The sequence below is a fragment of the Argiope bruennichi genome, chromosome 8, assembly GCF_947563725.1.
Source record: "Argiope bruennichi chromosome 8, qqArgBrue1.1, whole genome shotgun sequence".
Lineage (NCBI taxonomy): Eukaryota > Metazoa > Arthropoda > Arachnida > Araneae > Araneidae > Argiope > Argiope bruennichi.
Genome location: NC_079158.1, coordinates 127,986,615 through 128,102,549, shown reverse-complemented (window position 1 = coordinate 128,102,549; position 115,935 = coordinate 127,986,615). Strand labels below are relative to the sequence as shown.

The 115,935-nt window shown below is 31.5% G+C and overlaps 2 protein-coding genes and 1 pseudogene across 2 annotated transcripts; 2 read left to right on the top strand and 1 right to left on the bottom strand.

The window, feature by feature from the left end:
- The first annotated feature begins 4,301 nt into the window (after nt 1-4,301).
- Nucleotides 4,302-34,270, top strand: LOC129980774 (cytochrome P450 4V2-like; annotated as a pseudogene).
- A 6,982-nt stretch (nt 34,271-41,252) lies between these two features.
- Nucleotides 41,253-42,152, bottom strand: LOC129980773 (uncharacterized). The gene has a single exon (XM_056091158.1). The coding sequence runs from the start codon at nt 42,150-42,152 to the stop codon at nt 41,253-41,255; it is 900 nt and encodes a 299-aa protein (XP_055947133.1).
- Nucleotides 42,153-79,558: 37,406 nt separating this feature from the next.
- Nucleotides 79,559-87,678, top strand: LOC129981794 (uncharacterized). The gene is made up of 3 exons (XM_056092811.1): nt 79,559-79,640; nt 79,735-79,858; nt 86,197-87,678. Exon 3 carries the CDS (start codon nt 86,383-86,385, stop codon nt 87,562-87,564), a length of 1,182 nt encoding a protein of 393 aa, XP_055948786.1. The 5' UTR covers nt 79,559-79,640; nt 79,735-79,858; nt 86,197-86,382; the 3' UTR covers nt 87,565-87,678.
- The last annotated feature ends 28,257 nt before the right edge of the window (nt 87,679-115,935 follow it).

Sequence of the window (115,935 nt, the reverse complement as noted above, 5' to 3'; positions counted from 1 at the left end):
TTCCTGTCAACACCGCTCTAATTTCTATTGAAAGAAGTGTGAGGATTCGTAACATAACGGGGTTTAAAAAGTGGCATGCAGTCTGATTTTAGTGGGGTTGGTGTGAAAAGTCCGTACAAAATTTTCTGCAATGCTGACCATTGCACCTGTATGAAAAAATGGGTTTTCAGAATTTAATTTAAATTTTTCATTAAAAATTAATCGAAATGTTAAAGAATTTTTCCATGAACTTATTGCAGTATAATAAATTTAACGCCATTTTGAAATTCGAAAAGAAAATTTTATAAAACATATCATTTAAATTCCGAAATGAAAAGCTAAAAAAAGATCGGTTTTATTTCTACACAATTTATTTCTTTTATTTTGATAAATCTTTAAAAGAAAACATTTAATATAAACTGGTGGGAAGAGAGAACACACAGAAGAAATTAATTTAAAGAAGTTCCAACGCCAAAAAGAAATAAATTTAAATAAATTAGATTTAGGCAAAACATATCTCAGGTAACATATTTATTTAATTAGAGTTCCCGGGTCACAGGTTAAATTTTGATGCAGAAGAGATTCCAAATATGAAATGGTGGCTCATTAATAACTGCTACTAGTAAGATTCTAATTCGCTTATCGTGAAATTTGGATATATATCATCTGTCAAACGAAAGACATCATTTATAAACACGCTTCTCAAATTTATTTTATTTTCCACAAGTCCTTGGTATTGGAATTTTATTTTTTCCGCCAGTATATTTTATTAAAATAGCGTTGCTAATAATCTAGCTACTGGTTATATCATCACCTGTATGGAATCCATATTAAATACATTTTTGTTTGGATATCACTATGGGTATTGTTACAAATAAATTAAAAATTTAGAAAACTTTGTAAATAAAATTAGCAGTTATAAATAACACTGATACAAATATAAATACAAACTAATTAGACCTAAAACACAATTCATTTCTTTCGGACCTGAGAGTGGAATCCTTTTTAAAAAAATTCCGTTTTGTGTTGACGGTTCTTTTGTGCTGTCTGCTCTTCTAACTTTTTACAAAATGATGACTGTCGAAAAATAATGGTTCTATTGCCATTCATAAGAAATTCAGAAACCTTTCATTATCTTTTCACAGCACTTTCTACTATTTAAAAAATAAACTCACACGATAACAGTTTGCTTTTCCCAGGTATTCGATTTTGGAGTCTAGAAACTTACCAGTTATAAAGTTATCAAGTTATCAGTGGAATGTGGCGGAGAGTGTGGTATGTAGTGGCGAAAGTTGAAAACAAAATTTGCGCAACCTCCGCTGAACTTGAATAATTCATTTTCTGCTGTTAATCAGCAGAGAACTTCATCGTGAAGTTGGACATTTAGAATGCGATAAGTCTTTAACAGACTAGAAATTGAATGAAAAGCCTTGAAATCTCAATCTCTCTGGATCCAATAAATGCAAAAAGAAGTGGTGATGGGTGTCGGGGGGGGGGGGTTATTTCTTTTAAATCATTTAACATTAATGACTTTAGCAATGCTTATTCGAAGTGCTTCCCTTTACAAATTATTTTATGGCTTTATATAATCTTTTTTCATTCTTGTTCGCTACTCATTTGATTATGCAGAGTAGTACAAAATCATTCCTCTTAGTTACAGTCGACGATTCTTTGCTCTTCATCAGTGCTCTCGAGCTGAGATCTTTTATATCCAACACAATGAATGGTCTGAAGGTAGCGCATGACCACTTTACTGAAATTAAACCTAAACCTTCACTTTTCATGCAGTATTTTGTTTCCCTCGAATATTGGCATCGAGACTGCATAAATTATTCTTGTCTGTGTTAATAAAAATCTATACTATTCTGTAAATTGAGAATGAAACGTAAATGGAAATAAAAGTTAATAACTTTATCTTGTTGTCATAGTATAGGACAAAGAAAAACTGCTCATGTCATAAAATGAATAATTTATTGTTTCTCGGTAGTACAATGTGTACATGTTCTTGTCATATTCTAACATAACACACTGTGTTCGAACACACAGTTTGTCTAAAGTGTTGTAGCATAAAATATTGGACATTTTTCGATTTAAGACGCAAAAAAAATAAAAAAATATTACCAATATAATTTTTTTTTTTAAATTTCAGTTTAAGAACTCTGATTTTATGGAAAAAATTACCATGTAAATTGAAATTAAGTCTACATTATAAGGATCTTTCAGGCATAAAGGAATATATCAAAAATAAATTTAATAAAATATATAATAAATTAAAAATTTGCAATCATTCTAATAAAATTTTAAAATGTAGTCAATCCAATGAAAACTGAAAATGATATTATGTAAATTAGACAAAGACTGATAATTACAAAGAAACTATAAACTCATTTTTAACTCTTATATAAGATCAATAATTGCATTATGGAAGAAAATATAAAGAAATAACGATATATCAATTGAAACTCGGGAAAATTGTTTCTGTCGTTATAAGGACCCGTGATGCGAAGCGAAGAAATTTCAAAATTCAATTGGAAATTTACGCTGATATTGCAAGCATGAACTGAATTTTTCATTTTTTCGTTTTAAAACGAACTAAATGTTTAACATATGATAAGCGAATATAGCTATAGTAAAATTAGGAAGAATAGACAAATACTGAATTTCTCTTTATTTTTCTTGGAAATCTGCGAATAATTAGTTCCAGATTATAAGATGGAACACGTTCAAAGAAATAGCAGTTCATTTAAGACTAATACAACATCTCCTATCTTATGAGAATATATTTCTATCACAGTTACTGCTAATAGCTCTAGAAATACTTAAAATATTTAATTCCTTTGGGTAAATTGGAAGGCAAAGGTATCATTTATATCCATTATCATCTATACTATTGTTTTCAAATTTATCCGATCGATATACAGAAACGATGAAATATTGCATAATGAAGAAATCATAGATATTGATTATATTGCTGTCATATAATTCAGTATTTATAGCAAAATAAATAAAATTAAAATAACAAATTTCAAAATAACGTAAAAACAAGCTTGCTTATTACAAAGTTTATATCATTGAAAAGTTTTTGAAGTCTTTAAGCAAATATCAAAAAAAAAAAAAAAAAAAATTGCATCAAACAGCAGGAGCTAAACATTTATCATCTCCGTTTTAAATATATTTGAAGAAATTAACCAACGTATGGAATTATTCTTCTTTCAAAAATATACAGAGAATATTGTTTTATAATATAAGACAAGAATTTAACGTTTGATTTTTCAGTTATATTGGAGAAGGGAAAACGACTGTTTTTCTTATTTAATATTAGAAATATAATCTTGTATATGGCGCTTTTTAATATTTCAACTACAAGTATTAATTGAAATAAGGGGGAGTATATCATCATTTGAGAAATATATACTTCGCTACTTGCATATTAATTGCACACCATCACAGAAATATCTGTGTCAACCGCATGGCATTGACAAATATAATCAATAGATTAATATCATATCTTTAGCGAATAATCGCGGATTTGAATAAAAAAAACACTTTCGGCGATTAATCGCTGTCCTCGGTTTAATGCCAAGGACTCATACTTGTGCTAAAGCTATAACTGTTGTCTTTTATTTATTGTAGTATATACTCTCCATGATGCAACATACATCAAACCAAGGACCACCAATTAACAAAACACCGGAACGTCAACGTTCATTTAAAAAAAGCCTTTAAATAACAAACTTTATGTTTGACGCACAAAATATACAAAATTATACAAAAAATTATTCTGTATATAATGAATATTGTAAAATATAATTTAAAATTTGAGAAGCATTTATCATTTTTTTAACATTATTTTACAGTTTGGCAAGGTAACTGGCATCCGTTTAGTAAATTAGTTGGTCACTATAAAAGTAATTTCACAATGAGTGTTTACGTTGGAGAACAAAATATAAATTAAACATTTAAGACAAAATTTAATCATACAAGGGGTGTTCAAATGAAAAGGTACGAAACGTCGTAACAACGTACGTAACTGTTAACATATTTGCCTATGCCACTATGGGAGAAAGTACCGAGACATCTAGAGATGCGATTGGAGTCTCCGGCGTAGAGCAGAGGCTTTTATAAAGAGCGCCATCCAAGGTCCGCTACTTGTTAAATTCCTCGAACAGAAGAACCATTAACTCTGATGTGTACTGTGAGACACTCCGAAGACTATGTAAATCCCTCAAGAACAAAAAAAAAAAAAAAATAAACAGTGATACTCATGGAGGTTGGGTTTCTGCTCCAAGATAACGCATGTCCACATATCTCCAGGGTCACACATGCGGAACTGGCCTAAGTTCAAGTGGGAGCAGCTCGACCATCCGCCCTACTGTCCGGGCATGTCGCCCTACGATTTTCATGTGTTTGGTCCCCTGGAAAAACATATGAAAGGAAGCGCTTCAACTCGGACGGTGAACTCAATGACGCTGTGAAGGACAGGGTCTCGTCCCGGCTACAGGAATTCTGGGAATAAAGAATCCTTTGGCTCGTTAATCAATGGGATCGTTGTGCTCAGGCCCATGGTGTATACTTTGAATATGGTCTTCATTTATAACCACAGTGTCGCTTCGTACTTTTCATTTGAACACCCACTGTATTTAAAGACGAGAAACTCGCTGTCCAAGAACGCGAACTCCTCATAAATTTCGAGTGCATTCTTAATGGTTATGGAGATTCCACGATCAGTTAAATGAGTGAGCAAATAGTATTTCAGTTTTGTGCATATTTTTAGAGAAAAAGTGCAATTTTAGAAACGAATTTTTTTATTTTAAAGGAAGAAGTATAACAAACAAGCTCACTCTCTCACGTCCAAGGGTCCTTGGTGGCCTGGTGGTAAGGTCTAGGTTCTGTAACCGGAGGATTCAAACTCGAGGCCCGATTCCACCGAAGAACCGTCGTGTAAGCGGGGATGGGACACGCTAAGTCTGTCGGAGCCGAATGTACTCCCGCTTGTTGATGTGGAAGTTTAGAGATGGGGTGAAAGCTCAAATGTCGTCCTCATCATCGGACCGTGGTTCAAAATTACTAGGCCTGTCCCCAAATAGCCCTAGTGTTACTTTGAAACGCGACGTTAATAGAACTAAACTAAACTCAAACTCTTACATCCAAGAAAAGAACTGCAATAAAATACATTCAAAATTACTATAACGAGCGCAACTTCCGGAAATTTTTAAGCCCGTCATTTTTACATAATGCTGTCTTTGCCTTTACCTCCGTCTTTATTTAATTAGTCTTATTCAAGCTGTTAAATTCACAAACATTAAAAAAAATTTTTAAGTATAAATATGAAATAAAGGTAGAAGTTTTATTTCATTTTTTTTTCTCAAAAGTTGGCAATATAAACGTTTCATGATAAAAACAATCAAAACGAGTGTCTGAAAACCACTTTTTAGTCATTAACATCTAAGAAATTTCAACTATAGTGTCTAAATTTTAGTGAAAAAATTGCACGTCGTAGTGAGGCCAAGATTTTGCCGTTTGATTTATTCTTGTATCTTCAATCTTTAAATTGCAAGAAAAAAAGAATTCACTGGCCCTTTACTCCCTTTACTTCCTTCCCTTCCTCACTTCCTTTGAGACAGATAAACTATCTACGAATTCATCCATAGGTTTTATATTCCTTACAATATATTCTAAACCGCTTCAAATCCAAACAAAATTACTCTAGTTAGCATGTTAACACACACAAACATATATTTGGGATGATTTTGGGTTGTGTTAACTATGATTGGTGAAAATTTGCCGAAATTTTTAGAAGCCGAGTCCTGAGAACTATAGCAATTGGTTGTCTTCCTAAAAGGAATCTACTTAAAAATAGAGCGAAATTATTCAGATTTATGGTCGAAGTTCATTTTTTGGAATCACGGTGAAACTTCGATTTCTTTCTAATGCTATCAGGCAAAGGAGATTATTGTATAAAAACAAAGGAGATATTTAACAATTGAGATTGATAACACTGATTATACCATTATCACTATCTGAATCACATTTGAATGCTCTTTAATCCCAATTGCTTTATTATCATTTACGTTTCTATTGATGCTTATCGTTTAATATCTTGAGGATGCTTTCTAAGATTCTGTAATCTTTTATCCAGTTTCACTCAATAAAAAAGAATTACTACACTATAAATAATTTTTTTTTCTTTTCAACAAGATTATGCCATTTAAGTTTAGGAATAATTGAAATCTTTATGCACCTCCTGAGATCCTTAAAAACAGCATCAAGTGTAAAAATTACTTTTATTTTAAATTAAGTTACTAGATAAGTAATTAATGCATAACATTTTTTTAAAATGTATCTATTTTCCGTCGTGTTTGCGTTGCTCATTATTTTTATTGCGTCGAAAATCATCCAACTCACCATTTGGAGGCACAAATGCGCTCGGAAAATGCCGAACAGTCCGAATTTATTCAACCCGTTAGGAGACATCCGGCATCTAATTACTCTAGAACGGCATTCTGTTCATTTCAGTGAGTATATGATATATTTTCAACCATTTGTGCATATTGTACTTTTACGCTACATTGGTAAATAAAACAATTTTGTTTCTTACACGGAGTGGGCAATAAGCTCCTACGCTTTTTTAAAAATAATTACTTTTGAAAAAAAAATACATTACATTTTTCTTCATATTGATTTATTAACAAAGAAATAACGATTATTTACTAAGAAAAAAATCTAAAACTCTAAAAGTTTGTTTTAGAAATATAAATAAGTAGTGTTATTTTTTTCGATGAACAGAATGGTAGTAAGGTCTTGAGCAAATTGGAGATCATACGGTGGTAAATATCCTTTTTTTTTCTCTGTTATCTTTGTAAAATGGAAACTTGGGGGTCTTTATCATGCGCAAAGAATCCAAATGATGAAGACTTATTTAAAAATCAGATGTCATTTTTTATGAAACCATTTCGCTTGTATTAAGAATTTTCAAACATTTATCTGTATGGGCTGAATATTCAATTATTATGGAAACCCAAATGGCCATTTAGCTAGAAGACGTTCACTAAGAAGTTCTCTTTATGAAAATTAAAAATCAAGCTACATAAAGACTGTTTCTACTTTGTATTGTTTGCCATGATAAGGTACAAATACGCTGTTTCATACAAAATTATCAGTCGTTTAAAAAAAAAAAAAAAAAAAAAAAAAAAAGAGCTTTTTATACATAAAACATTTCTAAAATTCCAATTCTCTAATTTTTTAAATGCAGGGAAACGAAATTTACTATGTTAAGAGCTTCTGGCCTATAAATTTAACAAAAAACGTTATTGATCATTTCATAATTAGAATATACAAATATTTATTAGACATTTCTTTGTTATAATTTATGTATTTTGAGCATTATTGTTATCATTTATAACAAGATATAGATCCTTTTGAATTGTTTTCAAACAATTTTATTTGGAATGAAAAAAATTGTAAAAATTGTTAAAAATTGTAAATAAATTTATTAACCCGTTTTGCACGAATCACTTAATGTGCTGAAGTTTCGCAATTGTGTGTAGTTGTGAGTTTTTATGATAATGCACAACTTTAATATATTCAGAGTTTGATAAGAGTTGATTCAAAAATTTCATGAAATCTTTCTTGTGAATTACAATTAATTTCGTGAATTCATGAAGTTTATAAAAATGAATTATAATTTAAGGACTAAAAATCGCGCAATTATAAAGATTAAAAAATTACTTTTAGTATGTTTTTAAAAGTGGGTATAAAAGCTGCTTTTTAAATCTATTTTTCATGGGATTCTTCCTTCATATCAATTTACGATGATTTTTTTTGGCGATGTGTTGCATTACAGCTGAAGTAAATGAGTAAATTGTAAGCAATAAATATAAAGTAATGAGTTATAAATATCTGAAACAGGAATCTATTTTTTCTTCAGAAACATATGGATATTTTATGCCTAAAATCGTGTCATTAATCTTCGAGCATTCTTCAGGAAGATAAAAGAGAGGTTTGAAGAAATGAAACAGTATCCTCTGTTTTGTTTATGGGTATTTTATATGCCGTTCGTAATGCTTATTAAAGCGGACGCTGTGAAGGTAAGTGCAAACGTTGTGCGAATTTTGTTTAAAGAAAGAAAAAAAATGATTCATGTATTCGCACTTAATTTAGCATATAAAATTGTAATTAGCTATAAAAAATCTAAAGTCTTGATGAGTACATAGTCGCTAACCATATATCCCAAAATTTTATACATCTATTATAGTGTATTTGTTTTTGCATATCAACTAGTATCATAAGGATAATTTGTTCTTCCGGAATACATTTTTGAGGTAATTAATTGTTTTTTTGTGTTAAGTTTTATTGTAATTACTTTCTATCAAATTTCTTAGGGGTAAAAGTGTGTTCATTCTTCCTTCAAGAAACTACGATAAAAACGTCAAAATCACGTTCATATTTTAATTAAATCAAATTTAAATTTTTTTAAATGCTGCTTTGAGGTGCACATTTCAACCATTTAAGAATATTACTTCAAAATTCGGTAGCTATAAGTCAAGTGGTATGAGCTGAGGAGAATATATAACTCAAACACACAGACCTATACACTCACAAATTCTTTGTTTTTCCTCTCTTATTATGGATAGAGATAAAAAAAAATTTAGATTTAATTTAAAATACAAAGAGATTTGATTTTGAATAATTTTATTTCTTTTTATTTCTATTCCTTTCTTAATATGACAAATTACTAGGATGTTTACATGTAAGAATTTTACTAACTGTAATGAATGTATTGAATATCAATATAATCAACAGAAATAAATAAAGAAATTAGATAATTAGCATATTAAACAGGATAAAAAAGCATTAGAAAATGTTATAACATTTTGAATGAAGAAGAATTGAACAAAAGATAATTTTGATTAGAACTCGCTATTATTTTGATTACATGGTTCACTTTTGGTTACACTTTTATTTATCTTTTAAATAACTGAGATTTGAATGAAATCTTCTTCTATATCATCTGCTTCTTTCAAATGATAAAGAAAATAAAAATAAAATTTAGATATAAAAATCGAAATTTCATTTTTAAGCTTTTACTGTTTTGCTTGCTGCAAATCAGGGTGAGTGTTTAAAAGTCATTTCTGTTTGATGTGATGTACAGAATATGTTATCCTCGATAGACTGGCAGTGAAAATATCCTTTCACTTATTTTGCATCTGAAAAATAATTTAATGAAATGCCATTTGGGGCGCCATGATTTGATTATTTTAATACTTTGATTCACTGCTGCGATTTCTCAGCATGTATTTTTTTTTTTTCTATCTATTCCTTAAAGGTAACGACAAGAACTATTAAAAGACAGGATTAAGATTCAATTATAAGTTTTTTTTTATCAAGTAATTCTAGAAAAGCCACTTTAAAGCGAACTACTTAGTAAAATATTTTTTATTACTGTAAAATATGTTTAGATATATCTATACTACTTGTAACAAATGTTTAGATGCCCTCAATTGGCTTAAATTGATTAATAAGGCATGTACTCAATAACGTAAAGAAGAATCTTTAAAATTTATTCTTAATTTTACAATCAATTTTTTCTGGCCTAATGAAAATGGACGAAAATATCACTGTACTGGAGAGTAATTTTGCACTGATCATGTTCAATTATGATGAAATTGACTAAGAGGCACTGAATTCTTTTTTTAGTTTAAAAAGTCTTATCCAATAAACTTATAAGATATCAGATTTTAGATTCATAATTGAATTAAACAAAAATATGTCCGAATATAATATTAATACATATGCATGCATTTTAGGATCTTTTATTTAGGAATTATTGAAAGGAATGAGAACTAATGAAAAAAGTTGGGTTTATATCTTTTTTGATCCTATCTTTGGCGAAGGCCTTCTGACAAGGTATTCTTTTATCTAATAACAATTTTCGGCAAAAAATTAGATTTTATAAATTTCACACATTTCTGTATTTTTATTTAATTTAAATCATATTTTATGCTTTAGGTTCCAAGCTATGCAAAAATTTAATTTTTTTTTCTTAAAACTAGCATTTTGTTCCAGAAAAAAAAGAAAATGGTTTCGCTCTTTCCAAGTAAAAAATATATATGTGATCCCTTTCTAATATAGCCTCTACTCGCCTTTCTTTCCTAACAATACATTTATTGATTATACATGAGATTAAAATATCTGGACTAGAAAATTAAAATTACAGCTAGAAAGTTAATTATTAATTAAATTTAATGATATTTAGGTATTCTAACGATTTAATGCATCTTAACTTAAAATGGAAAAAACATTGATTTAGTACTATAACAGTGACACTAGTGCGATTGCGAAGGTAAAGTTTCTATTGTTAAAATATATGTATTTACTGTAAAGAAAGGTTTGACTCCCTCGTACTAATTAACTAACTTTATTTCCTAGTTCGTACTTTTAAGTGTCCGCTATAAGCGTATACAGGGTGATTCAAAAGTTATTGTTTAAATTTCGTGGGGAGGTAGGGAATACGTCAGGAAACTGATTTCACATAGGAAAGTATGTCCGCAAACGTAATCTGCATGGATAAAATAAAGTGATCACAAGGAAATAGTACAGTTAAGTGGAACGAAAGTGAGTTCCAGCAAGATAAAGTACAGGCTCATTGAAGGTGCTCAACATTGGGACTATTTATATGAACACAGTGCCGTTGTATTTACCGCCGAACATTTTCAAAAAATGCCTGACATATCACGAACAATGCTTCCGGCGGCCAATATTCGTGCAACGAGGCCCATTTCATTGACGACGAACCATTTTACTGACGTCTCGAATACTTGGTCTCTCATGCCTCACACAAAAAGGAATCCATGGGCGATAAATCAGGTGACCTGGGTGCCCAAGCGATCGGTCCCCCTCTGCCGATCCATCAGGCTATGAATGTTCTGTTCAGATAATCACACCCAGCAATTGCTCATTGGGCTGGAGCAATCGTTATTTTGATACCACATATCTTGGCGGATGGGCACAAGATCAGCTCCCAGAAAAGTTGGTAACATTGTCTCTAAAAGATTAAGTATTTCCGCCTGGCAAATCGGGGTGGTAACAAGTAAGATCTCAACAAACAATCACCAGTGATTCCAGCCAACACATTCATTGCAAAACGAAGATGCGCAGCGCGACTTCTCGTAACAGTCTGTACTTACAGGCTGTAATTCGAGCGACTGGTTGGGTACACGTAACGCCTTCAACATACGCATGCGTACATTTGCGAAATGCTTTCCTATGTGAAATCGGTTATCTGGCGTATTCCCTATCTTTCCACGAAATTTGAACAATAACTTTTGAATCACCCTGTAGATTTAGAGATGTTGATTGACATTTTTGAATTTCGGTTGTAAAATAAATAATACAACTTTATACTTGCAAATTATATCTACTCAGGCATGCTAAAGATATTGAGAAATATCCATACAATATTCTGTTTAATATTCTGAATATCTTGCAATATCATAAAGATATTAGAATAATATAGTTAGACAATAGGTTGTGCAAATAGGTCTGAAATAGCTTTATTCCTAATGATTGTCGAAAACACTATTATTTAGCTCACATTTTCATTGCAGCGGAGGAGAAAAATGGAAAACACGAAGAAAACTGTTAACACATTGTTTTCATAATGATATTTTGAGGGATTTCCAAGAAACCTTCAATGAACACTGCCAGAAACTTGCGGATTTTTTTCAAGGTGAAACCAACAAGAACTTTACTTATATTGACAATTATATAAAGCTTGCATCCTTAGATATGATTTGCGGTGAGTAAAAATATGTTTTTACGTAATTTTATTTTCTCAAGATATTGTGCTTTGAATTGTCATTATATCTAGACCTTGACCAATTGTTCTTATTCGGGAATATTTTACAAAAGATTTTCTGCAAATAGTAGGAAATAAAAGGAGATTCATAAGCGAAACTAAGTCAGGTGCCTGAGATGCCTAGATATCCCTAGGGCATCCCCGCTTTCTCTAGAGAAGCCTTTTTCTTTTCTTTAAAGGAAAATCGGACTTTTTTTATTTTGAGGTACCTGAAAACGAATGAATTTATAAATGCGAGAGTAAAATTAAAGGAATACAGAAGAAAAATGTTCAAAATACTTCAATTTCTAAAAGGTGATTATCGCATTATCAGAATGTCTGTGGTATAACACTTTTGGATTTTTCTTAAAAAAAGTTATAATTATCTATTGAAACTTGATACAACACACATACATATACAGACATGTCCACATTTTCATATTTGTTGGATTTTTGTCATCACTATCACCTTTTTCTAAAATATATATGCAGATAATTTTTTTAAGTTTATTATATCATTCTTAAAATCATATAAGGTAGAATATACTTCAGTTATATCATTGTATAAATATGACAGATTTTTACTCTATACTTTCTATGTAAATGATAAAGAAAACTTTTTTTTAAAATCTGCTTCAACGTTAATTGGCTTATAAAGAGATACTTAACAAGAAATGCTTGATTGAAAGATTTTTTTTTACACTTTTAATCATCTTCAGTTGGATATGACAAAAACTTTTGAAATTTTATTTATAAATAAAGAATTATTTTCTATTTGATATTTTCAAATATTTTAAAAAATAAAAATGATTCGATGCGTACTTTCGAAACAGAAATGAGGCTTTGTATGTTAGAAGTGATACACTCGAACCTTGATAAATCAATTGCAACAAATCCTTAAATGTATAAAACAAGGCATTTCACAGAATAAGAAATATATGAAGCATTTTTCGCTTCATCTCTAGATATAACTGCCTTAATGGAAACTTAAACTTTGTTTTAATAAATAGTTTGAATTTAATTTTAAATGTTATTTTAGCTTTTTGGAAACACTAAAATCTTTTAAATTTGCACAATTAAAAAATTTCGGGTTAGAGCAGCTAAAAATCCACACCGTTTTCAGTTTTTTATTTAAACTTACTCACAGTAACAGTGGTTTTAAAACAGTTATATAATGATCCTGACTTCAGTCAAAGTACATAACATTTTAAAAGCGAATCCCAGAGTTTTTCTTTTTCTGTTTGCAAATATGAAATATTGTGCCTTCATTCTCTGCTAAATGAAATTCTTTGTTTTTAGATCCATTTCAGTGGAAACATTCTTTTTAATATTTTTTTAGGGAATGATTTAATTCCATGCCACTTATGTTTAATTATTTTGTCACCATTATAATCTGATATTAAATAAGGATAATCAATAACAGAAATCATTATATTTCAGAAACCATGTTTGGTGTCGCTGTGAAAGCTTTTGAGAATGAAGATTCTCAATACGCCAAAGCAGGCTTAAAGTATGTAGCAGTAAAATAAAAAAAATGATTTATTTTGCAATATTTATTGTAACATTCATATGCTATAAAAAATAATTTCTATGCATATTATTGTACTTGATGAAGCGTGTGTTTAAGAAGATGAAGCGTGTATCACGAAGCGTGTGTTTTTGAATGAGAAAAGGCACACTTTGTTTTTATCCATTTTAGTTTTTATATTACAGCCTGTACTACTACTGTGTATATGATTTACTTTTCAACGTAATTTCCATTATTAAATATAAATTTGTCTTTCTTTTAACCAGTTTCTGAATTCTATCATCATAGAAATACTGCTACTTGATTTGGAAACCCTTGCAACTCATTCGCTTTGAAGTCATCATCATCATCACATTCTTCCGTCAAAAATGCTACTTTTAAATGTGGGTTAGTGATAACTGCTGATCTCTAAATGGAGATTTTAAAGAGAATGATCATGTTGTTTCCAGCTAAATGAGGCGATGAGATCTTAGGCATCATTAACCGCTCGAGGATGGGTTTTGTTATGAAACAATTCCTTCTTCTGCCTGTCATTCCTTTTTTTTCGGACTATAAGGAGTAGTTTAGTTAAGATTAATGTTTTACAACAGGTCTCAGAGTTTACTATATCACCATTAGGCAGAACCCAATCCAGCAAACCTCCTTTCTTATCCCGTGTCACATTACAAATTATTTTTGACGGGCTGAAAGGGATTGCTTGAATTTCACTTTCCTTGGATATTTGTGTCAAATCCATCGTTACATAAACCACCCATGTTACATCGCCTGGGACAATTTGGCTTAAATTCATCCCCAAAAGGTTAACCAAATCATCTGTTAGACGTTTGATTTTATGCACCTCAGTAAATATACGGGATACCCAATATGAGCATAGCTTAGGTTAATTTAAATAGTCTGCATCAATTCCATAAAGAGAATTTTAGAAACTTGATGAAGCCACTTCGATTGAAGTGAAATTATAAAGCATATCTGACATTTCTTTCAGTTTTTTTTATTTATTTTTTATAATAAGTTCTTTATAATAACAGAATGTCGCCTGCTTCATTCCTCGTCATGCACATTTGGGCGGTCATTTTTAAATGCTTTCACCTATTTTCTTACTATTATGTCATTCGTAGTATTTTCTCCTTACATCTCATTAATCTATCAATAAATTTCGGCAATTGATTTTTGAATTCAAAAAATGACATTCACGGTCGACCGGAATTTTAATTAACGGATGCATTTGGAATTCACACAAACAGCTACAAGAACTGTTGAATTATTTTATAATTGCATAATGACATGACCACCGACTCATGCAGGTACTTCAAACGGCATGGTAGCCACTGCATTGCAGCGGTGGAATTTCAAAATGATGCTTACTTTTAAAAATCATGTTTTCTTTAACACTAGCTGGTACCCGGCGCATTGCTACCGCAGAAGAAATAATTTTGGAAATATCGTTTGAAATTTGAAATAGCTATCTTGTTTAATTAGGAATGATAGAAAAAATGATATTTATTTCCTTCACATTCTTTCAATGAATACATTCATTGAAATTGAATGATATATAAAAGAGAAGTATAAATAATATATTTTTTTTACTTTATTATTCAAGAATAGAATGGACAAAACTTTTTGTTTTTCCGTCTTCAGCAATAACAATTAAATTTCTTTGATTTTCGACTCTGGAGCATCCAACATACAGCTGGCCATGTGACAAACATTGTTTTCTGGGTTCAAAGCAGTAAGTTGGCAAAGTTTTATCGTCATCGGATGAATTGATCGGCAGCACATAAAATACGAACAAACAAAAATTCATTTTTATACATTAAATTAATCTTGATTTCTAAACTAAATCTTCTTTCATAATTTTTTATACTAATATTTCAAAATACATAAAATTCTATACTAATATTTCAAGATACATAATTCTAATACATAAAATTCTAAAAATCAAAAAAAAAAAATTGAGCTCAAACTACCTTGGATTTTCTAAAAGACTCAGCTTTTGCCAAAAGAATAGCCGAACGCTTGATTTCTCTGCACGTGTATGCTTGATTGATCGATAACGCTAATATAAATTTTGCCGATGTCTGGTTTTCACAACAGAGCAGCTATATTTGTACGATTGAACCAGGAAAGTTTGATAACACCTGTTGTCAATTTCCCAATATATGCAAGAATCAAACTGATACTTTACACATTACGAATACAGGGGACATTTCCCTAAAGAAGTCTTTTTGCATTGTTCGTGAGCACATACCTTCTTCTTCTTTCGTACAACCGACCACCCCGCCACCACTGAACGTAACAGTATCGACAGGATTTGTTGTGGCCGATTGCTATCTTGAGCATTGTCCATCCTTGCATTGACCGATTTGTCAAACTGACATTCTCCTCGAGATAATTGGCCACAAAGTGGTCAATTACTGTCCTGCTACCTTATCTACAAACTCTCAAATAGTAGGTAAAAAACTGACAATTTTTGACATCAAGTCCTTCAGAGTTTTAAGATTACCTGGTACCATCAGTACTGTACTTAAGTCATTATTTATAATTTTCAGATTTTTTCTTAACTCCTAAATTTCAATACATTCCTTTAAATAGTGGTAAACAGTGCCGATTCCTCCACAAATGCATTTATTTTCCTGCCTTCTTCCAAATCTTGGAAATATGCAGGAAATCTCCCATGTCCTGATGTAATTTGAATTATCAGTGGATGGTGTCTTCTTATTTTTATTTCTGGATTAGGAATAAAATCGAAAGTTACTCTTCCGTTTTTGAACATATACCATCTGTCAAACCATTGCAGCTTTATTTCTTAACTTAATTCCCATTTTAAGACACCATTTGATTTGGGGACAACCATATCAACACCCTCTTTCTGTGCCGCCAACTTTGCATATTGATCCGCCTTTTCATTACCATATATCTCAATATGGGCCTTAACCCAATTCAACTCTATCCACTCGTTAGTTTTTACACTTTTTATCTTTTCTTTTATCGTCCATATTTCCTTATTACAATTGTGAGACGATTGTATGTCTTGTAGAACTGAGAGAGAATCTGAAAAAATTGAGCACTTCTGTCCGTCCTCCACCCTTTCACAATATTCAATGGCCATCTTTAAAGCTTGCACTTCTGCCTGGAAACTTGTGGCATGGTTCGATAATTTCACAAGACTTTTATCGATCTCTTTCCCATAGTAGTATACTACTATTGCAGCTCCTACTTTATTTTCATCTTTTGAAGCACCTGTAAAATTTCTATTCCATCCATATCTAGGATTTTAATTTGAAAACAATGAATAAACCATTCTGCGGGATATTGTTCGAATTTGTCAAAATACATCTCATAATCTTTTTTGCTGAAGCATTTGTTTCCTATTTTAACTTTATTACTAGAAGTTCTTATTTGAAATTTAGTGAAAATTTCCGTTGCTCTGAGGTCCATTGGCAAAATTCCCGTTATAACTTGAAGGGCTTCTGTAGAAATGGTTCTATATGCCCCAGACATAATGATGAGAGGGCGCCGTTGGATTGATTTTAATATTTCTCTGATTTTCTTTAGATTTAGCCTATGTCCCCATGCTCCATGACCGAAAAGAACAAATGGCTCAATGGCCCCAGTGTAGATTCTTCTTAGATGGTATTTCCTTTTTCCATAAAATTATCCGCAACTGTCACTAGTTTATATGTTAATACATCCACTTTTTTCTTGACCTTATTAAAATGTGACATAAATGTTAATTTACTGTCCTATGTAACTCCCAAGTATTTAAATTGATTTGACACATTTATATTGTTATTGCCCATTTTTATGTTAGGCGGATCTGTTAATTTTAAACTTTCTCCAAATGTAATAGGCATTTGAATTGTTTTCATTAAACTCAAGTTTATGAATTTTGCCCCATTTTACTAGCCTATGAATTATTTGTTTTCCTTTAATTTCCAGTTCATCTTTTATTCTTCCCGAGATTATTAGTAGCACATCATCGGCATACGCCTGTATAAAGCAGTTCACTGGAAGATTGATTTTAAATGCAGAATTCATAACCAAGTTCTAGAATAATGGTTCGCTGCACGAGCCCTGTGGCACTCCTCCATCCATTATAAATTCCCAATTATTCTCTCCATCTTGGTAAATACACTTCCTTTCATTTAAGTAATCTTTAATCAATTCAAAAAGATTGCTCGGGAAATTCCTTTTTATAAGGGCATATAAAATGCTTTTCCTCCATACTGAATCAAATGCTCCAGCTACATGCAAAGATAAAACTGTTGTTTTTAGTTTTTGATTCGTCGCACTTTTTATTTTACTCCATAGTGCATTTTGGGCTGTTTCACAAGAGTGGTTATATCTAAAACCATGTTGATCATGATGCAATCTATTTTGTGCCGTTAATAAGTGCTGTATTTGACTTATCAGTTTATCCAAGATTTTACTTGCTGTTGTTAGCAAACAAATTGGTCTATAGGATTTAGGATCCTCTAGATCTCTATTAGTTTTAGGAATTAAAATCAGGTTTGCTACCTTCCACTGATTAGGGAACGCACCTAATTTTGGGCACTTGTTGTATAACTCTAAAAGTATGAATGGATTCTTTCTGTTAATTTCAGCAAGCATCTCCATTGGGATGTTGTCTAATCCAGGTGTTTTCTTTTTAGCCATTTTAATAATCGTTGTTCTTATTTCATTTATTGTGAATATTTTATCTTTTTCTTTTGTTTTATATAACTCAATACATTTCCTCATTTCCTTCTGCTTTTTACTTTCTTGTTGGGATTGTTCCTCTTTGAAAAGGCATCTCACAATAGTTTCAATAGTTTCTTTTGTATTTTTGGTTTTTGTACCATCCTGTTGTTTGACACAGTGCAAAACTGTTTTCCTTTTCATTTTATCTGCCGCTAATTTATAAGGTAGCTCAAAAGGGTTCATTCTCGTTATTTCGTTACATAACTTTTCAAAGCATTCGATACTTTTCTTTCTTAACATCTCTCTGTATATTGATTCATTCTTTTTATAAATTTGTCTTCTCTTCATTCTCTCTTCAGTGTTTTTTTTTTTTCATCTTTGGTATCTATGCCGCAAGGCTCTTGTCAGTTTTCTTTGTTTCTCCAGTTCAGTGTCCCACCAGGGGACCTTGATATGATTTGTCTCTTAACTGTTTGATCTTTGGCTAATTCCTTGAATGAATTCTGTAAACTCTATTACCCATACTTCTAAATCTTTTTTAGTTTTTATCCTTTGCATTCTTTCTCTTATATCGGCATATTTTTCAACCACTTGAGAGCTAATTTTCCACTTGCTTAATTTAAATCTTTCTGCTGAAACAACTTTGCCACCCATATTAATTTGAAAATCCAAAAAGCCATGATCACTCAGAGAACTTTGAATTACCTTCCAGCTCATTATTCTGTCATGCAGGTCTTGAGTTGATAAGGTTACATCAATCCAACTTCTTCCACGTACAGTTGAAACTTTAGCAGTGAGTTTGGATCATTCCAAATAACAAGGTTCTTCTTAAAAATGAATTCTATAAACGATCCGGCTTCATCTTGTGGTCTATGATCGGGAATTTCATTTCCCCACAGACGACTATGAAGATTGAAATCTCCTCCAATAAGTATGGATGATGTCCCCAACTGTTCAAACAGATTTCCAAGTTCTCTGCAGATTTCTTCTTTATTGTGAGTCGGTGGGAAGTATGCCGATACCATAGTTATTTCACTATTTCCCACTGATAAATTGGCTGCTACTATGTTTTCGCTAGTAAATCTTGTCAAAACAGAAATATCTTGGTTTCTTACTGCTATAATCGCCTTCCCGTAAGGGTGAGAAATTATTCTCCATCCTAGGGGAAGTCCTATTATTTTTCCTTTCATTGTATATGGTTCTTGTAACAAGTAAACATCTGGAATATTGTCTCCAAACAAATTTGGAAGTTTCTTTGTCGCATATTTACCCCGACCTATATTACGTTGAATAACACGCCAAGAATTATCATTGAAAGGCTTATTATTCATAATTCGTCTGTTTAATCAACTGATCTCTCTCCCTGATAAATACAGGGCAATGCTCCGATGTTGCAATATGATCCGTTCGAATCATAATTATTGTTCTTTTGCCATACTCTTTACAGTTTCTGCATTCTGGATTTTGCTTTGTACAATTTTTATATTTATGCATTTCCAAGCACTTGGAGCAGATATCTACTTTTTGCATACATTTAGATCGAACATGCCAAATTTGAGCCAAATTATCTAAGGGGTTCCACAAATTCTCTAAATCTATACGATCCGAAACCACACTGTAATCTTGCTTTATCTTTAATTATTCGAAACGCTTTCGGGTCCAAACTTATAACCCAGTGAGACGACCTGCCTCTTCCTTTTTTCCTAAATAGAACCCGCATATTCCCTACTATGCCATTGCTTAGCTTGATTTGATTGAGAAAATCCAATACCTCCTCCTCCCTGGGTCTCTCACTCTTTTCCAAATCATATATAATGATTTGAGGCATTCTTATCTGTGGAGTAGTAGCCTTGCATACATTTTGCAAATTTGTATGACTATTAATAGCATCTTTTAACTTTGTTACCATTTTCGGTGTTTCAACTTGAACCAGAACACCATTTCCCATAATTTTAATTTCCATTCCCTTTGGGCTGATATTCGCTTATAATGTCTTTCTCATTTTAATAGATGAGTCTATTGTCTCTGTAATTGGTCTAACCACCAGTGTAGGCAGGTTTGCTTTAGGTCTTAGCAATGGTATTGTTTTATTATCGTTTTCATTCGCGTTAATTATTTTTTGTTGAATTTGATTCCTTTCTTCTCCCAACAGCTTTTTAGAGGCTTGGGTCCTTCTAATAAACGTTAAATCTGGTTTCAATGGAATTTTCTTTTCCACTATACCATCACTGTTAAGATTTTTCACCACATTTGCGTATGTTGGTTCATGATTATCATCTGTTGAATTCATTTTTGTTGCTGTAGAATTTGACAAAACATTCAAAAATAAGTCTCTCAATTCTTCAGCCGCGTTACCTTCAATCCTATATTTATTGATAATATTTTCAAATGTTTCCAATATTCCCAATGGTCCAAAGGGTTGCTTATTTTCTTCTGGTATTTCGTTTTCACTTGCATCTACATTCTTTGCCTTTTTAGCATTTGCAATACCATCATTTCTTTCTTTCTCTTTGCCTTTACGAGGAATGCACGGTTTTTTATCTTTAGGAAGATTTTCCCCTGTTTTCATTTTTACATTTTTCTTTTTCCGTTTTTTGGCCATTTGTATTTTGCTGTCCGCCTGCATTGACGGTTCAATTATCTCATTTGAATCAGAATCCGATGATTTCTTAAAGTCTTTATATGTCTATCCTTTAAATCCTTTAATTGGAGTTGGTGTAGCGGGGATTATCATTCCCGCTCCTTTTGGTGAGTAAAATAAATTCTAATCATCAGTTAGAATATCGCTATCATCAGCAAAGTGTTCTCTATCTGTCTTGTTTATTTCTGATTCCATATTTTTTTCCCCACAAAGTCTAAATTTCTAGTGCAACAGAGAGTAAAGCTTAAGCAAGCTTTTAACGAAATGTTTGTAAAGCTTTCCCAATTTTAAATTTGAATTATTAGAAACGCATGTAAAAAACTGTCCAAATAAAATCTCTATTTTTTTAGCACTAAAAAACTATCAAATGTGTAACAAGAATTTCTTCTAATTAGATGCACTAAAGAGAACTGATATTTTCCAAACAATTTTGTTGTCATCTCATTTATGGACACTTTCCATAAATTAGAATTTAAAATTGGTAAAAAATCACAAAATAAGAGTCTGCACAATAAAGAAATCTCTGGATACAGTAGGACAATATCCGAGTCCTGCAAATAGTTCATGCACTGAACGCAGATATCGATAGCAGTTTCTAAAATGGTAAACAAACAACAAAATGGCTCCCAAACAAGTGGACGTTTCTGCCGCAACTACACTTCAGAAATTCAAACACTTTTAAGATGCTAAAGAATTTTGAAATAAAATTCAAAAAACCTGTTACTCCAGGGTTTCAGCTACACTTGATCATCACATTCAACAGAAATTATCCATCATTTTTCATTTTAAAGCCATATTTTGAAGAGCAAAAGAAATTATCAACCACGCCGATCACTGCGGATCCGAATCCTCCGTGAGCACATACCCTGTGCTCCTGTTTGCAAAATATAGAAGATTCTACTCAAGAGAAATCAGAAAAAAGTTGTTGTTTTTTTGGTTCGTCATCTATTTATTCACACCGAGACACATTTTATTTTTCTACAATTTTTGATAAACAATTCCATATCACAGTTACGAATATTTCTTAAAGACAATAAAAATTATTTTCTTAATAAACTACTAATTTCATGAGAAACTTACTGAGTTTCCTCGAAATCATTAAAATAAATTTGTTCTACTTTTCTTGTCGAGCTACTGATCTTTCACACTCCATGTGAACGTCTACTTTTCTTGACTGCCAAGTAAACAAGAAATCTTTTTTATATAGCTTTCAAGACAAAGGAAATGTGCTGTCATCTGGGGTTAGGAAGGGAACTAATCCCGACAACACAAATCTGTGAAGTAGTATGAATATTTAATCTCTCCTTCTCGATATGAAATTCCATCCAATCGTGACTGCTTTTTTAAATATATACTGAAAATTTCTACATAAACTTCATACCTTCAAAGGTATCTTCAAGATATTGTTAGCATTTTTCAAAAATGATTGGTCATGTTCATCTACTCCGCACAACCGTCTAATGTTAGCTTTATGTTACAATTCATGAATGTAGCTTGGAACAATTCTTGTATTTTTTATGCATGTTGTTATTACGAAAATATACATTGCTTACACATTTTTATATCTCACATTTTATAGACATTAATTTATGGTAATAAAGTGAAAGACTGGGCGTGTAATAAATTTCATGTTAATCTTCCTAGGAAAATTCTCAAATGAGTTGAAATATTATATATTTAATTCTTATAATTTGCAACGATAATTTACTACGTATCCTAATTATTTTACTATAATTAATTTATAATGATGTGGACACTTTTTAATTTGTAAATTAAGAATCATAAATTCGGAGTTTTTTTTTTTTCAATTTCATATTATTAAATACAACTTTAATCAGAAGATACAATGATTGTAGTTTATTCATATAGTTAATTAAAAATTAAACAATTTTCGTTCAATTGTACTTTATATTAATCTTCTTACAATTTGAATCACCCAGTTAAATGTCTGTCAAGTGAAATAGTTCATTTAAAATTTCTAGCATATTATTCAATTTTTGTCCTTATTCGCAGGATTGGAGAAATATTTATGACTCGAGTATATAACTTCTTTTTGTGGCCAGACTTCATTTTCAAACGCACAAAAACTGGGAAAGATTTTTTTTTATCATCTAAAAGTAATACAAGACTTCACAAGATCAGTAAGTAATTTTTAATTTTCATCAAATTCATTTTTTTCTCTTAATCCAAGAGCATTACATTCATTTTTGCAGCATATTTTTTTCATTAGGTATTCATTAACTATTAGATTCATTGTTCATGCTAGTTCAAAGACATATTTGTTATTTTATTTCATTTTATTAGGATTCGTACAAATATTTAATCTCATTTTAAAATTGCGTCAATTTTTCAAAACATTTTTATTCTAGCAATCGTTTTAAAAATTATTAACTGAGTAACTTAGACATCAGGAATGTTAAATACAATGGGTATTTGCTCAAAGCAATTGGCAATTTTTACGTCTTTATATTTGATAATTTGGCCTATTATTTATTCATTTCATCAATAGTAATTTTTTTCAGAAAAATATTAGATTATTAACTGCTATTTGATTTTCTTGCACATGATGGTAGTACGAAATCCAAAAATGCAGTACTGATTTCATCACGCGGAAAGCTTCGACTAACATTTTTTTATACAAACTTAAAAGTCGTACTAATTAATAATTTGCGTTTTTATTTTAATTTACCAAGGTCGTTCAGTAAAACTATACCGATAATAGGTAATTACGAAATATTCAACTGATATCCAATAAAAATATTTATTTTGAATTGTTAGGTGATCCGAGAGAAAAAATCTCGTTATTTAAAAAATGGAGAAGAGGGTGACAAAAGAAAGCGCAAAGGACTGATGGACATGCTTCTGGAGAGACACATGCAATTTCAAGACATGACCGAAGAAGACATCAGAGAAGAAGTCGATACCTTCATCATGGAGGTAATATTAAGTAATTAAAGACAGACTGATTTGATCGTCCAAATGCTCCAAAATGAATCGGTTTTCCAATAAAGCAATCCCTTCGTGCATATTAGAAGGTGTTAGCTGGTCTAAATTAATATAATTTATCATTATTTTGATCAAAAATGTAGGATGGTGAACGTTTGATATAGATATGACGACTTTAATAAATACTTTGGCGAAGATTCGGTTGCATAGAAGAAGTTAAATTTAAAATGCTTGTCAAACCGTGAAAGGCTTGCTTCTCTATACTGAACTTTTAAAGCTCCGATTTGTGCTTCGGCAACATTATTACGTATTGCCAAATAAACATAGTTTGGAAGCCATATCTATATTCAATTGCTTTCTCATTCCCGTCATACTGCTAGCTAAAATCTATGAGAATACAATCAACTTCTTGGACTTTAAACATAAAAAGTTTTGAGTATCTAGTAAAATACCATTTGATTCTTAGAAATAATACATTATCCACCTGAAATAAGAATTCCTAATTTTCTATCAATAACAGTCTTTTATTTCGAACAGATTTTCTCATATTTTGGGGCGCATAACAAAAGTTTTATTTACGATTGAAGAGCAATAAAAAAAAAAGTTTCTCTTCTTATTTCATTATGAGTTGATAAAATTGCTGAATATTCCTTCTTTGATTGCAACCCAGTATATAGCAATATAATTAATATTACTGGTAGTGTGATGGTAGAAATATCGTTACGAAAACAAAAATTACATACTTATTGAATATTCTAGGTTAAAATAATTCATCAAATAAATAATATCGGATTATTTAGAAAATTCTTCCTGTAAGGGAACAAACTTACGTGCATATGCCGGTATTGCTAATGTATTAGTGGCAATCATACAGCTTGAAATGTTTCTAGTCCCTATGTGCAGTCATCAACTAGGTCTATATTTCCTTTTCAGTGACATGTAAATTTTAGAATGTTTGAATCAGTACCTGTTCTATAAATCGGTTGGATGGAACAATCTGTCGATCTCAGGTACAATTCATCAGCAACGGGTGACTGATTTGTTAGCTAGCTAGAATTTCAAGCCTAATGAAGCCATATCTGTCAACGTTTCAACAATCAGAAAGAAAGAAATTTCAATTTGTCATTCAAAATCTTTAAAATAAAGCAGATAATTTTATTTGATCCTCTAGAAAGACGTCAAGAACTGAGATCCCACAACCGCTGATTTACTTAGAAACATATAAAATATTATTACCAATTATTCAATATTATTTTTTTCTGCGTCAGGAATTACACAACTCAAAATTTGTGATTTATTACGTATGCTAACTGCATTTTCTTATCAGGGGCACGACACTATTGCTATTTCCATCATCTGGACCTTGTTCCTCCTCGAGCATCATCCAGAAGTTCAAACAAAGCTTCATGAAGAATTAGACAGGACATTAGGAAAAGACGTGGGGATGCCTGTTTCAGTAGACGACCTTAATAACCTCACTTACTTGGAATGTATTATAAAAGTAATGCTTTTCTTTGCTACATTGTACAACATATACATTTAAATTACAGCTGTTTATAATCGACATTTCAATCAAATCAGTACTGATGTCAATACTGTTAGCTACGCGACGATAGCCTCTGCATATGGTCAGAACCTAAAAGGTTTTCTTTTAAAGTTTATATGTAACTATAGGATATCTTAAGAAAATAAAGAGAAAATCTTAAATTTCTTACCTTTTTTTTTTTTTTTTTTTTTAGATTGAATTGTTTGGTAAATAGATGTCTTCCAAACAGGCTCGCAATACTCCGTTGGAGCGTTTTTGGAATTATACCAAAATTTTGATCACAAATTGTTTACAATGTAATTTACAGACGGCGTCCTGGCCTGGGGGTAGCGCTTCTTCCCCGTGATCTGGACGTCTCGGGTTCTAGTCCTAGTTCGAGCGTGGTTGCTCTTCACCCTCTGTTCTATCTAGGCGGTGTGGGGAAGAGCCCTCAGTAAAAAGGGGTTCTGCAAACGAATGTATGAGAGCTATCTTTATATAAGCTAGAAGTCAGACTTCTGTCTTCGGGTGCTCAGGGGTCTTTACCTTCAGACGCTACTGCGCCCCTTTATGTGGTAACGCGGACACGACATGACATGTAGTTTACAGAATTATAGATAAAGAAATGGAAATAACATTGATCGGAAATAATCATTAGAGGAAGGTTTGGAAACATTTACTTTCAACAAAAATAAAAAGTCGATTTTGAAAAACACTTGAATTTTGACAATTTCACAGCTAAATATTTTTTTAATGAGCTTTTTTCGAACGGTGCACAAAAATTTCCTTAAAAACTAGGGAAATTTTAATCGTATTTGAAAATGCCTTCTTTTAATATAAAATTATTAAATATCACTAAATTTACTATTAATACTAATAGAGAAAAGCAGAAATAAAAATTGTAATGTGTTTTATTAATAGAAAATAGCATTCAAATATTTAATCCGCTGTAGTGAAAAAACTTTTAAAAAGTAAAAAACATCAGATCTAATAATTAATTTATAGAATATCGATAATCCTAATCTATTGCTGACAAATTTTCCAAACGAGGTCTTAACTATCACAAGAATAAATATCGCATTCTACACTGGACTACTTTTGCGTTTATAAATTCCAAACAAAGCATCTTCTAAAATGCTCTCAAGAAATTTTCCATTTCGTCAGAGCCTGAGATATTTGTTTCAGAAATGTCTAGTATGTAAGAATAAAATACTAAATGAGCATGGGAATCCTCATCTGATTTTTCTTGAAGTATTTTTTCCTCTTGTTCTCTTTGATTATTGGTTCAGATATTTGTTTCAGGTTGAAAAATATGATATACTATAACACATTTTCCAACTTAATATTATTCTATATTTATCATATGATAGAAATTTTCTTTTGAAAATGATAATATCGAACCAGGACGCGATAATAAATAACAAATTATATCTTATTAGTCTACAAAAATATCATAAGTTAAGAATTAGATTTAGATATTAAAATAATAATGAAAAAGGAATTAAATGTTTAAATTTGCCATTTAAAAATTAAATGTTTTTAATGTTTTCATTGAAAAGATTAAAGTAATTTTATCTTACCAAAAAACATTCAAATGATTATTGAAATTAAGAAACTTATTACAGTAAACAAGAGCTTATTGATTTTATTTAAACTTTTAACAGAAAGATGGAAACTGAATAAAACACTAACAGAAGCATTCGAAACACTTGAATACATGCGTGCGTGCGCGTGTGTGTGTGTACCATGGCACATCCGTACTGGTTGATATAAACAAAAATAGCAAGAAAACTTTATACATTTTATGTATTTTTATTTCACTCTTCCTGACTTTCGTGACCAGTTGGTTCACCAAGAATAATGGTCTCAAATATGTTTTAATTAAATATTTATTGTAATATGTAAAAATGTAAATGTAAGGTAGTTTGTAATTAACTAAATGCAATGTAAATATGAAACTTGGTCTTAATGGCTTCCACAGCTAAATAATTTTAAGCTTCAAATTTTCATAATCATTTAACTCGTGCAATTGTAGAAGCTTTACATTATCCTGTTCATAGTAATACATTCCCAAATTTCCCTAAAATCTTGATTTTATTTTTAATCGGAATTAATTGAATTTCAACTAATACAAAATCTTTCGCTGAGACAAAATATGTTTTCTATAAATATGAGCGTAGAAATTAAAATTGTTCAGCACAGAAGTCTTTATTTACTTATTCTCCCTTTTCGATTTATGTCAGAGGAAAGGAATAATACCTTCATTAGAGGGTAGCCGTGAAAGTGTAGGTGAGATCACTCCAGATTTTTCTTCACTTTCCTTACATTTTTATATCGCTAATGATGGCAATATATATGTATATTAAAATAAATTAAAATGTGAAAATAACTATTTAATATTGTATTAAAAATCGTCCATTTTTCTAAATATTGATTTTTTTATAATATTTTGCTGCACAGTTATATCAGAATATTATCGCTTATTAGCATTATCGGGATATGTTTATCGTTTTGCAATGATAATACATATTTTAACGAGAAAATAATTTTGTTCTTAAAGCTTTAGGTTGAAGATCTCAGAGATAATAATTACCTTAACATGTTATTATGCTCATGATAATAATTACTTGAGAAACAAAGAGTAAAGCATGATTCTATACAACATTTCGAATTTTTACCAAACATTTTTATTATTATTATTAATGAATAATTGTTCCCGGCATACATTGCAACGCCTCTTATTCCTTTTAAGTAGATACACGTATACAAACGTTTTTCTTATTTTTAGTAGAAAACGGATAAACGTTTTTTTTTTTGTTATTTTATTTTTTACATGTATTTTAAGTAGAAACATATACTATTTTTTTTAAATGAATGGATAGCTTTGCCCTGCATATTTGGCAATACCTCTTTTTCCTTTTCAACAGAAACACAATGAATTTTTTTCGCTTTAAGTTAAACTTGAAGAAAATTATTCAAGTGCTTTGGAATATGGAACGTTTTTGTTCTTTATATCTGCTGCAAATACAAAAAAAAAAAAAAAAAAAAAAATAGCTATCCAACTTGTGTGAAAGCAGCATATCTCGTATTGATTCGCCGTTACATACCTTGGGCACGTTTAAGAAGAGCTCAAAACTTTTGCTTATTATGAACAAAACAAAGGATTTATTCACCATTTTTCATTTTATTATTTTTTTTTCTTGCTCAAAGTACTTAGCATCCTTAAAAAAATAGTCAAAATCCAACCATATCTGAGAAAAATTAATACATGTAGTCTTTAACTATTATCTGAGTTTGAATATTGGTTAGGTCATCTTTTCAGGACTTTTTCACTATTAAACTTTATTTTTGGAGTATTAGTGTAAAAAATCAAAATTCCGTAAAGGCAAATTATATTAAAAATTATGTGTCATTTTTTTTAAGTTTATAAAAATCAAATAAAAAGAAATGCTTTTATCCACGTTATTTTTTTTAATCCACATTTTTTTTCACTTTATTGTATACGAAGTCTATAGAGAGGAAAGAAATCAAATCTTTCACGAATCTTCTGGCTTGAGATATTCATGAGTCTGAAAGACACATTTTTCGAATATAACTCTGAAACATTGGGGGCTATAAACAATAGGATATACAGACTTTATATTACATACTATTACTTTATATTATATATTAGCAAGACAACTATAAAGAAGGCACCTAGAAAATTTGCTACACATATTTAATATCAAACTTCCATCAAATTGTAAACAAAATCTGTCGAGGATTCTAAAAGTGATTTAAATATATGAAATTTGAAATATGACTTTGTAACTGCAATTGTAGTTCTGTAGCAATTTTTGGTTTAATCTAAAAAAGGTATCTAAAATATACATTCGGTTAACCACATCTCAGCGATTACTCGCTAAAATAATCCTTAAAGGTCTCATGTTAATAGGCTAATTCGTAATTATTGTTCGCTCTTGGTATACGGTTAATAAGTACATTTTTTACTGAGTATACAAGAAAATTTCAAGACTTCGTTAGGAAGCCGACAAGCGCTGGATTTTTTTAGTTCGCTCCAAATTCAAAAATGATATAGGAAAAAAGAGGGAACGCTTCTTTGTAATTTTATTGGAAAACTGGCAGTTATTTAAGATCGTTGCCAAATGGATCCCTCAACACCAGAGGCCGGTCATGCCAACATGCAATGCTGGTATTTATGCCACTGGATTGTTGTGTGTGAAACAAATGTGTTCTACTGAATTTGTGCAATACATTTTAATTAGTGTATCCTTTTCTTTTAGTTGATTCACTGACTGAGATCATTTTAGCCCCACTCCTGTTGTACCATTAAAAAATGACCAATATTTATACATCATTCATTCTTTAAATTTATCAACTACTTTCAGAACAGCCCGTATTATATGTCTGATTGTATCTAAGCTTTCTTAATTCTGATATCCCAGGAATCAAACAGGATTTATACCGTTGTCCCGATCTTCGGAAGGCAGGTCAATGAAGACATTGATATATGTAAGTTATTCCCTGTTTTATTTCTACTCATACGTATAATCAAATACACATGTATCGGAATATAATTTTAGTTTGTTGATGAATATATGAAATTTCAATGAGCATTTTAAAAATAAAATCATTAAATTGCTGGTTAAAAACAATTACAAAACTATTAAAAAAATATTAAATCCTTATTAAACGTCTTAATAAGATGAATATCAACACTTTGTGTATGTTATATAGTTTGAACATGGAGGACCTCCATTAGACTCTTGTAGTCCTAAGGATACAAAAATACCATATATATGTGTGTAAGTAGCCTCTGAATGAAAACTTACACCTTTACATTAGTTGTACCCTAGATTACTTATTCACTGACCATAGGCATTTTAATTTTTTTTTTTCTTTTAAAATGTGAGTTTGGGGATCTGAGCTCAGGACACGCGATTTCATTTCTAGTTGGAAGGACTGAAGAGAAATGCAGCCGAATCTGTAACATTTATAATTATTTCTGTTTTAAAAGAAAAATGACAAGATTGTGAAAATTATTGATAGAAAAATAAACTGACAACGAATGGATTAAAAAAAGAAGATAAAGAAGTTATTGGCAAATAATTAGTCGGGGAAAAAATTAGAGAATCTCTAATTTCTCTTCATTAACCAAATGCGGAATTAGACTCAAACAATTATCAGTGTGCAAGAGATTCATGGAGTGCCTCAACTCGAATATTATAAACTCTGGATATTGCTATTGTTGAAAAGAAGTGGCACAGCAAAGCGAGTACTTCATAAATTTGAAAGTGCTTTTAAGAATATAAATAGGTAGTGTAAAGTATTCAAAGGATGGAAATTGATTTAAATGCAAAATTCAACTCATATTTTCATATAAATATGAAAATTATGATAAAGAAAAAAAATTAAAAACTTTTATATATATAAAAGAACCAAGGTAAAATATGACAACACATGTTCACAATTCAGAAAAAGCTAAACTCGAATTGTGGCCTTAAAGTTTTTTGAAATTGCTTATCGATAAACTGGAAATATCAGTTATTTAAGCAACATTTATATTCAGTCGACTGCAGACAAATTTGAATAGCAAAAAGATGCTCAATTCACAATTAGAGAGAAAAGTGCTCGTCCGTCACTCCTTTCCCTTTTAACAAATTCACCGAAAAATATATTAATTATTTTATTTAATCACTTTATATTTTATTAACAGCATTTTCGCACAATAAATATCATCTATTGAATGAAGAAAAGAAAAAGATTCTATTAAACAGAAAAGAATAAAATTTACGTGGACCAATGAATACCGGTTAGAATCTCCATATAATAAATGTAAAGCACGAGCCTTGATTTGTTCAGATTTATCAAATCATACGAAGTTATATCTAAAATCATTCCTATGTCAAAGAATATCAAATCCTTGTGCTTTGACTTTGAAAAAAGTTTGGGGTTGCAGTGGCCTGGTGGAAAGGAGTCAGCTTCGGGGGATTTCAAGCTCGAGATCCGATCCCACCGAAGAACCGTCTTGTAAGCGGGCCTGGTGCTGTATAAACTCTTAAGGGGCCAAACATGCTCCCGCTGGTGTGGTATGGAAGTTTGGATAGGGGAGTGTCAGCTCAGGTGTCGCTCTCGTCATCTGATGGAGGTTCAAAATTACGAGGTCCGTCCCAAAATAGCCTTAGCTCTGCTTTAATATAAACGTTAATATGACTGAACTAAACTTGAAAAAAATGACATTGTCATTTCTACTGAGCATATGTTCAACTAATAATCATTATGCGAATCATGTTGCTTTCTTCCTAAATACAGAGAATATTTTAGGTGGATACACTATTCCAAAAGGGTCTTCATGTTTGGCATTATCATACTATCTGCACAGAGACGAATCCGTATTTCCTGATCCAGAAAGATTCGACCCAGATCGATTTTTACCGGAGAATGCGGCCAATATTCCCGAGTATGGTTTCATCCCTTTTTCTGCTGGGCTGAGAAATTGCATAGGTAAGAGAAATTAATTATTTGCAAACTTTTCTTAACTACCTTCAAAGTAATCAAACGTAAAAATTAAAACAAATCAACAATTTTAAATTAAACAATTTGTTACAAGTCAGAAGTACACGTTCATTAATTTAAATTCGGAATGATCCGTGCAAGGGAAGCAAGAGTCTGTATGTTTTCGGGTACATTTCACACAAAACAAAAAGACAACACATTAACATACGCACAACTAACAGAACAGCATCTCATCTCATTATAATTACAATCGTAGTGCACTATGGGATGAGTGCCTAAATATCTATTATCCAAAAAAGAAGATAGAGTAATGCATTTGCTACAAAATCGGAATTTTATAAACATAGTGGCAATAAAACAACAAGGACAGTGTACAGTAAAATCATTTATCATCCATTTAATACATGCACTATAAACAGAAAAACAAAATTTAGAGAAAACAGAAAAGCAAAGAGATATTGGATGAAGATAATTTTGGAGCCATTTAGTCTCAGAGCTATCAATTATTGTTTAAAACTATGCAAAATATGGACAAATATACCACCCAAAAGTAATATGGAGTTTATGAGCATGTGATTGTTTAGAGTAAAAATACAGGTTGATCGACAAAATCCATTTAAGCCATTTAAAAAATTCAAAAAGTCTTCTAATATAGCGAGGGAAGTAAACTGAATATGCTTAATGAATTGAGACAGATCACAGCACCCCAATGGCAAAATGAAAAAATTAAGTAATAAAATTTAATAAATGTATTATTTCACCTCACATTCACATACACCGAGTGCGTTTTTCAAATTTCTTAATTATTATTTTTGTTTACATATTTCGATGCTTACATTTCTCTTCGTCTTTGCCTAACTTGGAAAGACTCTATGATGATACCAGAGAATACATTTTTCAAATTTAGACGAACCTTTTTTCAAATCAATGAGAGTTCATAATTTTAATCACAAGTATCGACATCAGTTTTACAGATCATTCCATTAAATTTTTTGTTTGTGTTTTTAATATGGCTGTGTACATTTACTGTGTACATTATGGCTGTGTACGTTTTTGTTATGGCTGTATGCAGCCCTTTATGGTTCTTTGTACATTTTTCTAATTCCACGTTCTGGTGTATATACTTCACTTTTTTTCCTTTTTGTAACTTCTTTATTTCCCCACTAGAGGAGTTGTAATCATTCTCGAATTCAGCATAATCGCTTTACTATTGGTACACGTTACTATCCAGGAAAAAGAAACACTGTTTTGAATTAAAAGGGCTTAAAAGAACGCACCATGTATATTGCTCTCGTTCATATGTGGTTTGATTTTTTAACGCCAGCTACACAAGCGTCAACTTTCCTTAGCATTCATTGGTGCAATAAATGAGCAATACATTGCTTCTTCTGAGGGATAAAAATAAATACACTAAAGCAGAGAAATGTTTGCTCCTCTAATTAAATTTTCCTCTTAAATAATTCAAAAAGAACGATTGTGTGAATCTGATTTTTCTTAAATTTTATTTTTGAAAACGTAATGACTCGCAATAAAGTATAGTTATATTATGGTTCCATTTTGAAGCACACGATGATTAATCTATGACGAATCTTATCATGTTGAGCTGCAGTGAGCTGGTTTCCCACTTATAAAATTTTCCTCCTACGTCAGTGAAGAAAACGCTTCACACCACTGAAAAACGCACGCATCCGATCCTTGCAGACTGCAAATAGTTTGTGTAATCAAGTCTCAAACCTCGGTCATCTTTCGATTTCTGTACGCCAAACTCTCTCTATCACCAATTCAATATTAAGGAAAACATAGGGAAATTTACATTTCATCATTTTATCAAACTGATAATATTACGAGAGTTATTTTCATATGCATCTCATTTTTGCTATTACGTGATTTTTTTTTTTTTTTTTTTTGTAATTTAACTAGCAACAATTACTAAATGAGTGATGTCCACGCGACATTGCACAACGCCAAACTTGGCGAGCTTAAAATTACAGCAACGCTTTTAAGCGTATTACCGCATCGTGTCTGTCAGAGATTCATTAGAACGTTAACCACATCGGCTTAACAGCCACCACAGAAGCTGTAAAAGGCTTCAATTTGTTAGACTTAACAAAGCCACCACAATGTTATACCGCACCTGCCATGTATTAATTACTTCACTTATATATGAACTGTTCGTCACAAAAAGATTGTAAACAAAGAAGTTAAGATCAAGTATAGACCACTGCTCACTTCGAATCAACAACTGGTGTAAAACAAATATTGCACATAGTTATTTTATAAAAGCTTTTTATTATTGTTTGCTATGCTTCAGGTAAAGTGTATGCTATGATGGAAATGAAAACGATCCTCTGTCATATCTTCAGAAGATTCACTGTAACCTCCCTGGATGGAAAGGACAAGGTTCTGCCAGTAATGCACGTCACTCTGAATAATTCGATTCCTGTTCGTATTCGATTCAGACCTAGAGGCAGTGGCAGCACAAAGGAAATCTGAGCGCGTTTTTGCAACTTCTATAGAAAACTTCAACACATTTCCTCTAAATACAGAGGAGAACTAACACGATTCATTGTTAAAAGCGATCACAGCCTAATAGCCAGAACAGAGAAACATTACGTAATATAAAGCCCATTATCGTTATATTCTGATTTAATTTTTATCATGTTAATTATTAATTCTTCGGTTCATATTAATTACAAATTGTTGATTATACTAATTACAAATTGTAATCGGTAAAAAATTGCAATGCATGCTACTAGTTCTCTCATACATAACATGCCGGATTATTGTATTTATGATAAAATGCTGGAATATAAAAAAGTTATCCTTTTTTATAAGGGAGTTCTTTTTCTTTTTAGTAAACTCATAAATTGCTAAAGACGACTTTCAGTGTACTCATTATCGCGCTGTTTTTGTTTTTTACCATTACGATTATTATTAAGAAATATACACTAAGTAACTCATGTAATATGTAACTTCATGTGCAGACATATCTTTTAGCAAATGGCAAAATGCATGAATGCGATTTTAAACATTTCCTTAAGCATATATCAATTTTATTTCTAAGTAATAAAATTTACTTTCATTTTTGTATTTACTTTTCAATTGTCGGCTTTTTCTGTATTTCAACATATAAAGAAAAATTTGGGGCATTCCACTATTATTTGATTACGGATTATACTATAATGTTAGATTACGCTTTGCTAGCATATAGCACAGCGTTTAGCTTATTGCCAGTAAAGAGATCAGACTGTCCGATTTTCTTTTAGATAGAAATAGCATGTCCGATTTCCTTTTAGATAGACAAGGACGTTGGGCCGAAGAAAGCCGCAAGCAAACTATCTACCCAATAAGTTAATTTATAAAAATAGAAATCTTATGAATTTTAAGACTTACTAGTAATATTGTCAAATATAACTGATTAGATTCCTATTTGTTTTATTACGTTCATAGAATAATGTCAGCCTTTAAGAACACCAAATGTTTGCTTAAAAATATTGTGACTAATGTGGACACCGTGTAGTCTTGAATCATAATAAATCAAGAAAGACCCCTCTCTACTAAACCAAAACCTCTTTTCTTTATTTTATTTATCAATACTTTATGCCATATATTAAAATTTTTAGAATATCTTATTTATTGATATTTTAAAATTGTTTAGGCTTAGCATTCTATATCAACAATGTTCTCTTACAAAAGGATTCAGGTACTTTTTTCAATGTAGGAACTAGACATTGGTGTAGTGGAAATTCATTACTCCAAAATACAATCAGAATGGCAGTATTCTCAGTTATTCTTTTAAATTCCAACCTTTTATTTTCTCCCTCCATATTATCGGTTTTTATTTAGTTTTTAATGACATACATACTGACCAACGTATTATTTTCAAAACTTCCTTTTTCAAACTATACTACAATGTCAAATCGGTATAAAAATTGTTTCTTATGCTTGAAACAAAGGGTTTGTCCATTTAATAAATTACAATGGTTTCGTACATTGGAATTATTTCGAAAATTTGTTCGTTCAAATCTAGATTATTGTAACCTTGTTTAGGATCCATGAAATGAAAATAGTTGTAAAAATCTTGAACATGTTCAAAATAAATTAATACTTTATTTTTTTTTTCACCTTTGAATAATCATATATATATATATATATTGCTCACTAAAAAGCTGCAATACTCGTAGTTTGAAGTCCCATAGAGATATTTGCTGTATAATTGTGTGATTAATTGCTCTGAAATACTCAACTTTATACAACGTCTCATGAGGGTCAAATATTTGAAAGAGGGTAGATTATATCAAAACGTCTTTATAAAATTTAATTACATTAACAGTTCTTATTATACAAATTTTTTAAACATTACAAGACTTATTCAGATGATCGTAATGTTTTCTATGTATCTTATAATGTTCTAAGATAAATGCATTCATTTGTTTTACAAAGAGTTGATTAATATGTATTCTTTTATTCATTGCTTATATTTTTCTGTAAAGAGTTAAAACACAAATATTTTTAGTATACATATATGCTATTTGTATGTATTTTTTTCTATGTATGTTTTGTGCAATAAAGTTTATTTGCGTTTTTGTTCTTTTGTCATGTAACTTGATTTCTCATACAGTGATCTTTCTCAAATCCAGACACAATTATGTTGGCCAGGAAATAATCAGATACTTTATCGCTCTTCTTTTTATGGTCGAGTTATTATTCTTGTCATGGCAGCAATGAACTTATCCACACACACATAAATAACTGAACAGAAGAAGAGAATAAAAAGTCAACGGAATTCACGCTAGAGAGAAATGATTTTACACGTTGGAATTCATTTTCATGTAACTTTTGCCTTTATTTTTTCAAAAATTCAGAGGAACACTTAAAATAATCCTTTTAATTAAAGGAACTACAGTTTTGAAAAATGTATGAAAATAAGTTTCTATAAAACTGATGCATTCAAGATATGTAATAAGCACCGCAATGTCTCATCATTAGATACAACATGCAGGAAACAGTATTAGCTTATTCAGAGTGGGTTTAGAAAGATTTCTGTCATTGTAATTTCCCCTATGTCAAAAAGCACCTTTGGGTGGAGGCGAAAATACCACTTTTGGAGGGGACGTGGCTTTCTTCGAATTTAATAGGAAAACTACAATAATAAAAGATCAAAATCTCTGGATCTCTATGAACAGTGAAAGATGAATAATGAGTTTCATTTAAAATGTGAGATTCATTTAAATGAATACATTTATATTTATAAGATATAAATGCATTTCATATAATTAATACAAGATAATAAACCTCTTCAAAAGACAATCAGGGCATTCCTCTTGTGAATCTAAAAAAAATATCATTATGATTGCTATTGGATGTTGAAGTACTAAATTCAGAAGTTAACGTGTATCGATTTTCTCTTTTAAAATTTATTTGCAATTTAGAAGTGAGCTAAGAATACTTAAGAAATCGAAATTTTCAAGATAAAGTCATCAAAGATAAAGATCATAGGTGGATGCTTTCATTAAATATTGACGTATTGATTTTATTGTTTGCATAGAAAATGAAGAAAATTTTGATTTTTGTGATCGCACCAAAACTAAAGTTGCTTCATTGTTTCCATGGCAATACGTTTGTTATGTTAGATTATAAGGCGGCTCGTTGTTGGGTTACTGTGATCATAACGAATCGGTATGTTTGGATTGGATTGGATGTGATAATTCTCTGGCGAAAGATCCTTTTCTAGGATATTCTGCACTGAAAACAGAGTTCACTTATCGAGTTTCCATTTAATTACATAAGATCCATCGTAAAAAAACTGGTAAAACAGTAGGTAAAAGTACTATAATAGTAAATTTAAATTTCACTAAAAATTCCGATTTTCTTCAAGAACGGGAATAAATTTTATGGGGTCTTTCTCCTATAAGGAAAGACAAGTTAAAATGAGAGGAGCTAAAAAAGTTGATACGGTCTCTGTAAAAATCAGAGCACTCAATTAAAATATGACGTATAGTCAGTGGAACATTGCATGAACCGCACACAGGTAGAGATTCACCGAATAGTAAGTGTCTGTGTGTGATACGTGAATGGCCGATACGCAGTCGAGGTAAAATAACATCAAATTTCCTGTTGAAAGATGAAGTCCATGTAGTAATATAGGGTTTTACTCCGTTTGAGTTTATTATTCACTTTTTGATTTCAGTCATTTTGCCAAGTTTTCAGCATCCATTTACGTAGTGCGCTCTTGATATCTGTATAATGAAGAGGATGAGAACGATACGTAGTAGCACATTTAGCTGCAGTGTCTGCCTGTTCACTACCAGTTATGCCGACATGCGCTGGTATCCATTAAAACAAAATTCTAAAGTTCCTCTTATGCAGGTACGATTGCAAACGCTTGATTTCTCGTGTAAGATCATGGGAATCCTTACCACCATTCAAGGATTCCAAAGCACTTAAAGAATCAGAGTAAATAATAGCTTTTACTGGATGTTTTTCTGAAAGATATTTTAGTGCTATATACAATGCTGTCAATTCAGAGGTAAAAACAGTGGTAAAATCATGAAGTCGATAACTTATAATGTCGTTCTCACAAACAGTGGCGCAACCAAATATTCGTTATCAGATTTAGAACCATCTGTATAAATGGGTAGATAATCATGAAATATTTGTCTGTGGGAAACGAAAATAGATTTGAAAATAGAGCTACAAATCTGTGCTTTGTGTATATTCTTAAAAGGATTCAAGTAGGTAATGTTATTGCAGATCCAAGGGGGGTTTACAAGTGAATTACTATTGCTGACATCGAGAGTCTCAAATTCATCTGGAAGTAATTGGCGAATTCGTAGTCCCAAAGGAAGAATACGCGAAGACCGGTTATTGAATAGCCTGTACGTGCTGTGATCCAAAAATAGTTTCCTCAAAGGGTTATTTTCGGATGATAAAACTAGAAAGAAAAAACAAAAGGATAGTATATGTAATATACGAGTCAAAGATGGCTCAAAATTTTCCACATACAAACTCATAACTGGAGAGGTGCGGAAAGAGCCTGAGCATAGCCTTAAAGCCTGATGGCGGATATAATTAAGTCGTGAAAGATATGAAAGTCGCGTGGATCCATAAAAATTGCACCCATAATCCAGTTTTGAACGTATGACGCTTCCATATACGCGTAGTACGCAAGTGCTATCAGCACCCCAAGCAGTGTTTGAGAGAACTTGTAAAATATTTAAAGACTTGAGACAAGTCTTCCTCAAATATGTGATATGGGGAAGGAAAGTCAATTTTTTGTCAAAAATTACACCAAGGAATTTGCATTCATTCTGTATGATTAAAGGTGTGTCTTGAATAAATAATTCCGGATCTGGGTGTAACAATCTTCTACAGAAATGCACCAAGAGTTTTTTGAGCTGAAAATGTAAAACCATTTTTATTTGTCCAAGCTATCATATTATTGATTACTGTTTGCAGCTGTCTTTCAATAAATCTCATATCTCTACCAGAACAAGAGATCTGAAGATCGTCCACATGAAGTGATCTTTGTATGCAAAAATGTAAAACTGATAAAATATTGTTAATTTTTAAAATAAATAGGGTTTCACTTAAAACTGAGCCCTGAGGAACGCCCTCTTCTTGGCAGTAAACTCAGAATAAGTATTTCCCAGTCTTACTCTAAAATAACGATGTTCTAAAAACTTTTGTATAAACATAGGCAAATGTTCACAAAAATCTAGTTCAAAAAGGTCTTTCAAAATCCCATATCGCCATGCTCTATCATAAGCCTTCTCGATGTCGAGAAAAATTGAGACCAGAAGGTGGCGTCTGAGAAAGGCTGTACGGATGGCACTTTCTAATAAAATCAGGGTATCTGTTGTACATCGGCCTTTACAGAAACCACTCTGAAATGGTGAAATACATCCGTTTTTTCCCCAAGATATAGGTTAAACGCGCATTTACAATCTTTTCAAGGAGTTTGCACATGCATCTGGTCAATGCAATTGGACGGTAATTGAGAGGATCTAAAGGATCTTTATTAGGCTTCAATATGGGAATGACGGTGGCATATTTCCATTTTGATCGAAAATAATGCTTATTCCATATAAACATGTATAGAATATTACCAAGAGAGTCATCTGACAGATGCGAGATCATAGAATATGTGATGCCATCAGGACCTGGTGAAGTTTGCTTAGTTGTGGACAATGATTCAGGTAATTCTTCTATGGTTAGATCGATGTTATATGTGAGAATCTTTTTTGTGCGAAATCGAAGGGGAATTTTTGTTCTGTTTTGTTTTTATATGACAGAAATGGTTCTGTATAGTTTTGTGCTGCGCATACAGATGCAAATGTTTCTGCTAAAATATTAGTCATTTCCTGTAAGTCACAAATTTCCTGATCATTCACTTTTAAGTATGATACAGGATATTTCAAATAAATTCCATACATCTTTTTACTAGATTCCACATTTTTGTCACTGATAAAGAAGGATTAATATTGGTTGTAAGTTTAATCCAAGAGTTCCGTTGGGCTTGGCACCGAGTACGTTTAGCTATAGCTTTAGCTTTTTGAAATAAAATAAACTTTTTCATAGATGGCCGTCTTCGGAACTTATTCCATGCAATTTGTTGATTCTGTGCATTGTTTATTCCACCTGTTAACTGTTTCATCTGCTGCTCTGGATATTGAAGAAGTCACATTATCGACAACAACATCAAGGTCTGGATGTTCCACCATATCCTTTGATATTTTGGCTCTGCTAGTGAAACTCGTCCAATCAGCTTTATCAAAAATATAACGTTTAGGACGTTGCGGTACTATGACAGGTATATTAATTTGAGTGAGGAAAATTGGGAAATGATCACTTTCACGTAAGTCGTTCCCCACTCGAAAAGTGAAATAGGGGCTGAACAGAGAGCAAGATCTAAACAATGGAAAGTTTTACTACCCAAATGAAAGTGGGTATGGTCACCATTATTCAAAAGACAAAGAGAGTGATCAAAAATAAATTCCTCAATTTGTCTCCCTCGATGATTCGTGCTGTTACTACCCCAAAAAGAACTATGAGCGTTAAAATCCCCTATTATTATGAACGGTGCTGGCAATTCAGAAACAAATCTATCAAGTTCATGTTTATCAATGGCGGAATTAGGAGGCAAGTAAAGAGAACAAACTGTAATTAAGCGCAGTTGTGTGTGAAGTGGGATTACAGATGTGGGGTGGTCATGAGAGACGAGGAGAGCAACACCTCCCGATACTCTATCAGAGTTACCATCTCTTCGGATCAAATTATAACGTTTTATTTTCGATGGGTCGCTTGGTTTTAAGTATGTTTCTTGAAATGCCATGAAAAGAGGGTGAAAATTATTAATGAAGTTCTTGATTTGGTGCAATTTATTGCGAAAGCCAAGACAGTTCCATGAAATAAGTGTGGCCATAAAATCAGCGTTTACGTTGAGATTTTTCTTAACTTTGCCTGCAGTAACATCATCGAGCTGCGTAGAAGGTTCCATATCCATTTCAGATAGGTCTGAATAGGATGGGTTAATAGATAAAAGTTCTTCAGACAGAAGCAGATTGCTGACACCAAAAGATTTTAATTTTTTCCGAAGTTCTTACGTCGGTTTGTTATTAATGCATGCTTCAGGGTCTGTATGTACAGCAACAGCTGCAACAGGTGAATTACAACTGGAACTAGTATCTTCAGGCGTTGCAAGTTTAGATGCATAATAGTCAGCTCTAATTGGAAGTTTTTTCGTTTGTGTTATATTGGCTTTAAAAGGTTGTAATTTTTTGAAGGGAGGGCAAACAATTTTCGTCAATAATTCTTCGGTTTGAGTTGAACCGACATTAGTGTTTTCTGGTTTTGATTTCAAAAGAGAGGAATACGATACACCGGACTTAGGCATTTTATCATTGACTATTTGGCGGGCTTCTTTAAAGGATATGTTGTTTTTAATTTTAATGGCTAGGATTTCTTTCTCCATTTGCCATTTAGGGCAAAATTTAGAAGATACTGCATGAGCGCATGCGCATTTAGGGCATTTCAATATTTCTGAATCGCATGTGTTAGTTTCATGATCCGATGAAGAACATTTACCACATACCATTTTACCACGACATGATTGCCGGGAGTGACCATACCTCTGACACTGGTAACCTCTCAGAGGATTAGGTATGTATGGACGAATGTTACACCGAAAATATCCAGGACGTATGAATTTTGGTAGAACAGGTGTTTCAAATGTAAGAACAGCATGCGTTGTGGGAATTAATCGTCCATCACGTCGAACATGAATGCGACGAGCGGCGCAGACTCCCTGGGATCGTAATTCTTCCATTAATTTTGTGTCAGAGTGCTGTACAAGAGATTGTTCCGAGACAACCTCCCATGAGAAATTCAATGTCTTGTGAAGATATACTTTTATTGGCCATGAACCTAAGGTAATTAGTTTACTCAAAGTATCTGCCTGCTTTTTGGATTTCGTTTCAATAAGTAGATCGCCAGAAAGCATTTTCTTAATATCTGATACTTCACCAAAGGTAGATAGAATCAATTTATGTACACGGAATGGAGAAAGCGCATGAAAAGTTTCATCTGCATGCATAATAAAATAACGAGATTTTGATGTTGCTTCAGTGACGTTTGAGAAAAAGTCTATACAAGGAGGAATTCAAATTCGGGAACCGATGGCACCGCCCACCACGGAACCCAACAAGGGAAGGCAATTGCTGGCTCTGGGAATTCCCAGCCTCAGTATCCGCCCTGGCGTTAGCCGGAGCCTATACGCTAAGGAGTCTACCACCTTTAAGGCAGAGCCCCAGAAGGTGACCCCTTCGCTTGATCCCTAGCAGACTAACCACTCTGATGGCTAGCTACCGACAGAACTGATACACTGGGGACCTACAGTGCACCACCCGTCTAATGGGTTGCCACGCACGGTCAACACGTGGGGTTTTTGGCTGTCCATGAGAAGCAAGAAGCAAACAGAGTAACGACAGCTTCTCATGAAGAGCTCCCTCGCTTGCCGTCGAGGGATAGAAGGACCAAGCAGACAGCAGAAGGCGTAGGGGAGAATGAATTGAAAGGGAGTAAAGATCCCTGGGTACCTCGAGATTGGGACACCCGTACTCACCTAAAGAAAGTGGGCCCGTGAGGTACAGTATATTTGGAATTCACTCTTTTTATACAGGATATTTAAAAAAAATTACAAATGTTCTAAATATAATCTTCTGCAGCAGACTCGAATAACCTTCACTTTTTAATTATGACAATGGAAACGAATATACAGATTATCCCTATGAAGATGCTGAGCATTAAAATACTTCCAGGTATTTCTCTCACGAGGGAATTTAAATCCATAGCCGTTTGCTTTTATATAATTGGAATAAAGTTAAAATGTTTTCCCAATATCCAAAAAGTGACTATGCCCAATAAAAGTGAAAGATTCCTTAAAAGTTACTATATGAAATGTTTTTTTCTATATTTCCAGATTTTATCATATTTTTAGTTTTTATTTTTAAAATATTAATGGAAATTTTTCCCATAATGATTATAAGAGACTGAAGAATTGTATTTGTTGAGTTTTCTGTCATTGTATTAAATATGACTTTGTATTTGTCAATATACAAAAAGCGTCAAAAAATGCTACATGTGATGACAATGTTAATAATATTTCTTGCAGGATACAAGTTGGTCCTTAACACACAGAAATCTTTCGAAACTGACGTATTCTTACTTTTCTCAGTCATTCTTCATTTGTAATTCTTGATATCAGGCTCTTTTACCAAAGAGAGGGCAAAGAAAATCCGAGTAATAATTCTTCGGAGTGAAAAAATAACTTATAATAGAATCATATGAAGATTTCTAGTTTCGATTATTTTCATCAACAGGAAAGTAGTCTTAGTTTATGGAAAATCTATCCTTTAAACAGATCATTTATAATCTTAAGCTTTACTGCGCTATTGACATATGGAATTTTGTTAGGTACTCTGGGAATATAGGTCCAAGACAGGAGCAATTTAGGACGATGTTTGCTTCAAAGTAAATATTTTCTAGGAAAACAACGCACACTTTCGATGTAGCCTAAGGCACCTGTCATAAACCAGGCCGACGACAAGGCCAGCGATTTTGAGCCGAGTTTTAGCGACTCTTGTTTCAGGTCGCCATCTAGGGCCAGGAGCTACTTAGCTATCTTGCATCACAGCCCTTTTTACGAGGTGGACTTCATTCACACATTTCATTTACTCATCCACAGAGCATTATTAAGACCTGAATCAGAGAGCGATCATCTCTGATCCAGTGCATTGTATTGTCTCGCTTGGAGAGCTACGACAGATTTATGCACACACTAGCCGCCATGTGCGAGGAAGATTTTCTGACACTGGGGTTCGAGCTCGTAGCCCAGCGGATGCGAGCCCAACATCCTACCAGCCGGACTATCCTGGCTCCCAAGATTATTCTTATTTTACCAATAGAAATAAATTTTGAAGGTGAAATTGCTAGTCTTTCCTCTGTAAACAGTCACTGTGGCGAATTTTATTTCATTCAATTTTAATTCCCTTGTCTATTCATTTTCAAGAAATACTCAACTAAGCTTTCAATTCATAGTCATCAAAATTTTTATAATAAACCGCTGAATAAAATTTCATTTAGTGGATTTTATGTAAGAGAATATGTAAAATTATTAAAAATGCGTTCTAATAATTTGGATTTTTCTGTAATTGTTTTGAATCCCGTAACCGAATATGTTGTATAATTTAATTAAAATTCAATGCAATTAATTTAATTCAAATTCAATTTAATTGATTTAATTCTTCTTACGATGATGCATTTTTTAAGTGAATTCTAACTTATAATTAATTTTGATGCGTTTCTAAATAATTCTAAAATTGGCCACGAATTAAAAAAATTCTAATCCTCTGCGCTTATTCCTTACTTTCAGAGAAAAAAAATTTTCGAATTCTTCCTCACTCCAAATTTTATAGCTTCAGGTTTCAATTGCTTCTTCGTAACAGGTTTATTATCATTTCTTCATTTATGAGGTCGGGGAAAATTTCACACTCCTTTTATTTTTGTCTATAAATTATAGAAGTATATCAGTGTTAACAATTTCTTGCTAACAAATTGTTCACAATACCCAACAACAATTTATATCACACCTGATGTCAAAAATGATTAAGGTCGATGCTCACATCTTAGAAAATATTTCAACAGGAGATCCCATCAGACCATTTTTCGAGGAAGCATTCTTAGAGTGTTCTCCTTTCTATTTTTCAGTATACAAAGTACAGAGAAAATATTGGAATCTCCAAAAAGAAATTTGAACTTAGTATATTTTTCTCCACGCTTCAAATGTCCCTGACTTCGAAAAATACATTTTTTGCTTCGTGTCTATCTGAAAGTGATAACTCATTAACGCTTTGAGCTAGATGAATAAAGTATGGTATACGGACTTTAGATTGAATTGTAAATTTCTGTTGAAGTTTGAAAGAAATCTATTCTTAGGTAAGCTAGTCTGTTTGTGCTTGATAACCACAAAACGTGAAAAGATAGAGAAATACAATTTGGTACACAAGTTTAGCAACTAAAACGTAGATTCGTAGCAAATTTTGAGCCAAATCTTTCGAAAAGTTGACCATTTGTCGCTCTATACTTTCATATACATATAAAAGCAATGAAATTCGGCATGCGATCTTGCGACCACAACTGTAGTGTCGGGTCAAATTTTGTTTTCGATTCGCTGAAAAACAAGCAACAGAAATGCATATTTGCATGATAGATTCAGAAAAAGATGCCAAAAATTATATTTCAATTATTCGCCAAAACTAAGTAAGACCTTCAGGGTCATGCTTCATGTCATCATTTCATGCGCCAAGCAGGGTTTTGTGTTCTTATTGTTTGGAGATGAAGTGTAGGAGAGGCCACTCCCGGATAAGGCGTTTAGAATCGATTTTACTGGGACTCCTAAGCGTTTAGAATATACGTTCATAAGGAAAATCTTCTGCATGCATTTTATGGTCCATTATTTTACTTGGATTCATTATAATCGTCTGGCAATTTGGGCATATCACTGTAAGAAAATATGTATCTATGTATTTCAAATTTTGGTAAAGTGTAAGAAATAAACGTTCCTCAACACTTGATATATTGTTCATCTGAATAACATCATTATTATATCTATCATTTACTTTCTATTATTTCTCGTTTGTTCTAGAATGTTCTTATAATTTCTGTATCTTATATATATATATATATATATATATATATATATATATATATGTAATTAAATACAGCATAAATTAAATGGAGCTTTAGAGTACAAATATCAAAGATATATGTTTATATGAGAAATGCATTCGGAAATGAACTATATAATGAGAGGAAACATTTTTCATTGACAAAAGTAATTCATATAAAATCAGAAAAACTATGTATCAACTCACTAGTATAAAAAAAATGTTTTCCTTAAAGGAAAAATGCGAAAAGAAAATGCATACATACATTTAGTAACGCATAATAAAAGACAAAACGAATTGTGACAACAAGCATGTAGAAAAATTAACCGAAATGTGCAATTACACAATAAATTATAAATATTCATTTAACAACCATTCGAGTTTAGTAATTCAGTAAAATTGAATTATGAAATTTCTTCGCAGAAATTTTACTCTATATGATACTAGATACGAAGGTCTACAAAAAACCAGATAAACATGAACGGAGATTAAAGAGATCAATTTTCGTTGATATTTTCTATTTAAGATATTCAACAGAACCAGAAAATCACCAAGGGATTCTTTGAAAATCTGGATATCAAGAATTCTCATTAACATCTTTATTCCAATCGCATGAGAGGAACATTGAGCGAAATGGATTGAAATCCCCTGCGCACTGAGTGCACAATAACTGTCAAAATGAAAAATCAAATATTCGCGTTCGGATCAATGAGGTGCAAACTCCCGAGCATATAACAAAAATGTTAACTTCAAAAACAGAAATCGTTAATACGAATTTCTGATCTCGATCGATCATCGAGCCGGGAAAAAGAACACTTTATCCTTTAACTGCGTCTGATTTTTTCTTACCCGTACACGTGGGTTGCAGCATCAGACTATATCATGTTAATATTCAATGAATATTTATCGTCATTTTACTATGTAAATTGGATTCGCTCTTATATAAATGGACTCGGCCAGGATTTGATTTTTCGCATTCTAAACCACTTCTAATCATTTCTCTAAACCACTGAAGCACAATAATAGCTTATTAACTTTTAAAAAATAGACGATATAAATAGTTTAAAGTCAGATTAAGTCATTAATTTTGAAAAACAAAGAATCCATCAAAATGTAAAGAATTGAAAATTTAGAAAGTCGACTGTACACAGAGAAAAAATTAACTTCTTTTTATTATATGAGGGGAGAATTTTCAATAACCATTTTTGTCTTTGACGCTGATCATGTGGGAGATTTTGTATCTTTATTCGGGAGGGGGGGGGGGGGAAAGAAACAGCAAAAGGCATGTAGGGATGTGAATCTGAGACATTTCACGCCCAAAGCGAGAATCATATTTCTAGATTACTGAGCAGCGAAAGATAAGGGTTGATCTTTCGATCTCTTCAGATTAGAAATTCTTTTAAATGAAAAAAAAACTTCTTTCCTTAACTGAAAAACTAGTCTTTTCTTAATTGACAAATTTGAAAACTGCATTAAATAAATAAAGTAAATTTATATATTTTTATTAGTATTATTTATCCAAATGTCCAAAATTTAAAAAAAAAAAACTTTTTTAAAAGTATAAACAACTGATCAAACATACGAAGCAAAATCATGCAGACATGTAACGCTCACAGCAAAGCTATTGGAATATGAACCATTATGAATATCATTCTATTAAAAATTCTTAGGTATTCATTAAAAATTAACAATACATTATAAACGTGATAGAAAATAGTTGCTTATGCAAAACTTTTTTACAAAGATTTCAAAAAACAATTTGATAATAATATATTTCATAAAAATAAAATATTTCCTGTCTTTCTGTGTATACTAATAAAAACATATATATTTTTTAATTTATTGTATTTTTACTATTCATTGTATTTTGAAACGATTTATTGTGAAAATGAAATATTATCTACTTCTGCTTTGCATCCTAAGTTAATTTCCTTATTTTTGAGAAGATTAGAGGAATGAAACTGTCAATCTTTTAAAGTTATCCTTCCGTTATAAGTTAATTGAAATCTTGGTAAATATACTTAAAAACAAAAACTTAATGCTTGAAAACAAAAACGAAATATACTTAAAAACAAAAACTTAATGCTTGAAAACAAAAACGAAATATACTTAAAAACAACAACTCTATTAATTAATTAAAGAGGATCAATTGAGAACATAAAGTAGACAAAAGAAGTTGCTACAAATAAGATTAAGATCCTTTCAGTATACCAAAATTTATGAAAAAATATCAATAACATTTATTTATATGACAGACTATAAGACAGGGACGCCCGCTATGTTTATGGAATATGGATTTCAATCATCTAAAGCAAACACACAGAGAAAACACACTTCTAGCTTTCAGATTTTCTTCCAAGAAAATGCTTGTTATCTATTCTAAAATATAATATTTAAGATTCAAATTAGGATTCCTACAGTTCACTTCGCGTTTTCGTTAACAAAAATAAGTTCCATATGTTTTCTTATACATATTTTTAAAGAGCAGCAAAAATTTAATCACCATATATATTTTCATTCGTACATTTTAATCTATTCTATAATTCAAAATTTGTAAATAACTACTCTAGCATCTTATTCGAGAAAGTCATTACAGAAAATATTACATTTCGCCATTCAAAAAATTCATTTCGATGTTTGGCAAATGCAGATGATATTAGCATCTACTGTACTCAAAACCTGATCACAAAAAATGTTCTATCCTATTTTCGTATGAATGAATTCGATTTTCTCTTCTTTCCGTTCTATTTAATAAATATCGATGTTACTGAAATTTCTACAATCCGAAATAGAAATCCAAATTAATTTGATCGAAATCATCTGAAAAAACAAAAAGAAAATTACATCAAGTTTCAGACTTGCCATATTTTTGTTCTTTTCATATTGATAGTACTCATAGAAATATTCTATCTGTTTTTTGCAAAAATGTAAATATGATTGTAGTTTGTGTGTCACGGCCATATTATACATGATTTTGTATCTAGCAATTTACCAAAAACGTCTAGAATTGTTTCAGATGACTAAAAATCTTAGTCAAGAATTCGAAATGTTTTCCAAAAACAAACTTTAAAAAATCAAATACCCATACATTATTTTTTTAGGTTTTCGTACAGATTATTAGTTATGAGCATAGTTTTGCGTTAATTCATAATTACCCTTAAATGAATTTGTTTTGAGATTTTATCAGTTCAATTAGAAAATCATGCGATATCATTTATTATTTTGAGTCTACAAGAACTGAAATCGGTATTCGATTTCGTAACAAAAATTATTTCTTGCATTTTTATATCTTATTATTTTTTAATTTGCAATTGCATCCGAATACTTTTTCAGCGACATTTACTTTGCTTCACAAAGACATTTCTCTTAAAACGTTTCAAGATTTATTGAATAAAAATGAAGTTGTTTGGGAATTAATGATTGAATTTTTTTTAGAATTAATGAAGGATAAATGATTAGATCATTTATCCTTCCAGTCTTTATTACAATTCTTATCGCCATAGTAACCTTATTTCGAGCGGGATATAATCTGGTTTTCCGCGAGACAGCATCTGTATCAGGAAACTGCTACTTTTTTAGTTTGCAATTGTCTTCTTTTCTTATAATTCATCTTTAATGATATCAGTCCTTTTTAACGAGTGAAATAGTAAAGAAATGAAAAGGAAAGTTTCGAAGTGCATTTAAAAAACTTCTCAAAGAATTATTTGAAAAACTGCAATTTACAACATTTTTACATTCCAAAAATCAGTTTGATGGTTTGGAAAACTATTCACTAGACAGATCACTTTACATCTCAGGTTTTGTTACGGGAGTTTACTGGGCACTCTGTGAAAATGAACTTATTTTTCTTCTAAAGCAAACTTAAAATTTTAACGGGGCAGTTTAACCATTTGAATATCACAAATATATTTAATTTTATAATTAAAAGTTAGCCGGGAATCTGATTGTCCATTTTTATTAAGATCAATTTACCATTTATCATTTTATAGTCCATTAATCATTTTAGAGAATTCATTCATATTTTGGAACTGAAATGGATGACGGTCGTGAAACAAAAAAGGTTTGTTTCTAATTTAAAATCCTTTTATAGTTAATGAATAAAAAAAATTAGAAAGATGTGAATGAAACGATGTTTCATAGTTGACTATGAAAAGGTGTCATTTGAAAAGGTTTAAAATTTTCTTAAAAAATTTCGAATTAAAAATTTCGTAAGGGACCTTCCAGATATTAAAATGAGAGCAAACTTCAACATTTCCTATATAGCAACATCCGATTTTCTCCAAACGTTTTAAAACAACATCAAAAGTTACTCCCGGAAAACCAAATTACATTAGTTTAGGCCTATTTATTTCGAAATTATGTGCTAACGAATTTTTGACATTCTAATGTTAAAATTAAATTTTTAATTTTTATTCAGATCTTTAACATTTATAAAGTTATTGACCTAAACTCTTTTTTTAAGAAAATATAAAATTCTTATGCATTTTCCATATATATTTAAATGAAAAAAAATACAATATTAGTGTTAAAAAATTTTTAAATTCCAACAAATCGAAGGATTTGACCATTTATATAAATATGTAAAATTTCAGCTCATTCCTAAGAAGAGTAGTTGTCCAGTTACATTAAGTTTTCTGTATTGCTCCTAAATCGATGCATTTTGGAGCGCGTTCAGAAATATCAAAGTATCGACATGTTTTGACTTACATTGAAATGCTGCCGATTATGCATTCCTTGAAACATATATCGTTTCCTGCATTGTCGTTATATATATATATATATATATATATATATATATATATATATATATATATATATATATATATATATATATATATCACTTAAAGAATATAGCAAATTCTACAAACATTGTGACGAATTATTTGTCTTAGTAATGTATGAATAACGAACTCTATACTTTTTAACAACAACGGGTCATTTGTCATTGTTTGAATTTGTTGTTGTTTGTTTAAGTGTCCAATATATCTTTCATAAGAGTAAAATATTTTAATATCAATCTGCCGTAATTATAATTATTGCTTTATTGTATATAATCACAAATAAAATAGAAAAAATTCAGGCATCAAAAAATTATTTGTTAAGCATTTAGTACTGGTATTACAATTTGTAACTCTTTTAATTGATTTTATTAATCCATTTGATACATTTTATAGATAAATAAAAAATTTAATAAAATTATTTTTGTTTTATTTAAGCAAATAGGTTCAAATATAAATTTTTGATTATTAAACTTTTCTTAAAAATATCCAAATGAAACGTTACTCTTATGATTACCTATTTATAATAATTATTCATACAGTTATACCTAATAATAATATTATAATTATATATACGGATTTTTATAACTATATATTCTATCAAATTTCTAATCTTATAAGATATGTGATGAATTATAGCTTAAAAATTGCTACAACAATGGAAATTAAAGATATGAATGAACATTTAGAGTTATGTTATGCAACTTGCTTTTCACGACTGTAACATGCATATATCCTGTTTACATAACTTCATTCAATGAAATCTCTGGCAATCAAAAAGCATTTACATAAACACTTAGTTGCCAGTAAAATATGGAAGAAAACTGACTTACATTTTTCAGTGAATGAAAAACACAATTTTTTTGTATGTATCATTTCATATCTAATTATCAGTAGTAAGCAGTGATGATAAAAATAGTATATACTGATAATTGAAATGCAGGAATAAAGCGCAAAAGACTAAAAGGCAGTTTCATTTTTTTCTCTCTCTCTCAGAATCAGGAAGATAGTAATTTTAACATTAAAATTGATGTTTCTTTTAACTAGTAAAAAACTATATTTCATTTTACATTTTTTGCTTATATCACAAAGCTTTCCATTAGAATTCTTTCACCGAAATAGGAAATTAGACACAGGTACAATTTAGACGAAGCTTTCAATATTCTTGAATATTTCTTTGCAGAAAAAAAAAAATCGAAATTCTCCCAAAAGCTTTCACTAGAAATATTTTTCCTTGAATGTCGTTGCAATCGATTTTAATATGTAGATTGTAGCTTTACAGATGCTTTTAGAAAAATGACACAAAAATTAAAAAAATGCCATGTTCTGAGAAAATCGAAATATTATACATCTAAAATATGGAAAGAGCCCCTTAACAGAAATGGTCAAATATATCCTAACGTAATCATAATATATTAACTAAAAGTTGTTAAGAGTTTTTTTGGTCCATGCGGAATCCATTTATAAAATAAAGAAAGGTGTTGCCATAGAATATTTCAAAGTTTGTCCAATTTTAAATATGCAGACAACCCTCTATGAAAAATTTAGTCAGAACAACTTTTAGTATTCCTTACTACCTCAAAGTGATACTTTTAGTTTTCACATGCTATGATTGATTGCAAAATAAAACTTGGTGGCTTTTTTCCCCGCGACTGTACATACAATAGCTCGTCAAGAACCACTTCAACTAACACACGATTCACAGTTTCCCTGGCTTGGAGTATTTCTCTCACGCTTTTACGATACTGTTCACTCAAGTACATCTGATAAAATGTTTTCGCCTTTTATTATGATGATAAAAGAAATTTTTTTAAATCTTGCACCGTTTTTAATATGCATTATATATTTTAAAATAGTTTATACAAAAAGCAAAAAAGTACCCTGATTCTTTTGTACAAAGCAATTAAGTGCTTGAATTGTGAGGAAATGGCTGTAAAACCATCCATCATGTATAGCAACAAACCTTTTTATTCAATAAAATGATATTTGAAAGTCTATCAAAATTGTAGAAGATGGGAAAAGAATAAAGAGGTTCTATTATGTAGTTAAAACCCATTCACTGATACCATAAAGAAAATAAGAAAATCTATCGTTTCAAAATAGAAGTCCATTACAAAAATTAAATTTTGTGGAAGAATAACTTTTAGTTCCAATGAAAAGAAACTTTAACGAATATCGAACGGGTGCGCCTATTTGTTACTGCGTGAGATGTTGACATCAGTTAAACTGCGGACATAAGCTTCTCATATCCTTTTGTCAGATATTTCTATCGATTAGAACGCTTCTCATTTTTAAAGAAATCTCATAGGATTCAAATTAAAAATCTTATGATTCACTTTCACTTTCAATATTAGATATATATCTCCATAGCTTATAAAAGGTAAAGATGTATTTATATGTTTAAATATTCGATTTAAGTTTCTTTAAGTAAATGATCAAAATGTGGCAAAAACAGCATATTCAGTGCATTTTTGTTCCTAAAATCTTCAATATTCTTCATAAGTCTGAAGAAGGAACTCTGAGATAAATGTCATTACTGTAAACAGAGAAAATTGCGCTCGTCGAGAAATATGCGAAATATAATAAATGCAGAAAATTCTAAAATGTGCCCCACGCAAACTGTGACCTCAAAGACGGTTTTTTCATATAGGTCTCTTATGAGCGAATGCAATTTTATCTTCATTCCGTTCCACTTATTAGGGATGAAAATAATTCAACTTCCTGAAATTCAAAGTAGGAATCCAAAAGATAACTGTCGAAAACACCAGAAAAATCAAACTTCGAAATTTCGCATCAATTGTCCCACTCTCTTTAGTTTTGTCTTTTTCATACTGATAGCATTCTTAGGAATTTGTCATATATCATTTGTAGGAGATTGGAGGTATGAAAGCACTTCGTATATTGTGATTACATTACGTCTGGTGTTATATTTATCAATTTACCAAAGACGCCGAGAAATGTATCGGATGACAAATAATCTGAATCGAGTATTTGAAATGTTACCCAAAAACAATCTGAGAAAAATTAAGCACAAATGCATCATTTTCTCAGTTATTGCGCAGATGATCACAATTATTTTCTTCGCTTTGACTTGCTTCAACATTGTCCAAAGATACATATTTTTTTCGGCCTTAGAAAAGGGATTAGAAAGTCCTCTTATGTCTTACATTTTCGGGAGTATTAAAGGAATAGAAGCGGTGTTTAACCTGGTAACAAAATTCAGTTCTTGTCTTTTTGTATCTTATTATATTTTAACTTGCGACTGCATTCGAATTCTTTTCCAGCAACATTTGCTTCACCATCTCCACAAAGACATTTCCTTTGACACTTTTCAAAATTTATTACGAATTCATGAAATCATTTTAAATTTCATGAACTATATGGATGATCACTTTTCCTTTCCCGTCTTTATTACAATTCTAAGCACTATGATAACTTTATTTCGATCAGGATACAAACTTGCTTTCCGAATGCCATTATTAACACAAGAATATGTTTTCTCTTTTCAGGCGATAATTATCTCGTTATCTCTTCAATCGGCACTCATCATATCAGGGTGTCTCGCAAATGAAATGGCAGAGAAAGCAAAAAGAATGTTGCGAAATTCATTTAATAGTGTCTCAAAGAAAAACCGCACTTTACAGTCTTTTTACATTCCAAAAGGCAGCTTGACGGTTTTTAAAATCTATTCACTTAACAGATCACTTTACATTTCATGTTTTGCTACTTTGTTGACGTACGGAATTTTATTGGGCACTCTGGGAAAATGAGTTTAAATTTTCTTTTACTAATAAAAAACTTCTCAGAGTTTTTTATTACCAATCATCATAAATATTTCTTTATTTTAAATAAAATCTTAGCAATTCACGGCAATTTTTAAATGAATCGGAATTAAGTTCTTTATTCTTTATCATTAATAAGCAAATAAAAGGATAAAAAAGTGACATTATAATAATAGAACTAGTTATATTTCGAGAATAAATCAAAATATTTTATTTTACTTTAAGATGAAAGACGGTTTCATAAAATATTTCAGATAAGTAGTTTTTTTTCCAAAAGATTTTAGCATCTTCACGTTAAGGAATTCAATGGTTAGCATTTATCGAAATTTCAACGCCATTAAAATTCATATTTAAAGTTTACATGCTTATAGATCTCTATATTCATTCAGCCCAACCAGTGCTAATAACGGAAAGAAGTATTTGCCACTGATGCAACAATATCATTGTTTAGCTTCCGAAAAGTCTGTATTTTCTTTCCTAGCAAAAAAAATGCTTTTTTCAAGGATTTTAACAAATATCTCTTTCATGTTCGTTGAATTTCAATTCTTCATATTCGCTTTATTTTTCCTGGAAATTTTTATCCACCTCTATTTTTAACCTGAGGTTTGCAAATTTGTACCAAATTATTGAGTAACCCTTTATTTTGTACAACTGCTCAGAATCAATGTGTTTTCATTGGTTTCTGTGTGAAATCTACAATCCTAAATGAATCATGTAAACTACATTTCTTCACATATTCCTGAGTAAGAATTAAAATAAATTTCTAAGGTAGGACTAAGTAGAACTAAATATATTAAATTAAATTTCTATGACAAGATATGTATAACACAATAATTTGTTATACATATCCTACTTATTTAATATATGCACATAAAAATCGTTTTACTACAACTTTTCACCATTAGACTATTAAAGGGTTAATGCCATAAATAATTTAGCAACTAATCGAAAGGACACAAATAATTGTCCCCTGTCCCACTTAGAGCTGTTTGTTTTTTTGTGATGTTACCATGTTCTTAGCTATTGAATATTTATATCTTACATGTTTCTGTTGGACTATAGATTTCCCCTATAATTATTATGTAAAAGTCAAATTGTGACTGTTTCTGCGATTTTTTTCTGAAGTAATAGAAACTCATGACTGTAGAAATAAAACAAAAATGTTTGAAAAATATTTACGTTCCTACAAATAATTGTGTATTGCAATTATCTCAAATTTCACGCAATTACTCTCAATAATAAAAGGGAATGTGTGTGTGCGTGCGTGACAAAGAGATGCGAGATGATCTGCCGGCGCTGTGAAAGGCAAACTGCTTTATCTATAATTCCATATTTGTAATAAATAATTTCTGAAATATGGAAATACTCACCTCAGCACAATTTTTTAAGAAATATTAATAGAATTCAAACTCATAAAAATAAAATTGAATTTGGGTGTTTGTTAGAGATAACTTTAGAAAATATTACAGTATAATTAATTTTTATGCTATCTCAAACTGAAAAATTATCAATAATTATTACCTTTGCCATGACATCAATTTTTCTGTCATCTAAACTTTTCCTTAATTTTAACAAATTTTTAAAATTTTTTAATGTATTTTTCTGTTTAATTTCCTATAATGCTTTTCATTATTGTATTAATATTCAAAGTATTTTCAATGTTTATGTAAATTTTTAACTGAGAATAGTTTCTTTTTACTTTTCGAAAGGTTAGAAACGAATATTCTTTTCTCATATTTTTCGGTGTTTTAATGCATTTTAATTAATTTTTACTCCATTCATTTTTTTAATGAAAAATAAGGTGGTAAATATATTAAGTAATATATATTATAAGTTGAATGATTGTGATTGCTACTTTGTAATCATTTCTTTCTATTGGCATGCTTTAATTCCGCTATGGATAGAATGTATTGCTTGCACCATCTTCTCTGTACGATATTTGAAGACTGTAAATGCATAAAATTTAGTTTTATAAGTGCTGAATTACACTCACATTTTGCATTTTTTTATTGTAATGAAATAATGGCTTTCAAAATAAATGTAATATTTAACTATTTTCTATAGTAAATAGCCTATTGTTTATTTTATTGTGGATTTGTATTTTCTCATATATGAAATGTACAAAGAGAAATTATTGTAATTCGATCAAAGATTTGGATGAAGCCTCATGTCTTAGGATTCTCTGAATCTGAAAAACACATTTTGTAATTATATCGTAATGTATAAAAGGATTTTTGTAATCATATCGATATATCGGCGAATACAGTAGTTCAAAAATTAAATAAACTTGAAAGTTGAAATTTAATATGTAATCTTTACAGCAGAATTGTAGATTTTTATCAAATTTTGACAGCTATTAATGAAAAGAAGGTCTTCTGATTTAGTGTGCCACATGCATGTGATCACAGTCATTTGAAAAATAACAAAAAAATGCTGGAATTTAGAGAGGTAACCCGTTTCAATATTTTTCTAGCATTATACAAAACATTATACAAAATGAAAGTGTAATAGTTGGTTCAAACTATACATAAACAAGAAGAACACAAACAGGAAAAATTGTTTCTTGAAAATGATTTTAAATGATTAAAAGTCATTTATCATATAGTCCTAAAATCACATTATCATTTATGCCCTACGAAGTAAACAAATTTATAATAATTCGTTTCCCGTTCTTTAACAAACAATTTCATAATAAATAAAAAATAATTGTTCAAAATAATATCATTTACGATAACTTTTATTTAAGTTTTCTATTCAATTTTTCTATTTCTTTCTATTTAATCACTTTACTACGTTATGTTTAGCACGGAATCAAAATCTTCAAAGACACAGGCACCACTTACAAAATGTTCTTTAAGGATGATTTGAGATAAGAAAATATCTTTGATAGTTGCAATTAAATATTGCACAAGAGGTAAAATAGGTGATAATAATCGTTCAAAATAAATCGATTTGGTGCAATTTTGTTTTATTGGAAACACTTAATTTATCGTTAAATACCCTTTTGTTTAAGACACTAACTTCATGTTATTTTGATTATCTTTGTTTGTCGTTAAATTTTAACAGTTTGCGTTCATTTGTTCCTCATGTTTTCTGAAAAAAGATAAGTATAATTAAATGTACGCACACAGATATATCATGTCTGAATTAGTGACTATTTAAATTCTTATTGATTTAAAAAATTTCACATTTCTGTATCATTTTTACTCCAGTTTTAATTTTATTGCACCCCATGATAACGCTGCATGTATGAAGGCTTAATTGATTCCGCGGTCTCTGAAAATATTCACACGCCTTATCTTACTTGGAAAAAAGAAGAAAGAATTGTCTGTCTTATCGCCATAACTAAATATTTTAAGACAATGTTTGAAATAAATGACTCAATATTGAGGAATAAAAAAAAACAATTCCAGGACTTATTTTGTTTTGTAATAAATTATAGTAAATTACAAAATATAATGAGTTGTTTTACATATTGAAGAAAAGAACGTAGCTTTACGACATTAGATATGTATCTGCTTGCTATAAAGTATTTTTCATTTAGTGATATTTGTTTCTCTGAGAAAAACTAGAGTGAGAATCAAAATAATAACCCCGAAATTAATTAGTTGTTAGTTTTACGGTCACTTTTGATTAATTAATATTTTATAAATTTGTCTTCTTCGCGAAAATACAAAAATATCCCTATTCATAAAACAATCGGCAAACCTTTAGATTATCATTCATTCTTTCATCGTGCAATGCAAATTTGGATCCTCGTTTGAATTTCATATTGCATACGTTGGAGCATAGAGGCTGACATTTGGCATAAACGTTTCTAATGCATCGTTTAAGGTCATGCAACTTTTGTGGAGGAGTCGATGCACCTGATGTTTCGGGTATGCCTACAGGAAAACGTACAGTGAAGTCAGATTAGGCGAATGTGGTGGCCAATCTTCGAAATCTCAGTGCCTAACTATTTGATAGCGAATTCCTTGACGAGATACTGCTTCATTGGAGATGCCCTGTGAGAAAGCGCGCTTTCATGTTGAAGTCATAGATTCCCAAGATTAAACAGCAGGATCTGCACAAATCAGGTATTACGTTTTGTAACAGTTGTAAATATCGCGTACCGTTAAGATGCCATCATGAAATATTGGGGCGATTAACTTTTTATTACTAATTGCAAACCAAAAATTTAATAGCAAACCGTATTTGATGTCGGAAGTCGGTAAAACATATGGGATTTTACAGCTACCAGTGAAAAGCATGTCTCATTTGTACTCACTATATCGGAATGTTGACTAAATCTATATCTGATTCATGGCAAAGTTGCACCATGCATAGCAGAGCTTGGCATTCCTGTCCAGTAAAACCTGTTGAGGGATTGGTCAGTATGAATGAGCACCAAATTCACTTAGGAGCTTCTTAAATTAACTTTTTCAGAGACCACAGTGCTCACTAATCTCTCCTGTGCTGCTTTTCGGATATACAAGACTAATAATCTGGTTGAAGTTGCCGTCCTATCTCAGCTAGTCTGTCAGTTCGAGCTCGACTAGCCAAGCAGTCTGTCTCCTTTAAACGTTTTGCAACAGTTGTTGAGAAGGATACAAGCCTGCAGGGAAACAAGCAGAACATTGCTGCTTGCTGATCGTGCCTTGTGTTGAGACTCTACCTGAATTTCATTTCATTCAGTCGTTTCTCCGCTAATAAGATTCAAAGATTGGGATCGTAATGTGAAATAATCCACTCGTTATTAATCCGACTCCATTTTATTATCTATCTAAATTACAATTCTATTTACATGCTATATTTATATTTAGTTGCCATATACAAAAACATACATTGGTTTCGCGCGCAGTTAATTCTGATTTTAGAGTTGTAAAAGCAAGTTATAGCTCTAGTATGATTAAAGTTAAAATTAGTTTTTAGCCAAAGGCGCTCGTAACATCCTCCCACCTTTTGATTTTTAAATTAGGAGGTTACAAAATCAAAATTAACAAAATATTGCATTCAAAATATTTAGAAATCAAAACATGAAATGCACATATTTGAAAAGTACATAATAAAGTTTAAAAGTTAGTTAAAACGTGAAGGTTTAACCACTTTTCTTCCACTTCTAGTTTTTGTTTCATAGTCGTTATTTTCCGAGCTCGGGATTTCGATTTCTTCATACGAAGCAACCGGTTCGTTTTTTCTCGCACCCACAGGATCGTCATGGTCTAATTCCAAGGGGTATAAACGTTGCACTGGACGCACAAGTTCCCCACTCGCTGTTTTTAGCTTCACTACTCGGATGCAGCCATCTTTCCCAGGAAACACTTCGATTACCAATCCCAAAGGCCAGTCTAGTCGCTTTTTGATATCACTTTCAATTATAACAATATCTCCCACTTGCACTTGTCTAGATTCCTTTCCTTTTGGCTTCTTCTGGATTAACAAGCTTAGATATTCTTTTCGAAATCTTTTCCTCAAGTCCTCTCGTAATTTTTGTTGATACTGATATCGTTTGGAGATATTTACTTTATCCAAAGTATCCAAATCGAGAACTCCTACCTTTGTAGTCTCTTGAATGAACATTGAGGGAGTCAGTGGAATTAAATCATTCGGATCTTCCGATAGATAATTCAAAGGTCTAGAATTGATGTTGGCTTCTACGTCACAAAGAATAGTGAACATTTCTTCGTAATGAAGCGATGCCTTTCCTAAAACTCTTCTTAAAAGCTTCTTCACCATCTTAATCATGCTCTCAAAAAATCCGCCCCACCAAGCAGCTGTTGGGGGGTTAAATTTCCACTGAATTCTTAAGACGGAGGCTTCATTGACAATCTTGTCCCAATCAAGAGAACCCATCAAATTATTTGTTCCAGTAAAATTTGTTCCGTTATCGCTGTATATAGTCCTAGGTCGCCCTCGTCTTGCGACGAATCTTCTAAAACCTAGAAGGAATCCATTAGTTGAAAGACTCTGTATTAATTCCAAATGAATGGCCCTATATACAGCGCAAGTAAAAAGCAAGATCCAGGCCTTTTTCCCATCCTTTAAATGAAGCGGCCCTGCTAAATCCACTCCAGTGACTTCGAATATCAAGGCTTCCCGTACACGATCTTCCGGTAGTGGCGCAGGAATTGATTCAATTTTCTTGCTCGTATATCTTTTGCATCTTATACACCTTGAGAGCACTTTCTGGACAGTTTTTCGGCCCTGCAGAATCCAAAATTTTTGACGGATATCTGTTAGGACAACTTGAACTCCAGCATGGGAAGAGATCAAATGATGTTCGAAAATCAATCTCTCCACTAATGGGTGCTTACAAGGCAATACTAGAGGGTATCTAAAATTTTCTTCATCATCTCGTCTAGTAATTTTAGTTTTCAATCTAATTAGTCCATCAGAATCATTAAACACACAGAGTGATTTAAGTTTTGATCTTGCATCTTCGTTATTAAAGGTTTCTTGTTGCACGATTTGTATCACCTTTCTTTCGGCGGCATCTAGTTCTGCAACAGTTAAAAGATCTTTCATCTTGTTAATTGGATTTCGGCAATTTTGTACAAATCGTAGCATCCATGCTATCATTCGCACAATTTTAGAATATCTTGAGAACTTGTACAAATACCAGGATTTATTCAGATCTGTAGAGTTGACCAAAGTTACGACCCTCTTTTTCCTTTCCCGGAAAACCTCTTCAAAATTGTATTCAGAGTCTGTCGCTGGCCATTCTTCTTCTGGAAGTTTCAACCACTGTGGACCCTCCCACCATCTCGATTTCAAAAATCCTTGGATTGAACAACCACGGGAAGGGAGATCAGCAGGATTGCAAGTGCCTGGGAGATGCTTCCAAGCATCCTTTGAAGAAAGTCTTCTTATTTCTTCTACTCTGTTATTCACGAACGTACCCCAATGATCTTCTTTTTGAATCCAATGAAGAGCAACAGAAGAATCTGTCCAATAAAAAGTAGGTACGTCTCTCAAAGACATAGAATTTTTAATATCTGAAGTTAACCTAGCTCCAATGCAGCATGCTAGTAATTCTAGACGAGGTATTGTAATAACCTTTAAAGGTGCTACTCTACTTTTTGCCTCTATAAAATATATTTTGACTTCCTCTCCCAAGGTATTTCTCAAAAATACGACAGTACTGTATGCAACTTTGCTGGCATCACAAAAGGTATGAAGACTTAGTCCTTCGGTGCAGCCATTGATCTTTACACATCTAGGGATCTTAACTTCAGACAGCAATTTCAAATCAACAATCAAAGTTTTGAATTTTTTCTGAATGTCATCTGGTAGAATTTCATCCCACCCTAAGTTTCTTTTCCAAATATTTTGCACTAAGAGTTTTAAACATATTGTCACAGGACATAAAAATCCAAGTGGATCAAATATCTTTTGAGACGTTGACAGAATATTTCTTTTACTGCAAACATCAAAATTAAATTCTGTATTTTGTAAATCACAGAAAAGGAAATCTTCATTTGTATTCCATAACAGTCCAAGTACTGAGGTTGGAACAGTTGGCTCGTCCCGACTTAGGTCCCTTGTATATTCCCAACCTCGAAGATCAAAACAAGCCTTGGAAAGCAACAGCTTTGCTTCTTGAATGAATCGGGTAAGATCATCTTCATTGCGCACGGATGTCACACAGTTATCTACATAAAAGGAATTCTTCAATATTTCGGAGGTTTCAGGAAAGCACTCTTTACTTTCCTCTAGATGATTCATCAAAACCGCTGCCAAGAGGAAAGGACTACAAGTGAGGCCAAAAACAAGACGGCGGTGACGAAGTATCTCAAATTTTCTTGTTTCGTAATCTTTCCACCAAAGAAATCGCAAAACATCTTGATCCTCTTTTGCAATTGAGATTTGAAGAAAGGCTTTTTTAATATCAGAAATTACCCCAATGTTATTTTGTCTGAATTTTCTTAAAATGGGTGGAATTTGCTCTATTAAATTTGGTCCCTTTTCCAGACAGTCATTTAAGGACGGAACTTTCTTAACTCGACAAGAAGCGTCAAACACTGGACGTACTTTGGTTGATGAGTTTTCCTTAAAAACACCTCGGTGCGGCAAATAATAACTTGGATTTCCCTCCTCCATTTTGGGCACTTTCTCTATTATATTTTCCTCAAGCCATTCTTCAAAAACAGCTTCATATTCTGCATATTTCTTTTCACCTTTTAACTTTTGTGAAGTACGGATACAACGTTGTTCAGCTGTGGATCTATTGTCTTGTAGAATTTCTTTTGCTTCTATCCAAGGTAGCTTAACTATGTATCTGCCATTTTCATCTCTATCCACTGTTTTCATAAAATGATCCATTGCGTTTCTTTTCATTTCTTCTTTAGATTTAGTTTCAACTGGATCCATAATACCTAAAGTTTCTAATTTCCAAAGATCAGAGATAGAGCTATTTTGTATTAGCATTGAAGTCACCAGTTGAGCGGAAGTATTTTCCTCTTTTCCTCCAAAAACTTTACCCATGATCAGCCAGCCTAATTTTGTTTCATATGCTACTAATCCACATTTCAGAGCATATATATTTCCTGAGAATAACTGTCCGCAAAAGTCAGCTCCTATCAGCAATTCAATGTCCGGACAATCTTTGCCTTGATCAGAGAGTATTATATTCTTTTTCTTCAACTCCTTTTGCCAATTTCCTTTGTGGATCCGAGGTATTTTTCCGCATATAATTGGTTGATCGAGGACTTGCATATCGTAAGTGAATCCCGTATTCAAATTCTGAAGGGTTATTTCATATAGTCCATGATCTTGTTTTTCTAACGTAGATCCACCAAATACCGAATGTATGATATTTTTAACTTCAATGGGCCTCAGATTCATTTCTTTAATTGTTTTCTCTAATAAGTATGATCGCTGCGAACCACTGTCAATAAGAGCTCGTACTCTGCGTGTTTTTCCTTCTGCTTTAATATTAACTTGCAATGTTTGAAGGAGAACTTCTTCAGCAGCACACTGATTGGATAAATTGACATTTAGATTCTCTTCCACCTCAGGTGTTTTGACTTTTGGTTTGTTTGTTGGCAGATCTGGACACATCAAAGTCCAATGCCTCTTATTACAAAGCAGGCACTGTACATTTGACTTGCAAATTCTTGACCTATGGCCAGGCTTTAAACAAGTGAAGCAGCATTTTTTATTTTTCAAAATCTTTTGTTTCTTTTCAAAATCAAATTTTTTGGCATAGTAACATTCTTTGCTTTCGTGAGGTTTTTCACAAAAACCGCAGATGGTATTATGTTTTCTTTTTTCTGTACCTCCTGAAAACAAATCTGTAGCAGTAGCCACAGAATCAGAATTCCTCTCCTTACACACCTTAGGCGCAAATCCTGATCTCGCTAAGCGAATTCTTTCCTCACCTTCTATTTCTGTTTTCAGAAAGAGTAATAAGTTTTTCAGTTTTTCTGAATAAGCATTGCTTTCCGGGTCATGATTTGCTATTATAATTGGATTACGCAGCCATACCCTGAATATATCTTCAGGTATGCAGGATTCCACCAGGGGGAAAAGCATTGCTGAATACTTGTCTGATGTTAAACCAATTGATTCTAGAGCTCTTAAGTAAGTTTCTAATTTATCATAAATTTGCGACGTGCTTAATTTCCTTTTAGCTTCTGAAGCATTTATTATAACTAATTTTAGTAGCTCACGAACGTAGTATTCAATAAGCAACTCATCCTTTCCGAAACGCGATTTTAAACTTTCTATTGCCTTGCAATAATTCGCATTTGTTGGAGGATAACTGTCTATAATTTCCCGAGCTCTAGTTCCTTCACTTACACATTGGATCAAATATTGAAATTTGTCTTCATTTTCTAATTTATCATCATCATGAATACGCTTAAATTGACTCCAGAAAGCCAGCCAATTCTTAATTTCACCGTTAAATTTAACGAGTTCTATTTTAGGTAACTTAAGTTTTCGTTTAATTCTAGGAGAAACAGAACCAACGCTTTCCTTTTCAGCGTAAGAAAGTTTAGTCAAATATATGTCCACATTTACTTTCGCATCAATCATTTTTGTGCGGTATTCTTCGATTTTCATATACTCATCTTCATACTTTTCGGTATCAGAATTTTCCAGAAGAAAACTACATATTTCATTATCTAATTTGGCCAAATCCGAATAAATTCGTTCCAAATTGCCAAAAAGTGATTTAATCTCTTTTTCCTGAGGTTCATCGACCTTTAATCTTTCAATTAAAACATTATACGTTTTCGTAAAGTTAGATCTAATAGGTATTCGCTTCTTAACGGACATCTCCATTTTTATTTCACTACTTAATTCTTATTGCAAATAAAAACAGACGTACCGTATTTTTAGCAATCACGTCCGGGTTCACCACAATGTTGAGACTCTACCTGAATTTCATTTCATTCAGTCGTTTCTCCGCTAATAAGATTCAAAGATTGGGATCGTAATGTGAAATAATCCACTCGTTATTAATCCGACTCCATTTTATTATCTATCTAAATTACAATTCTATTTACATGCTATATTTATATTTAGTTGCCATATACAAAAACATACATTGGTTTCGCGCGCAGTTAATTCTGATTTTAGAGTTGTAAAAGCAAGTTATAGCTCTAGTATGATTAAAGTTAAAATTAGTTTTTAGCCAAAGGCGCTCGTAACACCTTGCGTCCACATTCATCGCATAGTAAAACTATCTCACTATACTCAGCTTTGGAAAATATGTCCATAACCAACATCAACATAATACAACCCCAAGAAGATGTCTCTTTTTTAGCTGTTTCAGGTGAAAAGGTGTGACACATATCACATATTTGCATACTGCCAAATTTTCGTACGCTAACTGCAAGTTGCCTTGAATGGAGGCGATACTGTTTGACACGATCTGCATGCAAGATCATCAGTGCAAAGATGGAAACCGCAATCCTTTTGATTAGAGATAACAAGCAACACAAATGTGTCACATTGCGATGTCGGGTTTTGCCCATAATGTAATTATTTCTCCTTCCATTCAAGTTTCATGACGTCACAGAGTAGGAAATCAGGAAAAAACAAATTTTCTTTTTAACCATTCTGTTCTTTGCATTCATGTCCACATTTTCGTCCTAAACCGATGATACTTCACATCTTTGAAAATCACTTTCTTTTCTTTATCTCGTTCTATCTTCGAGATAGGAATGCCAATTCCATAGCTTCTACCAGCTGGCTTTGTAGGCGGTTTCATTCAGGAGCACATAGCCGCTCCACTGTACCGAGGCACCACTTTTATGCAAATAGCTGGAGCCACATAGCCGACTATAGCAGCGCACTATTATTTTGATGTCAAATTAATGATTTTTAGATGAAAAAGTAAATAAAAAAATAAAAGCGAAATCAGTATGGGTTTTTTTGCTGTAATGGAATATGTATTATTTTACTCTACTAGATGAAAATTGTAAGCAAAAATGCAATGAGGAACTTTTTTAGAACAATATGACAAAAGTGAAAAGCATTAAAAGAAACTGAGATTTACAAAATTCTGTAAAATGGCCGATTTTCTCGAACTTTTTTATGCTTCAGAAGCACCTTTCCGTGGACGTGAATATTTTTGCTTAATTCTGCGACATTTATAAATGCGGAGACCGAAAAACCGTCTGTTCTACATATTTTGCGATATTTTTAATTTTTGGAATGTTACGAAATCATTCAAGGATGAAGAACGTCTTTTACTGATAGGATGAACTTTGTTACTCGATTATTTATTTATATAGCATCACCGCTTGCTTCCATACGCATTTCCCGTTGCATTCTAAACTATTACTAGGCCGTTCCAGCATTCAGTCGATTTTTGCAACTCCTCTTTTTATACTCACGTCTCCACTATAACCTGATGCTTAATCCGTCGAGTACTTCATTCGCTTGGAAACGATCAGGAGGAAGAGATTTCGATGTGTGCTCGAGTATGATAAAATACTTTCTCATGAAGCATGAAATTTTTTTGATGCTAAGTAACTCTAGATTTTGACATGAAGGTGCCATTTTGATTAACTACAAAGTTCTCTTTCACTCTCCTACTTTTTGCAATCCCTACCACGCAGGAACAGTTGGAACTTATTATTTCATATCTAACTTTTCCGCTATAAAATGAATGTGAATTTAATTCTAATTTTTCTCTTTTCACATTTCTTCGAAAAATTAAAATGATTTTCGGAGGATTTCAGAATTTACACTGAATTCTTGCGCTGAGTAAAGGATAATGTTTGCTCTCAAGTTGATAGCGCATTTCGTTGTCAGAACACAACTCTCATAGTATACTTCCATTTGTTTTAATAAGTCTAGGGATGATGCTAAACTTATATTCCCTTCACGTTTCTTTTTAATCATTTCACTTCCTTTCACATTAATTCATTTACTCTTTATCTTTGTTTGTTTGTTTGAAACCACGTAATTCCTGATAACACAGTTCTTCCATATATAAAGGAAAAACTACACATTCACATGCAAAGGAAAAGGAAACACAATGGCAATCGGAATGCATCTTAATTGTTATTCAGTGACTGTTTATTCAATGATAATAACTATCACTACAAAATGTTTTCAGGTGCCGTTACTTAATAAATAAGTCCAATTTCTTTATTTATAAATTCCTATTTCAGTTTTGGAAAGAAGAGGTAAATGAATTTTTCACAACCTTTAATAAATGTATTTTATATTTTATTCATATGTAATAGAAACATGAAATCGTAAATTGGTTTCAGACACGAAAAAAATATCTGCGATTTTCGTTATTATTTGGAAAAATCTGATTTCTTTCTCCTTCTTGTAAAATAAGTAATATTGAGATGGACGATTCTCTTGTTAAGTGACGATAGTCAGAAATCAGTTATCATTGGATCTTATTTCTCAGAAGGATGGAATGCAGACACAAAAAAAAAGCGTGCGGATGCTATTATATGAACAAAGAAACTAATCAAAATAAAACGATTTGGAACGAATATTATTACCAATTTTTAACTATCGCCATTAAAGAATTTCTAATTGTGATGCTTAGAGAAAATGAGAAAAATATCAACTAGTCTTTACATTTAGAACAAACTAAGGGAAATTTAGTTTTTTTATACATTTTAAATACATTTTCCAGAAATTTCAATTAATTTCACGCTTTTCATAAATTTGTATTCCAACACTTCACTCCTCCTAACTAGTTTAGGATAAGTGCTGTCATCTATCAAGCGATGGAATTATTACAAAATTCCTTAAAATTAATTTTTAAAATATCTCTTATCTTTCGAATCAGAATATACATTGGTGTGCAAAACTTAGCAACAATGTAAATTTTAAGCAGATAGCGATTAAATTGCAGAGAAAAGGTTATTGCGATTAGTACAGTAAAAAAGCAATTCAGTAGAAAGATGATGCTTATGCAAATGTCAGGAACAAAATGTCATATGCGACATAAGTGTCCGCAAAACGCGTGCGGTCGGCGCGCTCAAAACTACGAAGAAAGAAAGAATGGAGGCGCAATCGAAGACATTCGCTGCAAGTGCAAGTAATTCTTTTGTGAAATATAGCTAGAAAAACAACGACTTCACAAGTCGAAGAATGATCGGAAATCTGGAGGAGGGGCGAGGTTTGACAGTATAGCTGAAGAGTTCGGAATCAACAAAAGTGTTGTTTTGCGCCTGTTGGAAAGTCTTTTAAATCATAGGTACAGCTGTTAGAAAGGTTGATGGTGGCCGCCTTAGGAAAACAACTACAATGGATGACCGATATATCGTCCTGTAGGCGAAAAGAGCCCGATACCAGTCAGAAAGTGCCATTCCTCAGCAACAGGGTGGCAAGTATCGTGGTTTACTGAGGTCCAGATGTCTTCACAAAGGTGGCCTATTCGCCAGCTGTGCTGAATGCTGCATCCCTTTGAAAGTCAACCGGCAGCGGTATAAGGTGCTCAAAAACTGGACATCGGATTAATGGAGTCGTGTCCTCTTTACGGACGAATGTCATTTCGGTGCCACCAGCAATTCTCAACGCCAGTTGGTTTAGAGAGAAGTCAAGACACAGTTTTATCCTAGTAACATCACGGAAAAAGACCGTTACGGTGGTCCTGGAGTTGTCGTCTGAAGAGCCATTATGTTAAACGGGCGGACTGAGCTCCATGTTTTCGAGAGAGGTTCTGCAACCAGAGATCTCTATTGTAAGGAGATGATCTTTCCCCATGTGCGTCTGTTCCGAGGTGCTATTGGACCAGACTTCGATTTCATGGATGACAATGCAAGGCCATACCGGACTACTGATGTTCAGCAGATACTGCAAAGTGCAGATATCATTCGAATGAATTGGTAGCGTTCTCCCTTGATTTAAATCTGAAAGAACACGTGTGGGGTGCTTTGGGGAGACGCCTTGCGACACGATTACATCCTTCTGGGAACAGCTAATTACTGAAACAAATGCTGATTGAGGAATGGACATTCTTTCTTCAAGAACTGATGGACAATCTGGTGCTGTGTATGCAGATACGGTGCGACGCAATCATTGCAATAAGGGGAGGGCATATCCCATACTAAGGAATATCTCCTTATTGTTCCTCCTCTTGGACAGACAATCATGTGTAACGATTGCATGAGTTCAATAAAGCCTTTTTTGTTTGATTCCATACTATATACATCTTATACAATTTTGCTCAAATATGCTTTCTTCATCATCAATAGTACAAAATGCTGTCTCTCATTTCTGAATTCAGAATTGTCTCTCAATTCTTAATTAGAATCTCAGATGATTTCTCGTAGAATTATGGCAAAAAATACACGTGTTGCTTAGGTTTTGCACATCAGTGTAAAAATTCATTGCTTTCAGAATTATGAAAATCTGTTTAAGCAATTTTTTAGATTAGTTCAAAGTATCTAATAAAATTTATGTCTGACATAATTAAAAAGTGATTCCTATTTAATATATAGGAAATGTAAAATTATGGGGTCGTAAAGAGATTCAGTAAAAAAATTCGAATTAGTGTAGCACTTATTTATTTGCAGGTTACGTTGCACACAGACAATTTACATTCAAAAGTTTGGAATTATTTTTAAAATGCATATATATATATATATATATATATATATATATATATATATATATATATATATATATATATATATATATATATATATATATATATATATATATATATATATATATATATATATATATATATATATATATATATATATATGTGTATGTGTGTGTGTGTGTGTGTGTGTGTGTGTGTGTGTGTGTGTGTGTGTGTGTGTGTGTGTGTGTGTGTGTGTGTGTGTGTGTAATGATATTTTAAACTCTTAATTTAAACCAAATTAATTTCCAAAGCTTTATCTTAATTTAGCCCATAGTAAAATATTCTCTTATTTCCTGATCTAATTCCACTATCGGTTTAATTAATTCCATTGTAAAAATACTGTGCCGCCATCAATCTACGTAACGCGTGAAAGTGACACTTCCGTTGCCCATCTCAAAGGTCACCACGTGCATTGAATTGGCGCGTGGTCGGAAATCCCATATATTGACTAGTGATCATTTGTTTCGTCAATTCTGTCCTTCTTTACTTCTGCTTTTCTGCCGCAATGCGTCTTCCTATAAGTAAATCATGCCTGCTTCCCGCGAAAGTATAAAACGAAATTAAAAATGCAACGTCTCGTCTATGTCTTCAAACCTGCCTTCTGCTGCAAACAAAAATATGTTACATATTATTTATTCTGTCAGCTAAATAATATGCAACATTATTTTGTTTGAAGCAGAATGCAGGTTTGACAAGCAGTGAAGAGACTTTGTATTTTTAATTTCGTTTTATTCTTTCTCGTTAGACGGCATGATTATTTACAAGAAGGCGCAGCACGGCACAAAAGTGGAAGTAAAAAGAAAGGGACGAAATAAATGACCACTAGTCTTATATAACATGGGATTTCCGGTCAAGCGCCAATTCAATACACTTGGTGACCTTTGAGAAGGACAACGGAAGTATCACTTTCACTCGATACCTAGATTGATGGCGCAGTAATTCTTACACAGCTTCAGTTGAATTAATTAAACAGAAAGTGGAATTGTATAAGGAAATAGATATATATAATAACATGGATCCAAGTATGCAGCACATGCCATCGCTAGATCTGAACTGAGTCTTAGCGCCACAAGGAATCAGAGGACGCTGTCTATGACATCATTAGTCAGTTAGGTTAATGTTACAAGAGCGGCTATAAAATATTAAAATGATTTCTAAAGATTTTATCATTTATGATAAAAATCAATGTACAAGGTGATTATAATTAAAGTTGCGATTTCAAAAATCGATAATTTTAAAACTACTGGTCAGAATGACTTAATATTTAAGCAGAACAATCCTGAGGCGATGGAATTTTGTTAGGCAAAGGAAAAAAATAGTTCCAAAATATACCGATAGATTCCGCTATCAGAACACATTGCTGGAGATTTGCGAATTACTTACAAGTGACATGCATACTACAGATACAGCTGCCATAAAAGTGCCGAGCACCAGCTCTTTGCCTGAATCCTTCATCATGACTCTGATTATGACGGATCGCGCTCTGCTCTCGAGGCTTTTTTATAAAAATTATGACTGTGCACTTACAGCTATCAGGAAGTTTCGGACATTAAAATCAATCACTTCGGGTCCAATAACCACAAATGGTCTGCTAAAAATGATGGCTTAATTCGGAGATACTGGTTCATTTTACTTGAAACGGGATAAAGGAAGGGAACCAGTTTCTGCTGCGACAGTGGAAGATGGACTACATCATTACGAGAACAGAATAACAGTGTTGCTGGAATCAGCAGTGCATGGGGAGTTAGCTGAAGTCTGGATATACCAATCAGCACGGTGCGTACAGTCCTACGGAACATCTTGTGCTGTTATAGATAACCCGTGTGCAACAGTGGCTATCTGCTGACCTGGAAGCACGTGAATCTTTCGCACTATGATTTCCCGCCCTATGGAAGTGGACAACGGATGGCCATGAAACATTCTGTGGTCTGAAGAAGCCCACTTCAATTTGCACGGTTCTATAAATCACAAAATTGCAGCATATGGGCGACCAAGAATTCGTTCCAGCTACAGCTGGCAAGCGATATGAAGCACTTGCGTAACCATGAAGCACTTGCGTAACCTTTTGCGTAACCATGTCTTTCCGGCACTTCAGTGTGTGGATCGCACAATATTCATGCAAGATGGCGCTCCTCCGCAAATTTCTACTCCTACTCCTGCAAACCGCCATTTACCAACAATTGTAAAGTTACACGTTCTCCCAACTTAAACCCGTGTGATTTCTGAATTTGCGGGTACCTGAAGAATGTTGTTTACAGCGGGCATCACACACCACGTCCATTGTATCAGTACAAATACCCTCCGATTTGTTGTGGGGCATGCCGTTTTGCGTTTCCAATTAGCAGCGGGACAAGGCTTAGGGCATATCGAACAACTTATGCCTTAACCAGCCATCAGTAAGGTGTTTGTTTCATGAAGCTTTTTTTTTTTGTCATTATCACTGTTGTTGCTAAAAGCATGTATTTTGGTCTTATCGTAATACATTTTGAACTCTATTGTTCCCTTTTGGCTAACAATACTCCTGTATTTAACGAATCCACTTTTGGTCTTTCCACTGACAGCGCCATCTATCGGCACTTTTTTGAACTATTTTTTCCTTCGTCAAACAGAATTTTATTGTCACGATTGTTCTGCTAAAATATCATGCCATTCTGACCAGTAATTTTAAAATTATCAATTTTTGGAATCGTAACTTTAATTATAATCACCTTTTATATAAAAACATTTTCCTGGATCTAATTCCTTTTGACTCTAAAAATAATGACGCGTTCTTCAAAGAATCCAAAAAGCATAAATTGTGATGAATTTAATTATAAGAATGGTACTGACTATAAAATACCAGACACGATACTGTATATACTGCTAATCATATTTGCCCTTGCTACATAAACGAGATATATTTAAGCCAGAACGTTGTAAATTCCTAAGTTAATATTAGATATTTTAAGCAAAGACTCTCTATTTGCTGAATAACCATAAAAACATTTTCCTGGATCCTACTCATTTTGTTCATTTCCCTACACGTACCAAAATAGCAGCAGTTTCACTTACATGAATAGCTCAAATGATAACATCTTCCTATTACAAATGCCGAATGTCAGAAAAGAAACAATAGAAAGTATTCTACTTCAGTCGACAAGCTAAATCTTCAGCAAAGAAATGTAGATATTATCGCGTTACTTTCCTACAGGTTGTAGATATTTTTGACATCTGGTGAGAACTCAGTAATAATCAAAATTCCTAACTGAAATAAATCAAAAAATGAAGAGAAATCACGAGATGAAAATACAGTCATAGTTGCTGATATGAATGCACGCAGTGTCTGATGTAGATACTGATATGAATGCACACAGTGTCTGATGTAGATGCTGATATGAATGCACACAGTGTCTGATGTAGATACTGAACAAATGGCAATAGAGGATGTAGAGTGGAGAATAATTTTAGGTGAAAAATAACACCCCGGCTTTAAATTCTATACAAACATATTCAATTTCTCAACGCCATCAGACTGAAGACTGTCCTGATTTAACTCTGGTATCAAATTCAGAAAGTTTGTGGAAAACTAATCTCTGGCGGTTTTCCTCACAGGCTTTGGAGACGGTCCCTCCTTGCCTGGAGATTTTAAAGGGACTTTAAAATCGATTTCGAAATATATCATGAGGCTGAGCCGATGGCAAATTTAATTGCTCACAGTCACCTCTTCTGTCAGATGCACAGAATGTTTTCCTGTTACCTTCTCTTTAAAGAAATAGTAAGTAAGAAAGAAAAGGGTTGAAATAGAAGAACCAAATAAATTTTTTTGGGGGGAGAGAGGAGAGATATAGACGAAAACAATAACAAAAATTACTAAATAATTTCGAAATTCCTATTATTCATGGAGTTTCTAAAATATAAATATAACAAATAAACGCATTATTAAATCAACAATCTATGCATTTAAAATAAATAATTAACCAGACACCCAGCCTCAACTACTAGAGGGTTTCACCAATTTATGTTTCACATGAAAAATCATGATCTTTATATAAGTCACAAATGATTTTTGTCTCCCTTCACCGCCCCTATTTTTTCGAAATTTATAGCAAAATAAAACTATAACGGAGCCCTCGCCCTTAAACAACCAGTTTTATTCGCCAATTCATTTCACCACTTCGCATGTATTACTAGTAAGTCAGTATGCTTTATGTTTATTGCACAGGAATGCACAGTAATATTTGTTATGTTAAAATGCAGTTGACCAATGTTAGTTGGTATGGCTGTATTATTACAATTTGCATGGCAGGAGAAGAATTGGCTGCTCAAGGTGGCTACTATTAGCATTCATTGAATATCGCAGTCTTGTTTAACCAATGAAAGGGACTCATTTCGAATAATAAGCCTTTGAATTAATAATAGAATTCTGGTACTGCAAGATGATTTTTTTCTTTTAGATTCAGAGTTGCTAGTATTAAGATTTTTTTTTTTTTTTCAAAAGTGTCATCGTTGCTCAAACCGAATACTTCTATTTCTATTATATCAGATCACTTAAATGAGTGAGAATAAAAAAATAAAACTTTTTTTTAATTAGTGGAAACAATTTAAATGTAATATGCTACTGATTGTCATTAAAGTAAAAACTATTCTGCAAAACTTTTTGCTTTCCAAATTTAAATCTAGGAAAAGGTCATTTCGAATTTGTAATACAAATCTAGAGACTGTTTTCTGTGGTCAAGAAGTTTTCGCGGAATATGTGTGAGTCAAATGTCTTGCTTACTTACTGAAAATTGTGTTATGAAGGAAATATAGACAAGTTTCCTTATTAAAAGCAAGAAAAGGGATATTTTGATTCTTTTCAATATCTGTTTCTATGTTTGTAAAATGATACTCTCATTTTTTTATTTCTTTTATTACTTTATCAGAAGTATAAATTTAATCTAATTCAATAAGCGCTCTTGTATCGCGTCTAAAATTTAATTTTGTTTTTGTTTTTTTTATTTAACATTCATATTTCTACATTTTCTCACAAAAATATTTCATTCGTCTTCTTTTTATTATAAAATATATGGAATAGGCCATGTCATCAGGAAGTTGATCATTTTCCTTTTAGCTCGAAATTCAGAAAGGACATAAAATTTTTCTTTAGTCATTTTCTGTTTGTAATAAAATTTATTTAAATTCATAAAACGTGCAGCTATTTACTTAAGCAAGTCCATTTTAACTTACTATTATAACGAAGAAAAAAGAGGGTCATCCAAACGTCAAAAAAAAAAAAAATCAAGCCCAAGATCATGAGAAATGAGTCATCATCTTGGGTAGCCTGAGATCTTAAAGCACAGTTTCGGAATTATCCTTGTGAAACAGTAGCTCAAAACCACCTGAGCTAGACAGATGAAATTTGGTGTGTGGTCCCTAATGAAATGTTGGATTTCTATCGGATTTGAACTAAATCCATTGGCTTAAAGTCTCTCTGTCTGCCTGCCCGAGTACAAGTGAACAGGAAAACTACAAAACGTAAATGGCTATATGTATAAAATTTAGTACACAAATTTAGCATCTAAAGTGCAGATAGGTATTGAATTTTGAATTTAATCCGCCAATGAGCTGGTTGTCTGTTGGTCTGCATCATGTAAACGCGATAGCAACGTCTTAGATTAAAATTATGTGGTATTTGATTTTGATATTAAAACTGCAGTTCTGTGTTAAATGTAGACTTCAATCAGTTGCCAAGAAACGACATTCATAATGCTATTGATTTTCTTCCCTATTTTATGAAACATAAAACTCTCATGTGAATGCATATGAAAATAAAAATCTGAGCATTTATGGCGTTCACGTCCTTGCCCATGCTCACGCTTTTAAGAAGAGAGAAGGTGACATCTTTAGTCGAGAGAAAGACTAGAAAGTTCCTGGGAGACCGTTCTCCTGATTCAATGGAATGGGGGGTTCCATTTTTTTTTAAAACTGAAACGGAGAAAAAATAATATATTCCTTAAGATTATTTTTTCATTTTTATTCCTGTTTTATATAAAATTCGAATGCATGAGCATTGATATGTCATTTCATTCGATTAGAAGGATGAAAAAATCAAAAGAAATCTCTGCCACTTTTTCTTTTTCTTTTTTTTTTTTAAGTTTACCGTAAAAAATAAAAATGAATGGCAGCAAAAAAATGCATCTCCTTTTTATCTATTCGATTATATAAATATGTATCTGTTGCGGCCAAAGCTCGGCCTGTTCGCGAATCCTCGGCCAGTTGGGAATCCTTGGCCAAAGCCCGATGTGATAATCTGAATTATAAATAAAGCTCAATGTGTGTGTGTGTGTATTGGCGCTTTACAATCCAAACCATTTTTGACATACAGTTATCAAATTTAGCATCTTGGAGATCGGAAATGTGCACCTTGAAGTTATTTTTTAAATTTTTAATTAGAATTTTAATTAATTAAAAATTGTGTGATTTCGGCGTTTTGTCATTATAACTTCAGAAAATATTACAGCACAAAATCGATTTTTGCATCAAATTAAAGCTCAAAAAATTATCTTATTAATGATACCAATGTTTTAATTTATAAATTATGCTTAGATTTTTAACAAATTTTTAAAGAAATATTTAAACCATATTTTTTAATAATATATTTAGCTCAAAATAAAAATAAAATTTAATCTGCACAAGTACGTCAAATTAAAAAAAAAAGTAGCTTTTATCAACGTGTTGCCATCACATTGATAGAAGTTTAAATTAACAGATAAATCAACTATTATTGCAAATTTAATAAATAAAATTGTAATTTTAGGCAGGTGTCTGTATAAAATGAAAAAAATGAAATAAGATATTTTCTGAAAAGTAAAAGGAGGAAAAGTTTTCTATGACAATACTTACATTACTAATTCAATAAAACAATTTTATTTAATTAAAGCATGGTTTAACATACTTAGGATAATCATTCTAATCAGCGATCATCAGCTAATTTGGGGCATACATTTGTTAACAAAATGGTCTAAAGGAACTAAATAATTATATTTAATGTAACTTTAGTCAATAAATGCTCCGATGAATTAGGAATTTTAAATTTTTAATTCGGTCCTCTGCCCTTTGAATCACATTTAACAAAATATTCTTGAGACACCAATATTTTAAATAAAAATTGTTGAACTCCAATAAAAAAATCATTCATTAATACTGAATAATTTATTAAATTTGAATAGAGCTCTTCTATAAAAACTGGCGATTTTAGACTACTTCACCGACTGCCTCAATGAAGATACGCTAAACTTTTGCCAGGGTTTCTGGACAGTGATTGGCCTCTGATTATAAAAATGTTGATTGTTCTAAAACTGATACATAAAAACTTCATAAATCGGTCAGATTTATAGAAGAAGATGGGGACGTTTATTTATTTATTTAAAAGTTGAAGTGTCAAGAGTATTTCGCAGAATAGGATTCCTTGGGACCAAAGGACTGTGTAAAATTTAAAATTCGTAATTTTTTCATATGTTCATTTATTGACTGAAATGAAATAAAATATTTTTATTTGCATCATTTAAGTCTTTTGAAAGTAAAAAATTAATTTTACGATGAATCAGAGAAATTTTTGCTAAATAATTCTTTTAGATATTATATAAATTATTCTGCAGTGAACTTATAAATTCATGCCGAACGACTCTGATTTCAATTTTCATATTTAAAAAAAGACATGGTTAGCTTCAGTATAAAAAGCTTTTATATTGATTGCAGTTTAACATTAACACTTTAATTTAAAGTAGAAATTTTATGGATGCTGACAGAACATTAGAGAAAGTGATCAGTAGTATAATGAACAGAACTAAGGCCTACATAAAAGTATGTACCAAAATATGAAGCTCAAAAATCTTTTGCAGAAAAAGCTACTAAGAGAACAAGTTACATTAACTGAAAATTTTAGCGATCATTAATACTGCGAACCGGCTGGTCTAGAAAGGCGACTAGTGGTAAATAAATATAATGACATTTATGTATAAAATATAAATAAGGACATGTTGTAGGTGAAATTCGGCAGATGGCGCTAACAAAGAAATGTCTTTAAATGATATTAACAACAAAACTATTTTCCTTATATTTGTTTTAATTAGTTATAATTGTTTTAATTATTTGCTATTTGCCTTTGCAAAAAAATTCATATTTTTTGAAGCGATATTTCGGAAGACAATGTGATCTGGGATCTTTAACATTAGGTACATGGAGCAGAAAAAGAGTAAAGATAACCCTTAAAGGTAGTTGAAAATTGAGTACTCAATTTGCCTTTGTATTCATACACGATACACAACACCTTTGTTCAAGATATAATTCGTCCATTTTGAAGGGCGCAAATCTAATCTTCAGTCTATCACGTTGTTACAGCATATACGTTCACTGAATAATTTCTATTATGGCTTTAATATGAGAACAGAATAACACGAGATCATATTTTTATATATTACAAGCTTATTTTTAACTCAGAAGTGTCACTTATATTTGAACTCCTTTCTGAAACAATTGTACTTTTTAATAGTGTGCTCTTGATTCCTTTCTTCCTACTTTGGCCGATCGTCCCAAGCCACTTCGCGAATTGGCCGGCCAAAGCTCGAAATCAAGAAAACGGGCATTGGCCGGTAAGTTTACAGCAACGTTGGCCAGTTCGCGAATTAGCCGGCCAATGCGTGAACTGGCCGATTTCGGGCTTTGGAAGTAACATATCCAAGATAAAGAAACTAAGAAATACGTAGCGAAGATATATATAGATACAATGTAATAATTTCAAATGAATCTATGCTCTAAAAATGACTTCCCTGTATCTTTAACTTCGGAGTTGCCTGAGCTCTTATTTTCCTCGCGGAATCAAAACACTGCGCCAGCATATTCATTTCTAAGACTATATAATTTTAGAATACTTTCTAACTTATTTTCTGACTTCCTATTTGTATACTACAACGTGCTCATCAGGGTTTCAACAAACAATCTTGATATAAAAATTGGATTACTTTCTTGAAATTATGAAGATTAAAAATTGCTAATGAACTCCATGACTGTTGCATAAATTGTGAGTGTGTGTGTGTAATAATATTTTTAAATCTAACTTAAAACCTAATTAATTTCTTAATTTTTATAATTTAACCCATATTAACTTCATTTTAAAATGTTCTCTTATTTCCTGATTCAATTCCACCTTTTTTTTTATTTATTAATACCATACGAGACCTGAAAAACTGCTTTAATCAGCACTTCACAAGCTCTAAGTGAAGAGATAAAAATATGTCATGCTATACAAATTCTTTTAAAAGATGCCTAAATTCCCTTACCTAAATCGACACGTGTCAAGAAAATTCGCATCACAATCATTAGGGAAAAATGTTTCAGTCTCTTTTCGGTCTTTTGCTCTTGTGTCGCGCAGTAGATTGACGTATCTTGTCGCTATTGCTTGTACATAATTTATGCCTCTCGGAATGGGATAAAAGCGATGTTTTAAAACTTCAAAATCTTTTGTCTCTTCGGCTAAGAAACGAATAATATAAAATTAAAAAATCTGCGTTTACATTATATATATATATATATATATATATATATATATATATATATATATATATATATATAGTTAGGAATAAAAGATATAGATCCATCAATAATTGATATCAGGAAATGATGAATATATGATGATATCAGGAAAAAAAGTATGAAGATAAAGTTAAAAACTCAAATTGTTTATCAGTGGTACATTCTTGTCATCATCGGAGTTTACAGGGGAAGGGGGGCTAAAAATATTTCAGTGCCTGTGACAGATCGGCCACAACACATTGTGTCGATACTGCTATGTTCAGTGGTGGCGGGGGGGGGGCACAATATCCGCCACTGTTTTAGTGATCATTAAAGTAAGTTTATTAAATCATAAATTTCAAAATTCTCTTATATCAGATTCAAAACAAAATTTGGTTTACACGAAATATTTACAACCATTTCCAGAAAATCTTCGCTTGGTAGTTTAAGATATTTCAATTCCGACTATGAGATGGCGCCACCTTTTGACGCAGTGATAGTATTCTGAAAAAAAAAAGCTAACCTTTGCTTTTAAGAATCGGCAAAGGGCTGAAATCATTTGGTTTCGATAGACGTGGATGCTGCATCGTCCGATTTTTAAAGTTTTTCCTGAGAAATCAGGTAAGTACTTTTCTCCCACAGAGTAATTATCTGCTTCTTGATGTTGTTTCGCATTTTGTAGTCTTGTTTCTTGACTATATTTCTATATATTTAGGTTCTTTGACTCGGCAATCCTGTTCATCTTCCCCAACAGAATTCCTCATCCTCAGCTCCCCGCCATTTAACTGTTGCCCATAGCAACGGACAAGGAATGATGGTTTCCAGTCCAGATGGTTTTCGTGAGTATTCTTTTCAATATTTTCTGGCTCTAGATGACGTTTTTGTAAATTAAACTATGACCTTTACTACATTTTCGATTTTCAAGCTTATGGAATATATTTTGAATAATCCCTTTTGGGTGATCTTTTTCGTTGGCGACAGGAAAAATCGTCAGTGTCCTGTCGAAATAAGAGTACGTCACTATTCGATCGATAAAGCAACAGGTTATGTAATAAGCTTCCATTGTCAAAGGAATTTAGCCGAGGCTTTCAACATGAAATTCAAAATTTTTTGACTGTAAAAAACAAACAAAAATGTTTGTATTGGCTGATACATTCAAATTCTTTTACGAAATTCTATTTTTAAATAAATCTATGAATTAATGTTAATAATTTTTTGGCCTTATAAAGTGTATAGTTATTATTTTTAGAATGTATCTATAATTATTTATTTGTATTCTTTTAAAAATTATTTTAATCATAAACATAATTATACTAAACAACATAATAAACGGTTTTTATTATGATCTGAAACATTGCGCTTTCTTCTGATTTCCTTTCCTTATTAAATTCTAAAGATTTTTCTAACATTGAAAATGTCGGCTCACATACAATTAGATCTGCCGCTTTGCCTTTCGATTCACTTTAGAATGTTTAGTTGAATTTTGAAATTCTGAGAGAAAACGAAGGTATTATTAAAATGCTTTACAGAGTGTCATCTACTGAAGTCATATTTGTATAAACTTTGTATGATTCTACAAATAATGTACAAAAATTCAGAGATTAAAATGGTTTAATAATATCAAAATTTTCGAATATATTACTAATTAAAGCCTAGATTCAACTTTCTCAATATGTCAGAAAAAAATTCATAGTTTCCTGAAAAATAAAATTTTTAAACAAAAAAAAATTAACTAAAATGTAAAAATAAAGAATAATTATATGCTATTATTAATACGCGATTAGTTGGAATTTAATTGTCTTTGTATTAAAACTAATGAATGCAATCGCAAATAGAGTAAATAAAAATAAAATCAAATTTTAATCAAATTTGCAATATATTTTAATCTTAAAGTCATATTAAGGATTACTTTATTTTATTTGCCAAAAATGTTGCAATCTATTAATTATGATTATTATTATTAAAAAAATTATAAAAAAAGTAAAAATTATTATCATTATTATTTTGCTTGCAGTTCACGCACTTTTATGGGCTAGTTGTTTTGACGTCTGCTTTTTTTAACAGAATTATTTTTCACGTTATATTTACAAAGTAACATATATTTTATAAGCATTTTTATTTATTTATTTTTACATTTTAAAATGCAACACATTTTATAATTCACTATTGCGAATAAATGTATATTTTATTTAAAATGAAAGCCAACTGATACCACCCATAATAAATAAAATATTAATTGAAATTAACATTAAAAATATTTTATTTCTGAAATTATTAAATATTGTATTTTTATTAGGAATACGACAGTTACTGTCACTTAATATCTTTGCTTCGGGTCTCCTAAATTTTGATAACAATAACAGAATTGGGGAAAATTAACAACTAATTTTTATCACTTAAAGGCAAAAGAATAAAAACACTTACCTAATCGCTATCTTTTTATTTGAAAAATAATAATTTAAAAAGATGCATTGATAATTGGTTGTCGACTACTATTCCTCAGCACTTCACTTATATAGTTTCGTACACCTGTACGGTTTTTCTAAATTTGTTGAACTATGCTGTACAACGATTTAAAAATATAAAGAGAATTTCAGCAAGAAATGGAAACATTTTTTCCAAGACACTTCTTTCAGTCAAAATATCAGCATTTATTGTTTGAAATAATCTAGAAAGCACTAGTTCAGATAAAAGCATGGAGAAAACTGCAACCAGACGTTTCATTATAAGTTCCGCGAGAAATTTAATGAACATCAATCGTTAACTTTGGTTGAAAATGATGAATCAATCCATTTCATAAAGCCTTCTTTTATGATTCGTGCATTATCCTAGTAACAACTTCAACCCAGCCAAAGCCATACAATTTTTAAGAGGTAAATTCTAGGAGACAAATAAATTTTACTAATCTACATCAATAAAACGGAAAAGCCAAATTTATTCTCTATAAGTGTCTAAATTATAAAATAGATGTCTTTAAATCCTGTTCACAAATATTACGAAACAAAAAGATGGTTTTAATGATATTTTTCATGACAGTTAATTAAATGGTTATATTTTTATTAATTAAAATTTCTTTGCTCACGTAATAAATGTAACTTCATGTAATCAATATATGAGAAAGTGAGATAATTAAATGAAATTTCCTTACACTATTGAAATTGACAAATGTCTTCTTAATTTGAAATGTTTTTTGTTATTATTAATAAGCGATTCAAACTTGGCCACATGCTTTGGACGGTCGATTTATATTCAAATTTTCTGTTCAAAATGTCTGCCTTCATACGACTTGTTGTAAACATATATTTAAATTATCATGCAAAGTTGTTATTGAATTTTGTATCATTGTTTAAAACTTATTTATAACTTATAGAAATATGTTAAATTTCTGTGGTTTTTAAAAATCATTTGAGGCAGTCTGCACTTTTTCGAGAAGTAGTGAAATTTTAAAACTCTTTAGTTCATTTTTTTTTTTTTTTTTTGCAATTTATAAATTGAAATGACAGATGATAAAAATATTTTGTATAGTATAATATTTTATATAATTCAATTTTTATCTTAAAAAATCTGTACATATGAGTTGTTGACGTACGTGACACAGAAATCACACGTATTATTTATCGTCGAATGACAGCAGTCAAATTTAAGCAAATATTTATACGAACATGTCAGACTACTTTATTGAAAATTTTACAACTGCTCTTATTCAACGTATCATTAATTAATGCAGTTGCAAAATATTATTAAAAATGCTTTGGAGCGAACTCTCCTTGTTAACAAAAACTACATTCAATTAAAGGAAAGAAGATGCAAAGGAAATCAAGCAATAGACGTCAAATATAAAGTTTAATCCAACAAGAAATTAGGTTTAAGCATCATCAGTATTATAACGGCTGATTTACATATAAAAATGAATGATCATATCTTTCCGAAATTTTATTTCACAAAAGTAACTTTTATATTTTTTTAATTAAAAAAAAATCTTTTGAAAGATATTATTTTTATTTCTGTACAGTTGTATTTTTTATTTTCAATGCAATATACAACCTCTAGCCGAGATAAATTCAAATGATTTAAATTTCGCTGATTTATGCTGCTTGAAAATAAAACCTGGATAGTGATCCTATAAATAAAGTTCGAAATACTGTTGTTGTTTTATTGGAACATAACTGCTACATTTGGATAAAACATCAAACATAGTGCTGTAAAGTATCTGTAACTATGTTTTTCATGTAATAATGAAATTCAAATTTCTCAACCATCACATTTAATAGCATGCTTTTACAAATATTAAAATAAAAATTCAAACAATTGTTTACGACTGACATGAACCCTGATATAAGATTTTCATTTCCGCTATTCATTCGTAGCATACATTTTTTTTTAATTTGCACCCACTGTAATTATCTTTATTGGTCTTTCATTCACAACAATTAAAAAATCTATTATTCTTTTCGCCATTAACAGATTCTCTTCACATCCCTTTCTTTCAATCTTAAATGACTGTGGCAGATACGGAGTTAACAAAATTAGCACGTCCAAAAGTAGAGATTAATCGTTAAGTTTTATGTTAATATTAATTGCTCCCATCAGATTTGGGAATTCTTAGAGAATCACGGATTTTTCTTAAGGCGCCTATAGATTCTTTTATATCTCATGTCTTAAGGTTAGAGTATTCTTCTGGAAGTGTATCAAGATGTTTTGACTGGTTATCTTCCTCCAGATGCTTCTGCTTAGGTTTTCATGAGAAAATGAAGTAAAAACTCTATCCATGAAATTTGTTGCATCCTCTCCAAGATGCCAAATATCAGATGATTGTATCAGCAAATTGCAGCAATGTCTGTACTTCTGAAATTTTCTACTCTGAATTTTATGTATAGAAGATATTGCACGTTATAGAAACTTCAAAGATTTCACGTTTTCCTTATTTTGATGAGGAAAACAGGCAAATTTTGGAATTTTCTCATCTGGTTGGTTCAGATGACATTGAAGCCTTCCTTCTCTAGCTCAGATTTCATTTCTTTTGTTCTAATGGCTATTGATAGTCCTTTAATAACTATTTTTACCGATCTATGAACCATTCTGGAGTTGGCCTTCATTTGATCCTGTATTTCTTCATTTCTTCAAGTGGGTTTGTTTTAGTGTGGGCTTCGTAATCAGAAATGGCTTTCCTTTCTTGTGTGTTTTAATTTATGCTATTATGTACGTTTCTTCTCTAATATGTATACTGTAGTTCGGGAATTTGCTGGTGATACAGAAGGCATCTATTTCTGTTCGGTAGACTGAAAATTTTCTTATAGATGTATGAATCTTTGAATGAAGATTTATCACAGGAAAATCCGTATTTTCCGGAATTTTTTGTGGCTGTAGTAAAGACATCATTTAGCTACCAAACTAAATAGATATACTTTCACTTTTATCATTTAAAAAGTTTAGGGCTCCGAGACAATTTGGAGTTCTTAAATTATTATTCTTAGTTTCATCTTACACATTTGTAGTTGTTTCTGATTTCTAGGCTATGCTTTTTGAATGTGACTGGCTAGGCTAATGCTTGTACAAATGGTGTTGCTATATCATCTTCTGTTTATCCTAAAGAGGGAAATTTAGGAATGGCTGGTTCTTCTTTCAAGAGAAGGAGGCAGCTAGGTATTCGCTTATATCTATATGAATCTAATAATAAATGTTTCCATTTTTCTTGCAATTTGAGAGGTTCGGAGAGCTTATCAAGAATGAAATTGGGATCTTTATCAGTGCAGAGCACAGCTGTATTGTCATCAAAGAGACTAATTTTAGTATATCGCAAGTTTCCAATATCTTTAAAATATACGTAATGAAGCTAACGGGGCCGAGTTTTGAATCCTGCATTTATTTTCTTTGGTGCCGATAGTAAGATTTTGACTCGCACCATGAACTGCTTGTTGCAGAGGAAAGATAATAATCCCATAAGAGATTTTCATATGGATTATTATTTTGTAGGTAAGTTCATCAATCCAAACTCGGTCAAATGCTCTGACGATATTCGGGAAAATAGCGCCAATATCTGGTAATTGCCAAATCCTTTGGTCAACATACGAAATTGGCGGATAGTTATTAAATTTTTAATGGAGCCAAACATGAGGGAGAGATCTGGTTTTTCATGTAGTCATTTAGTTTATTTAAAATTATTTGTTGAGTAATTTTACAAAAATAGGGGAGGAGATCTCTTTTCTTTACATACATTTTTCTTTTACATAAACCTATAACAAGTAGGAAAAGAGCTAGACCTAAAATAAGATAGCTGGAGTTAGACTGACAGACTTGGTGACATACTTCCTGGTTATCCAGGACAGAAACTGTCGTACAAGTGTCAAACATAGAATGCAGTAGAACAAAATTCAGAGTAAGGCATAAGGCTGGTCCACCCTTGGCTGTCTAGCCAAATATGATGATTAGGAGGGGAGGAAATTTATTATTGATAACTATCAAGTTGGGTATGGCTTCTGCCTGGCTAACGTATTGGAGTTTTGCAGTTTCCCATGAATTTGAGATGTGCTTAAGAAGACCTAAATTGAATTCAATTAATGATTTCAATGAGAAAGGATATTTGCTTGAGATGTAGTTTCTTAATAGAGGTTTTATGCTTTAAATTACCCGCCTTTTGCGATTCTTAAATGATCTGATGCTTCCAATAACTTCAGATTCGAGACATGAAACAATTTCATGCGGGATGAGCTGTTTTGGAACATTTCCAATCAGTTAGAATATGCTCAATAGTTTTAGTTAACAATTGGGGCAAACGCAATTTTTTGTATGCTAATTTTTTTATTATTTGTCAAATTTCAACCACCATCAAGGAATATTACTCTGCGGTTTATGCGTTTTAAAGAGTTGTAAATACAATAATTATAGATTCATATGTAGAAACGTTATCTCCAAAAAATGATAGAATTTGTATCAGTCATAAATGTATTGAGATACTAATTGAAATTTCTAAAATAAAAAGCCGGGGTACAAACTTCCTTCGCCCAATGTCTAATGGAATCGAATTTTACAGTTCTTTATCCAAATTAAAAGTGAGCATTCTCCTTTATTACCGGTAAAGATTAATTTGACTTTAAAGCAGATATTTTTACATATTTCAATGGTTTTTACAATTTCTACATATGTTATTTAAATATATTGTTTGTTTTTTTCTTTTCAGACTTCAGGAATCAAAAGATTTTACTGATCAACATGGATTCCGTTCCGACTCCAGGAGCAAAAAAATTTCCTCAAATTTTCCTGTTTTTATAAAGCATTCTACACAGTATTAATCTCCCTTTGATTCTCACTTCGATATAGAAACAGACTAAAATAAATCCACTACTTGCAGCTCATAAAATACATAATGGCTTTGAATTTTCTACCATCTCTACAACATATAGCTGCTGTTAAAGTGGCATTGGCTGTCTATTATGATGACATTATCCACTCCTTTAACGAATTCATTCTGGCTGATGAATTCGATCAAATTGGTTCATTTCATATTAGTCAGAGTCGGGAAGAGAGAGTAAAACAAAGACGAAAAGAAATGAGAAGGCAATTATCCCCATTACTCCCAAAGGCACTCGTAGACCAAGTCGTGAACATCCTTCAGCCAATAGTTGATGAACTTTATTTCTGGGTTAGAGACTATATTTGCGTCATTAAAAATATTCAAAAGAGTCATATCGCTAATAATCTATGCTGGAAGTCGGAAGGAACAATCGACAGAATAAAAACTTCGAGGCAACTCGTTCGAAACGAAAGCATTGATAAGCGAGTTCGCTTCGTTTTAGCATGCATTCATTTTTGGGAGCAAGATGTTCTGCAGTTATGGCGAAGTATGACATCAAAAGAAAGGGGGAAAATTTCTCGTATAGACTCTAATTTTGCTGTCGGATTTTGGATGAAATGGTTGAAAAAAAATGCTGTTTCCCCTTGGACACAATATTTCCCAGAATACTTAAATCTTGCCTCCCTTGAACCAATAATAATTTTTGATTATAAGCATAAAAATAGTCGAATAAGACTGAGCTCATTTTTCGCTGAGTTGAACAGATATTATAAGAACTTTTTCCTAGATGGGTTTTGGCCAAAACACGCACATATCGATGATTTGTTTCATTGTTACTATTTAACTGCTGAGACTGATCGTCCCGTAGTCTTTCCTTTAAATACGAAAGCAAAACATGTGCTCTGTGTTTATATAGACTGGCCTTTGCAGAGCCATTTGTTTGAAGTGTTAAACAAGATGTGGGACCAATTAACTCCGAATTGTTTTGAACATCTCTTGCGTTATATAGTGAATCAAAAATTGTCGCACTCTATGGAAGATTTCGATTACCTGAAACTTCTTAAGGATTTATGGAATCGGATTCCCGATGATGTCAAAGAATATATCAAGGGGAAAACAACTTACCTTTTCGTTGAGCCATTGCTGAGTTATGATGAAAATACAAGCCCACTGTCGTTGGAGGAAACATTGCAAGGTTGTAGAGATTCGATTCGTGTGGCGTATGCTGGATTCGGTTTTAATTTTCAATATTGATTTATAGTATATATTTGTTTATCAGTAAACCTTGCAACAAGGTAAAGATTTGATTCATTTTTCGATTATTGACTAAAAACTTTTTGTAATATATATATATATATATATATATATATATATATATATATATATATATATATATATATATATATATATATCTCAAGGTGAGAAACTTGCAAACGACTCATCAATTTTGTTCATCATTGCATGAAATTAATACAGATAACAGAAGGAATTATCAAATGTCGCGTCATTTGATAAAATTTAAGCACATCTCCGCCTTCTGGCCCTTGTGGAGAATTCGTTACGTCTTTTCTCTTTATTATTTACCGTCTTTTACTTACAATTTTGTTTTGAATTGTCATAATGTGCATTTACTTTTCTATTTATATTATTATTCTATTTTTAATTATTTTTTGTCAATTTTGACCTATTGTATTGATGTCCCTTCTCCATCTCAATAGTATTGGTCTGTAACTGCAATCGGTGTGAAAACGCTTTCATTTCGCTTACTTGTCTCATTGTGCTTCGCGAAAATGTTGCAATTCTTTTTGCCATCCACTTTCATTTTATCCCCTGATGAGCAAATTTTTTCCCTTTCTTGTAGGTATCCATTTTGTTTCCTCTTTTAATATTGATTTGCAATTTATTTCCACAGTTTTCTTAGAATTGCAGCACTTGGTGTATTGGCTTCGTTTCCGTTTTCGATGTCTTCTTTCATTTGCATGTTTAAATGCCTTTTTCCTACTTTGTTTAATAGATTTTCATTGTATTTGTTTTTAATGCATTTTTTGTTAAATGTTCTGTTGTGATTTTCATCTGTTATTCGTATGTTATTTCTCTGTAGTAACTCAGTAACATTGAGTTCACAAATTTATTTATTTTGAAAGAGGATGAAGTTCTTGGTTTCAGAAAAATGTTGGTATATTCCATAGCCTGTTGCTAATTCATTTTACAAAATAGAGTTTTACCGATATTATTTACCATTTATCAATAGAAACTACTGAAATGGAAAAGATAAAAATAATCGTCCAAAATATAATAGTGCAAACATTTAGCATCCTGTCCAGTAGCTATTAGACAGATGTTCCTCTTGGCCTGAACTTCTTCGCATTGCTGCTTGGTGCTCTCCTCTCATCAAAAATCTTCAAAGCTGTTAGAAGCAAGATCTTCCTCTTCAGAAGTGAGCTCATTGCGGCTGAGATCATCATTGTGAAATATATCCAAAAGCAAGGATTTGCTGATGACCCAGTAGTAACCCAATAGTAAATTGCTAGCACTGCGCCCCTATTTAGATAATGATGAAATATCAAGAGTAGGTGGTCCCTCACAACAGGCTCGAAAGGGCCAAATATCCCATAATTTTACCGAAGGTTCATGTGGTGACAGAGTTGATAATTCGACATTATCATCACAAATATCTACATGTTGGAAATCAACTTGTCCAACTTTAAATAAGACAGCGTTACTGGATTGTGTGTACCCGTGCAGAATATTAAAAAAACATACCTGGAAGTACTTGCAGTGTGCCCGTCTTCAAAATGATCCCTCACGGCAGCTGATGTGTGATCCTCGGCCGCCTCGAGTAAATCCAGATAGTGTTTTCTTCTAAATTAGGAATGAACTTGTGTCGTCCTTCCTGTGAAACCGCGAAAAGGTCACGGGATAAGACATAAGAAAACGTATGTGTAAAAACATATCTTGAATTGTTGGAGATTTGTCTTCTCATTGTTTTATTGCTGCATTAAAATTTCTTCGGCTAGAGAAGAGGTGAACCTGATGGATTATTCAGTGAGTGTGGAACTAATTTTATTGGTGCTTATAAAGAACTGAAGGCAGTGTGTTCTACAGAAAGTGATTGCTAATTATTTACGCACGAATGAAATCACTTGTACTTTCAATCCTCCTTCAGTTTATCATTTTGGTGGGCTGTGGGAGGCAGCCGTAAAGTCAGTGAAATTTAATTTAAAGAGAGTTGTTGGCTTTCAAGCCTTCACATACGAGGAATTCAATACTTAATCTTAAACAAGTAGAATTTTGTTTACATTTTCGATCATTAGTGCAAGTTCCAAGTGATCCTGATGATCTCACTGTCATTATACCTGCGAATCTTTTAATTTTCTGAACTTTTGACGCGGTGCCTGAATCTAAGATGAACGATGTACTGTGCAATACCCCGACCTAGCCAGAGGACATACGGAAAACTTGATGGGGCCGCCGAAGAGCAATCCCACCTAGCACGAAGGGACAAGTTACACTTGATGACATCGGACCCTTGTAAGATGTCCGCTGTAAAAGTTTTACTTGCTGACCGTTGGAAACTTGTCTAAAAATTTTCACAGTCCTTCTGGAAACATTGATCTTTGGAATATATTACACAATTCCCAAGAAGAACAAAATGTCAACGCCTTTCCAAAAATATCTGTGTGAATGATCTTGTGTTGATAAAGGATGAAAACTTATCGCCTTTAATATGAAAAAATGGAACGTATATTGGAAGTTTTTCTGGTTTCTGACAACCAGGTAACAGTGGTAAAATTAAAAACCCAGCTTGGAATTATGAAAAGACAATACATAAACTTTGTGTTTAGTTAGTTGAGTCAAATTATGACAAATATTTATTTCATTTGTGTTTTGAAGTATTACTAATGCCAAGCTGACCATTTAATAATTATGTTTGCTTATTACTTTTAATTGTTTAATAACATGAAATCTTTGTTCAAGAGTAATGGATATTAATGGAGAAAACGACATGAAAATTTAGCTTTAATGATTCTAATTTATTTGTATTTCTATTTGGAAGTATGAATTTTTAACCTTGATTACTAGTTCTTTCAAGTGAAATATATATAATATTTATACCATCTTCAGTATTCGTTCAGAATTTAGTAATTGCATTTATGTTTGTAGTGTATTTTTCTTTATATCCTTTTTGGCTATTGGTGGGGAGTATGATTGAAGTAATTTCTGTCTCCCACACCAGATGGCACAATTTTTTATTTTCTCTCTTTTACTTGTATATATGTTAATAAATAGTTTCTCTTCTGCCTTATAATGGTGCGGTAGTATCAATTTTTTTTTCTGAAAGCGAATGATAGCTTTCAAGTACAAAAATATAAAATTGGAAATGTGAATTAACAAAATTAATTATTTGTGCATGTAAAATTTATGTATATCAAATGAGTAGTAGTATTAAAGACTTTTTCTCAAAATACACATCTATTAATGATGGTTTCATTTGTGTCTTGTCTACTTTTTTTAATTAACAGAATTTTACTTGTATCCATGAAAATAATTTTTTTCTAAATGGAAATATGTTCACTAGAGCCCTTTTATTTTTTTTTATTTTACTAGGCTTATTTATTTTCTATGTAAGAAAAATGAAAAATAAAACGTAAAATTAAAAGGAATCTTAGTAAACTCTTACATGTATGAATCATGCATAATTAGATATCTTAATCAAGCATAATAAATATCGCATATGGAAATATAAAGACGCATGATGAATTTTCAAAATATATGAAAAATAAAACATAAAGTTAAAAAGAACTTCACTAACAACATATTGCATCTATGAATCATGCATAATGAAAGAGAAAGTCATGAAATCAAATTTCAAGTTAAAAATATATGAAAAATAAACATAAAATTAAGAATAATTTTATAAAAATGATTACATGCATGAACCATACATAATAAAGCAAAAAAGACGTGTAATAGATTTTCCAAGTTCAAAAATATGCATGATATAAAGTATAAAAGAATTCTACTAAAAAGATTCCATATATTAATCAACTGCAAAGAAATATCATGATCACACATAATGTGGCATACGTAATGAAATAGGAAGACACGTAATCAATTTTCAAGTTCAAAATTACAGGATTATGCAATCAAAGGTATGTTTTCTTCATTTAAACAAACTTTCTCTTAGAAAGGTTATGCTTATCCTCAGTGATTCAATTTCTGAATCTACTTTCTTTAGTGGATACAATAGAGGAATGTTCATTGAAATTTGCTAGTTGCAGCTTACAATAAAATATGTAGAAATACAACAATAAACTAATGAATGGAGCACAGACCGAAAATATTTCTAGGGATTATGATAAACCAGAATAACAGGTGTTTAAGATTAGCAAACTGAAATATTGGAAATATTTCCACGAGAGAGGCTTGGCGCAAATTAAACTTAATGTTTATATATTACTCAGAATTAACTATATAAAGATAGAACATTTTAATTTGACAATGCAAAAACATCTTATTTATCTCCTAAATATCCAATTTCAAAACGATATTGAGTGAAAATCGTTTGTTATTTTATTCTTACTCATAGACTACAATTCAATTTCAACTTCAATATGATAAAGGGTTTTAAAATTTCGTAGCATATTTCAAAATTCATATTGAAATTTAATGCCATGTTGCTGTCGCAACAAGACTCATTGATTCAAGGAAACGCTGCAACATTAAGACTTCATGATAATCTATGTACATTAACCGTCTAATGCATTTACTTTCTAGAAGTGCCAAGTGAAATTCAATAAATTGTCCAATATTGGAGAGTATGGAGACATTTTATTATATGATTCTTCTATGAAGGCAGATTGTTCTCGTTTATTTTATTACCTGATAACAACGAACCTAAACGATTGATGCTGTGTTTGTTTAGCGATTCTTATTGACTGATTGATACATGTGGGAGGCTAATATTATTAAAATTTCTTCGTTACTTCTATAAATCAGTTGAGGTAACAAAGAAGATACGCAAATTTCGCAAGTAAAGAATGCAAACGAAAATACGTAGGAAAAAAAAAATCCTTTTTATAAAAATAGAAAGGAAAGTAGACGATGAAAAGTTTTTATGTAAAAACTTTGCATGTTCCACAGAACTTTTTTATAATTATCAAACTTTTCAAACCTAGAGATGTTTCTAAGTTGCTTGAGCAATAAATAGAAAATATTTTCAATATTTCTGCAAATAAAGCTTAATACGGAACAAATAGGTGACACCAGTGGAAATGAGGATAATACAAAATGATAAAATGAAAACGATAACGAAAAAAATAATGAGGATAATCAATGAAATTATAATAATACAAAGGAATTGCCAGTGAGGACTCATTTTGACAAGAATCACCTGAGCTTTCTTTTTGCTGCCCCCGGGCCATATTGTATGCATGATCCGATCTGCTCTATAAATTACAGTTAAAGAAAAGAAAAAGGCTGCCTCACTCTTTTACAGTTATAATCAGGAAAATATTCTGTTATAATTTCAAAGGTTTTTATTATCAACAGAGAGTCAAACTATTCTATGTTGTTATTATATTTAATAACAACAACCAAAACGAATGCCATTGTGCTTGTTCGGTGTTTTCTGATGAGTCATTTTAGTGTTATGGATAGATTCATTCGTGAGTGAGTATTCGCGTATTTATCAGTGCTAGTTGATATGATAAAGGAAGAAATTCTCTACTAGTGCGAAATTGAAAAATCGTTGATTATCAAGAGAACAGTAATTAAAACAGATAATGAAAGATTTTTATCAAGTCTTTTCAGGATTATCCAGATTTTTCCTTATATTTCTAGATATTTATAAAAAAAACTCTGCGGATACGTTTTATTTAAGTTGTTGCAAATAAGGGTGTTTTTTTTATTAATTTTCGTATAGATAATAAAAGGTGGGATAAATATGTCCCTTCGTCTTCTTAAAGTTTTGTCGGCCAGTAGGAGGTAGCAGGTGAATTTGTGGATTAATTTCATTGAATTGTCAACGAAAGTTATTATTAAGATGAGTACATTCTTATAAGTTTTTTAACAGATTTCGTATAAAATGTACATTTTTTGTAAGATTATTTCAAACTGCGAGAAATATATTTTAAATTATACCTTCCGCTGAATTTAGAGTCCACTAAGAGGCTTTTGAATTCGGAACAGAATAAATACCAACTCAAGTGCTAACAACGAACCAATTTCTGTTTCTTCTGTTCTAAGAAACCCAGATGGACATTAAGATTTTATTAATGGAATGCCGATTACCAACTTTGTTCTGAAGCGCTCAAAGAGGATTGTATCCAGTAAAACACTGTAGAAGTAAATTAAATTTGTGAATTGATTATGAGAGTTGATTATCTTATTCATAGTGTTACAGTTGCACATTTTCTTAGACATTTGAAGTAAATTGTGGTAGGAAACAAATTTTATGTTTCCAATGGTTCCGAGAAATATTGTCCTTTGACGACCCTTGAAAGGCGGTGGAATATCTTTCCTCCCACCTCCTTATGATAAAACTTAGAATTCTCTTTAAGAAGGAAATATTTTATTATCAAATGATGTAACTTCACCCAGATGTTGTTTTTAAAGTGAAAAAAGTATTTATTATAATGATTCTCAAAAGATTAAGATTTCTTTTTATGTGTTCTTCTTTTTTATTTCAAAAACTGTTAAAAAATAGTTTAGATCCAATTAAATTACTCGGAAATTAACGTTGCGTGGTTTAAAACTTCACGGCTAAACAGTGGGAAACAAAAAATATATTTATTAAATTTACTATAAAAATTAACTGGAAGAAAGCGAAGCTAAAGACATCATTTATAATGAGGCAAATGCAAATAATCCAGAAGAGGACTGATCCTGGAAACTAGCTTCTAACGTTAATAAACTCGAAGAGGAAGATTCTGTATATATGGAACCTTGTCACATAAAATTGAAACATATCCTTATATTTTTAAATAGATAGAGGGTTGCTCTTCTAGATAGGGAATAAAGTGACAGTTAAAAGAAATAAATTTCTCCGCTTATTTCCTTACGAAATTTTATGCTCGTGGACTAAGGTTTTATGATTCATTACTTCATTAGTTTTTTGTTTTAAGTTGTTAAAAAATTGAATATTAGCATTATGTAATCATTTTAGAAATTTCCAAAAACCTATTCTAATCTATAAATTTAAGCATGTGTTTTACTTCCTGATTCCTGATGTGTAGGCCTCGGGGGGGGGGGTTCGTAATTGAGAATGAGAAGCTTCCGGCATGATGGTTGGTTCTCGCTACCCTGCAGGGTACATGAAAAGATGAGGATCTGGCTCCTCCCATCGATGACGGGACGTACTTCTTTAGGGAAGGTTGTCGGGTCGGTGAGTCAGTGATATGACTTATTCCTGAAATGTTTATTCCTCTAATAAGCCATACAGGTATTAAAAAGAAATATTTTTTTCATTCGTGTAGTATTAGACGAAAACATCACGATTAAACATTTGATGAAGCAGTTTGAATTTCAATTCGACAATGAAATCTATTATTTAAAATTATGGCAGAAGATATTTCTACAAAGTGACAAATGTCAAGAAAAAGTTGAAATAATAATAAAATTTTTATCATCAAGAAAACAATACAAATAATTTTTAAATCATTTTAAAATTTTAGAATGAAGAAAAAATTAGTTTTATACAGTAATATTTGCAATAGTTATCTCTGAAAAATACTACTTAATTTTTGATTTAAATTTTAATTAATTCAAAAAAATTTTAATTAATTCAAAAAATTTTTAATTCAAATTTTAATTTTAAAAAATTGCTCAAAGGTACACATTTCTGCCTTCTAAGGAATGGATATACCACGTTTAGTAACTGTCGTTTCAATGAGAGGTCTTGTAGAGCACTCATTCACACACACGTGCGGGTGTGTAAATGACGCAGATTATAGACTGAATTTTTCTTCATAATGGCGTCCCATTAATGAAGCGATTTTCCTAGCTAAGTATTATGACTTAGTAAAACAAAAGCATACAGTATATCGATCATATCAACACCTTTTCTACTTGAAAAAACTCTTAAAACTACAATCATTTCTTTGCTTCTATTTTCTTTAATGACAGATTTTGAGTGCACATCTTTTATCTGGTTCTTAGAAATCTCAAGCAGATGTCAAGAACAAATTATGATTTAACCATATTGGTGTTCCCTAAACCTGCAACGTCCAATTTGTTAGAGTTAACTCCTTTATTCTGGTAGATGTGCAAATAAAGAATAATCATTCTTACATCATAAACGTAATCGATAAAAACTAATTCATTTTTTGAGTGCATGGATGGATTGTTTTGAGATAATTTCCTTTTACAGTCTCTACAAGTACCGTTTTTGTTAAAAATAAATCAAAAGTATCATCTTTCGATTCCTCTATCAGCGTCACGTTTCACATTGTTTTTCCACATCCACATTCTTTGGTTTCCTCCATACTTGACGTCAAATGGTTACTAATGATTATTAATTACAATTATCATATGTAATATGTCCATCACACGGTAAATATTTGGAAAATTTTAGTTGTTAATTTAACATAAAATAATAAATGATTTTGGTGGGACGGAATGCTACCACATTTCCTAAATTTAATACCTCTTTCTAATAAATAACAAATTATTCTAATTGTAAACGGATTTTTTATTATTATTTATTATTCGGTGATGAAAATTGTCTTGGATATTTGAGAAAACTAATCTTTTTCTAAAGAGAAATTCTAAAAGCTAAAATTGAATCTCACTCTTCAATGTTACATTCAAGAAATATGGAATTTGGCAAATGACCTCAGATATAATCAATTTAGGAAATGAATAATGAAACTTGGTTGAGTTTCGTTATTCTATAAAGTTTTAATTTTACATTTTTCAAATAAAGTTTCTCTAAATTAAACTAATGCTAGGAAATAATTCTGAAATGAGAGCGAAAATTCATTTTTCGATTTCCTCTAGAGTACCATGTTTCTCAACTCGTCAAGGCCTGAATGATGCCTGCTATTGTCACCTTCCCGAATGGTCTTTCATATTCAAAATATTCAAAGTCAAAATTTTTTGAAATTCATTTCGCTTGTGACATAAAACGGCGATTATCTATAAAAAATATATAAATAAATATACCTATAAAGAAAATCTTTAAAGTGAAGTATCTGAAATATATTTCAACTATCCGTTTCCACAATAAATACAACTTTACAGCCAATAAGCCTTGAGTAGCAGATATTAATATTGTACAATAACAATAACTTATATCTTCATATGCATTTTACAAAAAATATGCGTTTACATTCGATCAGTAATAAATATCGATAACATAAGTAACGATGTCAAAAATAAAATGCGCAAGAATCATAAGTCATCCAAAACAAAAAAATGTAAGTTTTTTTTTTTCCTTTTCGCATATGCTTAGCACATGTATCCACATTTTTGGAGAACTCTACTCATAAATGATTAAAGAAAATGAAAGATTAGTGGAGCTACATCGTCTATGCTAAGACAAATTGTAAATATTGCTTGGCCGTATATATAGAAACTGACATTTTGGCTGAAAAATCATAATTTTTCACTTTTCATTTTATTACTATTTAATTTAACTGTAATAAATATCATATTGTTATTAAATTACCCAATCTTGATACAGTGTTAATTCATTTTTATCTTCTTTGAAGAATGTTTTTCTAAGACTTAACCTTACTTTCAGCTTTATATCTCTTGAATTTGATAATGATACAATTACTTTTATTGCACGACTACGACTAGGTTAGTTTAACCAAAAATATAATATGATTTGAATATACTAAATTGTAAATAAATTTTATAATTTAATGTAGTTTAATTGAGTAATAAAGCTTCGATTGTAGGATTGAAGTAGTAGACAATAATAAGTGAATCGAAATGGCAACTCACTAAGTAATTCTTGAAAAGTGTACAATTCAGTAAAATGTCTCGTGCATTTTATTTTATTTCGCAGGTTGTGTTTTAGAATCAAAATTTTCACTTTTACCAACTTTACGTTATTCATATAGTAGAGTATGATTTTAGTTTCAAGATAATAATTTATTTCACTTTCAATTATAATTTCATTTTTTTTAGAACTCTGGATCAATTAGGTGTTTCAAAATTAGGGATGTGCCAATTTCCGATTTATCGAAAAAATCGATATTTTTGACAGTTGGAAATTTTGTCAGTTTTTGAAAAATATCGATCTATCAAAATCATGATCATGAATAATAGTTCTTGATAAATTACGATACAATAAATCGATATTCACAATTAATTTGCGTTCTCGATTTCGTTTTGGATATGGGTTAACGTTTGTTTTTTGTTGCACTTCATTCTTATTGACCTTCATACAGAATTTGTGTTAGTATTTCTATAAATACTGTCATATTCTAATATATAAAAAAAGGTTTTAAACGCAATGTTAGAAATTGTAATATGCAGACGTCGCTTGGACACTGACACTCTTTATTAAAGGGGTTTTAACAAAATTATTTTTTTAACTATTTTTATTCAAAAGAAAACGAATATTTTTATTGTATAAATTAAATCTTAATTTTTTTTAAAATTATATAAACTGAAACTTTATTTTATTCCGTTCTGCTCAGTCAATATGTTAAGAGATGATATTTATAAATTATAATAGCTATACATAAATAATGATATCACGATATATCGAAAAGTACTGATGCGTGTTGGAGAATATATCGCGATGACCAAGTTCCGTCATCGCCCAGTCGAATTCAAAACTGATGTTGCAAGAAACGCTTTAAAGAAATCAATGAATTGCCCTATTCATATTACTGCATTAAATGTTATAATCAATGGTAAATAAAAAATTAAAAGATGGAAATTAAAGTTTTGAAGCACACTTAGAATAACACGTCTGCAAACATTCATTAGGAATTCAGAGTGAGTAAATTGCAAAATTTGAGATCACTAAGTTCTTGCAAATCAGAAATTTCCTGTCAGTCAGAATAAAGTAAGATAATTTATAAATTGAATAACTTTATTTTTGAAAGTGCGTGGTAAAAGAGGCTAAAAGTTATTTTTGAAAGTGCGTGGTAAAAGAGGCTAAAAGTTATTTTTGAAAATATCGTGTTAAAAAAGCTAACACTTGTTTTTACACTCACTTTTGCTCTACACTCCAATTGCCTATAGTAAATTACTAATTTCTTTATTGCTTTCAGAAAGTACACAATCACAGGAAATGTTCACATTGTGAAAAATAAAATTCAATATATTACTTTAGTAAGTATAGTAGGGTTTAAAAGAGAAGATGTTACATGCTTTTATAAAAGCTTTTAGAATTTAGGACATCAAAACTGCCTCATTTAGAGAGAGTTTTAAAGAAATTTTCAGAATAGTATGAAAAGAATTTAAACGACTTTATGCATTTATGTCATTTAGAGTATTATGTATGAAAAGAATTTATCACAGCAGCATAAAATTGCGCCTTTTTTTCCGAATCAAAGAGAAAACGGAGAACGCGCTCCACTTCATTGCGAAAAAGAAGAGAGAATTGTGAAGGCCAGGAAAAAACTGTGAGTGAATTGTATGAAATTTTCAGATTGCTAAAAAAGCGCAACTGTTGAAAAACATATGTTTAAAATGGAATCAATGCTGTTTCCAGAGAAACAGAACTGGATAGATATAAATCTGGCAGCCGATGATTTCCTTTACATTCGCCCGGCTTCAGAAACATCAAATGTTAAAATTGAGGTAGAAGTGTGATACGTGTTTACTGTACAGAAAGAAAATTCTGAATTTTATTCCTATGGATGACGTCTGGTTTATTCGCCTGCTGTTTCATGCAATCGGAATCGAAAATTCGCACGATTCGAAAATCAGTGACTGCATTTCTTTGAAATCCAATGATAAAGTCATCAGAAACACACGTGCGGCATGGTTTATTGGAGAATGTTTTAAATGCTGCCTTATCGTGATTTCTTCTATGAACATAGTAATTAACATATCTTATGTGGTTTTTTCTTCTGATAAAAGGAATGAAATGGTAGTTTGCATCATCCAATTGTTAAAAATTACCTTATTAATTTTAATATACAACAGGAGACGACAAATGCTGTTGATAACAAAAAATTTAAAAATGATATCGCACTCAATTACTGATCATAATTATAAAAGAGAAAGTTATCCATTTTCCCTATTCTTTGCTTTATTTCTAATACATATAACATTTTGGATTATAAGCAATATTTGGTCTAGTAGCAGGAGAATGAATGCCCAGAAGCATCTTATTAAAATTAAATCTTCGTTGGAATTTTCCGATATACTTCCCTCGCATTATACTTTCATTGTTGAAGCTGTCGATATATCCTTTTTATTAATAACTAGCATCGCCTATTACTTATTTGTCACCTTTTACGGATTCACTTGCAAAAATATTCAAAAAATTTTACATCACTTGTGTAAGCAACTTAGAAGCGTCTGCACACTTGAAAAATTTGGCAGATGCCTTTCAATTTACGAAAAGCTTTTAAGAAACGTGAAAACTTTCGATAAATATCTTTCATCGTCTGCCTTTCTGTCTATTTTTATGGCAATGATTCAATTATTCCGTATCGGATACAAGTTGGCATTCCACACCACATTGCAAAATTTGAATATATTCTTCGTTACTTCAGGACTTTTCGACTTGTCAAGTCAACTAGTTTTAATAATGTCAGCTTCTCTCGCGAATGAATCTGTAAATAAAACTCACGATATTCTTCAAGATTCGTTGAATAAACTCTATGGCAATCGCTTTGCAACACCATTGATAAATATTAACACAAGGGATTGCAAACTAACTTTATGGAAGTTTTACGTCCTAAACAGGTCTCTCGTTATCTCAAGTATAGGGACTCTTCTGACTTAAGGAATTTTACTTGGCACTTTAGGGATGTAGGAGCAGCATACCGTTATTGCATGGACATTTTCTTCGAATTCAATTGCAGCAGTTCCCTCGTTAAAACTTTCAATCACTCTTTGTGTGGATACATCATGGTGTTAGCTTTTGCAAAATAGCTGTTACAATACAGAATTTCTCATATCGTACCAGAAATTCGGTATACTGAAATCAGGATTAGTTTCCTTGTGAATTCTTTTGAAAATATTAATATATGCAGATGTTAAGCATTATATTTGATGGATTCCATTCGTTGGGGAAAAAATCATTTTCTTGTTCTTCTATCTGTTTCATTATGATATACATATATATTTTTTTAACAAATTTCGCTAATGATTATAATTTCTTGTTTGTAACTATATATCGAAATTGCAGTTGGGCAATATTTTTAAAAATCACAGAATAAATATAGTGATCTTATTATAAAAACTATAAAAATTAGGACAAAACGACGGCATTTTTTTATAAAATAACTAGCTGGTACCGTTATCATTTGAAATTTCAAATCTTGTTTATTATTTGCTATCTTGTTTAATTAGGAATGATAGAAAGAATGGCATTTATTTCCTTGTCGGCAAGGAATACATTCGTTGAAATTGAATGATATATAAAAGAGAAGTAAAATAGTATTTATTCTATTTTTTTTACTTTATTTTTTTCCGTCTTCAACAAAATCAAATAAATTTCTTGCATACCACATACAACTGGCCATGAAAAACATGGAGTTTCTAGGTTCAATCCACACACTTGAAGTGATTGACCTTCCGCCCTGTTGCTGGCCATCGCGAATGCAAGCCCCATTTTATTGTGCTCAAAATAAAGGCTAATAATTGTACTAAGATTATAACCTTTGCGCGAGTGCAAGCCATAAGTTGGCAAAGTTTTATCGGAAACGGATGAACGATAAGACAGCGCATAAAGTAGGAACAGATAAAAATTCATTTTTACGTATTAGATAAACTAGAAGAACATTGAACCTTTTGAGGGGGCATTTATTAAAAAAATTATCAGCATAAAGCGGAACTCATAAATGAAGTTCTATAAACTAATAGTAAAATACACATTTAAAGAATTTTTAATGCTTTCAATTTTCTCACAAGGGGATCGGACGAGATGCGTCGCACCACGTTTCAAAGCCATTTGGATATTCTTCTAATGAGAATATTTCTCGGGATACTTCTGCTTGCCACTGGAAACATGAAATATTTTTTACGTACAGCATTCGCAAATTCACATTCTACGTGGTTTGAGATAAATGGGATCTCTTAGTACGAAATAAGAAATGAGAAAATACGCATTAAAGCAGTGAATTTTGATATAAAATCTTTGCCTTCTGGCATTGATGGGAAAAGAACTCCGGCCTATCCGGCTTGTTTTTTATCCGGCCTACCCTTCGGCCACATTTGGCCGGATACTCGGGAGTGTGCTTTACTATAAAATCTTAATTATAAATTTGTTAAAAAAAGATTTTTAAACTTGCCTTATTTTTGAAAGTAATAATTAAAAATATTATTTATTATTACATAATTATTTAAATGCGAAAATCAAATTAGGAATTAGCGGAAGTCAAGTCATTTCAGTATCCCCTGGTTGGATCGTTGCTTACCTCTCTCGTGGATTTGCGTTTTAATTTATAGTATATTATAAGACAGGTATTATCCTGTTGACTCATTTAATTGAAACATATTTTTGCTGACGTCAATTAAAAATAACTACATAAGAAAGTAGGATTTGGCTTCAAAAAACAAGAGAAATTTTTAGATTAAAGGAATATGAACTAAAAACGGTTTTAGATATTTAAAACGGTATCGAGAACTTGAGTTATTAATGGACTTTATAGATAATAATGATTTGAAACTGGGCATCGAAAAATTTTTTCGTCTCATTTTTATTTGGTTATTCGAGATTTTGATGTTTCTTACGATTTTTAACACAAAGTCTACATTTCTCCCTTTTTATAGACTCTTTTTGAAGAAAATTTGAGTTTCTTTCCTGCCATTTGTAACAGAAAATTTAAAAAGGAAAGAAGCGTCTAAGATTTTGATAAATATCTTGCAATATAAGAAAAAAATTGGATAATCAAGTAAAGATTCGATAAATATCTTTTATCGTCTCCTTTAATTGCGGTTCACTTGATTACGAATCATTTTTCAACTTTGCCTCCGTTACGAGTTGACCTTCAGCACAACCTGCCGCGACTTTTCAAAATATTCCACTTCACTATAAATATTTTCTTTCCCAATTCATTTAATTGTACTGATAAACTTACGAATGAATCAATCGACAAAATTTAAAACACAAGTCGATAATTTTGAATAAAGAAGAGTTTTTGAAACTGGCTTAAAGACGGTGAAAGAAATTCGTATTTCATAAAACCAAAAGGCGAAACAGTGGAAAATGTCACCAAAATTCGAAAGTGAAAAAAAAATTGTTTTTGTAAACATAAGTGATTTCAAGAAATTAAAAACTAAAAAATATCTTAATTTAAGTTCTTAAAGATTTCGCAAAACACTGAAAAATCTGTTTCTAGGGGGAAATGTAAATGAATTAGTTTTCATGGAAACAAACCTAAGCAAAAAATCTATGTTTAAAAGCGAAGAACTTGTGCATTCTGATACAGGTAGACTATCACTTGCAGGTTGAACTTCTTTTGTAGTCTTCATTGATTTTAAATCAAAATACGTCGTAATAAATTTTAATATCCTGGTCTAGCAAACTTACATTAATTAAAATCAATGACATTAATTTGCCAAAATTATCCATCAATGCCATTAAAGCGATGATAGTTATTGCTTCACCATACAAAGCAGGATGCAAGCTATTAAGCTTTGTAGAGATATTTCTTTAATGAAAATTTTTCAGCATGTACGGTTAATTTACTGCATTCTATATTTCATTCCAATAAAATGGCTTTATTACAATTCCAAATAAATTTAATAAATATGTTTATCATTATATATATTCTTCTTTATCCTAAGAAATTTAATAAAGATGATTCCGAATATAAAAAATTAAATTTACACTGATTTCAAAATTAAGTAAATTTTACACTGATGCATTTGTTCTAGATAAACACAGAATTACACAAAGGTGTTATCTTCAAGTTCGCGAAATATATGCTAAATGGTCATCATTTCTGGATAGTGACGGAAAAAAAATTCGTCAAAGAAACGTTCAGCTTTCGGTTTTTAGGATTGCAATGGAATTTGTCTGGATTAACTCATTGATAAGTTATCGCTTGAAAAAATGTCTAATTTGGTAATCATAAGTAAATCTAACAAAGCAAAATTATCTTCATTTCATTTGTGGAAAAGATAAATGTAAGATCTGTGTTCCTTCCTTCCCGATTATTCAAGTCCTGGTGTGGTGGAGAAGTTTGGAGCGAAAGTTGCCCGCTCAGGTGTCATCCTCGTCATCTGACCGCGGCTCAAAATCCAATTCAAGGTCCATCCCAAAATAGCCATAGTGTTGCTTTTATAACGGATTTTAATATAACTAAACTAAATTCAACTCCCGATTATTCGATGTGGTAAGAATAACTCATATCAAGAAAAAATATATTTCATTTAACTTATGGGAAAGCATTTAGTCGGAAATAAACATGTTTTCGGGATGAAAAAAAATTTTTTTGATTCGTGTTTCAAAAATATTCCAAGCAATAAAGATCTTAAAATGTCGATTTATAAGTGCAATCAAAGCCAAATTTTAAAATCAGCATCTATTCTATTCTTTAATAATGTCAGTTTAGTTTAGTTATTTGAGCATCCCATTTTAAAGTAACACTAGGGTTATTTTGGGACGGACCTCGTAATTTTGATCCGCAGTCAGATGACGAGAACGACACCTGAGCTGGCAACCTCCTCTCCAAACTTCCACACCACACCAGCTGGAGGACGTTTGCTTCCTACGGATTTAACGCGCACCAGCCACACGACGTTTCTTCGTTGGAATCGGTTCTCGAACCTGAAACCATCCGGTTCCAACGCCGAAACCTTACCACTAGACCACCACGGCCCGTTTAACATTTATCAGAAAAAATTCTTCTCTCCAGTTTCTCTGCAGAATAAGCCCAGGGAAGAGCGAAAAACTTCATTGAATAATTAAAATAACTTCATTAATAATTAAACATTTTTAAGTTCTGCCTTTAGCTCATATCTACTGCTTGTTTCCGAACTACACTCTTCGAGTCTTCTTAAAAAAATGGCAGAAAAATTAGTCAGAATGAGAAAATATAAGATTTATTTAAACGGTACTTTTAAGAGACGTTGGAAAGTGAGAGGTAAAAATGTTTTCATTATTCATCTAACACCTGATAAGATTTCTTTTGTAGCGGAATAAAATTTTGCTATGCTTTTTGTAATTCCGGGTATTTAGTAATAAATAATACGAAATAGCATGTTTTAAATTTCCTGCCAATGAGTAGGAGAGATATAAAATTGAAGCTTTTCAATTAGTCACGGAAGGAAGCCTAAGGACATTCATAGCGCAACTTGTGAATATATATATTTATACGCAAACATAATTAAGCAGATTCGTGTCCGAATAGAAGAAGCATTTGAATTTTAAAACTTCGATTTATTTTATCCGGAAGGCATAATTTATGTACAGGAAGCAATGATGAAACGGATGTCCATTTACATCGCGATACAAAAGCAGAAGAGCAAAACAGATCGACATTTTCCATTCGGTGGTTTCCATAATGAGATTATGATAGGCATTTCTTTGACACGTGTCGAATTAGGATAGGAAAATATAAGTATCTTTAAAAGAATGTACTTAGCTTTATGGATTTTAATCCCTTCTCTCGGAGCGTGAGAATAGGCTGAATTTACTGTTTTCTAAAGCGCTTGTAGCATTTATTCAATAAAAAAATAAGAATTGGATCAGGCAATAAGAGACTATTTTAGAATGAAGTTAATACGTAATAAATTAAGATAAAAATTAGGATATTAATTAGAATTTAAATTAGATTAAGAGATATCATTACAATTTTTCCCCACCGTAAGACGTGGAATAATGATATATTAAAAATCTAATTAAAATATTAATTCATTTCCTATTTTTTTATCTTAATTTAACCCATATTAAGTTCATTCTACTTATAGACTTCTTCATGATGTCTTATTTCCTGATCCAATTCCTCTTTTTTTATTTAATTTATGTACATGAGCTCTTTAAAAATGCTTTAATCGGCATTCTTTTATTTAGAATTTTTGAATTTTGCATTTTTTATTTATAATCCAAATACTTTATTTAAAATCATAATAATACCGATATTTCATTGAGGTGAAATCGTAATGATATTAATATTTTATTTAAAAATTTAACCATATATCTCATTTAGCACTTCTCTTGTGTCAAATTTTCTAAAATTTAAGAATAATATTGGCAAGCATGCCACAGACTGTCCCTATCAAATTAAGTTCATAAGCTTGAAGTGGAAGGATAAATATATCTCATGTTCAGCAAATTCTTTTCAAAGATACCTTTCCTAAGTCTACACGTGTCAAAGGATCCCTATCAGAATCTCACAGTATCAAATCCAAATATTTCGCTCTTCTCTTGTGCCGTGGATTGAAACTTCTTTCTTGTACATAAATTATACCACCCTGGATGGAATAAAGCAAAGTTCAAAATTCAAGTGTCTTCCCTTCTCTTCCACGCTATTGCTTAAAAATGCGTGTTTGCATAAATATCAGGAGAGTACTCTTTCTAAAGTTTCAAGTTATTAAAAGAATTAAAATTAAATCCGCAGAAGATACAATTCGACGTTGTCTTGCGGCTACGAGGTTCGCCGATGGTTCTATAAATTTGGCTCGGCCGCTGGCTTCGTCCCGTCTAGTGCTTGCTGCTTATGCCCGAAGCTTAAGTTCTTCGTCGCTTTCGAATCCGGATGAAGTTTCCTCTGCCATCCATGACTTCATTGTCCATGCTTCCTTCACTGCCTTCATTCCTTTGTGATCCTTTCCATCAGAAGTTCCATTCAGCCTTGCCTGTGCCAAATGACCCGTCCAGATTTCCAGATGTCATTTTTGTGTTCTTTCTCACCACAATAACAATAATCACCTTCCTTCAAGCTTAAAAGTATTGCTCTACACTCCGATACTCAAACTTTTGCCCTCCTGTAATTCATCAAGAAGTGATTAGTGTTCAAAAAGAAATCTCCATCATACGCTCCTGACTCAACAATTGAAAGATAATAAGTGAATTCATCAATAACATTATTATTTTTACAGAAATTCAAGAGCTGTGTATATTTGATTTTACTTTGAATATCATATTTAAATTATAGTACAATCGCAAAATATCTTTTCATAGTGACATTTAAAACATTATCAATTTTTATATCTTTTTTTTTAAATCTATTATTTAAAATTTATGCATAATATTAAAATGTGTTGCATTTAAAACTTATTTACATCTTATTAAAATCAAGAAAAATGATTTACCTAAATGAATGAGATTTATCTAACCCCAAGATTAAGTTAAAAAATAAAAGTAATGACACGTGACAATCAGAGAAAATTAGTAAATAATCTCAGAGGAAATTTTTCTACTCCTTTGATTTTAATTTAACTATTCTCTGTTATTTATTGTGTCAGAATACTTTAATGTTTTATTGTGCATACAAACCCTGTAAATGAAGAAAAAATAATTATCCAAGATTCAAATACTTCTGAAAGACGCGTGATAATTAGAATAAAGTAGTAAATATCTCAAGGAAAACTTCTTTACACCTCTGATTGTAATTCAGTTATCCTGTTGTGTCAAAATACTCGCACGTTACCAAATATAAATATTCCTTTTTCAACTACCTAAATATTTTTATATTATTTATTTAATAGCAGATGTTTATTATAAGAGTATTTTGAATCGTGTTTATTACATTTGTTCAAAAGTGTTTAATATGTGTACATACATCGCGTTTATTACATTCATTCACAAATGTTTCATATGTGTACATAGCAAAAGGGGAGAGCAATCTAATATATACATAGACTGAACCTTTCTAAATGGTCCGATCTCTGATTCAAGGGAAATTTTGCTGCATTAAGAAGAGATAGAAATTGACACTACGGCACCCTAATAAGGCAGAGGAGAAACTATTTATTTACATATGTACAAGTAAAAGGGAGAAACGCAACTGTAATAAAAAAAAATTGCGCCATCTGGTGTGGGTGACACAAATTGCTTCAATCTTATACAATATGAAATCTTTGAATCTTGCATTTATTTCCATTTCCAAATGATTTTTTTTTCAAATTTTTAATCTTATGCTTATTAGTTTCAGTTCCAAATACTTAATATGAAATCATTTCATTTAAATTAAATCATAGCAATACTGATATCTTATTTAATAATTTATTTTTAATTTAATAATTTTGCTGGGTCGATTTCCCTAATACTCAGAATAATGTAATTAAGCATATCTCAGACTATCCTCACTCAATCAAGTTCATCAGCTGAGCTCCAACAGAAAAATGGCCAGAATGCATCTGTTCATTATATCATTTAATTTATTAATATTTTGTAATTACTGTTTATGATTTAGATCCACATGTTATATTTGCAAATATGATTCTTAATATTTTTATATCTAACTTCCTAAGGGAATGGATTTTGGTATTAATGTAAAGGTAAAAGAAACTAAGGTACCACTTTTAATAAGCAATCAAATTTTAATCTGCTACTTAGACATCACTGTAGGGTATGGTTGTGTATCGAAGGCCCCCACACACTTTCACGTTTTGCGGTAGAAGTGGGATTGCAAAGACATCTCTTAATCTGTTTCCAGTCTTTATTAATTTCCTAATTTTTATCTTAAATTAGCCCATATTAACTTCATTCTAAAATGTCTTCTTATTTACCATTCCACTTTTTTTAATTAATTAATTGTCCACGCGCTCTATAAAACTGCTCACTTCAGCATTTCGCACGCTCCGAGAGAAGTGCTAAAATTCCATAATGCTTATCGCATTTTTTTTAAAAGATACCTAAATTTCCCTATACTTCTAGACTACAAATGTCAAAGAAAACCCTATTAAAATCTCATAGTAAAACCAGTGAAGATAAAATTTTGCTCTCTTTTACTCCCGTGTCGCAATGGAGGCTGACGCGTCTTCCGACCTTCGCTTCTTCCTTGTACAAATATATATAATGATATTTTAAAATCTAATTTAAATTTAATTAATTCCTTTTTTATCTTAATTTAACCGATATTAACTTCATTCTAAAATGATCTCTTTTTTCCCGATCCAATTTCATCTCATTTAATTCATTGATGCTACAAGAGCTCTGTAAAACTGATGAACTCGGTAAGTTCCCACACTTCGAGTAAAGGAATAAAAATCTGTGAAGCTAAAAGAATTCTTTTAAAAAGTTACCTATATTTCCCTTACCTAAACCGTGTAAAAGAAACCCTATCAGAATCTCATGGTATAAAAATGTCGGGGATAAATATTTCTGGCTCTTTCGCTTTTCTGCTCTTGTATCGCTTGTGAACGGACGGCAGTTGTCCTCACTTCTTTTACATAAATTATGCCTCCAAGGATGGAATAAAGCGAAGTTTAAAATTACAAAAGTATCTTCCTTCGATCACAAAACTGCTTAAAAAAACTGTTGTGTTTGCATATATAAAATGTTTCAAACCTGTAATTTTGCTTCGCAGTACGAATAATGTCATCATAAGAAAAACCGTTTTACAGTCATCTGTATTGGTTGCTGCCGGATGCCGAGTTAGTGATCCCAGAACTTGGCTACAAACTTGGCGACTATTTGGTGACTTGGTGACGAATTTGGCGACTTGGTGACAAAATTGCTAATGCTCGAAACTTCGAGAATTTGTCGATCCGTCCATTAGGAACTGCGACACGTCTGATTGGTCTAGAAGATTCTAGGCCCGCCACCTTGAAACTATAAAAGGCCGGCACTCTCAAGCTGTGGAGTCGTCGTGAAGTGTGTGTGTGTAGTCGAGAGTGGTCGCCGTGAATTGTAGTCGGAGTCGCCGACAAGTAACGAGCCTTCGAGAGGATAGCGAAGAAACAGAAGAGTGCCAACGTTGCCTGAAGCGAATGCTGAACTGCTGTGTGCCGAATTTTGTTGTAAACTGTGAAGCAGAGTCGTATCTTTTGTATAGTAGCCATTTGTGAGAAGCCATTTGTGAGATTTGTCCTAAAGCGAGAAGAGACAGTGATATGTTCAGCCGTTGGAGAGACCGTAGAATGAAACTCCGGGTATCCCCTCTCCTGATGGATTCTCTTTGGCCGCTTCGTGTGCTGTGGATGATTACTATTTCTGGGCTACTGTCTATTGTAGTGTGCTTCCGTGTGCTGTCCTGTGCTCGTATCGGCTGTAAACATTTGTCTCTTGTGTATTCGTCTTCTTTGTGTTCGTCTCGGCTGTGAATATTTGTCGTTTGTGTATTCGTCCTCTTTGTGTTCGTCTCTTCGTGTAAACACACTTCGTTGTGTTCTACTAAGGCCTGCTGATTGTGTTCTCACACCATACATCCATTATCAAAAAGGAACCCAGCAGTGAGGAGGAAAATCCATAACTATTTAGTGTCAGAAGTGGGGTAGTGGTCAACAATGTAGGGTTCTGACGAGATCACAAGCAAAAATGGCGGAAAATGTCGAGGTGAACGTTTTATTTGCTGGATTAAAGAAAATGTTGGAAGAGAATCGAGCTGCACAAGAGAAAATGCAAGGAGAAATGAATTGAAGAAAGAAATTTCGTCGGTGAAAGAAGTTTTCGAAGAAAACCTCACCAGTATGGGTGATAGAATTGCTCATATGGAAGATAACTTCTCAGAATAGAAAATAAAGTTAATAACATCGAAGGCGGTATTGAGCAGAAAATAAACGAGAAAATAGAAGAAAGCTTTTCGGAAATTAAGGAAAGAGCCCTGATATTCGAAGAAAATTTTGAAAAGAAAACAGAATCAAACTTTGAGTATAAAATAAAGGAGAAGATTCGTGTGAAATTTGAAGAGAAAATAGAAGAAAATTTAGACGCAATCCAAAAAGAGATCCAGAGATTAAAAAGAGAAATCAAGTCTGGATGTACAATTCGAAGCGACGAAGAGGTCTGAGTTAAAAGCATTGAAAAGCTTCGGATGGGTCTTTAGCTGTCACCAATTAATTAAATGATGTCATCACCGATTGTGCGGAAGTCGACCAATCCGAATTGAAGATTGTTTACATCGATCGGAAGCATATGCCGTCAATTGTTCTTTGTTTTAACTTATAAACTAACTTAATAAATGCTAGACACACTTGAAATTTTTAAACACATGAAATTTTGAATATTATTACCAAGTCATTATCCCATTCATCTTCAATGCTCGGATGTCAATAACTTTGAATTCTCAAAATTTCCCGGAAGTCGAGAAATCGGCCTATCAGAGGCCCTGACACGGTCGAGAGATGGCATTTAAAAAAATCACAAACTAAAGCTTGTTTTTATTAGAATTTTAGATTCTACATTTAAGCGATATGAGCGATCCTCCTCATTTTTTAATCAGACAAAGGGAGAGTATTGGAAGAAAATAATGCAAGACGAATCTATACACAACAGCCTAAGAGCTCCAAACAGTTTCAAAGCTATTCGCTTTTCAAATGATAAAAGTGAAAGCCCATCGATTTAGTTTGACAGCTAAACGATATCACACTGCAGCCATAAAAAAGGGATTTCCTATCGATACTTTCATTCTCCAGATCATTCATCTATGAGATTTGCAATCTGTCTAACAGAAAGAGATGTTGCCATGAATGAATCTTCCGTATCACCAGCCAATTTTAGAACCATAGTATACTACATATTAGAAAAGACGAACGTTGTTAATTAATAAGCAATAGAAAAAAGCCATTACTGACTAGGAAGTCCACATCAAGAAAATTTTCTTCAAAGACATGAAGAATTAAAAGAAAAATAAAGATCAATTCAAGAACTGTTTATAGATCGTTAAAAATAGTTATTAATGGATTACCAATAAGCATTAGAACAAAAGAAATGAAATCTGAGGTAGAGAACAAATGCTTCAACGTTATTAGAACCAACCAGGTGAGAAATTTCTGATAAATCATAAAAGTTCTTGCTTTCATCAAAGTAAGTCATAGACTAACTACTCCGACGCGCTCAAAGACACGCGGAAAAATTTGATTACCCGGATCACCGCAACAGCACACTGGAGGTAACTGTGGTTGAATTATAAGGGCCATCACTAGCAATGACATGAGGGCCATGATACAACCCTTTCTTAGGAAGTACGTCCCGTCATCGATGGGAGCAGCTAGACCCCCTCCGTTACGTGTACCTACAGGGATGGCGAGAATCAACCAGATGCCGGTAGCTTTTAATCCTCAGTTACGAGTTGTCCCCTCCCCATGGGATCTATCATCAAAGTAAGTACAACCAGAAATTTTTACAGAATCTATAATCTTCAAAATCTCCTATGTCTAAAACTCATAGAAGTTTAACGCAATACAATATGCTTTAACTGCTTTGGTCGAAACTGTTTCCGCAATTGCAGATGCATCAAAGGCGACATTTAACATTTCACCTGGGAATGCAATAGAATAAAAAAACAAAATCTTTTTTTGTATGAACGTGATTTTGAATAAACATGAAGAGGCTGCAAAGAGTTCCACGGATAAATTTCTGTACCTTATTTTCTCAGGAAAATCTAAGCACAAACGTCTGGAATAAGACAATCAATCAACGCACCTAGTCCTGATACAGTTCCAGAAGAATACTCAACCCTAAGACATCGGATATGAAAGAATCGATAGTAGTCTTAAGAAAAATCCGTGATTCTATAAGAATTCCCAAATCTGATGGAAGCAATTAAGATTAACCTAAAACTTATCAATCAATCGCTACTTTTGCAAGTGCTACTTCTGCTAACTCAATATGCGTCATCTATACTTATAATAAAGCTCAATGTGTGTGTGTGTGTGTGTGTGTGTGTGTGTGTGTGTGTGTGTGTGTGTGTGTGTGTGTGTGTGTGTGTGTGTGTGTGTGTGTGTGTGTGTGTGTGTGTTTTGGCGCTCTACAGGCCAGACCATTCAACCTACAGCTACCAAATTTGGCACGTGTATACCTTGGAAGCCGGGAATGTGCACCTGGGGGTTATTTTTTTGAATTTTTAATTATAATTTTATTTATTAAAAAATTAAGCGAAATTTTGACGTGTTTCTGCTATAACTTCCAAAAATATTACCGCACAAAAAAGATTTTTACATGAAGTTAAAGATCAAAAATTTATCTTTTAAATGATGCCGATGTTTTAATCTTAAAATTAAATTTCTATTTTTAATGAATTTTTAAATAAATATTTTAACTATATTTTTCAACAATTTTTTTCATACAAAATAAAAATAAAATTTAAGCTGCACGAGCACGTTTCGCATTCATGGGAAAAATTAGCTTTTTTCAAAGTGTTGTCATCACATTGATTAAAGCTCCAACTAAAAATAAATTTAATCCTTTTTGGAAATGAAATCTGCAAAAATATAATTTTCGGCACGTGTCTGTAGGAAATGAAACAAATATGAAATAATATTTTTTCTAAAAAATAAATCCAAGAAAAATTATTTTATGATCTTTTACACTCTCTATATTATTAATCCAATAAAACAGTTTTATTTTAAGGCAAGTTTTGTTTAATATGAACAGGATATCCATTCAAATCAGGGCCACACAGCTAATTTGTAAACCTTTAGTAAGACACAGATCTGCTAAAATGGTCTAAATGGAAAATGATTATATTTTATGTAACTTGATTCAATAAATGCTCTAATAAATAACGAATTTTTGATTTTACATAAAGCTTCTGCTGTGGAAATCACGAATAACAAAATGTTCTTGAAACACTAATATTTTAAATAAAAAGAGTTAATTTCCAATCAACTAAATCAATCACTTAAACTGACTGATTTATGAAAATTTGAATATCACTATTCAATAGAAAAAGGATAATTTTAGATTTTCCATCTATCGTTTCAAAGAAAATACGCCAATCAGCGCGCAGGTTTCTCAAGATTAATTAGCCTAAGATTATGAAAATGTTGAGTTTTAAATTTTTATGAATGAATGTTAAATTTTTAACATTCAAAACTTCATAAATAAGTCTTAGTTGATCGTGAAAAATAGAAACATTCATTCACTTATTTAAAATTTGGTGTGTCCAGAATATTTCTCAGAATATGATGATACCTTACTGCATTAAATTTAGACTTCATCATTTTTGAAATATATTTATAGGCCGGAACAAAATATTATTATTGATTTCATTTCAATCCTTTTGAAAACCAAACTAAAAACTGAATTTTATGCTGAATCTGAGAAATTTTTGTTGAATTATTATTTGAGATATTACATAAATTATGAAAAATATTTTGTAGTTCACATAAGACTTAAATACCGAGCGATTCTGTTTGCAATACTCATATTCAATAATAATAGTCATAAATAAATAACAATAAAGATGATAAATAAAATAAAACGCTTGGTTTTATTAAAAAATATCTTTATATTAATTTCAATTTCATCATTTCCACTTTAAATTAAAGTTGAAGTTTTACCGGAAATGACAATAAATTAGGAATATATATATATAGTAAATTGAAAGAAACGATCTAAACAACAGTATAAGTTTGGTATGACTATCAAAATTTGAAGATTAAAAATGTTTTGTTTGAGAATCTATTAAGAGACAAGTTACTTAAATTATTTAATTGAAAATTGTAGCGAGCGGTAATACTGGGGAACCGGCTGGTCGCCAAAGGCGGCTAGTAGTTATATAAAACTGAAAGAAAGTGATGTGGAGCTGAGACTGCTAATGGCGAAAAGAATAATCGATTTCTATTGTAGTGAAAAAAGGCCCGATAAATATAATTACAGTGGGTGGAAATTAAAAAAAAATTTGTATGCTGCGAATGAATAGTGGAAGTGAAAATCTTATATCGGGGTTCATGTCAGAAGTAAACAATTTTTTAAATCTTTATTTTAATGTTTGCAAAAGCATGCGATTAAATGCAATGATGGAGAAATTTGAATTTCATTATAACATGAAAAATATAGTTAGAGATACTCTTTAGCAGTATGTTTGATGTTTTGTCAAATGGAGCAATTGGGCAAATAAAACAACAACAGTATTTCGAAATTTATTTGTAGGATCACTATCCAGGTTTTGTTTTGCAAGCAGCATAAATCAGTGAAATTTAAATCATTTGAATTTATCTCGGCTAGAAGTTGTATATTGCATTGAAAATAAAAAATACATCTGTACAGAAACAAAATTAATATCTTTCAAAAGTTTTTTTTATTTTAAAATAATATAATTTTTGTGTAATAAAATTTTGGAAAGATATGATCAATCGTCAATATTCATATGTAAATAACAGCGATTACAATACCAATGATATTTAAACCTAATTTCGCGCTCCAAATCATTTCTAATAATATTCTGCAGCTCCATGAATTAGTGATATGTTTGAATAAGAGCAGCTGTAAAACGTTCAATAAAATAATCTGACGTGTTCGTATAAAGATTTGCTCAGATTTGACTTCTGACTTTCGACAATAAATACTCGATTTCGGTACTACATACCTTAGCGTTCCATATGTATACATTTATAAAAAAAAAATTGCACTGTACAAAATATTATAATACATAAAATATTTCTATCATATGTAACTTTACTTTTATAAAATGAGAAAGAATTATTAAATTAAAGAGTTTTAAAAACCAGTGAATTTGAATATAAATCGACCGTCCAAAGCAAGTAACCAAGTTCGAATTGCTTATAAATAATAACAAAATTTTTCAAATTAAGAAGACATTTCTCAATTTCAATCAGGTAAAGAAATTTCATTTAATAATTTCACTTTCTCATATATATATATGAGAAAGTGAAATCATATATTGACTATATATATCATATATTGACTACATGAAATCAGTTAAACAAATCTTTGGCACAGTCATTTTTATTACATGAGTAATGAATTTTTTATTAATAAAAAATAACTATTTATTTAATTATAACAAACCTTCTTTTTGTTTCGTAATATTTGTGATGCAAGATTTGGAGAAAATCTACTCAATAGAATTCAGTTTAGACACTTATAGAGAATAAATTCGGCTTTCAGTTTTATTGATGTAGATTAATTACATTTCTGCTCAATAAAACTTTGTCTCCTAGAATTCACCAAGGAAAATTCTCTGTTCTTAGCTGGGTTAAATTTGCTATTATGGTAATGCCCGGATCATAATAGAAGGCTTTATGAAATTTTACCGTATAATTATTGAATATAACCAGTAGGGTTTGACGGTTTTCAAACCCGGTTTTAAAAAACCGGTTTTTTAAAGTAAATTTGTCACATTCGAAAACCGGTTTTTAAATTATGAAAACCGGTTTTAAGAATTCATATTGTTATGTAAAAATTAATTTTGAACTTATTTGATTTGTTATTTATTCTATGCAACACGCAGCAAACACATTTTTTTCAACGTTGCAAGTTGCGTTGGCTAGTGCTTGTGCACTGCACAGTTGCGCCTCGAATTCGTCAATTTATGTTTTTGAACATCCCTTTTCTCTTTTTTTTCTAGGTGAAACAGAAGTTTGATAAATTTCATCTCTTGCTTCTCGTCGGATGTTTTGTCTATCGGT

What these genes read in the sequence shown, in the direction of transcription:
- LOC129980773 (XM_056091158.1), bottom strand. Translation starts at nt 42,152, where the DNA reads ATGCTTTCTGGCGATCTACTTATTGAAACGAAATCCAAAAAGCAGGCA.
- LOC129981794 (XM_056092811.1), top strand. Translation starts at nt 86,383, where the DNA reads ATGGCTTTGAATTTTCTACCATCTCTACAACATATAGCTGCTGTTAAA.